At 42.3% G+C, this 130,497-nt stretch overlaps 4 protein-coding genes across 6 annotated transcripts in view; 2 read left to right on the forward strand and 2 right to left on the reverse strand.

The window, feature by feature from the left end:
- utp3 (UTP3 small subunit processome component) overlaps nt 1-5,790 on the forward strand; it is a 30,891-nt gene extending 25,101 nt beyond the window's left edge. The window contains exons 16-17 of one of the 3 annotated variants that reach the window (XR_013500548.1): nt 3,343-4,526; nt 4,780-5,790. Coding sequence is in view for 1 of the 3 variants with exons in the window: in XM_078239028.1 (XP_078095154.1) it covers nt 3,343-3,432 (90 nt within the window). In the remaining 2 variants the exon portion in view is untranslated. Of the gene's footprint in view, nt 1-3,342 lie in introns of all 3 variants that reach the window. The other 2 variants (XR_013500547.1, XM_078239028.1) reach the window with 2 other exon arrangements.
- ppcs (phosphopantothenoylcysteine synthetase) lies at nt 5,149-11,727 on the reverse strand. The gene is made up of 3 exons (XM_078239030.1): nt 11,024-11,727; nt 6,316-6,419; nt 5,149-6,050 (listed from the first exon to the last, which is right to left on the reverse strand). The coding sequence occupies exons 1-3, from the start codon at nt 11,553-11,555 to the stop codon at nt 5,709-5,711; spliced, it is 978 nt and encodes a 325-aa protein (XP_078095156.1). The 5' UTR covers nt 11,556-11,727; the 3' UTR covers nt 5,149-5,708.
- Nucleotides 11,728-11,782: 55 nt separating this feature from the next.
- On the forward strand, nt 11,783-42,207 carry zmynd12 (zinc finger, MYND-type containing 12). Its single transcript, XM_078239029.1, has 8 exons — nt 11,783-12,019; nt 16,589-16,730; nt 23,126-23,297; nt 32,001-32,170; nt 33,296-33,418; nt 36,127-36,253; nt 38,931-39,076; nt 41,871-42,207. The coding sequence occupies exons 1-8, from the start codon at nt 11,904-11,906 to the stop codon at nt 42,030-42,032; spliced, it is 1,158 nt and encodes a 385-aa protein (XP_078095155.1). The 5' UTR covers nt 11,783-11,903; the 3' UTR covers nt 42,033-42,207.
- Nucleotides 42,208-58,640: 16,433 nt separating this feature from the next.
- Nucleotides 58,641-120,277, reverse strand: rimkla (ribosomal modification protein rimK-like family member A). Its single transcript, XM_078238546.1, has 5 exons — nt 120,115-120,277; nt 70,107-70,337; nt 69,411-69,497; nt 68,498-68,701; nt 58,641-59,438 (listed from the first exon to the last, which is right to left on the reverse strand). The coding sequence occupies exons 1-5, from the start codon at nt 120,275-120,277 to the stop codon at nt 58,948-58,950; spliced, it is 1,176 nt and encodes a 391-aa protein (XP_078094672.1). The 3' UTR covers nt 58,641-58,947.
- Between the last annotated feature and the right edge of the window lie 10,220 nt (nt 120,278-130,497).

Consider the following 130,497-nt stretch of genomic DNA (forward strand, 5'->3'; position numbering starts at 1 on the left):
GGTTAAAGAATCAATTACAGCTGGACAAGACCTTGAGAGGTTGAGCTCAGGAATGAAAACGGGGCAGCTACATTGCAAGGAGCGTACTCAGGCTTCCCAAAGAGTGGAGGGGAGTTAGAACAGCAAATATGTACGCATATTTCTGATTTTTAAAAAAAAGGGGAATGTTAGTCAGAGACTTAACTACCCTAATATCAATTGATGTACGAATAGTGTGAAGAGCACGGGGGACGCAATATTCTTGGATCTGAATTTTATACTCCACCCCTCCTCACACCGGCTCTCTTCACTTCGTCCCAGGCACAACACTGCAACACCACTACCTGGATGGGCTGGAGAGCTATTAGCCAATCTGATTGGCTCATAGCTCTCTATGGCAGGATTTCCTTTCAAGCCTGCTGCCAATCAATGTTTATTTGAGCGTGAAATGGCAGCATGTCTGTCAGAGTTGGTGGGGCTTTCAGGGCCTTATCACCATTCCTTCCGAAGTCGTTCATGTGGAAAAATTCAGGCCTTGACCTGCATTCAAGAGAACCTTTTTTAGCCAACGCCTAAGAAGCCCATAGCGAGGGGGTGCGATTCTAGATTTAGTCTTGGGAAAAGTGAGGTAATGCATTTGGGGAGGGCAAACAAAGCAGGGGAATGCTCATTAAACGGGAAGATGTTGAGAGAGGTAGAGGAAGTGAGGCACCTTGGTGTGCATATCCACAGGTACCGGAAGTGGCAGGACAGGTGGATAAAATGGTCAAGAAAGCAAATAGAATGCTTTCCTTTATTGAGTGAGGTATTGAATATAAAAACAGGGATGTAATGATGGAACTGTATAAAACACTGGTTAGGCCACAGCTGGAATTTTGTGTACAGTTCTGGTCACCACATTACAGGACGGACATAACTGCTCTGGAGAGAGTGCAGAGGAGGTTTACAAGAATATTGCCAGGGCTTGAAAATTGCTGCTATGAGGAGAGATTGGATAGACTATGGTTGTTTTCCTTAGAACAGCAGAGGCTGAGGGATGTCCTGATAAAAGTGTACAAAATTATGAGGGGCCTAGATTGGGGAGACAGGAAAGACCTGTTTTCCCCTAGTTGAGGGGTCAATTTCCAGGGGGGAAAAATCCTTGGTAGAAGGATTAAATCATAGAATTGCTACAGTGCAGAAGGAGGCCATTCGGCCTATCGAGTCTGCACCCACCACAATCCCACCCAGACCCTATTCCTGTAACCCCACACATTTACCCTGCAAATCCCCCTGACAATAGAATCAATTTAGCATGGCCAATCAACCTAAGCAGCACATCTTTGGACTGTGGGAGGAAACCGGAGCACCCGGAGGAAACCCATGCAGACACGGGGAGAATGTGCAAACTCCACAAAGATTGGAGGGAACATGATGAAAAACCTTTTCACCCAGAGGGTGCTGGGCATCTGGAATTCACTGCCCAAATTGGTGCTTGAAGCTGAATTGCTCTCAGCATTTAAAAGTTACCGGGATCTGTACCTAAAGCTGTGTAACCTGCAAGGCTACAGACCAGAGGTTGGGAAATGGGATTAAAATGAGTTCCTGCTTTCTTTTTTTTTTTGGCTGCGCAGACACGATGGGCTGATGGCTTCTTTCTGTGCTGTAACTTTTCTATGGTTCTAGAATAAAATTGAAAATGGCTCCCCTAGCCTTTGTAGAAATTTTCCTGTGAGTGACCGACTGATTCTAGGATGGTACCGTGAATGGTAGTGCTCAGTGACATGGCGCTGAACTGAAGTAATGTGTTTATATTGTGTGCGGCAGAATCCAATATTAGTTTCTGGAGAAGGTACATCATAGGCAACTAAATAAATAACTGGGATTGATCCCAGAAGCTATGAGAAGAGGCATTAGAAATCAAAATAATTATACTTGACAAGGTTCGAGACTAATCTTGCTAAGGCCATACAAACTAAAATGTTGGTTGTAGTCAGCAACTATACGAACTGCAGCAATTCAAGAAGGCAACTCACCACTTCCTCAGGGACAATTAGTTATGGCAGTAAATGCTGGCCTATGATGCCAACATTCCATGACTGAATATATTTTGTTGGCCTGAGAAAGGATTGAGACTATGAGGCAAAGTTTTGTTTGTTAGTTAGACTTTCCCTTGCATTCGTCGGCTCAAAAAATGCTTTCCTGTACAATTGCAGTAAGTGCAAGTGGCACAATGATTAGCACTGTTGCCTCACAGTGCTAGAGATCCAGGTTCAATTCCAGCCACGGGTCACTGTCTGTGTGGAGTTTGCACATTCTCCCCGTGTCTGTGGGTTTCCTCCCATAGGTTAAAGATGTGCAGGTTAGGTGGATTGGCTATGCTAAATTGTCCCTTAGTGTCTGAAGATGTGTAGGTCAGGGGATTAATGGGATTACAGGAATAGGGCCTGGATGGGATACTGTCAAAGAGTCGGTGCAAACTCGATGGGCCAAATGGCCTCATTCTGCACTGTAAGGATTTTATGATTCTTCTATGAATATCAACCTGAGGGAATCTGTACATGTGGAACCCGATTGAACATGGAATCTTATTAACCAATGAGATTTTAAAGTTTTAAAATTAAATACCAAGCACTCCAAGCAAGGTGAATTAAAGGAGTGAATTCCATGGTAAATCAGGTATAGAAAGAGAGTTTCAAAGACAGCAAGGAAAAAAAGAAATGATTTTAAAGATACTCCCTGGAAAAATTCAAAAGCTGAAGGAATAAGGGAACAGTTCTGGTCACCACATTACAGGATGGACATAACTGCTCTGGAGAGAGTGCACTTGATTTTCAGTGCCAGAATGGTTGCGTAGCAATCATTAATACTCATCACAAAATTAAAAAGGTACATACACTAGTTATGATGAGACTCAACTGTGGTAATGGGCAAATAAATAAAGTTCCAAAAAAATCTGGAAGGCTAAATCTGCAAGCTACTGGTGGAATTCAGACTGCAACTTTTGGATATTTGCATTTAACTGTGCACCTGGTCCTCTTGAGTGCAGTATAATTTGCTGCGTTACTGTGTCATAACAAACTATGGCCCAATGTTCATATGGAAGACTCTGGGACCACCAGAACGGAGCATCCCCTAATGATGTGCTGGATGAAACATTTGAGAATCACCCAAGAGTGGATATTTGTACTGAATCCATAATTTAAACTCTCTCATAACTGCATACCAGTGGATCATTCCTTGGTAATATAGCTATCTCTGTATTTCCCCCAAACTTTAACAGCACATACGCCGACAATATATATTTTTTGTGTTGAGATTTCTCCTTTAAGCCCAGTGTCTCAGTTTATTTACATCAGTCAATGAGAGATTTCAATTTTGCAGGTACGTGAAGTCCGTAGAGAGGAACATCGATATGGCGGTGAGCTGTCTGGAATCCGTGCTGGAGTTAAGAAGAGCATCAAGCTTCAGTGATCTTGCTGCCTCCTGTCGAACATCTGCAACTTGGAAGCCCGGGGTATATCCACTCTCTCTTTGTAATGTATTTATAGAGTTTAATAAAGAATTTGTACATTTTTACTGTGTTTATAATCCATTGGTAAAGCTGTGGACTAATGGAGTTTGTAATTACAGGCTATTAAAATACTACACCCAAGTTATGGATGGCATACAATCTCAATCTACATTAGGAGTTGCAGCCTAGAAATTCCATTGTGTGTATTTTTTGTATCTTCAATCTGTTGTTTTAATGGAGGCATCAACCTGTTTGTTAACTGGTTAACATCTCCATCAAAATAGATGGTAAAGTTTAATGTGTGTTGCAACAACACACGGCAATTTCCAGGCTTTGCATCATTTTCTGCTCAATTGCTGCTGGAGGTGATATACCCATCATTCTGAATGTATTATTGGTTTGTAAATGTGCTGTGCCACAGAATAAGAGGTATTCCTAAACAAATTGCCAGGAAAACATTATTACATTTCCTGGCAGTTGTTTGAGGTGACAGTGGGGCAAGTCAATTGCTGTTTACCATCCTTCACATTGCATAATTTCTGCTGGATTGCTGATATTGAAGGTGGCTGTTCTTGAGTGACTTCCATGCTGTGCTGTATGGAGGCACTAGTGCAAATTAAAAATGCTGTTCTCATTATAAAGAACAGAAAATTTTATTTAATAGAGAATTTAAGAATGAACAGAACATGGTAATTTTGAGAGGTTCAAACACCTTTTTATAGTGGAGTCATGAGGTTAATCAGTTATTCCCAAATCTTTATAGTTGGAGGTGACAGCTAAGCCCAGTCTTGTCCTGAACTTTAATCAATACACTTTCCAATAGCAGCTGAATGAGCAGAAACTCTTCAATGATTTAGCCACCCAAGCAATGGTAGTGTAGGGTAAATTAAAAGTATGTCATAAGTAGGCTTATATTAACACTGCAATGAGGTTACCGTGAAAATCCCCGTCACCACATTCTGGCGCCTGTTCGGGTACACTGAGGGAGAATTTAGCACGGCCAATCCACCTAACCAACACATCTTTTAGACTGTGGGAGCAAACCCCACGGACGGTAACCCAAGCCGGGAATCAACCCGGGTCTCTGGCGCTGTGAGGCAGCAGTGCTAACCACTGTGCCACCGTTGTTAGTTTCAATGAAAGGTATATAAACTTTGGCTGAAAAGGACTGGATTTAGTCTAGAAAGTGAATGTTGATAGCTAACAGAATAGAGACAGGCTCTTTTCTACAATGAATCAGTACCTGAGGCGGCACAGTAGCTAGCACTGCTGCCTCTCAGTTCCAGGGACCTAGGTTCGATTCCCAGCTTGGGTCACTCTGTGTGGAGTTTGCACATTCTCCTCCCACAGTCCAAAGATGTGTGGGTTAGGTTGATTGGCCATGCTAAAATTGCCCCTTAGTGTCCTGAGATGCATAGGTTAGAGGGATTAGTGGGTAAATGTGCAGCGATATGGGGATTGTGGTTGGTGCAGACTCGATGGGCCAGATGGCCTCTTTCTGCACTGTAGGGTTTCTATGATTCTACAGGAGAAGAGGGAATGTGATGAATATGCAGAGTTTTAATCCCACCTGACTGAATTGAATGAACATTTGCAACAACAAGGTATCACATGCCTGTAAATGTACTGATGTGGATTGGCAAGAGTTACCAAAAGAGAAATCACAAATGGTATAATTAATATACATCACTCAATTTTATTTCAATTTGGGATCAAGAAATCCCTACAACTTTTTCTGCTCGTGTTTGTGAAAGCTGGATCTCTGCTACAAAATTTGGTTCTAGTTATCCAGTGAATTCACCAACAATATTGATAAGTTTTTTTTCTTGTTCCAGTAATACAGCTGCAATTATTGAGTCCATCAACCACCGGCACCAGAAATTAATTCAAAAGATACAGATTAAATAGCAATCACACCATGCCAAGTGCCATCACTCATTGTAGTTATGTGCCTTTGACTTACAGAAAAGTTCTGTATTTCCCATTCCATAGCACACACTTCTCTGTGGTACCTTTTTATCAGTTCATGTAGGCTCATGGAGGAAATTTTAATGTAGTCAGAAGCCAAGTCTAATAGTTAGCCCAAACTACATACATTAGTGCATGTTTTTAAAAACCTTTATTAAGCATAATGCCAGATTTCCCAGCTGGCTTTATTCACAAATGCCAAGTTTTTTTTAAAAAAAGTAACGTTTTAATAGCTTGTTCCATTTTTATACAATTAACTTATCTTGCATCATGGGTCACATGTAGGATTGTTGCTTTTCTCAATAAAATTAGTGTGGCAGTCACTCAAGTGTGTCACGATCTTCTCTTCAATTTCATGGTGTTGCTTCACTTCATTTTCTGAAAGTGCCAGGTCAGTTTGAGAATCGGCAGTTACTATGACAACAAACACCCTCCGCGTTTCAAGGACGTTGGCAACCACAACCTGATGTCTGTAAGTTTCTAAAGCTTTACGTGCTCGTGCAACCAGCTGTGAAGGATCAGTCTCCAACTTGAAAGATGTAACAAATGCCTGAGGAGCCCAGTCTTTCACGAGAGGGGTAAGCATCTTGGGAACTATTTGCATAGTTAGCTTTTAAAAAACAAATCAGATTCTGACATTCAATAAGCCTAAGAAAACAAAGCTTGCATTATATGTACACATACAATTGCAAGACTTTCTCCAAGAACAGCCACTTTGTTTCAAAAAATTCTCTATACTTCAAGAGGCAGTCCCCTTAATGGAAAATAGAAAATTGCACAAATGTAACCCCTTACCCAGTGGGCATGAGAGGACTTCCACTAACGGTTAAACAAATAGTCTTCATAACACTAAGGATAGTCCATCTCTCACTCACCTGCAGAGGGCTAACACCTGATTGGATTTTGTGTTCTGGCATCTCCGAGGCTGGAATGAAAAAATCCGACACGGCTGCTGCAAGGTAAAACATAGCTTTTGGTCCTGCAGAACAAAAACAGTTACAAATCAGCGACTTCATGATGCTATGTCCTTTAGAAATATAAAGGCTACTTAAGTTAAACAATAGATCTTCCTGTCCATTGAGTAATTGGACTTGTAAATTTTAATAGAGCCAACAGTATACAAGTTATTTTTCATCCTGCAGAATAGATGGAACCAATTACATCCCAGTTGCAGGCATTAGTTCTCTGCTCTCTTTAGCATTGGTCTACCTAGCTAAAAGTCAGGACTCTTGGCCTCTATTGGCACAAAATGTAAGCATATAATGAAGTCAAAAGCTTCAATTGTTTGTGGCTGTAATGAAGTGACTCCGCTTGTTCTTGTACTAAAAAGAGTATTTCATGACACATCTGATTGGAATCTCAGGGAAAGTGGGCAGACTTTAATGCACATTTAATGCTACTGAAGCGAAATGTATTTTCAGCTGTAATGAAAAGCATATTAAAGTTAATCTCCCAGTTCATGTTAGTGTGTAGAACACGATACTCTGTCTGCAAATCTGAATAGAACAAACAGCTTTCAACAAAATATCCTCCAGTTTTGACTAGGCTGTATTTTTTCTGAAGTATTATCCTCTGGTACATGCCCCAAGACAGCTGTGCTGCATTATTGGAGGTGCCATCTTTCAGGTCATTGATAAACTGAGTTTCCATCTTCTCCAGTGGATGCAAAAGATCCCATAGACTATTTCTAAGAGGTCTCCCCAGTGTCCTGACCAATATTTATCCCTCAATATTAATTTTTTAAAAACTCATGTACTGAAAACATAGCTGCCAATGATGGAGCAATTCATATACAGGGTACACAAAAGGCCAGAACTGGAGGAATGCAGAGATTTCCGATGGTAGTTGGGCTGAAAAAAGCTACATTGGAATTTGGAAACAAGGATGAGAATTTCAAAATTACCATTCCTCAACAGAGTCAGTGCAGGTCAGCAAACACAGGGGTGAGGGTGAATATGATTTCATGTTAGCACACAGGTAGTGGATTTTTGCACGAGCTTAGGTTTAACAAGGGTAGAATGCAGAGTATTTATTTTGGTAGGAAGAATGAGAAGAGGCACCATAAAATAAAGGATACAATTTTAAAGGGGTTGCAGAAGCAGAGATAGCTGAAGATATGTGCAGGAATAAGCCATTCAGCCCATCAAGCCTGCTCTGCCATTCAATATGATCATATTGGTCATCCACTTCAACACCTTTTTCCCGATGTCCCTTAGCAATTGTTATTTAGAAAATGTCAATCTCTGCTTTAAACATACTTAATGACTGAGCTCCCACAGCCCTCTCTGGGTACAGATTTCAAAAGATTCACAACCCTCAAGAAGAAAATCTCCTTATCTTGGTCCTAAATGCCTTCTCTTTAGCTGGAAATGTGTCCCCTGGTTCTAGGCTTCCCAACCTGGGGTAACATCATATCTGCATATATTTTGTAGGTTTCAATAAGATCATTCTTCAAAACTCTACAGGTCCAGTTTCCCCAATCTCGTAACACAGTGCTGCCATTCCAGGAACAAGTTTGGTGAATGTTTGTTGTGCTCCCCCTGACAATTTCCTTCCTAAGGTGAGGGGACCAAAACTGCACACAGTATTCCAAGTGTAGTCTAACCAAGGTTCCATACAATTGAAGACTACTCAAATTCTCTCAAAAAAAGGCTGGCAAAAAATTTGCTTTCTTAATTGCTTGCTACCCCTGCACATTAGTTTTCAATGACTTATTGCACAAATTGTTGAAGGTGGCAGGGCAGTTTGAAAAAGCAGTTAAAGGCATATGGGACTCCGGGGTTTATTAGTAGAGGCATACAAGTATAAAAGCAAGGAAGTTATGGTGAACTTTTATAAAACCTCTTACTCAACTGGACTATTATGTCCAAATCTGGACACCAATACTGGGAAGGATGTGAAGGAATTAGAAACAAGATTTGAGGGATTTCAGTTATTTGGACAGATTGGAGAAGCTGAGAATCATAGAATCCTACAGTGCAGAAAGAGGCCACTCGGCCCATCGAGTCTGCACCAACCACAATCCCACCCAGGCCCTATCCCCATATATTTACCCACTAATCCCTCTAACCTATGCACCCTGGGAGACTCGGGGGCAATTTAGAATGGCCAATCAACCTAGCCCGCACATCTTTGGACTGTGGGAGGAAACCGGAGCACCCGGAGGAAACCCACACTGACTCAGGGAGAATGTGCAAACTCCACACAGACAGTGACCCGAGCCGGGATTCGAACCCAGGTTTCTGGAGCTGTTCATGAAGCAGCAGTGCTAACCACTGTGCTACCGTGCCACAGCTGAGGCTGTTCTCCTTGGAGATGGTTGAGAGAAGATTTGCTGGAGATGTTTAAAATCATGAGGGGCCTTGACAAAGAGGAAGAAACTGTTCAAACAGTTTAAGGATCGAGAAGCAATAAAAAAGGTGAATGGCAAAACAACATAAAACATGAGGAAAAACTTCTGTGCAACGACTGGTCAGGATCTGGAATGCACAGTGGTGGAGGCTAATTTCAATCATGGCTTTCAAAATGGAATAATTACCTGAAGAGATAATTTTACAGGGAAAAGCTAGAGGACGGGGGCAAGCTGTGTTTCTCTTTGCAGGCTGCTGACACAGACACAATAGGCTAAATGGCCTCCTGCGCCGTAAATATTTGCGTTCTGTAGTCAGAAGCTCATCTCAAGGTTAAATACGACATCAAATGAACAATCTAGTTGGGCCTCAGAGTAGCCAGGAAGAGCGTTGGTGGATAGGGAACAAAGTTTCTGGGAAGGACAGAATACATAAGAACATAAGAAATAGGAGCAGGAGTAGGCCATCTAGCCCCTCGAGCCTGCCCCGCCATTCAATAAGATCATGGCCGATCTGCAGTGGATCAGTTCCACTTACCCGCCTGATCCCCATAACCCCTAATTCCCTTACCGATCAGGAATCCATCTATCCGTGATTTAAACATACTCAACGAGGTAGCCTCCACCACTTCAGAGGGCAGAGAATTCCAGAGATTCACCACCCTCCGAGAGAAGAAGTTCCTCCTCAACTCTGTCCTAAACTGACCCCCCTTTATTTTAAGGCTGTGCCCTCTAGTTCTAGCTTCCTTTCTAAGTGGAAAGAATCTCTCCACCTCTATCCTATCCAGCCCCTTCATTATCTTATAGGTCTCTATAAGATCCCCCCTCAGCCTTCTAAATTCCAACAAGTACAAACCCAATCTGCTCAGTCTCTCCTCATAATCAACACCCCTCTGGTATCAACCTGGTGAACCTTCTCTGCACTCCCTCCAATGCCAAGCCAATACAATGGCTTTTGCCTTCCTAATTTTAGTTGGAAGAAATCTCAGTTACACATTCAATTCAAATATAAAATGCATATATTTGAAAATTTCACACATCCATCCTCATTTCACTAAAATCTTAGTAAATGTTTAATATGTGGATGTCACTGACACAGTCATCGTTTATTGCCCATTTTTAATTATCTTTGGTCACCACACTGAATAGAACTGAGTGGCTTGCTAGTCCATTTCAGAAACTGTTAAGTAACACTGCTATGGGTCTCGAGTTATAGATCAGCCACACACCAAGGACAGCATATTTCTTTCCCTAAAGAACATTATTGAAACGGATGAGTTTTTATAACAATCTGGCAGTTTTACACTCACCAATTATTGATATTACAGCTTTAATATAAATCCATTTGAAATTCCCCAATCACCTTGGCAGGAATTGAAACTCATGTCTCCAAATTGTTAGGCCAGGCCTCTGACTTACTACAGAGGAGCATATTAAACAGGTGCTATAATAGGCCATTTGGCTCTTTGAGCCTGTTCTGTCATTCCACAAGATCACGGCTCATCTTTTTACCTTACTTTCACCTTCCTGTGCTATCCCCATAATTCCTTAGTATCCAAAAATCTACTGACCTCCCGTCTTGAAAATACGCAATGACTCAGGCCTCTGAATGAAGAAATTTCTCTCCAACTCAGTCCTAAACGACTGACCCATTAATCGGATGTGGAGATGCCGGCGTTGGACTGGGGTAAACACAGTAAGGAGTTTAACAACACCAGGTTAAAGTCCAACAGGTTTATTTGGTAGCAAAATTAGGCTTTTGCTACCAAATAAACCTGTTGGACTTTAACCTGGTGTTGTTAAACTTCTTACCATTAATCGGAGACAGTGATCCTCTCCACCCCCTCCCCCAAACAGACTTTGCAGCCAGAGGAAATTTTTTCTCAACGTCTGCTCTGTTGAGCCCCTGAAGAGTTTTATGTGGTTAATTGATCTTGGCTGTTTTGAAATAAATGGAGCCATTCCATGGATTGTTAGAGGAAGTCCATTTGTTCCTGTCTGTTTCCTCTAATATTTTGGGACCTGTTCGTAGATCTGGAAAGGTGCTGAATCGATACAAAATATACAATGTCATTGTGTGATCAGTAGGCTAGGCAAACAATTGCAGCTCAAAACTGGATGGATCATCTCTGCTGAATTAACACACAGCGGTATATATTTACAGATTAACCAGTGTAGCTGGAGGTGGGTGACCGCTATGCTACTATACCCGAGTATTTGCTTCATTTCCCTACCGATGGGGTTGAGCGCCTGAGCCGCCGCCCTCAGCAGGTACAGGTAGTCGGATAAGGTGCTGAATTCGATGGGTAGCAGCAGTCCGGCCTCTCGCACAGCCACATAGCGCTGCAGCACCGGCACGATGTCGGGCAGCACTGTCTGGTCAGCCTCCACCCGCCAGCAGGTGGTTCCCACTTCCAGCACGGCCTTCAGCGCGTCCAGGACGTTGAGGCCGGAGTAGCGCCGGGAGAAGGGGTAGAGGGAGCGCTGGCGGTGCAGGAAGATCACGGCGTAGCCCAGGCCGAGGAAGTACTCAGCCGACACGGCGCCGCGCCAGCCGCTGCTGAAGTTGTCCAGGAAGCGGACGGTCCGCGACTCCAGCGGCACCTTGGTGCCGCCCGAGGTCACCAGCACCACCCGGCGGCCCTGGGCGGCGTGCCGCACCGCGAACTCGGCCATGGCCGCGGCCCAGCTCTCCGCATTGGGCGGCGGCACGCAGCTGGAGAAGAAGCCGCTCCACTCCGGCTCGCTCTCCGCCGCCGCCGCCATTACAACTAGTCCGCCCTCAATTACTGTCCGGCTTCCCCGCCCGCTAATAAGTTCCCCCTTCCCCAGTACCCACCCACCCACAACAGGCCATGGAGAACCTTCGCCAAAGCTCTGGCACAAAGGACACTTTCATGTTTAGCTTTGTCTCCTATCCATTTATTTTTTTTACTCTGGGTTTGTGTTAAGAGCTATTTGTTTAAAGGGAAAGGGGGCGGGGAAACATTAACAAGTGCTCCTGGGTTCAGGAGTCAGAGGCCTTAGCAACGGGCCAGAAGTCCCTAGCAACCGCAGCACAGCAGAAGCTGAGAGAGGTTTCCCAGCAAAGGGCTGAGCCTCCTGCACCCCGAGATGCTCAGCTCTCCCATTTATCCGCTCTCCAATCCCAAGGGAGTCAAACTAGAGTGTGAGATGTGCCAGAAAACCGCCTATGTAATGTGCTCCCAGTGCAGGGTGACTTACTACTGGTGAGTAAAGCTCCAAATCTCACCCTGCAAACTACTGCTCAAACTCCAACCTTTCCATCACTGAAATGTATTGTTGCCTCTCAAATCCGTGTCCATTCTCCCCCATTATGTCCATTCTTCCCCATTATTTATTCTCTCTGATTAAATTTCTACCCTTCCAAACAGCATAACATTATACTTCTTAACCTCTATGCAGCCTTTGATACAGACTGTCGCACTATTCTCCTCCAATGCAATGTTTCTCCTAACTTTTATGTTTCTATAAACTTTTGAGTCCTTATTATGTTACCATAGTGAGATTTGAACAGGCATCACCAGAGCATTAGGCCTGTGCCTCTGCGTTACTAATCCAGTGACATTACCACTTTGCTACTCCCTCCCCTGTGGTTTGATGACGCTATCTTCATTTAATTCCATTCATACCTATCTAATTTTGACTTTATACTATTTTTACCAATGGCTTTTCTTCCCAACTTCACTGAAACTCACACTTGAGCAACCCCTCAATATCTTTCACGTATAAATGCCACCCTTTTGCAATATCTCCGGTATTGCTATTTCTTAACCTCCTTCAGTCTCTCTATTACCTCTGCCCAGTCTTTGATTAGTTGCACTTTTCCTGCAGTTAAACCGTGGGAAGCTCCAACTGCTATCTCTGTATCATCAACACCAACCCTCCCCTTTCCTTATCACTACTTCAGGCTGAACAGTATTGTTCAGTCTCAGCACCCTCTACAAACTCAAGCAGAGCTCTCCATTACAAAAACACTTATTTATCTCTGTAGCAACCTTCCAAGCACCTAGCTCACCACATCTACCACTGAGCCCTCATGCAAGCATTGTCATATTGCTCAGCAATAACCTGCTCATTGATGTTCAATTTGGGTTCCACCAGGGCTACTCAGCTCATGACCTCATTTTAGCTTTGGTTCAAACATGGACAAAACAGCTGAATTCCAGAGGCAGCATTTGACTGAGTGGCATCAAAAAGACCTGGAAAAATTGGAATCAATGGGGGAAGGGGGAAGGTCGTTCCGTTGGTTGGAGTCAACTCTGACATAAAGGAAGATGGTTATGGTGGTTGGAGGTGAATCATCTCAATTCCCGGAGATCACTGCAGGAGTTCCTCAAGGTAGTGTCCTAGACCCAACCATCTTCAGCTGCTTCATCAATGACCTGCCTACTGTCATAAGGTGAGAAATGGGGATATTTGCTGATGCTTGCACAATTTTCAGCACCATTCACGACTCCTCAGATACTGATGCAGTTCATTTACAAATGCAGCAAGACGTGGAGAATATCCAGACTTGGGCTGACAAGTGGCAAGTAAAGTTCACGCCACATAGGTGTCAGGCAATGACCATCTCCAACAAGAGAGGATCTAACCATCTCCACTTGACACTCAGTGGCATTACCATTTCTAAATTCCCCACTATCAACATCCTGGGGCTTATCGTTGACCAGAAACTGAACTGGACTAATCATATAAGTATTGTGGCTACAAGAGCAGGTCAGAAGCTAGGAATCCTGCAGCAAGTAACTCGCCACCTAACTCCCCAAAGCCTGTCCACCATCTACAAGGCACAAGTCAGAAGTGTGATGGAATATTCTCCACTTGCCTGAATGGGTGACGGCTCCAACAACACTCAAGAAGCTTGACACCAAGAAGGACAAAGCAGCCTGCTTGATTGGCAGGCCAAACATAAACATTTACTCCCTCTACCACCGATGCACAGTAGCAGCAGTGTGTGCCACCTACAGGATTAACTCCAAGGTTCCTTAGGCAAGGGTCCAAACCGATAACCACCATTATTTAGAAAGATAAGGGCAGTAGACACATATGAACACCACCACCTAGACGTTCCCCTCCAAGTCACTCGCCATCCTGACTTGGAAATAAATCGCTGTACATTTAAAGTCAAAATCCTGGAATTCCCTCCCTAACAGCACTGGGGGTGTACCGACACCATAGGATCTGCAATGGTTCAAGAAGACAGCTCACCACCATCTTCTCAAGGGCAATTAGTGATGGGCAATAAATGCTGGCCTAGCCGGTGATGCTCACCTCCCACAAGTGAATTTTAAAAAAATTTAGACTTGTGTCAAATGCAGTAGGGTTGCTCTCTCCGGTTTTCATTTTGATTCTTTTCATCTCCCTTGCATCATGCAGTGCCTATTCATGAGAGGTGAACTGCTGACTTTCATTTCCAGACTTATGCAGGTGTTAGTCAGAACTGATTTGCGGATGCAAGTGCTCTGCAGCGTAAGAAATTGTACTTTTCAAACTATTATAGATTTAGCGGGCACAGTAAGAGACCATCTGGCAGAAGGCTGCTTTTCTCTCTGGAAAAACACAAACAGTTCCTAGCATTCAGAAACTGAGATAAAACAAAAACGAAGACATTTCTAAACTGAAAGTAGGGAGTCTTGTGGCGCCTTGTGTACCCTCTTATCTATACATGTGTCAGACATGAGTAACCAAATGGTACCCAGCATGAGATGAGCTCAGAGATGACCTCAAGCCAAAGTGATGGACAGGGGTTGGTAACGCCCTGAGTGTAAGTGTGGCTGCAAGAGCAGGTCAGAGGCTAGGAACCCTGCAGCAATTAACTCACCACCTAACTCCCCAAAGCCTGTCCACCATCTACAAGGCACAAATCCGAAGTGTGATGGAATATTCTCCACTTGCCTGGATGAGTGCTGCTCCAATAACACTGGTCTTTGGTCAGAGCTACTCAAAGTGATTGACATTGAGTAAACAACGGTCCCCAAGAAATAAAGTATACTAATAGGTACACTGGGTTGAAGGGGCAGTCATCATCAGGCAGCTGCCTTCTTCTGATGAAGACCTGAAAAGAGTGAGGAAGACCAGGGGAAGAACTTCCTAACACCCTGGGTAAAAACTAATAAACTACAGAAATCAACACTCACTCTGCACCATCCAGGCATTTAACCTCCAGAACCACTAAACTGGGTTAAATACTTTTCCTATCTGTTTAGCTTGTGCATCATTTTTGAACTGTTGATTCTTAATAAACTACTTAACAAACTACTTCAAAATCATTTATGGGTTTGACTCCCTTTTTAGGTTATCTGTGACTCCTGATTCTGGCTCTAGTTTCTCCTTCCAAATAGAATCACCAGGAATTTTTTAAGTGCTTTTGTACAATGGCAACTTTGAGATCAGGAACTGAATGTGGATTTGAAGGGATAAGCCCATATCCTACCATATCTAAATGCCAGCTTGGCTAGGTTGGTAGTATCTTGCCTTTGAAATAAGTTGTTGTAAATTCACTGTAGGACTTGGGAATTAATTTAGGCTGGCATTTCAATGCACATTGAACACACACTGTATTGTCTGAGGTGTTTCACAGGGACCAAGCCATCTGATTCAGTCGTTCTGTTGGATGTTAAAAGATCTCTTGGACCTTGTTCAAAGAAAAGCCAAAGTTTTAGCCAAAATTTCACCCTTAGCCACATCAAAAACAGATTCACCAGTCATTTATCTCATTCTATTTGCAGGATATTGCTGTATGCAAACCAATTTACAATTATCTACATAGCAATAGTGATTACCACAATATATTCTTTGGTGTGCACTGGGACATTTCTGAGGGATGGGGTAAAACACAATATAAATCAAGTTCTTTCACTAGATCAACAATGGGACAATTTTCGTTAGCCATCAGTGAGAATGGCGACCCAGCTGGAAAATATGGCGAGCATCGGGAAATGTGATTCTTACTGGCAATCATTTCCTTATTTTTCATGCCCCTCGCCAGTGATGTTATGAGGTTCATGCCCACAAAAGGTGATAACCTCATTTTCATGTTGTTAAATTTTAAAGTCATTATCAAGCCACCCCTTCCACATGATTCCCCCCTCACTGGATATTCAAAACTTGCTGACATGATGTCACATTGGCGAGGTTTACAACAGCTATTTAAAAACATGAATCAATCGAGGGGAATCCCCCCCCCCCAGGGGTGCAAAGGTATGTATAACCCCTGGGGTGGGGGGCCTTGGCACAGGTTGGCACTGGGTGGGGAGGGTGGTTTCCCATAATGTGTCATGGGTGGGGTGGAGAGTACTAAGTACTGAGGCCATTGAGGGGCCGAAATTGCAGGTAGGGGGAGGAATGGGCAGTGGGGGGAACGCTGACAGTACTGTCGCAGTGGTTGTTGGCTGTGGGGGTGGGGGAAGAAAGCCCCTGATGATTGTTACCTGGGGGGAGTTTAACTTCAGTGCTGATCGATGCACCCTTTACAGAAGGCACACAGATCTCTGTGGAGCAAGTCTTGCTGGTTCTATCGGACCCCCTCCCTCCAGACTGATGGTGTAAACCACACCCCTGATTTCCTTGTCAGAGTGGCTCAAGATCTGGTCCGAAAACTCAGCTCTGCATCTGGAGAAAACACGTCGGTTTCAGTCAGAGCCTGACACTCCCAAATTATGGGAAAATTCCGCACATAGTGTTTGTGACGATTCGGCTGTGACAACATGTGTAACTTGCTTTTTTTTTTAAGGATTGCCAATCAATATTGTGTGCCTGTTATTGTCTTTTGTCAGTGATGTAGCACACCAAGAGGCAGATTGGAATGGGATCCATGAGAAGATTTGCCAGCTCCTGATTCCAATACGTACGGCACCAACATTCCTCAGCTCTGCAAAAGAGAGAAAGCACAATGAGGAGCAGATGGTCCAGAGACAGGTAAACATTAAACAAAAACAGAAAATGCTGGATGAACCTAGCAGGTCTGGCAGCATCTGTGGGAGAGAGAATAAGAGTTAACATTTCGAGTTTATAATACCCTTTTACAGAAACATTAAGGAGCTTTCATATTGATTCAGTTAGCTATTCTTTCTCCATTTTCTCTTCAGAAGGCACGGATTTGTTGTTACTATTCTGTATGTTTTACTTTAAACAGTCAGTGCTTGCAAGATAGTGATCATGAGGTCAGCGCAACCAAGTCAAATCCTGTTTATACCTGGATGTACATATGGCAGATCTATATCAGGAAGTTCAACTATTGTTGTAAAGGGAAACGCAATGGCCAGTTTGCAAGGTCCACAGTGACTGCACTGGCTGACCGGGTGATCTCTTTCTAATGGTGTTGGCCAGGATATCCCCGTGCTCTTTAAAAAGTGCCACTAAAAGCTTACATACACCTAAATAAGAGACAAGGCCTCGGTTTATTGTCTGATCCAAAAATTGTACCTTCAACAGTGCAGCATTTCCTTAGTTCTACACAGGAGTGTCAGCTTAGTATATATGTCCAAGTTTTGGTCTTGTTTACAGTCTTAGAGTCATACTTGATCCCAAGATGAACTGTCAACTATATATCCATTCCATCATCAAGACCACCTATTTCCACCCCTGTAACATTGCCCAACTCTGCCCTACCTCAGCTCATCTGCTGCTAAAAGCCTCACCCATTTCTTTGTTACTTCCAACCTCTCTCCCGCCAGCCTCCCATTTTTCACCCTCCATAAATTTGATCTCATCCACAGCTTTTGTCCGTATCAAGTCCCATTTGCCCTTCACCCTTGCTGACCAATATTGGCTCCCAGTCTGGCAATGTCTTAATTTCATGATTCTCATCCTTGCTTTCAAAACCTTCTATGGCCTCATTTCTCCTTACCTCTGTAACCATAAGACCATAAGACATAGGAGCGGAAGTAAGGCCATTCGGCCCATCGAGTCCACTCCACCATTCAATCATGGTTGATTTCAACTCCATTTACCCGCTCTCTCCCCATAGCCCTTAATTCCTCGAGAAATCAAGAATTTATCAATTTCTGTCTTGAAGACGCTCAATGTCTCGGCCTCCACAGCCCTCTGTGGCAATGAATTCCACAGACCCACCACTCTCTGGCTGAAGAAATTTCTCCTCATCTCTGTTCTAAAGTGACTCCCTTTTATTCTAAGGCTGTGCCCCCGCGTCCTAGTCTCCCCTGTTAATGGAAACAACTTCCCTACGTCCATCCTATCTAAGCCGTTCATTATCTTGTAAGTTTCTATCAGATCTCCCCTCAACCTCCTAAACTCCAATGAATATAATCCCACGATCCTCAGACGTTCATCGTATGTCAGGCCTACCATTCCTGGGATCATCCGTGTGAATCTCCGCTGGACCCGCTCCAGTGCCAGTATGTCCTTCCTGAGGTGTGGGGCCCAAAATTGCTCACAGTACTCCAAATGGGGCCTAACCAGTGCTTTATAAAGCCTCAGAAGTACATCCCTGCTTTTGTATTCCAAGCCTCTTGAGATAAATGACAACATTACATTTGCTTTCTTAATTACGGACTCAACCTGCAAGTTTACCTTTAGAGAATCCTGGACTAGGACTCCCAAGTCCCTTTGCACTTTAGCATTATGAATTTTGTCACCGTTTAGAAAATAGTCCATGCCTCTATTCTTTTTTCCAAAGTGTACGACCTCGCACTTGCCCACGTTGAATTTCATCAGCCACTTCTTGGACCACTCTCCTAAACTGTCTAAATCTTTCTGCAGCCTCCCCACCTCCTCAATACTACCTGCCCCTCCACCTATCTTTGTATCATCGGCAAACTTGGCCAGAATGCTCCCAGTCCCGTCATCTAGATCGTTAATATATAAAGAGAACAGCAGTGGCCCCAACACTGAACCCTGCGGGACACCACTTGTCACCGGTTGCCATTCTGAGAAAGAACCTTTTATCCCAACTCTCTGCCTTCTGTCTGACAGTCAATCGTCAATCCATGTTAGTACCTTGCCTCGAATACCATGGGCCCTTATTTTACTCAGCAGTCTCCCGTGAGGCACCTCTTTAACCTCTCCCGTAACCTCTTTAACCCCGTCTGCATGCTCCTCCAATTCTGACCTTTTGCACGTCCCTAAATTTTAATCACTCCACCATTTGTAGTGATGCTATCAGCTGCTATAGTCCTCCAGAATTTTTAGGAAATTAAGCCGGGCAGCTTGTAGAAGTGTCCGTGGGGGAGCATTTTGGTGACAGTGACCATAATTTGGTAAGATTTAAGGTAATTATGGGAAAGGACAAAGATAGATCAGAAATAAAGCTTCTGAATTGGGGGAAGGCCGATTTTAATGTGATAAGACAGGATCTGACCAAAGTGGACTGTGAGCAGCTGCCTCTAGGAAAATGCACATCAGAGCAGTGGGAGTCATTCAAAAAGGAGATAGAGTAGAGTCAGGTAAAGGGTGGGACCAAAATTCCAAAGAACTTTGGATGTCAAGGGATATACAGGATTGGATAAGGAAAAAAAGGGAGGCCTGTGGCAGATACAGGCACTCAAAATAGTGGGTGCCCGACAGCACTATAGAAAGTGCAGGGAGGTATTTTTTTTAATGTTGGAAAGTGAAGAGGTGGCATGAGAAAACACTGGCAGGTCAAATAAAGGAAAATCACAAGGTGTTTTGTAAATATATTAAAGGCAAGAGGGTCACCAGGGAAAGAGTAGGCTCATTAGGGACCAAAGCGGCAATGTGTGTGTGGAGCTGAAAGATGTAGGTGAGGTAGTAAATGAGTATTTTGCTTCTGTGTTCACTTTGGAGAAGGACATTGAATGTATAGAAAGCAGGAAGGGGGATTGTGATATCATTGAACAGATTAGAATTGAGAGGGAGGAGGTGTGAGCGGTTTTAGCGGGATTGAAAGTGGATAAATCCCCAGACCCAGACGAGATGTATCCCTGATTGTTGTGGGAGGCAAGGCAGCAGATTGTAGGGGCTCTAACCCCAATTTTCAAATCCTCCCTGACTACAGGAGAGATACAGTGAGGAGTCTAACAACACCAGGTTAAAGTCCAACAGGTTTATTTGGTAGCAAAAGCCACTCGCTTTCGGAGCGCTGCTCCTTCGTCAGGTAAGTGGGAGATCTGCTCATAAACAGCAAGCAGGGCATATAAAGACACAAACTCAATTTACAGAATAATGAATAATGATTGGAATGCGAGTCTTTACAGCTAATCAAGTCTTAAAGGTACAGACAGTGTGAGTGGAGCGAGCATTAGCACAGGTTAAAGAGATGTGTATTGTCTCCAGACAGGACAGCCAGTGAGACTTTGCAAGTCCAGGCAAGTTGTGGGAGTTACAGATAGTGTGACATGAACCCAAGATCCCGGTTGAGGCAGTCCTCATGTGTGCGGAACCTGGCTATCAGTCTCTGCTCAGCGACTCTGCGCTGTCGTGTGTCGTGAAGGCCGTCTTGGAGAATGCTTACCCGAATATCAGAGGCCGAATGCCCATGACCGCTGAAGTGCTCCCCAACAGGAAGAGAACAGTCTTGCCTGGTCATTGTCGAGCGGTGTTCATTCATCCGTTGTCGTAGCGTCTGCATGGTTTCCCCAATGTACCATGCCTCGGGACATCCTTTCCTGCAGCATATCAGGTAGACAATGTTGGCCGAGTTGCAAGAGTATGTACCGTGTACCAGGTGGATGGTGTTCTCACGTGAGATGATGACATCTGTGTCGATGATCCGGCATGTCTTGCAGAGGTTGCTGTGGCAGGCTTGTGTGGTGTCGTGGTCTCTGTTCTCCTGAAGGCTGGGTAGTTTGCTGCGGACAATGGTCTGTTTGAGGTTGTGCGGTTGTTTGAAGGCAAGAAGTGGAGGTGTGGGGATGGCCTTGGCGAGATGTTCGTCTTCATCAATGACATGTTGAAGGCTCCGGAGGAGATGTCGTAGCTTCTCCGCTCCGGGGAAATACTGGACGACGAAGGGTACTCTGTCCACCATGTCCCGTGTTTGTCTTCTGAGGAGGTCGGTGCGGTTTTTCGCTGAGGTGCGTCGGAACTGTCGATCGATGAGTCGAGTGCCATATCCTGTTCTTATGAGGGCATCTTTCAGCGTCTGGAGGTGTCTGTTGCGATCCTCCTCATCCAAGCAGATCCTGTGTATACGGAGGGTTTGTCCATAGGGGATGGCTTCTTTAACGTGTTTAGGGTGGAAGTTGGAGAAGTGGAGCATCATGATGTTATCTGTGGGCGTGCGGTACAGTGAGGTGCTGGGGTGACCGTCCTTAATGGAGATGCATGTGTTCAAGAATGCAACCGATTCTGGAGAGTAGTCTATGGTGAGCCTGATGGTGGGATGGAACTTGTTGATGTCATCATATAGTTGTTTCAGTGATTGTTCACCATGAGTCCAAAGGAAGAAAATGTCATCGATGCATCTAGTGTATAGCATCGGTTGAAGGTCCTGTGCGGTGAAGAAGTCTTGTTCGAAGGACAGATGCCAGAGGACTGGAGGACAGCTAATGTGGTACCATTATTCAAGAAGGGAAGTAGGGAAAAAAACAGGTAATTACAGGCCAATATCAGTGGGAGGGAAATTATTGGAAATAATTCCAAGGGACAGAATTAATTTCCACTTGGAGAGGCAAGGATTAATCAAAGTTAGTCAGCATGACTTTGTCAGGGGAAGATCATGTCTAACAAATTTGATTGAATTTTTCGAGGAGATGACTCGGTGTGTAGATGAGGGCAGTGCAGTTGATGTGGTCCACACATAGACTTCAGTAAGGCTTCTGACAAAGTCCCGAGTAACTCTGATCAAGAAGGTAAGAGTCTGTGCTATCCAGGGCAATTTGGCAAATTGGATCCAAAATTGGCTTTGTGGCAGGAAGCAGTGGGTGATGGTCGAAGGTTTTTTTTTGTGACTGGAAGCCTGTGTCCATTGGTGTACTGTAGGGATCGGTGCTGGGTCCCTTGCTGTTTGTAGTATACGTTAATGATCTAGACATGAATGTGGGAGCTATGATCAGTAAGTTTGAAGAGGATCAGAGAAACATTGGGGTGCATATCCGTAGATCTCTGAAGGCAGCAGGACAGGTAGATAAGGTAGTGAAGAAGGCATATGGGACACTTGCTTTTATTAGTTGAAACACAGAATATAAGAGCAGGGAGGTTATGATGGAGTTGTATAGAACACTTATTAGGCCACAGCTGGAGTGTGCAGTTATGGTTGCCACACTATGGAAGGAAGAGAAGGTGCAAAGGAGATTCACCAGGAGGTTGCCTGGGCTGGAGCATTTCAGCTATGAAGAGAGGCTGGTTAGGCTGGGATTGTTTTCCTTGGAGCAGAGAAGGCTGGGGGGTGGGGAAGACCTCATTGAGGTATACAAAATTATGAGGGGCAAAGATAGAGTAGCTAGGAAAGATTTTTTCCCCTTAGTAGAGGGTTAGTAACCAGGGGCTATAGATTTAAAGTAAGGGGCAGGAGATTTAAAGGGGATTTGAGGAAAATCTTTTTCTCCCAGAAGGTGGTGGGAATTTGGAACTCACTGCCTGAAAGGGTGCTGGAGGCAGGAACTCTCATAACATTTAAGAATGAGCACTTGAAATGCCATAGCATATGAGACTATGGAGCAAGTCCTGGAATATGGGATAAGAATAGATGGGTGTTTGATGGCTGGCACAGACATGATGGGCCGAAGGGTCCTTTTTTGTGACTCTCTGACACTGAGTATGTTTGTCATCCATTTTTGGAATAGTACAATTGGCCAGAATGTTCTTGCATTAAAGTATGAGTTGAAACTTACACATGACAAGTGGCACTTTGTGTAGTAATGGAGTGCTGCCTGACTGGTATACATAGAAAAGCATTCAAGGGAGGCAGTAATTACATTGGAACAAAATTTAATTGGCTGTCTTGCATCTGGTGTTTGTCAGTAGTTCTATTAACTGGTTGCTATGCTAAATTAATTAGAAGGGTAAAAGGTAATTTGATTGAAACATATAAGATCCTGAGGGGTCTTCACAGGGTGGATGTGGAGAGGATGTTTTCTCTTTAACATTAACATTAAGACGCAGTGAAATTTTTTCTCTCAGAGGGTTCTTTGGAACTCTTCCTGACAAGGGGGTGGTGGCAGAGTCTTTGAAGATTTTTAAGGCAGAGCTAGATAGATTCTTGGTAAGCAAAGGGTGATAGGTTATTGGAGGTTACTATCGGATCAGCCATGGTCTTATTAAATGGCAGAGCAGGCCAAATGGCCAACTCCTGCTCCTTATTTGTATGTTCTTGTGTAATTCCATAGATCACAGAATTCTCAAAATTTAATACTGATGTTTCACATTTGTCTAATGGTTTTGCTGTTTTACAGAAACACCTCATTAATCTGACACGAACTGTGGCCCAGAAGCTTCTTTTTGAGGGTAAACATGAGGAAGCGATTCCTGGAGCCTTGCAGTCTCTGCGCTTTGCGACTGCTGTTTACGGCAGCACCTCTGCTGAACTAGTGCCATCTCAGTTACTCTTGGCAGAGGCCAGTATTGGTAAGAATGCGTTCTGTGTTACTGGGGGTTTGTCACTTGTGTAGAACCGTAAAATCATTAAACATGTCAGCATGAACTGTATCAGATCATCCACTTTGGACATAAGAAAAATAGATCAGATTACTTTGTAAATGGTGAGAAGCTCAGAACTGTGGAAGAGCAGAGAGATTTAGTAATCCAAGAACAGAAATCACCAACAGCTGAAGTTTAAGTTTATTTATTGTCACAAGTAGGCTTACATTAACACTGCAATGAAGTTACTGTGAAAATCCCCTAGTCGCCACACTCTGGGCCCTGTTCGGGTACACAGAGAGAATTTAGCATGGCCAATGCACCTAACCAGCACGTCTTTCAGAATGTGGGAGGAAACCCACGCAGACACGGGGAGAACATGCAAACGCCGCACAGACAATGACCCAAGCCGGGAATCGAACCCGGGTCCCTGGCGCCGTGAGGCAGCAGTGCTAACCACTGTGCCACCACTGCTATTGGATAGGTACAAAAATAATTTAAACAGTTTATCTCTTTATCTCATGGGGGATGGAATACAAAGGAATGGAAGTTATGGGTGGCACAGTGGTTAGCACTTCTGCCTCACCAGGCTAGGGACCCGGCTTCAATTCCGGTTTTTGGTGACTGTCTGTGTGAAGTTTGCATGTTCTCTCCACGTCTGTGTGGATTTCCTCCAGATTCTCTGATTTCCTCCCACAGTCCAAAGATGTGCAGGTTATGTGGATTAGCCATGGTAAATGTGTGGGGTTACAAGGATAGAGCAGAGGGCCTTGGTCAGATGCTCTTTCAGAGAGTCAGTGCAGACTCAACGGGCTAGGTGGCTTCTTTCTGCACTGTAGGGATTCTTTGATTCACTATAGTGGTTCTATGATATAGTGATATAAAGCTACCCATTCCTACAGTAGTGCAGTTTTGGCTAAAAAGATTAAATTATGTTACAAGGTCCATAGATTTATACAGTTCAGTATAGAAGATTAATTTAGAACATTCCTGTGTCTAGTGTCACATGAAGCAGACAAAGCACAAGCAGTTGTTTTTCCTCGACCAGGTTGCCAGAGGCTATAACTTGAGGAACACCATTCCGTATTAAGCAATAACTGACAAGGATGCTCTCCCAATCTGCCATTGGCATGTGAGAAGGAATTACAGGTTGATAATCAACCTGTTTGGCTACATCATGAACACAACTTCTGTCGTTAGCAAGTCCTGGACTGGGACTCAAACTTGGAGCTTCTGGTTCAGAGGCAGGGACACTATTCACTGCACTGCTGCCCACATAAATTCGTCACCATTCTCTGCCTGCTCCACAATGACATGCAAGCCATGATCCTCACCAACAGAACCACTACAGACCCAATGCAAGTGCAAACTGGGGTCAAACAGGGCTGCGTCATTGCACCAACGCTCTTCTCCATCTTCCTCAAGCAACACTCCACCCCATCACCTTGAATCTCCCAGCTGGAGTGGAGCTAATCTACCAGACAAACAGGAAACTATTCGATCTCCAATGCCCCCAGGCCAGAATCAAGATCACCCCAACTTCTGTCAATGAGCTGCAGTACGCAGATGATGCATGTGTGCGCGCACATTCAGAGGCTGAACTACAAACCACCGGCTATGCATTCACTGTGGCATATGAGAAATTGGGCCTAAGACTAAACATCCGGAAGACAAAGGTTCTCTACCAGCCCACTCCTGCCACACAAAATTGCTCCCTGACCATCAAGATCCACGGTGAGCCCTTGGACAATGTGGATAATTTCCCACATCTAGGGAGCTTCCTCTCGGCACGGACAGACATCGACAGTGAAATCCAACATTGACTTCAATGCGCCAGTGCAGTCTTCGGATGCCTGGGGAACAGAGCGTTTGAAGACCAAGATCTCAAATCCAGCACCAAGCTCATCTACAGAACAGCCGTGGTTCCCACCCTCCTGTATGAATCAGAAACATGGACGACGTACAGCAGACATCTCAAATCCCTGGAGAGATATCACCAACATTGCCTCCACAAAATCCTGCAAATCCACTGGCAGGATAGCCGTACCAACATGAGTGTCCTCTCCCAAGCCAATATCCCCCATATTGATGCACTGGTCACCCTCGACCAGCTGCGATGAGTGGGCCACTTTGTCCCCATGCCTGACACAAGACTCCCAAAATAAGTACTCTATTCGACAACGGCAGGCGATTACAAAGAGGGCAGAGGAAATGCTACAAGGACACACTGAAAGCCTCTCTAAATAAATGCAGCATCCCCATCAACGTGTGGGAATTGCTTGCCTTAGAATGCATAATCACCTCAAGTGTCACTGGGTGGATCACGCAGAGGCAAAGCATAAACAATGGAACGAGAACGCAGAATCCAGAGCGTCCCAACCACCTCATCAAACACCACCTGCCAAGCCTGGTGGCCAAGTCTGCGGCTCCAGGATTGGAGCCACCACAAAACCCACCTCTCCAGAGTGGAAGCAAGTCATCCTCGCGCTGTGAGACTGTCAAAGAAGATTAAAGAGTGTTCTAACTGAAATGTTTAAGATGGTTAATTGAGATGATAAGGTCAATAGAGAGAAACTATTACTCTGGTGGTTCAGTCCAGAACAAGGAGAGCATTTAAAAAAAGGGGCAGCATGGACAAGCTGGGCCGAAGGGCCTGTTTCCATGCTGTAAACCTCTATGACTCTATAACATTTTATATGGAGCCAGGCCAATCGGCCATGATTTCAGAAGCACTTTTCATACAAATGTTAATGAAAATTTGGAAAAAACTGTGAATTGAAAATTTCTCTTCAGGTCCTAGAATGGGATTTGACTGAGCCACAGCTGACGCCATGAGGAAACAGAGGATGAAAAGCTCTGCAATATACCTGGGCCTAATTCCACCTTGAGAAAGGCATTTTTTTCTCACATGGTAGGGTTGTTGTAGAAGGGATGTTTTCAGCTTGGGCATGGGTGGCACTGGCTTGCATCCAGGTGAGAGGCTGGAAGAGACGTGTTAGAACATAGAACATAAAACAGTACAGCACAGAACAGGCCCTTCGGCCCACAATGTTGTGCCGAGCTTTATCTGAAACCAAGATCAAGCTATCCCACTCCCTATCATCCTGGTGTGCTCCATGTGCCTATCCATTAACCGCTTAAATGTTCCTAAAGTGTCTGACTCCACTATCACTGCAGGCAGTCCATTCCACACCCCAACCACTCTCTGCGTAAAGAACCTACCTCTGATATCCTTCCTGTATCTCCCACCACGAACCCTATAGTTATGCCCCCTTGTAATAGCTCCAGCTCAAGGGATTGGAAGGGGTTTGTGCTCACGGGGTTGAAGGAAGTCACGATCAATTTCTACAGTGTATGTCGGAGGAATTCATGTTCCGTTTGTTTGTCCAAGAGCTAGGAGTTTCTTACCTTGATTGTTAGGGAAGGTCAGAGAGTTATTATCTGCAGAAAGCTGCAGCATAATAGGACTTGGGGTTCTTGTGCACAAAACACAGGAAGCTAGCACACAGGTGCAGCAGGTAATCAGGAAGGGTAATGGAATAATGGCCCTTATTTCAAGGGGGTTGGAGTATAAAAGTAGGGAAGTCTTGCTGCAACTGTAAAAAGTACTGGGAGACCACATCTGGAGTACTATTAACAGTTTTGGTCCCCTTATTTAAAGGAAAGATATTATTTCATTGGAACAGTTCAGAGAAGGTTCACTAGGATAATCCCCAGTATGGAGGGATTGTCTTATGAGGAAAGGTGAAACAGGCTGGGATTCTACTCATTGGAATTTAGAAGAATGAGAGGTGATCTCATTGAAACGTGTGGGTTTCTTCAGGGGCTTGACAGGGTAAATGCTGAGAGGATGTTTTCTCCCATTGGAGAATCTAGGACCAGAAGGCATAGCCTCAGAATAAAGGGGCGCCAATTTAATACGGAGATGAGGAGAAATTTCTTGTCTCAGACAGTTGTGAGTCATTGAAACTCCTTGCCACAGAGAGCGGTGGGGGCAGAATCCTTGTGTATATGTAAGGCTGAGATAGATTTTTGATCAGTAAGGAAATCAAGGGTTACGGGAAAAGGGCAGGAAGATGGACGTGAGGAATGTCGGATCAGGTATGATCCTACTGAATGGCGGAACAGGCTCGAGGGGCCGAACAGCCTACTCCTGTGCCTATTTCCTATGGTCCATTGCTAGTATTCTCCACTTTTGTCTTTGACAATTAATTAGTTATGCATTCTTGGGCATCCAATGTTTTAACCCTGGTTCTTGGGATCGCTGAAATTTCTGGTCAGCATGTTGAGGTTGGAATAGGAGGGGAGGGGAGTTGCTGCTGATCTACTGATTGAGATGGAGGGGGTAATGATTCGAGCAAATTGGATCACTGAAATGAGATGAATTTCAACTTTTCTGCAGGGGAGAAATCAAAATATTAACTGTTGTGAAATATTTTCTCAACAGTAGATAGTGAAAGCTATTGGTTTGCATTTGTGTGGGTGTGGGTCTGGGACACATCATAGAATCTATAGTGCAGAAGGAGGCCATTTGGCCCATCAAGCCTGCACCGACAACAATCTCACCCAGGTCTTATCGTCGTAACCTTCCTAATCCCCTGACACACTAAGGAGCAATTTAGCATGGCCAATCAACCTAATTTGCACATCTTTGGACTGTCGGAGGAAACCGGAGCACCCGAAGGAAACCCATGCCGACACGGGGAGAATGTGCAAACTCCACACAGTCACCTGAGACCAGAATTGAACCCGGGCCCTGACGCTGTGAGGCAACAGTGCTAACCACTGTGCCACCGTGCTGCCAATGCTACGAGTAGCATTGATCTTGCCTCATTATTTTTCCTAATTCTATGATCGATGATTTGTTATAGAGTCATAGAATCATAGAGGTTTATAGCATGGAAACAGGCCCTTCGGCCCAACATGTCCATGCTACCCTTTTTTTTAAAACCCCTAAGCTAATCCCAATTGCCCGCATTTGGCCCATATCCCTCTATACCCATCTTATCCATGTAACTATCTAAATGCTTTTTAAAACACAAAATTGTACCCGCCTCTACTACGACCTCTGGCAGCTTGTTCAAGACACTCACCACCGTCTGTGTGAAAAAATTGTCCCTCTGGACACTTTTGTATCTCTCCCCTCACCTTAGACCTATGCCCTCTAGTTTTAGACTCCCCTACTTTTGGGAAAAGATATTGACTATCTAGCTGATCTGTGCGCCTCATTATTTTATAGACCTCTATAAGATCACCCCTCAGCCTCCTACGCACCAGAGAAAAAAGTCCCAGTTTATCCAGCCTCTCCTTATAACCCAAACCATCAAGTCCCGGTAGCATCCTAGTAAATCTTTTCTGCACTCTTTCTAGTTTAATAATATCCTTTCTATAATAGGGTGACCAAAACTGCACACAGTATTCCAAGTGTGGCCTTACCAATGTCTTGTACAACTTCAACAAGACGTCACAACTCCCAGTTTATTGCTGAGGATGGTTGTGGGTCTGCTTAATGACTTAGCGAGTGAATTTAATAAGGTGCTAGCCAGTATTGGGCTTTTTCAATTTCAGCTTGGAATTTTGAGTTTTATCATTACATAATGGGATCCTCAGTGAGCCATTGAAAGGAAGGTTGCGTTTTTTTTTAAGTAATGCATTAAAAGTCATTTCTGCTCCTTCCATAATTCCTTAGGAAGGTGAATTTCCTCAGGATTTCTTCTGCCATCATAACTTAAGTGGAAACTACATGTTTAGTGATTCATTTCTGGGGATTTTGGTTCGAATCCTGCCATGGCAGATCGTGGAATTTGAATTCAATAAAAAAAGTATCTGGAATTAAGAATCTGCTGATGACCATGAAACCATTGTCAATTGCCATAAAACCCACCTGGTTCACTAGAACAAAGAACAAAGAAAATTACAGCACTTTGGCCCTCCAAGCCTGTGCCAACCATGCTGCCCGACTTAACTAAAACCCCCTACCCTTCCGGGGACTATATCCCTCTACTCCCATCCTATTCATGTACTTGTCAAGACGCCCTTAAAAGTCACTACCGTATCCGCTTCCACTACCTACCCCGGCAACGAGTTCCAGGCACCCACTACTCTCTGTGTAAAAAATCTGCCTCGTACATTTCCTTTATACCTTCCACCCTGGGAAAAAGTTTCTGACTATCCACTCTGTCCATGCCTCTCATAATGTTGTAGACTTCTATCAGGTCTCCCCTCAACCTCCGTCGTTCCAGTGAGAACAAATCAAGTTTCTCCAACCTCTCCTCATAGCTAATGCCCTCCATACCAGGTAACGTCCTGGTAAATCTTTTCTGTACCCTCTCCAAAGCCTCCACATCCTTCTGGTAGTGTGGCGACCAGAATTGAACACTATATTCCAAGTGCAGCTTAACTAAGGTTCTATAAAGCTGCAACATGACTTGCCAATTTTTAAACTCAATACCCCGGTCGATGAAGGCAAGCATGCCGTATGCCTTCTTGACTACCTTCTCCACCTGCATTGCCACTTTCAGTGACCTGTGTACCTGTACACCCAGATCCCTTTGCCTATCAATACTCTTAAGGGTTCTGCCATTTACTGTATATTTCTTATCTGTATTAGACCTTCCAAAATGCATTACCTCACATTTGTCTGGATTAAACTCCATCTGCCATCTCTCCGCCCAAGTCTCCAACTGATCTATATCCTGTTGGTCCTCTGATGGTCCTCATCGCTGTCCGCAAATCCACCAACCTTTGTGTCGTCCGCAAACTTACTAACCAATCCAGTTACATTTTCCTCCAAATCATTTATATGTATTACAAACAGCAAAGGTCCCAGCACTGATCCCTGAGGAACACCACTTGTCACAGCCCTCCATTCAGAAACGCACCCTTCCACTGCTACCCTCTGTCTTCTTTGACTGAGCCAGTTTTGTATCCACCTTGCCAGCTCACCTCTGATCCCATGCGACTTCACCTTCTGCACCAGTCTGCCATGAGGGACCTTGTCAATGGCCTTACTGAAGACAACATCCACTGCCCTACCCTCATCAATCATCTTCATCACTTCCTCAAAAAACTCGATCAAGTTCGTGAGACACGACCTCCCCTTCACAAAACCATGTTGCCTCTCACTAATACGTTCACTTATTTCCAAGTGGGAATAAAGCCTGTCTCGAAGAATCCTCTCCAATAATTTCCCTACCACTGATGTAAGGCTCACCGGCCTGTAATTACCTGGATTATTCTTGCTTCCCTTCTTAAACAAAGGAACAACATTGGCTATTCTCCAATCCTCTGGGACCTCCCCTGTAGCCAGTGAGGATACAAAGATTTCTCTCAAGGCCCCAGCAATTTCCTCCCTTGCCTCTCAGTATTCTGGGGTATATCCCATCAGGCCCTGGGGACTTGTCTACCTTAATGTTTCTCAAGAACCCCAATACCTCCTCCTTTTTGATCTCAACATGACTCAAACTATCTACACATCCTTTCCCAGACTAATGTCCTTTAGGGAAAGAAATCTGCCATCCTTACCTGGTCTGGCCTACATGTGACTCCAGAGCCACAGCAATGTGGTAGACTCTCAACTGCCCTCGGGCAACTAGGAATGGGCAATAAATGCTGGCCAGCCAGCGACGCCCATGTCCCACAAATAAAAAAAAAATTGAACCTCCATCAAACTGCAGAGAGGAAGAATTCTGAAGAAATTTGACCACTTGTGTATTAATTTTCAGGCAGATCTAGCATTTTTTTTTTACAGCCCATACACATTGCCAGGCACTTTCTGATTGTTATTCAAACCTTTCCTTTCTGTTATTTGCACATTCACCACTATTGAGTTCCTCAACATCATTTCTGGTTCCAGGAAACCCACTTGCACTCAAACCTGAAACTTGTGGTCCACCTGAATGAGTTCGGGAGAGCTCAGGTTGATGGTCCCACATGTGACCGAGCAGCAGCTGTAAAGCCTGTTCTGGAGCACAGCCCTGTAAATCAATAGGAGCGTCGAAAGACTCCTGCACTCCCAACCGTGCTCACCTGTCTCAGAGCCCCACCCTACTCATCCTCTTTGTCACCAACCCCCCACCCGCTCCAAAAACCCATACCTCTGACTCTGCCCAACTGCCCTCCTTCCTCAGCAACCTCCCGGCTCCTTAGTCCTGCCGATGTTGGAACAGAGACATTGATGCTGGAGGAGACTGGGGTTTGGGTGGGGGAGCAGAAATGATGATGGAGTGGCATAGCTACAATTAATATAGATCAAAGATAAGACTAAAAATACTTTAAAACACTTGTCATTGGACAAGGGACTTGGCTTTAGCTCTGGACAAGGGGGTCATAGCAATGCCTGAATTGTGACTCGCCATTGGGAATGACTTTCCAAATCAGCACTAAATTGATCTAAAATGCTTACTCACAGCTATTTATTACCACCATGCTATATGCTTGTTGTCTTTTGGTTCCCAGATGTTATTAATAATAACACTTTGAACTTGGAAAGGTCAGAAACTCTAATTTTGCTACGCTGCCTTGTATAATAGAGGGATTGGATTGAACTGGTTCTGTACACATCACATCAGTCTGTAGTGCAGCTGTGGAATGTGGCTCCCGGAACACTTGCACATAACACATAAGTTCACTAACTGTTGTATTAATGTTCAATTAGTAATGTAACGTTTTTATCTTCTGAATGTTGCTCAGGCCTTCGACGGTTAGATGAAGCAGAAGAATACCTCTCTCAAGCTCAGTGGACAGTGATGAGAACCACAGAGTGTGTTAATGCCATCCAATATAAATTGTACCGAAACTTGGGCCTCTTGTACATAGCCAAATGCAACAACGAGAAAGCACTCTGGTACTTTGCTGATGATGTAAGTAGCTTAGAGTTGTCAGAGAACAGCTGAGTTTTCAGCTAAGCTTTTGCGGATGTTGAATGGAGTAGACTTCTGAAATTTGAAATACAGCATACATGTGCGCGACATATGACATGTTGTTCTTTCAAATCCCCCCCCTCTGATTTTCTCCTTCCCACATTCTAAAAGTGCTGACAGTAGCACAGATCTGGGAGTAACACGGACTCCTCATCCGAGATAATGGCAGCAGATATTTGATCACGGGGCAGTAATCCTTGTCTAGTTGAGAGAATCATTGAAACTGTTGAAAATGCTGAGGCCAAATATCTTAACCTATTTGCATTTCTACCCTATATTTAGGGGGTTTTTTGTGCTGCAAGCTGCCTGCTCAGTAGTGGACACTTCACCCCTGAGTAAGAAAGTTATGTGCATTCAGAGATGTGCAGATTGATGTTTTGTCCTGATGTAATTGGGTTTAGTGCATGATCCCACCATACATATCAAAAATCCACTCACTCCTTTTGACTGACACAGGCAGGATGATTTTTTTTAAAATCAAAAGATCTCAAATTGCATCACATTTTTAGAAGTCATTCTGCTTGTCCATTGCCATTTCAGCCCAACAGTCAGACATAAAATATTATTGCTAATAAAATAGAAATATCCTCAATGTAATTTTTGTTTAATTCATTCGTGGGACATGGGTGTCGCTGGCTGGCCGGCCAGCATTTATTACCCATCCCTGGTTGCCTGAGCTCAGTTGAGAGTCAACAACATTGCTGTAGCTCTGGAGTCACATGTAGGCCAGACCGGGTAAGGACGGCAGATTTCCTTCCCTAAAGGACATTAGTGAACCAGATGGGTTTTTCCAACATTCGACAATGGTTCCATGGTCATCAGGAGATACTTAATTCCAGATTTTTTTTATTGAATTCAAATTCCAGCATCTGCCGTGGTGGGATTCGAACCCGAGTCCCCAGAACATTAGGTGGGTTTCTGGATTAATAGTCCAGCGATAATATCACTAGGCCATCGCCTACCCTAATATTATGGTAAAACACAATGAAGAATGGATGCTGCACTATGAAAGCTGATTCATTTCCCATTTGAAAGAAACTAAGTGTAGAAATTTACGCTCAACAGATTTACCATGCTACTCAGGTGTTTAGTGCATCTGATGTTCACACATCTGGCGGGTATTTCCACATGGCCAACGTGTTTTACAAGATGCAAAAGATGGACATAGCAGACTCGCTGTACTCGGAGGTAAGAATCAGTATCACATACCCCACCACGATCAATACTTTCAGGACTAAGCAATTGGCAATTTTCTTGCCTCTGTGCTCGGCTTTGACAGATGCTAGAGCACAGTTCCATGGGGACACTCGTCTCTTGCTGTTACGTGTAATTTTTCTCAAGAACACTAATATTTGCAATTATTCAACCACAGAAGGTGATCACAGCTGAAGGCAATCCTGCCCCACCTCACACACGTTTGGGTGGTTTCTGACAGGTGATCTTGAGGAGGAACTTGGGATGATTTCCTGTGCCCTTCAGCCAGGGTGCGCCAATGCTAATTGTAGCACTTGATATGATACCCAGGTGAAACATGCTAACAAGCCAGAGCCACACCAGGACATCAATCCCACTAACTGGCTACGACCCATTAATTTAATTTTTGGGCCACTTTCAATCTTACAATTTTACTGCCAACAAATTCTCCATACAAGAAAAAAAAAGAACCTTTTTCTGATGGAGAGCAAGACACTCATGTAGCTCACGCTCTTCTTTTGAGGTTGCAGGATGGAAGCTCATCAGGACCTTTATTTATCCTTTACCTAACCTGGGAGTACTTGACGTAAATGGGCAGAAAAAGCCACATATCTATATCTGACTACAAATAGTGAGCACAAATTCCCAGAGAAGCGTGTAAATGGTGACATTTTAAGCGTGGATGTTAAGTGTCCATTTAGATTCTACATTATGCAAATGAATTTGGTACCATGGGTTTCAGTGCACAGGCAATCAGTGAACATAGGAAGTAACAAGATTAGGCCATTTGGCCTTTGAGCCAGCTCCACCATTCAATGAGATCATAGCTTCTCTTCTATCTCAACTTCGCCTTCCAACACTATCTCCATGTCTCTTAATTCCCTAGTACCCAAAAATGTATTGAGCTCCGTGCTGTATATATTCAATAACTGAGCATCTACAGCTTTCTAATAGAGAATGTTCCAATGATTCATGAACCTTTGAAGAAATTTATCATCTCAGTCCCAAATGGCTGACCTCATTCTGAAGTTATGAATCCTCCATTCTAGATTCCCAGGCAAGGACAGTGTCACTCTGTCAAGCCCCTTAAGAATTTTGTATGTTTCAATATATGTTTCAAGCCTTGTCTACTCAATTTCTCCTCGCAGGACAATCCCCCTCATCCCAGGATAAAGGCCAGTGCACCTTTGTTACACTCTATCAAGGGAAAGTGTGTCATTTCCATAAGTGGGGAGACCAAAACTGCACTCAGTACTCCAGTTTGGCCTCATCAGTGCCCTGTATAATTGTAGCAAGATTCCTTTACTCTTGCATTTCAATCCCTTGCTAACAAAAGCTAACATGGCATTTACCTTCCAAATTGCTTGTTGTACCTGCATGTTAACCTTTTGTGATTTTTGGGCACCTCTGAATTCATGCATTTCCCAGTCTGTCATTATTCACATAAAAAACGTTTTTATTTTTTTCTCACAAAGTGATAACTTCACACTTTGTCCCATTTTAGTTTAGTTTATTTATTTGTTTCACAAGTAGGCTTACATTAACACTGCAATGAAGTTACTGTGAAAATCCCCTAATTGCCACACTCCGGCGCCCGTTCGGGTACACTGAGGGAGAATTTAGCATGGCCAATGCACCTAACCAGCACGTCTTTGGACTGTGGGAGGAAACCAGAGCACCTGGAGGAAACCCACACAGACACGGGGGAGAATGTGCAGACTCAGCACCGACAGTGACCCAAGCCGGGAATCGAACCTGGGTCCCTGGTGCTGTGAGGCAGCAATGCTAACCACTGTGCTACCGTGCTACATTGTATTCCACCTGGCATGTTCTTGCCCACTCACCCAACATGTCTCTATACCTCTGCAGCCTCTTTGTGTCCTCCTGCTCATCGCTTACTTACCCATCTAACTTTGTAATGTCAGCAAATTTGGATAACATGATAAGAACATAAAATGGTGGAACAATTCAGTAGATCTGTCTCTCACTCCACTGATGCTGCCAGATTTAACATTTTAGGTTTGTGAAAGGTCACTAACCTGAAATATTAACTTTGTTTCTCTCTCCACAGATGCTGCCAAACCTGATCATGATTTCCAGCTTTGTTTTATTTCTTATTTACGGCAATCACAGTATTTTGTTTTGGATACGTCATACTTAGTCCCCTCATTTGGTACCCCACTGGTTATCGCCTGCTAACCTGAAAATGTCCTGTTTATTCCGACTGTCTGTTTGACGTTCATTAGAGAATCCTTAATCCAGGCTAATACTCCCAATCCCAAGAGTCCTAATTTAGTGTAGCCACCTTGAGTGGCAATTTATCAAAAGGCTTTTTGAAAATGCAAATACAAATACAGTACCAAAGAACCAAGTGGTTCCCTTTTATTCATCTTACCAATTACATCCTCAAAATCTCTTCACAAATGTGTCAAAATATAGCTTCCCTTTCATTAATCTGTGTTGACTCTGCTTAATCATATGATGATTTTATAGGTGTCTTGTTAGCATGTCCCTAATAATATTCTAGTATTTTACCTATTAATGACATTAGGCTAACAGGCCTACAGTTCCTTATTGAGAGGTATTTTTTATTCTAACACTTATACATTTATTGGTTAGCGTACAAAAATATTTTAATAATTAAAGGTAGCTAAATGTGCTAATACATTTGAACAGAATTATGATTCATATTTTCATTATAGGTAACCGATATCTGGAACACTTTCCTGGGTGAACTGGTTGAGATGGAGATACAAAAAACATTGTGGAAAGCTGGCATCAGTTCCCCAGAACCAGGCACCATGATTGTGGAATTGGAGGATGTTTTTGGTCCGTGTTCTATGATTTAGCTGTTTCCTTAAAGTACAGTATTTACACACACAACTGTGATAATGGCAGGAAGCAAAACCAGCCACGTGCCAGAAAGTGTTTACCCCTCAGGGCAATCCCTCCAACAAAGGAGGTTGGATACTGGAGAGTACTTTTAAAATTTTGTCAAATATTCCCCCTGTAAATTAGTGATTAATTACTGACCAGCCAGCCCAAGCAATGAACAGAGTAATGGTTTGGTGTATCCAACAAACCGTAATGACCATTAAACTAGGTAGTATAGTCACCAGCCTACATGTAGGGTTATTGCAGTAAGAGTTAAACTTGAGGCAAAAGGGAATCAAAGGATATGAGGTGGGGGAGGGGGAGGGCGAGGGGGAGAGGGAGGGGGAGGTGCGGGGGACAGGCTATTGAGTTGGATGATCAGCCTTGATCATATTGAATGGCGGCAGAGCAGGTTTGAAGGGCCAAATGGCCTATTCCTCCTATTTTCTATGTTTCTATATCATAGTCTAATATTTCTGCATGTCCAGTATGAGAAAGTGCCTCACAGCACCAGGGATCCAGGTTCGATTCCCAGCTTGGGTCACTGCCTGTGTGGATTTTGCACGTTCTCCTCGTGTCTGCGTGGGTTTCCTCCAGGTGCTCCGGTTCCCTTCCACAGTCCAAAGATGTGCAGATTAGATGGATTGGTCATGCTAATTGCCCCTTAGGGTCAGGGGAATTAGCAGGGTAAATACATGGGTTACAGGGATAGGGCCCTAAGTTGCTTATGTCCTATCCTCACACTCACACACTAACTATACATTCAAATGCCAATTAACCCCTGCACAATTAAAGGTACCACACATCAGTGTACTTTGAATTCCTAATTAGTTTTAATTCTTAATTGGAGAATGGAGGCCTGAAGAATTTGTTGCTTGTATTATTTTTTGTTTATTAATTTATGTGATATGGGGGGGTCGCTGGCTAGACACCATAATAAGTAGTGTATAAATCAAATCAAAATGTGTTGGGTATGTAATAGTATGTTGATTAATCAGATACCTCCATCTCTTGGGACCACAAGTATGCCTGTATCTATGTATGTGAAGGCAAAGCTTATGCCCCTCTGAATAAAATCAAACTACATTTGGTTCTAATTTTGTCCTGTAAAACCTCTGGTCACTAATTATTGGTGTGGTACAGTTCCTCTGGGGTTGACAATGTTTTGATACTTCACCAAAATGACTGTAATCGAGAGAGTCCCAGACAAGAAACAGGGAGCAGTTCCAGTTAAGAAAGATGAGAGAGAAGGGTTCCAAGCAGAAAAGGAACTGTGGTTCGCAGACCTTAAGTGGAGAGAGCTCAGGGGAAGTCCTGGTAACCAAAGGAGGCAGCAGAATGGTGACTCTGTGCTGTGGCCATTGGGGTGAAGGTACCCCTTTGAAGTGGTAGTGTTCCACTTGACCTGACCAAAAAGCTGCAGTTGTGCTTCTGAATTGGTGCTGGAATGCAGACCAAGGAATCCAGGGGAATGGAGGTTTGGAAGAAGAGGCAGAAACCCAGCAAGGTGGGCAATCAATCATTGAGACCGTGCAAGTTGGAGTGACTTTGAGAGACTTCCAAGGTCAGATCTTTGAAAGTGAAGACTTGAATTCCTTGTGAGAGATAGTGAGATTAGTTGACTCACTGTTACTGATGACTGGCTGGGTTGTTGAGAAATCTGTGGCATCGTATTAGTTGCATTTGCCATTCATCGTGCAGTGTGGTGCGTTCAACCGCAGTTAGCCTGTTAATTGACATGTCCCTTTTATTAACCCTGAATGTTATAGTTATGGTAGATAATGTAAATTGTTTTATCTTTATGACCTTGTAAAGTTTATTTTTGTTTGTTCAAAACCTGTGGAATCTTATGGCTTTTTTCTCTGGGCACGTGAGTTTAATCTCAAATGCTGCTACTTTAAACAAAAGGTTATTGGTCCCTAGCCACATCAAAACCAAAATCTTGGAAGTCTGATCCAAGATCATAACAACAGACATTGAATCTAACCTCTTCCGTAATTCTGTAACTATTTTAAAATATTTCCTCATCACTCACAGACCAATAGTGGAAATAGTCTTTCTCTGTTCATTCCATAAAATCCCTTCTTAATTTAAGACTGAAAATAATCCCTTGTCTTCTCTGCTTACATGGACAGAGTTCCAACTTGTTTTACTCATTGATGGGATGTGTGTGTCGCTGACTGGGTCAGCATTTATTACACATCTTTTGAACTGAGTGGCTTCCTAGGTCATTTCAGAGGGCAGTTAAGAATCAACCACGTTGCTGTGGATCTGGAGTCACACATAGGCCTGAATAGATAAGGACAGCAGGTTCCTACCCCCACCCACACCCCCCCCCAACTAGAAAAATGACTGACCCAAGGAGCCTATCAACACTCACAGCAGGTCCCACTCTCGTCACTAGGCAGAAACCACATTACCAGCATTGGAACATACTGTACCTTACACAGTGTTACAATGTCCACAGGGACACACAGAATGAATGGGCTTCGTAACAAAATTGTTTCTGTAAATTCTGTTTTCCCTTCTTGTGAATGGTTATCTCCCACTGAATTATGGCTACATAAGCTTGTCTGCATAATACTTGTGCGAGATTCCATTTCTAAATACAACCTCTCTGTCTCTCCTGAAGATGAAGCCCAGGAAGCAGAAGCAGTTCAAATCCTGCATGCAGTTTTTGATCTGCGGAACCAGGAGTACCTTCCAAAACAAGGCAAAATTGGAAAAATTGCTCACACCCTGGCCATGCTTTATTACCTGTTCTTGGATTTTAAAAAGGTAGGCTTCACATTGCCCTTTCAGGAGATGCAAGCGTAACATATACAGATGATAAAATGGTCGCCGGAATAAACTTGGTCGTTGACAACACTGTAACCATGAATTTCTGCACTCATCCATTGTGTCAAATTGCAAAAGACTAGGTTAAGCTTTTGTCAAACTGCTAAGCAATGAAACCTCAAAAAGGCCACAAATAAGGAGATAAAAAGTCCCATTGCATTATAATAGTACCACATAAAAGTCAATGGCAAGGTGGGTAAGAGCATCATTAATGATATCGAGTCAGAAAAAAAATCTAGTCTCTGATTCTGCACTAGTTTACCAAATTTCAGCTGGTTCAGCGTCCCTACTGGAAATAGCACATATTCAAAGTGACATTTGATGTCTGTGTTCATGAGAAGAATTGATCACATGGGTCAAGATACTGCCAGAACTCATTAATGCAGGTTAGTACCTTTGGGAAAGTAGTCTATTTTTTATATAGGGGAGAATGCTTTCAATTACATTATTATCACATCCCATGAAGAGCACAGAAATTGTTAAAAACACTATTCAATGTGGTACTGGACAAAATCAACCTGAAGGTCAAATTTTTAGTCGGTTATTGTTACAGTTAAATAAAAAATAAGACTTGCACTTACTAAATCACTTTCACAACCGCCATACATATTGAAGCGCTTTACAAGTTTAGTTACTGTTGTCATGTAGAAAATGTGGCAGTCAGAATGCACACAGTAAACTCACACAAACAGCAAAAAATGTGACAGCGACCAGATGATGTCTTGTGATATCTATTGGGGGATAAATATTGGCCAGGACACTGGGGAGAACCCCTCTGCTCTTCTTCATAGTGCCATGGGATCTTTTACACCAAAAGACAGTACTTCTGACAGTGCAGCACTCCCTCCATCGCCCTCCCTCCCTGCAATGCTTGAATCCAGAACCTTGTTACTCAGAGATAAAGGGTGCTGTGAAGTAAGCCACAACTGATATTCAGTTGATTCCATCCGTTGAAGCAGCTGGACCACGTAACTGGTTTTCAACTTTCTCTACACCCTAGCTATGACTGTAACACTACATTCTGCACTCTCTCCTTTCCTTCTCTATGAACGGTATGCTTTGTCCATTTGGTGCGCAAGAAACAATACTTTTCACTCTATACTAATACATGTGACAATAATAAATCAAGTCAAATGAAGAAGTTTGGACTCTCACCAACCAATGATAGAAATCTCATCAAAAATTGGGCAGATGTAGCCAAGATTTGGCTTGACACATCATCATTCACTGCTAAATTCACACACTAGGAATAGCCACTTTGTAGGGAGTTGGTGGTGCCTGTGGACCTGTACTTCAACAAGAATCAGAGAGATGAGATGGGGAACATCTACAGAGAGAGCAGACATGTTTCCGGTGTGCAAAATACCTCAGATGTTCATTTGCCTCTTTACTCCACAGATGCCTTTTCTTTAGAATCAGTAAGAAGGCATTGGTCATCAAACAAAAATGAGCCATTTTTTAGAAACCCAAATAACTAAGGAAACTTAGTGTACTCATTTGAATGCAGGACAGTGCAATTGCCTAGGAAGGATCGGAGGTCTCTCACGAGTCTTGAGATTACCCAAAGCGCTTAATTTGTTCAGAGGGAAGAGGAACTCCAATCACATTCCTATTGGTCTATATCTGAGCTGAAACGAGACAACTAAACCAAGAGGAAAGTTTTAAAGTTACTTCAGGTCAAAATTGCATTTTTATTAGGTACAGAATCAGCACATTAATGAATCTTTAAAGTGTATCAAAGGAAAACAGTGCAGGAATTTTCATGCAAATCATAAAAAGGGTGAATCCATTTCAGATGGCACATGAAAATGTTAATTTAAAACAATTAAGTCTTTTGATTTGAGAAACGTGTATAATTGTGAAAATTGGGAGAAAAATAATCAAGTAAATCTCTGTTTAGTGTTATAATCAATCCCATTTATAAGAAATCTAAGGTTCTGAGTACCATGGTAACACCCTTGGACAAATTCCTGCAACAGTAGTTACAACAACAGTAAATTCATTAAACTCTGGAACATGTGAAAATATAGCTGATAACTCATCCAGGTTCATTGTCCATTTGTTCTCATCACAATGTGGTAGTGGTTTGTCACCAGTCTGTTTCTTATCCTATTTTATACAAAAACTAGTTCAACAATTAGCACAGGATTATTGACCACTGTTAAATCAGGATATAGAAATGTTTTCAAAAGAAATCCTAAAATTCACATTGCCCTGTCTTTAAAAGCCTTGACACTGACAACATTAATGCAATACACACCCTTTATAAGTAGGCTGATGATCAATTTTGTCATATATTTTAATGATGCGTGTGCCCATATTGGGATGAATTCCCCCCCCCCGCCCCCCGGCTTGAGAGTCTAGAATGAAGAATCGTTGTTTGAGGATAAGTGATAAGCCACTTACGACAATGAATGAAGAAATTTCCCCTCATGAGGGGAGTGAATCTTTGGAATTCTTGACCTCCTAGGGCTATGGATCAGTTAATGAGTCGAAAGATCAAGATTTGGGAGCATTAAGGAAACAAGACATATGGGAATAGTGCAGGAAAGTGGAATTGATGCAAATGATCAGCCAGAATCTTACAGAATGGCAAAGTAGGCCCAAAGGGTAATGTACAGCCTACTCTTGCTCCTATGTCTTATGCTTTCATAAGGGCAAGGATGGTCCATTAAAAGCATTGTACTGAAGAAAGAGTCATTCCTTTAATACAATGTTGTCTCTTTTCTTACAGGCAGTTGAATATGCAAAACTGGCTCTAGAGGACAGCCAGTCACTTTCACACAATGAGAAAGAGATCGCCAGCATCTCACGTATTCTCGAAATGGCTGAAAAGGCACTTTCATATCCTGGAGGAAAGGGACCATCCCCATATGCGTGGGCTAACTCATGCTAAAATTTTCCATGCCTATATGTCAGTCAGTGTAAAAATAAATGGAGCACTTGTTGCATTTTTATATACTCACTTGGCAGTGGTTAAAAAAAAAATAGGAAGTCAGTCTTGAACAGAGACTGCAGTAAATCCAAAGGATGCAAGCTTCAACTGTGACAATTAAAAACTATCACATAGCAAATAATGTGTCATTGCATCAAAAATACTTATTTATGTGGCACCCTATGTCTCCAATGTCTCATCAAAGTAATTGATTCTATGTGGTGATTGGTGTGCAAATACTGCAACCATTTTATGCACAGAAAATTCCCACTGTGTGAAAAGTGCCACAGATGGTAGAAAGAACCAGGAACAGCAACATAAAGGGTACAATTCTAAAAGGGGTGCGGGAGCATAGGGGTGAATAATAGCAAAATACTGCAGATGTTGGAAATCGGAAACAAAAACAGCAAATGCTGTATAAATTCAGTTGGTCTGGCAGTGTCTGTGGAGAGAAACAGAGTTAACTTTTCAGATCTGAATGACCTTCTGCAGAACTATGGAGTTAGGGGTGTATGTGCACAAATTATTGAAGGTGGCAGGTGCAGCAAGTGGTTAGAATCTGGAATGCACTGCCCGAGGGTGGAGCAGAGGCAGATTCAATCAGTAATGGGATAATAATCTGAAAAAGAAACATTTGCGGCTTACAGGGAACAGTGGGTAAACGGGACTAGCTGAATCGCTCTTGCAGAGAGTCAGCGCAAACATTGCAGGTTGTCTATGCTGTAACCATTCTAGATTTCTATAATGCAAAAGCTGCGACCATTTTATGTGCTGCAAAATCCCATTAAAGGAACTCCCAAATACTCTTTATAGGTTGAGGGAGGAACATTGGCTTGGATACCAAAAAGCTCACTACTCTTGGAAATATCGCTGGGGGTTTGTGAATGTCCATCAGAACTAACAAACCAGGATTTAGTTTAACATAATATTCGAAGTCTCGCATCTTAAACCAAGCACGAGTTGTGCAGTACTGTCCTAACAGTCCAGGTGATACATCGCGATGTGTAAAAAGTCAGCCAAAACAAACGAAAATCCGCTGACAAGTATATTTTACCAGATGAAGAGCTACAATTATATTTAGGAACAGATCAGTGCCCACCACAATAGCTACTCAATACATGTAAAATCTAAAGTTCAATTTATTTCCACTCGAAATAAAACTAGATTCCTGCAATTTCAATACAGTATTTATACTTTGCATAATAGTAGCAACTGAGATGAGTATACACATTCGGAACTTATCCTCTATTATATATCCAGCAGTTGGCAATGTAATGTGCTAGAACAGTGGCACAACACTGGCAGAAGCCATTTTGTTTCCCCCAGGAAACATATTTGACTATCAAAATGCCAAAGTTGAACCCAATCCTGTCCTCACCTCCTGTTCTAATGCCTCACTGACAGTAGGTTGCAAAAAGGAACAAAAGGAGGAAGGACCCAAGCCCTTTGCTTACAGGACACTGATAACTATAACTAAGCTGACATCAGTACATCATAGATCAGGTATCTTGCATGTCTTCATCTGACTAAATTTGCCCAACTAATTGGGGGGGGACAGAAACTACAGTAAAAACCCAACATTGTCTCCCAAATATATCCATGATCTCATCCAAGGGTCACCATGCCCCAACCTCCCACCACCCTTATGCCTGTGGTCCTCAACAAACTTGGTATCGACATTTCAACAGGCTTTAATCCTTAGTATCAACATCCTGGAGACCACCATTGCCCAGAAACTTAACTGACCTGTTTTTGTGGGCACTGTATTTATGTGGATGCTCCGAAGTAATGCACCTCCTGATTCCCCAAAGCCTTTCCATCATATAAAAACACAGGAGAGGAGTGCGATGGAATGCTCACTAGTTTCCAGAAGGAATGTCGCTTTAACAACACTCAAGAAGTGCGACACCATCCAGGACAAAGCAGCCTTTCAAACCCTGTACCTGTGAAATTTGGCAACCCTGTGCTTGGGCAATGATCAACATCATGTCTCGTGGGCTGCACTCAGAACCCAGATAGCCGCATGTAACACCCGGGTCCTGGGTTGCCACATTCCACTGATTTCCTTCCACGTAGTATTTTTCCTACCAATATGACAAGTGATACGCATGTAAAGCAAGGGCAAGTGAAGTGAGATGTGTGCTGATTGCTCACAACATTGACTTTGAGAGCCGTCGTTCCCTTAGAGTCCAAAGTGTAAATATTCATTTTGCTTTACCATTTGAAGTTGGTGGTTCTATTAATATATAAATGAATAAGCATCTTCTGAAATATTCAGTGAAATATTCGGTGTATTTAATCTTATTCATAGGGTTATAGTTAGTGATCAAACCTGATTGTAATCTTGTGACCCACTGAGATGAAGGAGGGCCACTCGTTAGCCTAGGTTGCCCATTACTGCTCTCCCACCTAGAAGACAGCAGGCATTTGGAAAACGACCTCCTCACATCAGCATGACTTGGAAACATTGTCAGTTTCTTCACTGTCACAGGATCAAAACCCTGGAACTCTCTCCTAATAAATAGTACAGGGGGAGTACCTTCACCGTATGGGCTATAGCAATTCAAAGCAGATGCACTACCATCTTTCCAAAGACAATTTGGGACGGGCAACAAATATAGGCCTCATCAACAATAGCCACTGAAAAGGAGAAAGTAAGGATTAATAACAATGTACAAGTAAAATTGTATCATAAGGACTCAAGATGCAGCTGCAAAGACCATGGTGGGGAACCATGGTATCTTTGTCAGAAGACTCCCACCCTGCTTGAGCAGGGTGGGAGTTTTCTGACAAAGATACAAGATGCTTCTTTGTCCATTGTAACTCAGTGTTGACGGTTGTAGCTATAGTGTAAAAATGGTAGTATAATCACTGTATTCATGTATGAAAATTGATTGGGTAACTGTATTAAAGTATGAAATCATGTTAATTTGTGATTGATAAACGCAAATTGACCATTATCTGCATAATGGTATAAGAATGATGTACTGTAGTTGATCAAGAAGCTTAGACCCCATCTTGTATGGGTATAGCTTCCCTGCTTCTGCTCAAGTAAAACTGGTGAAAAAGAAACAGGAGTCTCATTTGGCCTCTGGTGAATTGGAGGGTAGATTCCCTCCCTTTCAGTGACGTAGTCTGCATGATCTTCACAGCCCTCTGTGAAGGCGGAACAATGATCTGGTGAATATTGTTCCATTTGAACAAGTACTCGCTGGCAGTTGCATCAGACAAGAGTGGAGGTCCCAGAGCAGGTCCGAACTCTACATCCAAGATTCAGGGGCGCATGTCCAGGCGGGGGGAGCAGTGTGTCCCTAAATGCACAAAGAAAGCACGCTTAAAATGGCAGTGGCCATGGAAATGGAACTCAAGTGAGTCAAGCGGGAAGCAAAGGGACTGTGTGTCGCTTCATTTTGCCCAGGAACATTTTCTTTCTCTTCCCTGGAGCTCGTGATCTGGGGATACTTTTGACACATTAGGGGGAATTTTCCTGTCCCGCCCATCACAGGAATCGTAGCAGACAAGGGGGTAGACCATGCAAAGGTTCATTGACATCGGGCAGGATTTTCCAGTTTCGGGGTGAGCACAACCAGAAAATCCCACCCATTGAGTTTATCTTATTATAGGAGTTCATATTTCTAGGAGTGCCTGGAATCATGTGTGACTGAGTACTGTATGTGTCTATGTTAATTTAAGGTTTATTGTGGATTTGTGGGACTTCATTGAGTAGTTAAATGTAGAAATTTTAAGCATAGTCGAGAGGAATTTGGAGCATGATAATTTTATTGTGGTGGCACATCACCCCCAGATAAAGACAAAAGATTTTGCAGGTGGCAATGTATTTGAGTGAGAACGTGTTTGAGATTTTGAATCAACACAGAATAGGTGATGCTCACACAATCCGGCATTGGAAATGGGCTTAAATGGAACAAAAATAACGTTATAATGCATGAGAATGAAGGATCCTGTTTTTTTTATTTTGATTAAGGGATTATGAGCTTGTGGTGCTCTGTCTCTTTAAGAAGCTGCAGCTGCAAGAGAATGCTGAGAATTAACTCTTTGAAGTTTACAGGCTGTGAGAATCTGTGTTTTGGGGATGTTTGTATACTTGTTTTATCATTGTTTTGGGCTACATTTGTTAACGTTTTTTTGGAAGGAATTAACCTTGAGTTTTTAATTACAGGCATTTTGGAAGTTTAAAAACAGAACCATAATTCATTTTAGTTATCGTTTTAAAGCATGTGCTATGTTTCTCGGCTTGTTTATGGATGAATTTTGTGTGTTGTATGTTTCAAGCTTTCATGTTTTTCTGTCTGATATTGTAATTTAGTGATAGTAGCTTAAAGGATTCAAGTAAAAATCCTAACAAAAGTGAAATATGATAAAAAATATTTTCAAATTTAAAGTAAAAGTTAAAAGTTTATTTATTAGTCGCAAGTAAGGCTTACATTAACACTGCAGTGAAGTTACTGTGAAATTCCTAGTCGCCACACTCCGGCACCCAGGTCCCTGGCACTGTGAGGCAGCAGTGCTAACCACTGTGTCACCATGTCGTCCACATGGAACATAAACATGGAATTGTGTTTACTGGCCAGAATCATAATTCCAGGATATTTTGAAAAGCATTTGGGAATTTTAATCCCAATCCAAATTCACACACGAGAATAAGGTAGTTTTAATTCAAAAGGGTTGATTGGAATTTGGGACATTTGGTATGATTAGGACCAATCCGGTCTGGGGTAGCACAGTAGTTTGCACTGCTGCCTCACAGCGCCAGGGACCTGGGTTCGAATCCCGGCTTGGGTCACTATCTGCACGTTCTCCACGTGTCTGCGTGGGTTTCCTCTGAGTGCTCTAGTTTCCTCCCACAGTCCAAAGATGTGCAGGTTAGGTGCATTGACCATGCTAAATACTCCCTCAGTGTACCCAAACAGGCGCCAAAGTGTGGCAACTAGGGGATTTTCACAGTACCTTCATTGCAGTGTTAATGTAAGCCTGCTTGTGACTAATAAACTTTACCTTACTTTTTATTGGATTGATGGTGGGTTAAAAACTGTGTACGCTTTAAAGGAGTTTTTCCTGACACAATTGTTACAAAGAAAAAGGAAAATTTTGAGATTGGATATTAAAGGAAAAGTGTGGAAGAAATGATTGTTGAATAAAAACAAGTTCCAGAGCATGTTCTTGTTAAATTAGAGTAAAGGGCGGTGACATAATGATACCAAAAGAGAAAACACTGGAAAATCTCAGCAGGTCTGGCAGCATCTGTAAGGAGAGAAAAAAGTTGACGTTTTGAGTTCAGATGACCCTTTGTCAAAGTTTTGTCAATGGGTCATCAGGACTCGAAACATCAGCTCTTTTCTCTCCTTACAGATGCTGCCAGACCTGCTGAGATTTTCCAGCATTTTCTCTTTTGGTTTCAGATTCCAGCATCCGCAGTAACTTGCTTTTATCCGGTGACATAATGATGTTCATCTGAGAACTTATGCTGTATCTTTTTTTCAAACAAACAGAATTAACTCTTGCCTGCTAACAGCTGAAGCTAATCACAGCTGAAAAGCACTGATATTTTTACAGGAGTTGGGAATTAAAAATTTTAAGTTTCTGAATTGTCAGATATGTTCAGATGAATTAACCCATTTTGCTCTGGATCAAATTGGATCTTGTGTGTTTCTTTTTATGGATAACTACAAATGGAGCCAGACTTGCAGTGGCTTCAAGATATTTGAGAATTTATCTTCAGTTTTCCAATATCACAGCGGTACTCGTGAATGAAAGGCTTTGTTTTTTTCAAAATAAACAAAGATCTTAACCTATTCAGGACATTTGTTAATCCTAGAAGCAAAGTGCTTGAGTCTAGGACATCTGGTGTACAGACATTGTACAGGCCACACTCTGGCGCCTGTTCGGGTCCACTGAGGGAGAACTTAGCACGGCCAATGCACCTAACCAGCACATCTTTGGATTGTGGGAGGAAACTAGAGCACTTGGAGGTAACCCACAGGCATTGACCAATGAGTGTCTGATTTTTTTAAAACCGCCAACCCTGGGCACAAGAAATTTAGAATTGATGGATTAATTATTGAGGGAAAAATACCTGAAATTTGAAGGGATTCTAGGAATTTTTTTAAAATCGTACAGTCCAAGTGGTTTTTATAGATACAAGAACAACATTTATTTTAAAGAGATGAAATAAACAATGGAAACTTGTCAGCAGAACAACAATGTCATTTAAATTTGGAACAATTTTGAGATGCGTAAAGTGCAATGTAATTTAGAGTTACGTTTGAAAAATTATGATGTCATCTAAGATAAAGAACAAGCAATCAAAACATATTAATGCCTGGAATCCAGTAGAAATGCTTGATTTCTGTTTTAAAGTTAAGAATATTTTATTAAACTGCAAAACCTCTCCAGGGCTTGTGACTGGAATAGGATAGTAGCCAGTGAAATGTATCAAACCGGATTGAATTAAGTAATTGAGGATAGAAGATAGAGACAGGAAATCACAACAGCAAACGGGAATTGGAATATTGGGTGCAATTCAATGCAATATTTCAATTTGGGCAGCGCTGCTGCCTCACGTTGCCAAGGTCCCAGGTTCAATTCTGGCCTCGGGTCACTGGGTGTGTGGAGTTTGCATGTTCTACCCGTGTCTGCGTGGGTTTCCTCCAGGTGCTCTGGTTTCCTCCCACAGTCCGAAAGATGTGCAGGTTAGGTTGATTGGCTATACTAAATTGACCCTAGTGTCAAGGGGATTATGGTGGGTACAGACTTGATGGGCCGAATGGCCTCCTTCTGTATTGTAGGAATTCTATGAATTGGGTATTAATGTATATTCTAGCGAAAGGAAAGTATAAAATGAAGCTAGTAACTTGAAAACTTTCTTTTGATGGTGTTTGCATCCTTGTCTGTGTTTTTTCCCCCCTCTACACTGAATTCGCACTGTGTTCTAAATTCCCAATACCCATACCACACTCACTCAGGCTCTGTCGCAATCAGAATGTGATCTCTCCCACTGCTCGTATGCAAAGCTCATTGATTGTTTTCAATAATCCCTTTCTTAAATACAGCTCAGGTGAGCTGAGATGACTCTCACTTGTTAAGCTTCAATAGTAATCAACACCGAGTGAGGCCCTAATCAGGCTTCAGGTGATTGACAGTTAACTTTTAACTAAACTATTGAACTTACAAAATTTAAAGAGAAAGACTTACCAATTCAGTTGCCACTGTGTTCCAAATTCCCGATACCCACACTCACTCTGAATGTGATCTCTCCCTCTTATCATGCGCGAAGCTCAAGAGCTTGAGTTAGTTAGGATTGTATTCGGTGGAGTTCAGAAGAATGAGGGGGTATCCCATTGAAACCTATAAAATTCTAATAGGACTAGACAGGTTAGATGCAGGGAGAATTTTCCCGATGGTGGGAAATTCCAGAACCGGGGTCAGGTCTGAGGATACGGGGTAAACATTTTCAAACTTAGATTAGGAGAAATTCCTTTATGTAAGCCTGTGGAATTCGCTACCACAAAAAGTAGTTGAGGCAAAACATTTTTAAGGAGTTAGATATTACTCTTGGGGCAAAAGGGATCAAAGGATATATGTGGGGGAAGGCAGGAACAGGCTATTGAGTTGGATGATCAGCCATGATTGTAATGAATGGTGGAGCAGGCTTTAAAGGCCAAACGGCTAACTTCTGCCCCTATTCTCTGTTTCTAAAGGGGGGGATTGAAAGGAGAAAGTAAGGGTTCATAACTATGTACTAGTAAAATTGTATTGTAAGGATTCACGATGCAGCTGCAAGACCATGTGGGAACTGAGCAGGGTGGGAGTTTTCTGACGCAGATACAGGATTCTATTTGTCCATTGTAACTCAGTGTTGAAGGTTGTAGCTAAAGTGTAAAAAGGATGGTATAATCACTGTATCCGCGTATGAATATTGGTTAAAGTATTAAAGTAGGAAATCATGTTAATTTGTGATTGGTAAATGAAAATTAACTATTATCTATATAACAGTACAAGAATGATGTATTGTAGTTGGTGCTTAGACTCCATCTTGTATCGGTACAGTTACCCTGCAGCTGCTTGAATAAAACTACTGAACAAGAAACAAGAGTCTCTAGTGGATGTGCAATTTCAATGCCACATGAATTCAACATAAAACAAAGTAGTGCACACTGGTACAGTATTTATTTTTAAAAATGCATGTAGTGGGTAAACCTATTTTGGTTTGACTCAGATATCAAATACAAACTATCCAAGTGTGTTATCTACTTCCAAAGCAAACTTTAGTATGGAGCACAGCAATTTTAAGTTTTTCTTTGCTTGGTAAATGAGTGGAAGCATTATTAGATGGAACTTTTCTCCACAAAGTGACAGAACATCTGGCAAATTATACTCTCTCCCCTTCTCCATCCATAGTCCCTGCAGTTCAGTTCAGGGTCATACAGGACGAGAGCAAATACAAAACACACTTCTCAGTAAAGTTACACACAATTATTTAATGCAAAAATTTTACAAGAAATCCTGGTAGGGAAAAGGCTTTCCAAGAGGCTGTTTCATTGTAGAGAGCATGTGAAATATCCTGTGTATGGAGTAACCCTTCACTTATCCCTCTTTTTAAAAAATGAAAAAAACAAACAACTCAGTTTAATAGATTGTTTTATTTCTATGAATCATTTTTATTACATTCTAAAAAAAATGAAACATAAGTATATGTACAGTATTCACCATGATCAATGTGACTAACACCACATCTCCGCCTTTCCAACTAGTTATTCAAGTACCAGTAATTGGCCAGCTTCACTGGCAATTGGTCGGTTTGCAATACTTGGTAGGAGTTTCACATTCAAACTGACAAAACCAATAAACATCTATAAACTTCAAAATGAGATTGGCAAATAGCCTAGGGCTGATTTTTTTTTAAAGGTTGGTACTAACCCAATGTTTACTGATGTTCAAAAGGTGTCATGTTTCACAGTTAGTAATATTGATGTTAAAAACCTAGCATGGGATCTTTCTCTTCATAGATCCACTAGTCTGGCTTTATACTGCTATTATTTAGTGCTGCAGAGGCTGAAATATAGAAGGGTACTGGAAAAATACCTGATGCAAACTGAGAATATAAGCCTGCAGCACCATAAGATGCTGCACAAAGGATAAGCAGTGTTTTAGGGCCCACTTAATATTGTGCTTAAATTATGTATTCTCCACAAACCAATACAAATATTTCCTTTGGTAATAAACCAGGAGCATTTAAATGAATAGATTCTCACATTTCATTTCACCCTACACTATTTGAAAATTCTCTCTCCTTGAACCAAATATTTAAAATTGATTTGTGTATATTTAAAACTAGTCAGAATTCTAGAAGCATGTGATTGTAGATGTTTCATACTTATAATTCTTCAGTTCTCTGTGCAGTTCAAGTCACAACCACTTATCTATGAAAACTATGAATGTCAGTTTACGGTTAAAAATCCAGATAGATTTGGAAAGCTAGTTAGAATACTGATGTCTAGCAATTCAGTTTGCCATTCTAATGGTCATGAAACACCTACCAAGCATTCTCAATCTCATTAGTCCTTCAAATTTTCAAACACTGCGAGTCAGTCCACTTACCAGTTAACCACTCTTGAAATCTGTACAATCACCAAAGACATGCATGCTCTCTCTCTCTCTCAGATACATACACACATAAAGGGAATGCATAACATATAATACAAGTAGTAACCCACAGCTGTACTATAAGATTTTCCAAAAGGACCAGAATAACTAAAAGTTTGTGTCCTGACGATAAAAGCAAAAGGCTGATACACATTAGTGGACACAGGATAGCATCTGTGGGATCAGGAGACAAAACCTGAAGTACTACCATCAGAAAATGAGTTACTATTTGCTTTATACCTTTGGGCTACAGTCACAGCTGTCAAACAAACAGCAGTACAATCTGGCTGTGCAGGCAGCATGTCAAGAGGCACCAGATTTGCAAATGGAAAATTCCTTGCTTCAGTCTCCTTAAATATTCAAATGACAGCTTAGCAAAAAGGTACTTAATAACCAATAGTAAAAATAATTTTTAAAAAATTTATAATAAAGTTTATAAAATATCCTGTGTGTGACAAAAACATGAGAAAAGTTTACAATAGTTTATAAACTTGCAAATTCTAGCTGCCTTTTGGACAAGATCACAAAAACAGGAGATAAATTCAGGTCTATAAAAATTTTTCAGCTTAAGATATAAAGGTACTTTCAGTGATGATCACTACCTGTCTCCATGCCATCCAAAACTGCAGCCCAAGGGTCTAATGAATTATTTAAAACAGAAATTGTTTTCTGTATTATTTAAAATATCACGGTCAACATTTTAACAACTTCCAATAGCTTGATGCTGAAGTAATTGTACACATCACTACGGCCAGATCTTAATCACAGCCCTCATTGCAGTATGTGCAAGCACAATGTATAACCAATGATGCATACAGGGAATACAAACTGCTGGCTGAAATGAGCCACCTTTTAAGTTACTACACCTTAAAGGAAACAACTATTAACAGTTAATTTCCATATCTAAGGAACATTGACCAAAATGGCAAATGCTGCACTTAAAAGTTGTTAAACCCAATAACAGATCAACAAGTTAGTGCATTTTTACCCAAATTATTTCATAAAAGATGATTACACAAATTTTCGGGCTTTGATAATTCAATCCAGTACAGCTATGTCCCTAGTGTATGTTGTCAAGGATACCTGGTTGCACAACTTGTACTCCAACTCATTTTCGACTATTGCGTCAATTACATTTGAACAAGGCACCCACTCCTGCATGCACACAGTCACACTTACACATAGAAATCAACCTTGCTCTAAATACAATGTTCTACAGAGAAACAGTTAGTGAAACCATCAGTAAATTCAAACTTCACAGCTGTACAGTTCAATGCATTGGAACACTCACAGCTTATTCATAAAATGTACATTTTCAGACCTTTCCATCCCACACCCTGCCCCAATGTTTAAACAACATGGAGCCTTTATGAAATAAGCAGTAAAAGCATAAACTCAACAGATTTTGGATGTTCAAATATTTTTTTCTCTCTTAAATACAAGTTAAATTTAATTCCTAACTACATATGTATAATATGCTACTCATGCCTGGAGAATGGGACAGGGCTGTTTCTCCTGCACTCCCTCAGTAGGTCTGCAAACACAATGGAATGTCAGGATTGGTGAGGCTGCCTTAGTTTTACACTGTACAATGAATTGCTCTCAAATCTGTCACAGGTATAAAGACCGTGTTTATGTTTTGGTAAAAGATCTGCAATTGAATTTGAAATCAGGAGCTTGCACCTTAAAGTTTTCAGTGTAGTAGGCCGGTTTGGTGGGGGGGGGGGGGGGGGGGGGGGGTCATAGTATTGGTCTTATTTAACTAGTTTTGTTATTGTGCTAAAGTTGGACCTATAAATTCATCCTACATTTCTTGTACTGTGGAAAGAACAACATTTACTCGGTAAAATGATCCTTATTCATCAGACTGAGGTGAATGCCAAGATTCTGCAATAATATTTCTGCTCAAGTGCTTAAACAAAGCTGGAATGAAGAGAAACTGTGGACAAAAAAAAGTCAAATCTCTTCCCTCACCTCCCGTATAAAAACACACACACATTCCATTCTGGAAATATTGGTAGGGGGCAGTTTCAATTAAAAACAAACTTTGATATCAACACGTGTCAAGTAAATTATTTCACTAGTACAACTGATTGAATGCTGGCTAACAGGCTGGCAGATTTAGTCAGTGTTTTGCATGAGAACACATTTTGTACATAGTATCATATAGTACTACTAATCGATCAAAGATCAAGCAGATATATCTACGGCACTGATTTCTGAATTCAGAGATCATATTGTAGCAAAAGATCTGGGGCTGAAGGAATTCATGTTCATGAAAAAGGTTCTCATAACGTACATGGCTCAAGAATCACAGGTTTGTTGAAAACAGCTATATTTTCTTGCTACAACGATCCAGGGCACCGGTGAGAGCACACAGAGTACCGCATGCAGTTTTGGTCACCTCACTCGAATTGGAGGCAGTTCAGCTCGGCTGATTTCTGGGGTGAAGGGATTGCCTTTAGAAAAAATGTTGAGCAAGTTGCCCTATCCTGGAGTTTCGGATAATGAGAAGTGATCTTAAAATTCTGAGGAGACTTGACAGAGTAGATGCTTAAAGGGCGAATCCTTGTGGGCAAATCTAGAACTAGAGGGCACAGTTTCAATATAAGATGTCTCCCATTCAAACAGAGATGAGGAAGAATTTCTTTGTTGGTGTTTGGAATTCTCTCCCACAGCAAGACTGGATCACTGAATATATTTAAGGTGGAGTTAGGCACATTTTTGATTGACAAAGGAGTCAAAAGATAAGGGGGCCAAAGCCACATCAGATCTGCCATGATCTTATTTACTCGTGGAACAGGCTCGAGGGGCCAAATGGCCTGCTGCTATTTCTTATGTTTTATGCTCTCCCTTACCCATATTACTGGTTTATAAATAAAGAAAAACTTGTTCTGAATTTGGGATGCTTACTGTAAATAAATTTTCTGACAAGTCATCCAGTCAGCTTCACTTGTTGATGTTTAACATATCTTGCACTGACCAGGACACAGCATGTGCATAACTACTATATTAACAACAGCTATTTGTCATAGTTTTCTGAAGTTTAAAAAATATATAAGAATCAGCAAATTCTTAAATTTACCAAAACATGGCAGTGGACAGAGCACCAACAAAAACACACTTTCCCCATACCATTTTAAAATACTTTCAAGCTTTGAATCATTAAAGCTTCTCCTCCCACATCCCTCACATTAATCAAGGAGATTAAGTGCACTCAATGCAATTATATGGCATCTTTATTCGAATATGCAGGCTTTTCATCCTCTTGCATCTTTTTAAGTTAACTTGCAAACTATATTACACTGAGAATAAGCAGATTTTCCCAGTTATGGTTCTCCCAATTGAGTGTATATTCCAATGTTAGACTTGTGCTATCAGCCATCTCTTGATCTTCAACACCAGCACCCTCCCCGCTCATCTAGTCAACTTGTCCAAATACTTCACGCAAAGACAGCTAATATTCTCTCATTGTTGACAGCCCATATCACTTGAAACACAACTCTTCACGAGTTAATTACTGGCACAGGCTGTGAACATGTTCACAGGCTTGTTAATTCCTTCTTCTTCCCTCAAAATGGCAAGTGTGTTAGTCAAGAAATGCCCTTACCACTTAACAAAGTTTTACACAACAATGAATTACAGGGTAACCCGAGAGCTCCTTTGAAAGAAATGTCAAGGCTAATCCATTCCTTTTGGTGTTTGGGCCGGATGGTGGGTGAGAGAGAGTATAAAAGTTCATATTTAGTGCTTTAGAATTTTCTGTCTGACACAGAAATTGCTCAATTTCCAAAGCATAGCTGGCCTTAAATTGCATTTTCCGTCTCCATCTTAACCCCTATGAAGACCAGGCTTTTTGCTGGGTAACAGTTGCAGTCAAAGTGGCTTCTGGCACTTCACCCACATGGTTATTCTTCATGTGCAAGGATAAATCGGACATTGATGGGCTGTTAAGAGGCCTGGTTTTGTCCTTTTGCTATTGTTCACAAACACTTCCATTGAAGTCAATCCTCACGCCCCTCCACCCGCCCAGGCAAAGTTAGGCCACAGCAGCATGCCCAATAGGAAGTGTAGTGGGATTGCATGGCTCAGTGCCAGAACATGTGTTGCTTTCACAGAGAACAGTATGTAAAACAAAATTTGAGCATCTGCCTCGAGAAATTTAGTGAACAGTTTAAGTGATGCATAATGAGCCATGTATCCTTGGATTCTGTGCTGCATAGAAATATATCCAGGGATTTTCAAGTCATTGATTTTAAAGCCAGCAGCAACTGGAACAAAGTCAATCAGAATATTACACAGAAGCCTCTCAACAAAGTAGATAAAACCTTGAATTTTGGATCTTAATTTTCCAAAGTAACCTTGTCTTTAAAAAATGCAGAAAAGTTTATAGAAAATAGTTGGGAATTGTTCACAATCCATCTTAAAAGTTAGAAACCAGTGTGTTGACTGATGTTAAAAGGGTGGAAAAAGATGGATGCTGCAAACATTTTAGCCAAGCTCTCAGAGTCAATTTTAGTTTGAAGTCCCTTGAATTTTTGTCAACATAGCATTCCATGTTGGATAACTGGAGCTGTTCCAGATGGAATTACTTTAAATCCAGGTCAGTACAGTTTCCAAGTGCAAAATACACTGAAAGCAGAATGTGTGCAGTTCAACAGACTGCCTTGTACAGTAATGTTGCGAAGAGTGCCCACCTCTGCCAGACTGCCTTTACATTAATGGGAACCACATTATTTAGGGAACACTTCTGGCCTCAACTGAGTTACACAAGCAGCTCGTTGTTGAGCAGTCACAGAGACGTCTTACTTGTAAAAATTCATTCATTTAATTTAGGTACCTAGAATCTGCAGGAAACACAACCAAACTGTGAGAGATGTAAACATTGATTCTGTGGCCAAATCTGCCCAGAATTTCACGTTCTCACAGTCTCAATACAATATGTGTTTTCAATACTGCAAAACCAATGGCAGCATCTTTTTAAATAGGCTATTTAATGGCTTAAGTTTAGTTAACTATACTTGGTTTTTGATTTTACAGTAATAGCTAACAGTTTAACACCTAGCTGTTTTACTTAGCTTGTCATCAAATGAAATGAGACAGCTCGGACTCACTCGATAGTGAGTGAAGCTGGTGGCTATTGTTTTAAAAGTTCCAGTATTAATAACAGTATGATCATGAAAGCTGATGCATCAACAAAAAAAACTGGGTTTTCCCATTTAAAATTAATTTTAAATTACAATATTGTATATCTTAATCTGTTTATGGTATCTGTGAACTTCATGCTTGTTGACCGATACATTAACTGCTAAAACACACAAAGCCACCAACAATTATAAAAATTAGGAAATATACTGAAATGTTTAAAAGGAAAAAAAAATAAAACAGATGCTGTGTCCATCATTCTGGGAGATACAACTTGTAAATACAGACACTACCTTCTTGTAAATACAGAACACTACTTTTTTTTTAAAAGAGAGGCTCAGCATATTGTGAGAGGCTGCAGCGAGCTTCTGCAAAGTCAAAAAGAGCACAGATCAAACCCTATACATTCCATACTTTGCAGATTTCACCTGTCTAGCAATATCCAGCATATAAACATTTTCTACTCTGAATCACATCAAATGACAATAATTTTCAAAATTCTTACTGATTTACAGTTAATCCCCAGGAATAATAATTTTGCACTTCACTTGAAAAACTGGATCAAAAGCTTCTGCAAAAACCAGCTGATGAAAGAGCAGAGATCCTCCAAACGTATTTCAGGCTTAGCAATGATGCTAAATATGAAGAGTCAGGATGCTAGGGACAAGCTTCAATAGGACAAATGGCCTTCATCTTTCTTTGGTTGTTGTAATGTAGCATTAGTATAAGTAAAATTATAACAGGGCCAATGGAAATGGGGTGGGGGGGGGGGGGGGGCAACATACAGTGGCAACAAATCAAAACATTTACAACATAAACCAACTTGGTTGTTCATGAGTCAAAATGACTTCTGTAGTATCTATGGGCTAGAATATGTAACAGAAATATTGGGGAAATAAATACGTTATGTCTGGGATTGTTTCCATGCAATCACAAATCTGAGAAAAACTATATTTTGTCAATTACATCAACTGAAAGATTTCATCAATGTTACAGCCAAATTTTGAGCTGGGAAGAATATCTAATTCACCTTCAAATGCAAAGAAACTACATGTTGATGATCACATCGTCTCAGTATACATCTTATATCCATTAACCTAGCCGAGGCAGCCTCATGTGCCAAATTCCAAAAACAGCTGAAAATATTAAGTGACTAATCATCCAGGTTCTAATGATTAGATTTTCTCTCAAATTACTTTTGATGGATGTTTGTTTATTTTCTAATTGGCATTTTAATATCACTGCCCAAAGATATCTTTAGGAGGGAAAGGAAGAGATAAGAATTTAAATCTTGGCTTGTGTCATTTTTTGATATGTGCTGGAATTTTAATTGATGTTCTCCAATTCCTTCATTCTTGCACTTTTGGCCTAGGATCAGCTAAAACATCCCAGCTTGTGAGTTACCACATGCTCCAGAATAAAAATGTGTTTTTTGCTCATCAATTCAAACGGTTCTCACCAAAATTCCTTAAAAATATTAAAATCCTGTGAAGTAGACACCAACTTTAGCAAATAACACTGCTGCTGTAGCAGATAATATATAAGGAATGTATGAAACAGCTATTCTAAGGAAGTGAAAATAGTATGGAGGCACAGTTCATTGATATTGATTCCAAATGCAGCATGTTCCTGACTTCAACCATGGTACCACAGGAAGATGTCAAGCAGAGGCTGTACGTTTCCTAACAGGGACTGATAAAGGGTCTCCTCCATAACATTAACCAGTCTTTCTTTTTCTGATATGGACTACTTTTTTTTTTTGCCGAGGCAATGCCTTTTAACGAAGCAACTGAAGTTGTATTATTGTGTTATTGAAGTAAGTTTATCAGTACCTAACTGCAACCCCTGCCCTGGCCCCAGTGACATTGAGGCTAAATAACCCATTGCCCAGGAGTGAGTTAATGGCTATAATGTCATTCAGGGTTATTCAACAAACCCAAATTTGATATAATTTATTCTCATATTAACCATTAAATGTCCTGTCCATCAATTCTTTTACCCTTTTATCTACAGTGCAGCTAGAAAAGCTGCCCTGTTTGTTATACCTATTAGTAGAGGTTTCCCAGCCTCACTCACTCAATAGTTTCATTTCAGTGTTTATGAGATTGTTCATGTTGTAGCCTGACTCAGGCAGTACAGTCTGCATGGAAGGAGCAGTGTCAGAATCCCTGACCTCCACTATTTCAGGGTCACTCTCACTAGAGCTTGATCCCACACTCATGGTGAACACACTCTCTGGGATGGCACTGACTGAAGCCCCCACCTCTGGCTCACTTGTTTCACTGGCACTTGAAACTACAGAAAGAAGCGACATCTTTCTGGTCAGTCTGCTTGGCAGCAACGACAGGGCGTAGTCCGCTATGATACCACTTACATCCAGATTGCAAGCTTTATCAAAGGCCCTGAAACCCACATTTGCATTGGCTTCACACACTACAAAAGAACCGTCATCTTTCCTGAGCAGATCGATACCGCACACATCCATGCCCAAGATATTGGAGACCTGGATTGCCAGCTGTTTGCCCTGCTCACTCAGCTGATGCATCACACCAACACCTCCTGTGAAACACAGAAAAAAACAGCACCAGTTTAGAACTTGCAAGAAAATTGAAAATTATTTTTAGTGCAATATAGAGAGAAGGAATAGAAGTAAAATAACAGGTAGTCTTCCAAAATGATTAATTAAGATTTCTATGCAACACCCAGGAAACCTGACCTGGAACCTTTGCTGGGAAACAAGAACTCAAAATCCTTACTGTGACACTACTGTACCTTTAAGAAATGTTTTTTAAAATCATGTTCTCTGCAGTTTGTAAGCCAGCCTTTTGGTTTAATTGCAGCACTGGCGGCCTGCTTAGATTTTGTTTTTGTTTTTTAGATTTTGTTTTTGTTATTTAGATTTTGTTTTTCAACTTTTAAATCTTAGTTCTTTCCCTGTGGAATCTGAGGAAAAGAGGCATTATGAATGTGAAGCCAGTTTGCTGTTCTCAGTGCAGGATGTGGCAGGTCGTGGAGTCTCCTAGCCTCCCAGAAGTGCATATCTGCGCTGGGTGCATCGAGCTGTGGCTCCTAAGGGACTGGGTTAGGGAACTGGAGCTGCAGCTCGAGGACATTCATCTGGTCAGGGAAAACGAGGAGGTGATAGATAGGAGTTATAGGCAGGTGGTCACACCGGGGCCAAAAGAAGCAGGCGTGTGGGTCACAGTCAGGAAAGGGAAAAGTCAAGTGGTAGAGAGTACCCCAGTGGTTGTGCCCCTTAAAAATAAGTACTCTTGTTTGAGTACTGTTGGGATGGACAACCTGGTGGAAGCAGCAGTGGTCGTGCCTCCGGCGCGGAGTCCGGCCTTGTAGCACAGAAGGTTAAGGAAAGGAGGAGGAAGGCAGTGGTGATAGGGGACTCTACAGTGAGGGGGTCAGACAGGTGTTTCTGTGGAGGAAGTCGAGAAACGCGGATGGTGGTTTGCCTCCCTGGTGCCGGGATCAGGGATGTTTCTGACCGTATCCAAGAAATCCTGAAGTGGGAGGGAGAGGAGCCCGAGGTCATGGTGCATACTGGTACCACTGACATAGGCAGGAAAGGGGAAGGGGTTATGAAAGGAGAATATAGGAAGTTAAGTAGGGAGTTAAGAAGAAGGAACGCAAAGGTAGTAATCTCGGGATTGCTGCCTGTGCCACGAGACAGTGAGGGAAGGAATGGAATAAGGTGGAGAATAAATGCGTGGCTGAGGGATTGGAGCAGGGGGCAGGGATTCAGGTTCCTGGATCATTGGGACCCCTTTAGGGGCAGGTGCGACCTGTACAAAAAGGACGGGTTTCACTTAAATCCCAGGAGGACCAATATCCTGGCGGGAAGGTTTTCTAAGGCTACTGGGGAGTGTTTAAACTAGAATGGTTGGGGGGTGGGAATCAAAATGAGGTGACTGGGAGAGCTTAAAAATAAAAGGGGCTTGTAGACAGTGTGAGAGGGAGGATACACAGGTGACGGAGATGGGGAGTGCTCAGACCGAAGAGTTGAGATGCGTTTATTTTAACGCAACGAGTGTAGTGAACAAAATGGATGAGCTTAGAGCGTGGATCACTACTTGGAAGTGTGATGTGGTGGCCATTACAGAGACTTGGTTATCTCAGGGACAGGACTGGATACTTCAAGTGCCGGGTTTCAGATGTTTCAGGAGGGACAGGGAAGGAGGCAAAAGAGGTGGGGGAGTGGCACTGTTGATCAGGGATAGTGTCACGGCTGTAGAAAAGATGGACGCCACAGAGGGATTGTCTAAGGAATCTCTGTGGGTGGAGGTTCGCAACAGGAAGGGGTCAATAACTTTACTGGGTGTTTTCTATAGGCCGCCCAATAGTAGCAGGAATGTGGAGGAGCAGATCCTGGAGAGATGTGATAATAACAGAGTGGTCGTGATGGGAGATTTTAATTTCCCAAATATCGATTGGAATATCCCTAGGGTAAGGGGTTTAGATGGAGAGGAGTTTGTTAGGCGTGTTCAGGAGGGCTTCCTGACACAGTATGTGGATAAGCCTACAAGAGGAGAGTCGGTACTTGATTTGGTATTAGGGAATGAACCTGGGCAGGTGTCAGATCTCTCAGTGGGAGAGCATTTTGGGGATAGTGATCATAACTCTGTCTCCTTTACATTAGCATTGGAGAGAGATAGGATCAGTCAAGCTAGGAAAGTGTTTATTTGGAGTAAGGGTAATTATGAGGCTATTAGGCAGGAAATTAGAGGCATAAATTGGAAGGAGGTTTTCTCAGGGAAATGTACAGAAGAAATGTGGCAAATTTTCAAGGAAAATTTGTCTGGAGCTCTGCACAGCAACGTTCCAATGAAACAGGGGAGTTATGGTAGGTTACAGGAACCATGGTGCACGCAAGCTGTAATGAATTTAGTCAAGAAAAGAAAAGCCTACAAAAGGTTCAGGGAGCTAGGTAATGTTAGAAATCTAGAAGAGTATACGACTAGTAGGAAGGAACTTGAGGGAAATTAGAAGAGCAAGAAGGGGTCATGAGAAGGCCTTGGCAGACAGGATAAAGGAAAACCCCAAGGCATTCTACAAGTATGTTAAGAGCAAGAAGATAAGATGTGAAGGAGTAGGACCTATCAAATGTGACGGTGGGAAAGTCTGTATAGAACCGGTAGAAACAGCAGAGGTACTCAATGAATACTTTACTTCAGTATTCACAGTGGAAAAGGATCTTGGTAGTTGCAGTGCAGACTTGCAGTGGACTGAGAAGATTGAGCATGTGGACATTAGGAAAGAGGATGTGTTGGAGTTTTTGAAAAGCATCAAGTTAACTAAATTGCCGGGACCGGATGGGATGTACCCCAGGTTACTGTGGGAGGCGAGGGAAGAGATTGCTGAGCATCTGGCGATGATCTTTGCGTCATCAATGGAGACGGGAGAGGTTCCGGAGGATTGGAGGATTGCGGATGTGGTTCCGTTATTTAAGAAAGGGAGAAGAGATAGCCCAGGAAATTATAGACCAGTGACTTTAACCTCAGTGGTTGGTAAGTTGATCGAGAAGATCCTGAGAGGCAGGATTTATGAACATCTGGAGAGGAATAGTATGATCAGAAGTAGCCAGCACGGCTTTGTCCAAGGCAGATCATGCCTTACGAGCCTAATTGAAGTTTTTGAAGATGTAACTAGACGCATAGACAAGGGAAGAGTGGTAGATGTAGTTTATATGGATTTCAGCAAGGCGTTTAATAAGGTGCCCCATGCAAGGCTTATTGAGAAAGTGAAGGGGCATGGGATACAAGGGGACATTGCCTTGTGGATTCAGAACTGGCTTGCCCACAGAAGGCAAAAAGAGTGGTTGTAGATGGGTCTTTTTCAGCATGGAGGTCGGTCACCAGTGGAGTGCCCCAGGGATCTGTTCTGGGACCCTTGCTCTTTGTGATTTTTATAAATGACCTGGATGAGGAAGTGGAAGGATTGGTGGAGGGAGGGAGTGGAGGGAGCATTAAGCACAGGTTAAATGTTGGATTTGATGTTGGATTTATTAGATGTTGATTATTAGATGTTGGATTTATGTCACATTATCAGTAACCCCCACAGCTTGCCTCCTGGACTTGCTGGCTGTCCTGTCTGGAGACAATACACATCTCTTTAACCTGTGCTTAATGCTCCCTCCACCCACATTGTCTGTATCCTTAAGATCTGGTTGGCTGTAGGGATTCGCATTCTAATCAGTATTCTGTAACTTGATTTTGTGTCTCTGTGCCCTGTTTGAGAGCACATTTCCACTCCATCTGACGAAGGAGCAGCGCTCCGAAAGCAAATGGTATTTGCCACCAAATAAACCTGTTGGGACTTTAACCTGGTGTTGTTAAAAAGCTCTTAGTGTGTTCACCCCAGTCCAACGCCGGCATCTCCACATCATGGCTATTATTATATGCAGCTGTATCTATACATTTGGGTGGGCTTATCTACCACAAACTTGATTGGAGCCTTATAGATGGTGGAAAGACTTTTGTGTGATCAGGAGGTGAGCCACTAATTAGAGGTTCTGTCCTACTCTTATAGCTATGGTGCTGACATGGCTGACCAGGTTCGGGTTTGGTTCTTGGTGGCTCCCAACCTGCTGATAATGATGCCACTGAAGATCAGAGGGAAGTGGTTTGACCTTTTTGTTTAAAGTTTTAAGTTAAGGTTATTTATTAGTGTCACTAGTAGGCTAACATTAACACTACAATGAAGTTACTGTGAAAATCTCCTAGTCGCCACACTCCTGCGCCTATTCGGGTACACTGAGCGAGAATTTAGCATGGCCAATGCACCTAACCATCCCGCCTTTCGGACTGTGGGAGAAAACTGGAGCACCTGGAGGAAATCCACGCAGACCCAGGGAGAACATGCAGACTCCGCACAGACAGTGACCCAAGGCAGGAATCGAACCTGGGTCCCTGGTGCTGTGATGCAGCAGTGTTAACTGTTTTCTTTCTGGAGATGGCTACAACCTAGAATTTATAAGAAACAAATATTACCTGCTCTTGTCAGACCGACCTTGGACCTTGTCCAGAACCTGATGTAGGTTAGTGTGATGCTGTGGCACTCTAGCATTGTCCAGATATTTCAGGCTTTGTTTGGAACAGGTGGTTTTTATTGATAAGAGACTATTTACAGGAGCTTCGGCTCTCGGCTGCCCTGGAGTCGTACTCTGGTCTTTATGATGTTAACTACATGACTGCCGCATGATTCTGCCTGCGAGAGGACTCCAACCTCTGGGGTGATCACTCACTCTTCATTCCCATTGGTTCCTCAAGTCAGGTGGCTCACTTCTGCAGTGCTGTCTTAATGAGACAGACATCACATACACAACCATTGGTATGGGCTTCTTTATCAGGAGAGTTGAACTGAACACTAGAATTATCAACAAACAGCCCCACTTCAATGGCATTATGACAAGAATGAAGGTCAATTATGAAGCACCTGAAGAAATTTATGCTGAGGATACTTCCCTGCAGAAATCTTGTAATAATATCCTAGGGCTCTGACAATTACCACCTAATAATCTACAAGTATTTTTCCTTGCATCTGCCACGATTCTAATTACCGGAGGATTTTCCCTTTGACCACTAGTAACTTCATACACACTGTCCAATGTGTGATTAAACTGTGCCTTTAAGAAAAGGATTTATATCATGGTTCTTGTGAAGGATGTGTTAAAATTCAACTCTGGTTTACAGTGCCGATCTGTCTGCTCCAGGCAACCCACATTCTAAGAATTCAGAAGAATAATTGATCCTAGTTATTGGGGTGTTTGTTTTAATCTGAGCTAATACAGTTTTGTTTATTTTTTTAGGTTGTCCTCTGGGTATTCGGGTAGGGTTTAATTAGGTTGATTGACAAGAGAGAATCAAGTGCTAATGGGAGGATCTAGACTTAGAGAGACAAGCAGGCAGGTTCTGCTTGGGTCTGCAAGAAGCAGATCTTTTTTCTCTCTCTCTGGAGACTGCAGTTTAGTACCTGCTAGAAAATAGGTATCTCTTTCCAGAGGTGTTCTGGAGGTTTGAGGACTAGCCTCCCACTTACCAGCGCGTAAGCCTGTTGATTGCTAACTGATTTTGAAGAGGAATTTACGTCTAAGGAATATTGCTTGAATTGGAACTAATAGAGATAAGCTAGCAGTTAAGAATTGTACCTTGTAATGTTTAAGTATTTCCATTAGTAAAAATTATGCTAAACCTTTTGCTAGAGTAAAACTGTATTGTTAGTTTGTTTTAATAAAAGCTTCCTAGTGGGTCAATAGACTCACATCTGGAGTGAAACACCTTATTCTCATACTAATGCCAAAATCAAAAATAGTTTGGGTCTATCTAATTTCATAACATACCTTGGAGTTTCTGATCTGGTGCCTAACAAATGTTACCTTTGGTCACCAAGTAGTCAAACACTTGGATTTTAATCAAGCAACACATTGAACTGTCTTCATTTGAGAGGAGGCAGAAATGCTTTTCCAGTTTGAATCCAAGCTCCTGAGATCTGGGTTCTAATGATTATACAGTCAGATCACTTCATTGAATCAAAATACAGCAGCAGTATCAGTTTTCACTGGAGGATGTTCAACCTTCACAAATGAAGGCCTTAAATGGTACAGGAAAAACACCTGATAATCCAACCATACAATAATCCTTGTAAAATGGCAGAATTAACCTTTTAAAAAAAAAATTCAGGGGTGGGACCAATGGATGGGATTTTCCAGCCCTTCCCCTTGGCAGGTTGTTCCTGTCCCACCAAAGTTGACCCCTGCTGCAGGTTCCCCAGTGGCAGGACAGGTGAGCCATGCAAATTACCACTGACTTAAGTGGGACTGTGAGATCCTGCCAACAGCAGGGGCTGGAAAATGCCAGCCAAAATCTCTACAAGAAATAAAGCCTGAACACTAGAGATTCATTTAATAAAATTAAGTAATTTTAATTGTGCTCGAATGTGATATTCATGCACTGTATCTTGGTAACCAAATCCAGTGTAATTAACCAAATTTACATGGAAACAATTAAGATATCACTTTTGCCCATTCTACTTTTTCTCTCCTCACCATCCAAGGTCCCAAACACTTCTTCCAGGTGAAACAGTGATTTACTTGTACATATTTCAATTTAATACAATGTATTTGCTGACCAATGTGGTCTGCTCCATACTGGAGTAACCAAACGCAGAAAGGGTGACCACTTTGTGGAACAGCTCCATTCAGTCTCAAAAACAACCCCTAGCTTCCAATCACTTGTCAATTTAATTCTTCTGTGTTTTCACACTGACCATCCTGTCCTCAGCCTCCCACACAGTGCTTCAGCGAAGCTCAATGCAAGCTCATGGGTCAACACTTCATCTTTTGACTGGACACTTTACAACCTTCTGGATTGAACATCAAGTTCAATAATATTAGATCATAACTTCTGTCCCCAATTTTGTTTCACTTTTCTTTACAGGTTTCAGTTTTACTCTAATTTTTCCTTTGGTTTGGATTACAGTTGTTCATCATACTATTATTCACAGGTCCTCTTTTGTTACTTGTTGTCTGTCCCTTTCGTCCTGCATCATGAACACCTTTATCATTTCATCCTTCCCATTTTTCTCCCTATTACAGAGTTTCTCTCTTTTTCATTCTCCTCCCTCACTTGCTTATTTCTATTTTTTTCCCAGTTCTGATGAAGGATCATCTCCATGCATTGTTAGTTATGTCTCCACAGATGCTGCCAGATCTGCTAAGTATTTCTGTTTTTAGTTAATTTCAAGCATCCACAATATTTTATATCGGTGAAAGCCTGGAACTCGCTGCCGGAGGTGGTGGTGGAAGCAGATTTTTTAACAACGTTCAAGAAGCAACTGGATAGATACATGAAAAGGCAGGGAATAGAGGGATGTGGACCACGTAGAGGCAAGAAAATATTAGATTAGAGTGGCATCTGTGTCGGCACAGACTTGGTGGGCCAAAGGGCCTGTTCCTGCGCTGTACTGTTCTTTGTTCTTCAATTTAGAATAGAACAGTTCTTAGAAAGGCACAACACCAGTTATCTATATACTGTTAATTTGCACAGATCAGTATTGAAAACAGTTAAATTGGAAAGACCACCTCCTATTATTTTGGAATTTGTATTTATGGAGTACATTTAAGACATAATAAATCTGCAAAATAATTGCAAAATAGAAAAACAGTTATAGGTACTATAAATAAACACGTTACTCCAAATAGTTAACCTGAACTGTGGGTTGTTCCTAGCTAGTTTGGATTAACAAGATCCAATATATGATAAGCTTACTCCTCAAATAAGTTACTTCTTTAAAAAATAAAGTTTTCTGATTTGGAGATCATAGAGCAGTCGAAGGAGGAATTATTTAATATTACAGCTTCAGAAGACACATCTTTGATGTGATGCCCAGTATAATCAGGAAACCCTCCTAGGTCATTTAAAGCACAATTAAAGTGAGTAGACTCCCTCCAGTTACAGACCCAACTTTAATTCCAAAACTCACCCCCCGCCACTCCCCACTTGCTCCCTAATCCAGCTCCATCACTCCCAATTGTCCAACACCAGACCAGAGCTCAGAACTGGGACCTATAGAAACATAGAAGATAGAAGCAGAAGGAGGCCATTCGGCCCTTCGAGCCTGCTCCGCCATTCACCATGATCAAGGCTGATTGTCCAACTCAATAGCCTAATCCTGCTTTCTCCCCATAACTTTTGATCCCATTCGCCCCAAGTGCTATACCCAGCTGCCTCTTGAATACATTCAATGCTTAGACATCAATTACTTGCTGTGGTAATTAATTCCACAATCTCATCTTTGGGTGAAGAAATGTCTCCTCACCTCCGTCCTATATGGTCTATCCCAAATCCTCAGACTGTGATCCCTGGTTCTGGACTCCCCCACCATCGGGAATGTCCTCCCCGCATCTACCCTGTCTAGTCCTGTTAGAATTTTATATGTCCCTATGAGATTCCCCCCCTCACTCGTCTGAACTCCAGCGACAACAATCCTAATCTAGTCAATCTCTCCTCATACATCAGTCCCGCCATCCCCGCAATCAGCCTGGTAAACCTTCGCTGCTCTCCCTCGAGAGCAAGAACATCCTTCCCCAGGAAAGGAGACCAAAACTGCACTCAATATTCCAGGTGCGGCCTCACAAGGCCCTGTATAATTGCAACAACACATTCTTGCTCCTGTACATGAAACCTCTCACAATGAAGGCCAACATGCCATTTGCCTTCTTTACCGCCTGCTGCACCTGCATGCTTACCTTCAACAACTGGTGCACAAGGACACCCAGATCCCACTGCACACGCCCCTCTCTCAATTTACAGCCATTCAGGTAGTAATCTGCCTTCTTGTTTTTGCTTCCAAAGTGAATAACTCACACTTATCCAAATTATACTGCATCTGCCTTTGATTTGCCCATTCACCCAACCTGCCCAGATCATGCTGATGGATCTCTGCATCCTCGTCACAGTTCATCCTCTCACCCAACTTGGTACCATCTGCAGACTTTGAGATATGGTCCATCTATATGGTGCATATAGCTGAGTTACACACAGCCTTTACCAATGATGTCACTGGGGGAGCCACAAATCATCAAATATTACCCACAAAGTGCAAAATCTCACCTAGTGAGCAGTTGCTTTGCATTCTGCCATCAGTGGAGCAGCGCAGCATTGCACCAATCACACGGCCTCCCACCATGACCACGCGGATATCCTTCCCATGAGATTCCTTCACGTACTTCTGGAAAAGGTACGGGGCATCATGTCGGATCAGGTGAGATAAGTCAGACAAATGATGCTTGTCCCGTGCCAGGAACACCGCCTTCCCTGAAGAGGACAACATACAGTCAAAACTCCTGTTATGCCACAATATATGCTATTTCTTCTCAGGCAATAAACAATGAAGCATTGTCCTTGATATACATGACATTAAAACACAAAACAACACACTATTTTACTCTGTGATATTTTTATACAAATTCAATTATCTATTTGAATAAATGATTTTAATCCCTGCTAGTATTTTCCCTTTGCTGCTCCCCTTGAAAAGCTGATTCTTGCCATTCCACTGAGTACCAGGCATCCTCCGGTACCTCATCAAGGGAGCTATTCTTACTATGCAATCTTGCACAGTGAGCACATCAATGGGTTATTTGATCACCAGGGGGAGGCAGGATCTCAGCTGAGCATGCCTTTACCCAAATGCAAACATTCATGTTTATCATTAGTAGTCAGTGGATTGTAATCAGGAGCAAAGGTCTCGCTGATTCCACATCAAATCTCTTCCCACATCCCTCCCTGCATCTCCCCCATTTCATCCCACCTAATAATGAGCGAACTGACCAACTATATATAGTGCCTCAACTGCTATCACAGATGAGATCAGCTACCTCATTGCAGAGCAGAGGTCACGCCATCCTTCACTACTTTGATTTCTAGTTAACAAGAGTGATAATAAAGACTGCTGATTTAAATTTGATTTTGTGTGGCTTCACTATAATCAGTACTTAACTGTAAAATGAGAAAGAATTTATACCTCGATGACCTCGCGTATTTTTAACTACTACTGGATAACCCAAAGGCTCAGCTTCATCAATCATTTTTGCAAAATTTTCGTGACCACCTGTTGTAAAAAAAAAGAGTTTCTAGGTTATTAGATAAACAGGAACAGGGCTATGAATGTTTCAGTCCCTATTTTCCCAATTTGGCTGTTTGCAAAGAGAAAACAATCTTTTTCCCTCCTCTCCACCTCCCGCCAAAAGATAAGCAGAAAATTAATAGATACAAGTTGAGCCAAAACCTAGACACATTTTATCTTATTGTTCCAGAATACTGACCCCATCCGTTACCATCCCCAATAATTTCTTAAAACAAGTCCAATATTTCTGGTCTCAACTATCCATCCTGGCAATTTGTTCATTTTCAGGGACATCGAGTGCCCACAAGAAAAAAGACACCAAGATCAAGGATGGTAAGGAAACACAATTGATAATTGTCTCACTTTATTTTTCAACTGTAGGTTTACAGCTGTACATGTAACAATTATGAGTAGTAACTATTGCAAGTGCCAAAGAAAGCTACAACTTGAAGTTGCATAGGCTAACTTGCACCAAATACAATTACTTTGTCAGAGGGTATTGTGTTTTTATTTGACTACCAAATTCCACAAATATAAAATATTGCTAAAGATTCAAAAGTTGCAAAAGGATCCTTCACATCCATTTGTACATACCATAAGAGAAAGTATCAGGCAGTGGTATTCCGTGACCGGCTAACTCCTGGAACGTCCAGAACTTGTTGATGCAGTGCAATATGGCCTGAGGGCGGTTGGCCAGGCGACAGCCCATCTTTTCCAGGTGCCGCAATAGAGTGATGTCACTATCATTCTGCACTGAAGGAGTGGGAACTCGAACCACCACCACTTGAGGGTAACTGGTTACCAGCTCCTGTTTGATACGTAGTCCTGCAGGAAACAAAACAGTCAACATTAATAGCATTGTACAACCATCTAATTCAACAATCCAAGATGGTTATAATTGGACCTGCAGTATGAATACTTCATGCACACTTGAAATAACATTATTTACTCAATTCCAAAACAATACTGAACAGGGCTTATGGCAAAGAAGTACAAGCAGCCTCTTGTTCTCAGCTCAAATGGGTTAACTTCAGCATAGTAGAAGTGAAAGATGCAGTAAAGACAACTGAGCAACCTATAAAAACAACTTATTTTGATAACCTCTCAAGAGCAATAAGGAACGTTCAAAAATCAGCCACACTCCCACAATCTACATGTATACTGCAACAAAGATGTCTTCAGGAAGACATCCTAGTAAGGTATAGATGTGCAATAGAGTTGTACTGATAATTTCCTTTGTGCAAGATTCTGTAGTCCAGAGACATGGAAACATTTATTTTAGTACAAATAGTATTACTGGATTAAAGGCAAATTTCAAAATGTAGTTAAATGGAAAGAGAAATAGTTACATAAACGCAAGATACCATTTGTGTGCATCATTTTCTGCACAACCAAGTTTCTGATCCTCCTGCTGCCAGGGAGTAGCAGAGATTAGCTGGTTTGTGCACAAGAGATTAGTAGAAAGAGAAAACACACAAAAAATGCTCGTGTAAGTCACTGCAAATTGTTCTTGCACTCCATCTACTGGATAGTTCCATCAGAACAGCTCTCTTGCCTGTACTCATGTCAATGGTGAGAGAGATGAGAAAGAAGGAGGGCTGAGAAGGTCCATAGAGAGGAAAGTAAAAAGGGATGGTGACAACTCTAAATATTGCAAGTTGCCTTGAGTAATGAAACAATCACAGCAAAGGAAGTTACACATGATATTTCTGGAACAAGATTAGACTATAATTAAATAAAACGATTTATCTTCATTCTCTTCGAACAATTTTGTTTAATTAACAGACATTAAATCAAAGGTGCTTTTGATTTAAAAGCACATGACAGGACATTTGGCTTTAAACCAGGTAAGACACACAGTTCAGCAAGCAATCCTTTGTGAGGATCTGTAAATCAAATTTCTCCCAGTCCAGGGTTGTATCTGATAGAAATGAACCTGGTAAGAAGTGACATGCCACGAAAAATGAAAAGGAGCATGTGAAGCTAGTATCCAATCATTAGGTGTTCACAATCTTCTGGGCCATGTAGAAACAGATTCTTGCAATCTTCAACACACTGTATAAAGAGAATGTAAAAGTATTGGCTAGGAAAAGAATGGCAAGCACTGAAGTAATGAGAATTGTCTTGTATACAGCAAGAACATTGTTGAGAAGCTGGAAACGTGTAGTTACTATTTGGGCACCTTCCAAACACACTTTTCATATTCATCACACAAGCAGCAACATAGTATTGTTATTGGGCAAATACCCCAGAAGCATAGACTAATGGGGGAGGTGATGGCCGAGTGGTATTGTCGCTAGACTATTAAACCAGAAACTCAGCTAATGTTCTGGGGACCCTGGTTTGAATCCTGCCATGGCAGATGCTGAAATTTGCATTCAATAAAAAGACCTGGAATTAAGAATATACCGATGACTATGAAGCCATTGTCGATTGTCGGAAAAACCCATCAGGTTCACTAATATCCTTTAGGGAAGGAAATCTGCCGTCCTTACCCAGTCTGGTCTACATGCGACTCCAGAGACACAGCAATGTGGTTGACTCTCAACTGCCCTTCAAAATGGCCTAGCAAGTCACTCAGTTCAAGGGCAATTAGGGATGGGCAATAAATGCTGGCCAGCTAATGATGCCCATGTCCCACGAATGAATTAAAAAAAACATGAGTTTAAATTCCACCAAGAAAGTTGGGGAATTTAAAATTAATTAATCAAAAAAATTTGCAATAGAAAGCTAGTCTCATTAAGAGTGACCATGGAACTATCAGATTGTTGTATAACTTACCTGGTTCACTAATATCCTTTAGAGAAGGCATTCTGCCAGCCTTACCTAGTCTGGCCTTTTTGTCACCTCAGATCCACATTAGTTTAGCTGACTCTTAACTGGCCTCTGAAATGGCCTAGTAAGCCATTCAGTCATCCCAAATCAGTATGGAAAAGCCAAATAAGAATAAAACAAGATGGACAACCCAAAGTCAACCTGTGTATTTGATACAACGAGGGCACATTAGGCAATAAGCCCTACAAATATCTCATGGATATCTGGGGCCTTGTCCCAAAATTGGAAGAACTGTTCCACAAACCAATCGAACAGAAGCCAACACAAGGGGGCAATGACCATCTTCAACAAGACAGAATCTAATATTTCCCCTTGATATTCAATGGTGTTACTAATTGCTGAATTCCCCACCAAAGATTCTGGAGGTTACCATTGGCCAAAACCTGAACTGGACCTGCCACATAAATACTGTGGCTGCAAGAGCTGGTCAGTGGCTGGGAATTTTGCAGTGAGTAACTAATCTCCTGACTCCTCAAAGTATGTCCACTATCTAAAAGATACAAGTTAGGAATGTGATGGAATACTGTCCAGTTTCTTGGTTCAGTGCATCTCCAACTACACTCTAGAAGCTTAACACCATTCAGGACAGAGCAGCACTCCAGATTGGAACCCACATCCAACACCTTGAAATATTCACTCCCTCCACCACAGAATCATGGAATTGGTTCAGCACAGAAGCCACCATTATGTCTGTGCTGGGTCTCTTCAAAAGCAACACAACTAGTTCGCCTTTCCTGTTCTTTCTCCAAGGTTCTGCAGTTTCTTTTCTCTTCAGTTGCTTATGAAACTCTCTTCTGAAAGCTGCGATTGTACCTGCCTCTGTGCTTGTTCATTCCAAATCCAAAGCACTTGCTAAATAAAAAAAGATTTATCACATCTTGCTGTTGGTCCTCTTCCCAGTCACCTTAAAAATCACAAGTCATCTGATTCTCAACCCTTTTGCTAATGTAGTAAGTTTTATTGTTTCTACTTTGTCCAGAGCCCTCGTCATTTGAATACATCAAACAAATCAAACGTCTTTTTGAAAAAGGAGACCAATTTTAGAACAATCTATCCACATTATTGAAGTCTCTCAGCCTTGCATAATTTCTAATGACTTCATATCTGTCTTAAAAGTTCATGTCCAGAATTCCACTTGAGAGCAAACAAGAGCTTTGTAAAGGTCCATTGCTTTTGTACTCTGCTTCAATTAAAAAAAGCCCAGATCCCATATGTATTTTAACCACTTTCTTAACCTGCCCTGTCACCTTTAATGATTTATGCCTCCAGGTCCCTCTGCTCCTGAACCCTTTAAAAATGTCCCCTTTATTTTATATAGCCTCTTCTGATTCTTCCTCCCCAAGTGGATCACTTCACACTTCTCGGAATTCAATTTAATCTGTAAAATATCTGCCTGCCCTCTTAAGTCTTTCACTATCCTCCTCACAGCATACAATGCTTCCAAACATTGGGCCATCGCAAATTTTGAAATTATGTCCTGCAACCCAAGTCTTGGTTATTAATTCAGATCAAGAAATGACATCCTGATAAGAGTGGGGAACTCTCCTGCAATCCGCAAAACAACTGTTCACCATTACTTGGTTTCCTGCCATTCAGCCCACTTTGTATCCATGCTGTCACTTTCCCCTTTACTCCATGGGCTTTAACAGTGCTGGCACATCCATTATGTGTCAGCTTATAAAATGCCTTTTTGATTCCATACAATCAATAGCAACCAATCACCCTCACAATTACTCTATTACTTAATCAAGGCAATTAACACAATTCATTTAACAAATCCATGCTGGCTTTCCCCAATTAATCTTCACTGCTTGTCTCACTGACCGTTAATTTTGTCCCAGTCTCTAAAAGCTTTCCCACGACCAAAGTTAAACTTTCTGGCCTACATTGCTGGATCTATCCTTAATGCTGTGTTTTGAACAAGGGTACAGCATTTGCAATTCTTCAGTCCTCCAGCACCACCCTAATATCCAAGGATTGTTGGATGATAATGGGCAGTAGCTCTGCAATTTCCACCCTTACTTTCCTCAGTATCCTCTGATGTATTACCAAATTTAAGTAGTCAGCATTTCTAACATCCTTTATCAGTGGTGCACAGTGTTAACAGTGTACACCATCTACAACAGTGGTGGGCAACCTGCAGCCATTCTGGGTTCTGAGTGTGAAGCATGAGACATTTTGTTGACTGTTGCCCATGCGCAGGGTTGCCACATTTTGCTGATTTCCATCCATGTAGATTTTTCCTATCGGTATGACCAAAGTGATATGCATAAAAAGCAAGACAAGTGAAGAGAAGTGCATGCTGATTGCAGACAACATAGACAGTGAGAGCCATGTGCTCCCTCTGCATCCAAAGTGTAAATACTTATTTTGTTTTCACGATTTGAAGTTGATGACAGTTCTACTAATATACAAGTGATTAAGCATTTTTTTATAACTCATTATGAAATATTCAGTGTGCATTATGGTTAGTGAACAAGCCTGATTTCAATCTTGCAGTGCACTGCAGCCCACTCACTAGCCTAGATTACCTGTCACCGATCTACAAGATGCATTTCAGTAGCTCGCCGAGGCTCCTTTGACAACACTTTCAAAACTCATTACCTCTATCACCTAGAGGGAGAGGCAGCAGGTACATAGGAACACCACCTCTTGCAAGATCCCTTCCAAGTCACATGCCACCCCTCAGTTAGAAATATATCACGTTCCTTCACTATCACTGAGCTAAAATCCTGGAATTCCTTCTAGAACAGCACTTTGGGTGCACCTACACCATGTGGACTGCAGCAATTCAAGCTCACTGTCACCTTGACAAAGGCATTCAGGGATGGGGCAATAAATGTTGGCCATGCCAACGATGTCTACATCAAATGAACAAATAGTTTAGTGAGCTTCCACTGGCAAGTCCATATTTTCAATGCATCAAAAAACTTGATTCTATGCATAAGATGTCTGGGGTGAAGTCCCGTAGGTAAACAATCAGAGCAACTGGGTTGAAGACGGAAAATACATGGGGATGTCATTGTAATTAGGCTAAAATGAAGAATTGCTTATTACAAGAGATGAATATCCACAAAAACCAGCTGGAACAGTAGAGTAAAATAACAAATACGCTGCTATTTTCACAAGGGCATTCAAACTGTCTTGCATTAAAATCAATTTTGATAAAACAAAGTATAGCGATAGTCAGCACCGAGTCCTTTCTTGTCAAACATCAACGGGGTATACTGTTTCCAAGCAAATTGGAGATATGCAACAATCAAAAGCCTTTATACATGTTTTCACGTCGTAACATGAATATTGTCTATTCTAATTTAGTATGACAGCTGTTATAATTAACAGCTTTATATCTTTCTCACAGTGACAAATAACAACTAATCTTGCCTCACTAGAAGATCATTCTTCAAGTTGTCAATATAAAAAGAGGCTGGTCATCCTTTAAAGTTGGCACCTATAATCATAGAATCCCTATAGTGCAGAAGGCGGCAGTCCGGCCCATCGAGTCTGCAACGACCACAATCCCACCCAGGCCCTATTCCCGTAACCCCACATATTTACCCTGCAATCCCCCTGACACTAGGGTCAATTTAGCATGGCCAATCAACCTAACCCACACATCTTTGGACTGCGAGAGGAAACCGGAGCACCTGGAGGAAATCCACACAGACACGGGGAGAATGTGCAAACTCCATATAGACAGTGACCAGAGGCTGAAATTGAACCCGGGTTTCTGGCGCTGTGAGGCAGCAGTGCTAACCGCTATGCCACCCAACATGTTCCGAATATTTGCTTTGTCTTCACAAAAGCAACAGAAAGCAATTAACTGAAATGAGTTTCAATTTGCCTTGGTTGACGAGGGAAGGGCCGTGGATGTCGTCTATATGGATTTCAGTAAGGCATTTGACAAAGTCCCTCATGGCAGGTTGGTTAAGAAGGTTAAGGCTCATGGGATACAAGGAGAGGTGGCTAGATGGGTAGAAAACTGGCTTGGCCACAGGAGACAGAGAGTAACAGTCGAAGGGTCTTTTTCCAGCTGGAGGTCTGTGACCAGTGGTGTTTCGCAGGGCTCTGTACTGGGACCTCTGCTATTTGTGATTTATATATATAAATATAAATGATTTGAAAGAAGGTGTAACTGGTGTTATCAGCAAGTTTGCGGATGACACGAAGATGGCTGGACTTGCGGATAGCGATGAACATTGTCGGACAATACAGCAGGATATAGATAGGCTGGAAAATTGGGCGGAGAAATGGCAGATGGAATTTAATCCAGATAAATGCGAAGTGATGCATTTTGGAAGAACTAATGTAGGGGGGAGTTATACAATAAATGGCAGAGCCATCAAGAGTATAGAAACACAGAGGGACCTAGGTGTGCAAGTCCACAAATCCTTGAAGGTGGCAGCACAGGTGGAGAAGAAGGCATATGGTATGCTTGCCTTTATAGGACGGGGTATAGAGTATAAAAACTGGAGTCTGATGTTGCAGCTGTATAGAACGCTGGTTAGGCCACATTTGGAGTACTGCGTCCAGTTCTGGTCGCCACACTACCAGAAGGACGTGGAGGCTTTAGAGAGTGCAGAGAAGGTTTACCAGGATGTTGCCTGGTATGGAGGGTCTTAGCTATGAAGAGAGATTGGGTAAACTGGGCTTGTTCTCCCTGGAAAGACGGAGAATGAGGGGAGACCTAATAGAGGTGTACAAAATAATGAAGGGTACAGATAGGGTGAACAGTGGGAAGCTTTTTCCCAGGTCGGAGGTGACGATCACGGGCTCAAGGTGAGAGGGGCGAGGTATAACTCATATCAGAGGGACGTATTTTACACAGAGTGGTGGGGGCCTGGAATGCGCTGCCAAGTTGGGTGGTGGAGGCAGACACGCTGGCATCGTTTAAGACTTACCTGGATAGTCACATGAGCAGTCTGGGAATGGAGGGATACAAACGAATGGTCTAGTTGGACCAATGAGCGGCACAGGCTTGGAGGGCCGAAGGGCCTGTTTCCTGTGCTGTACTGTTCTTTGTCTTTTTAATACTGTAATGCTTCTAAATGACAGATTAACACTTTCCTACAGCATCTCAAACAAGACTTAGAAAACTTTTAACAAAGCAGCCATAGCTACCATGTGAAACATTCTAGTGCCAATGGTTAACTACAAATTCAGAAGACACAATCTTCAAATGTTATAATTTTAAATCAGTCAGATCCATCACAGCTCCAAATGAAAAAAAAGTCCATTAATTCAAGAGACTGGATATGTATGCTGTATGGCTGAAGATTGGCTTCTTCACAGTATACAAGAATATGAGAAGCATGTCTGAAAGATTAAAGCTAAAAGGAGGAACCTGTGTCTGGAAAAACCTTGAAAGAAAGTGAGCACAACCAAACAGGAGGAGCTGAAAGAAGGCGAGATGGTGAATTTTTGAGGCATATTTATTTAGCAGGACAATGAGCTGGATCCAGCATGGTTGGAATATACAGTAGAACCATAGGAATCCTTTCTCAAAACTCCCTTTCTACATGTTACCCTGCCATCAGCAATTTGAATAAACCATGATACTTAGTACCAGAAGGCACTCACATTCACAAAGATGTTGCATAATTTTGGATGAATGATAATCTACAAGATCAAAACCACTCAAATATATATAATCAGTCATCCTTGAATATTAAAAGACAGAATTTCCTGTACTTATGAAGTAACTTTAAAAGCAATAAATATGTAGATTTACTCCAGACAAGATGTTGAATGCACTTCAAAAGCACCTTGGTGGACGGGCAATGTTGCAGAAAATGTGTTTTTATTTAAAAATTAGACACAACTTATATGAGCAATTCCACTTTAAGATTTATAACATCTTGTTTCACACTCATTTCGTATAGGATGCTCAGAGCTCACAGACGGGAGACTTTTATACTTTCAGCCTGGAATGGATTCAAACCTAGATTCCAGATCAAAGACAATATAATCTACAGCATATTTCTTTGAGGAATAAATGTATGTGCACTCAATTTTCTCAAAACAAAGTTTAACAATCAGGTTAATATGATTTTTAATAAAAACAGGAAAGCACTGCAGATGTAAAGCAATGGTGATCAACAACTTTAAGAACAATTTAGGTGCGATATTCTTAACTTCTGATGAGGAGTCACCCTTGAAATATAAACCTCTTTCAGATGTTGACCAGTGAATTCTCAATTTTCAGGAAGTTCTGTTTCCTTTCAGATTTCCAAAACATTCAGTTTTCTAAACTGAAGAATTAAGTTCAGTGCAGTTTAAAATACAACATTTTGTGGTAAAGTTTCCACTTTGGGTATAGTGGTGATCCAGGTGCTCAGAATGGCACTAGTTTTCAGAAATGATTATTTTTTGCAACATTAGCCATGGCACAGTTTGTAGCACTCTTGCCTCAGAGTCTGAAGTTGTGTGTTCAAGTCCCCCTCAGAGGGTTGCGTGCAAAAATCAAAGCTGCCACTCCAGCTGAGTGCTATGTTGCAGGAGGTGTCATCTTTTGGATGAGATATTAAACCAAGCTTTCCCTTTCAGGTTAAAGGATAACATTCCACATAAAACAACAGCGAAGAAGAGTTGGGGACTTATCTCCAATATCCTGGCCAGTACTTATCCCTCAATCAACATTACAAAAACAGATCGCCTGATTATCATATTACTGTTTGTGGGAACTTGATTGACTCAAATTGCTGCTGCATTTCTTACATTACAACAATAAATACATTTCAAAAGTTCTTCATTGGCTATCAGGTGTTTCAGAACATCCTGCAGTTGTAAAAGCCACCATATAAATGTACATCTCTCTTATTATTACGAAATATTACATGAACCAGTGCAACCGAGCAGCATTTTAGAACGTTCCTCAAATATATTAAAATACAATTACAATATATTCCTTCATGTATTCGAGCGGTAACCCGGTGCTGTTAATGGGTTTATCAAAAGATGATGCATTTTTAAGCAGTGTCGAGCCAAACATCTGTGAGCAATCTGCTTTCCAAATAACTGAAAATAACTTATAAAAAATGGTAAAGAATCATTTACTAATTAGTGTATAGGGCTCAGTTTCTTAGTAAACTTAAAGAAAAGCTTTAAAAGTGTTTAATAGTATCATTCTGACTAAAAAGAAAGCTTAATTTTAAGATCCTTGACCTTGAAAACCCACAAATGGACGCAATTAACAGAAACTTGTCATGGTGATTCATTCAATCTCAGAGTATGGTCAGTTTTGTGGTCAGGGTCGCCTTGCAGCACAATGTTTTTTGAGCTAGCACAAAAGACTATAGAAATTTAGTTTTTGCTGGACATAGTTTACCCTTGAAATCCCTCAACCATTTGCGCTGATTTGGCAGATTGCGCTGAACAAACCAGCACAGCCTACCAGAAACTTCAGGTCACCATTTTAAAACAACCTGAAATAGTAAAACTAAACATTTAATAACCAACAGTTCAGTTTTTTTATAACAAGAAAATATTGTGGTGTTCACACAGGTAATATGCATCCTGATCCACGTTAATTGTCCCTTGTCCCCATCCTTGTCTTCCAACATAATAAAATTCCAACGCTGTCCGAATCTTCAAATCTTTCCAAGGCTTTCCTCATAATATCGATGTCAGGCTAATAATTCCTCTGACACAACTTCTGACTCCAACCTTTCGCGCATCTTACTTCTGCTATCCACCTGCCCAGTGTCTGAACCTTCATCGGTCTCAGCCACTCTAAAACTTACTGTCCAAAACCCTGTACTTCTCCATACCTTTCCCCTTTGAAAGTCATCTTAAAATTCATCTTTTCAGTAACGTTCAAGTCACCCATTTAATCTTTGTTGATATCATTCAGCATCCTTTGCTTACGTCAAAACCTCCGATCTAGTCAGTGGCTGGGATTCTCCGGTATCGCTGCAGTGGATGGAGTTTTCACCGAGCTCCAAATTCTCCATTCTCGCTGGCAGCAGGGCGAGAACAAATGAGATTGGAGAATCCCGCCCTTAAGTCTATTTTCCATCTATAAAGCAGCTTAGGACATTGTGGTATTTACATAAGCATACATTAGTAGCATCTCTCAAGCAATAAGATGCTGTCCAGCCAGCTCATGAAGGGAAGGGGAGAAAGAGGTGTGAAAGAAAATCAAACTTCTTTGGGCTGCTCACCAGTGGCAAGTGAGAATAGCAATCTACTGTGCCACCATGTAGTAGAATACAGCCTTATATCTGCAATTCCTTGCCATGAAGAACCATAAACATTAGCTACACCTCTCACACCCGGCATGTTGTGAGGGGATCAGTGTCAACCTATTTATTGGCTATTCAAATAGATACAAGCATTGGACCAGAAGCATCTCACTTTTACTAAAGGTTTCTTATAAATTTCAATATGTCTCCAACATAGTAGTGATTCCATATTAATGATACAAAATACATTCTTTTCTGGAATTCTGCTGGGGAAAAAAATGGAAATCTTAAACTGGCAAAAGGTGTAGCTGCAGCTCAAAGCAGCATGCACCAAATCACAGTTTTGGTGAATAAGATCATATTCAGGACAGATTTTATAGAGGCAAACCTGGCTGCCTGCTCAGTCGTTTGTTTAGTGTTATGGAGCAGCATTTTTGACACAAAATATCTTCTCTCCCTTCACAATCAAACCTAATCATTTTCTTGATGTAATCACAACTTTATAATGTTATATACATTTACAAATCAGAACAGAAGTTACAGAAGCGGGTGCCTCAGTTGCCCCAATACTAGAAATAGCCTTGTTAATTGGACATTAAAACCAATTTTCAACATCAGGAGTTTCCAGCATTTCTGTCTTCCTGGGCTGTCTGGATACTTATCATGTAGTCTCACAAGCTGAAATCAGTGTTCCCATTTATTTGCAGAGACCTCAAATTGCAAATCCCAAGAAATGATGGTATCAAATTCGACCAAATGCAACAAGGCATTAGTAAAGACCCTTTCCAAACTTCTGGGTCCACAAAATTCAGACATAAGCTAGTAAATGCAAAATACAAGCACAAGGCTAAGTGCCCTGGTATTTTTTTTGGTGAAATTTTGGTGAACGAATAAAGCCCATCAACGATAGTTCAGTTACCCACAATTTTCAGGTACGAAACCAAATTAATTTTAATTGGGGCCCAATTTTAACTCATTCAAAACCCACTCAATCACACAGCTAAAAATCAGAACCAATAAGTTGCACTTCTCCTCTGCACTTAGTTCGAATGAAGTCAAAATAGACAGAACAAAAACATCACACAGACCGAAAATATCCATCTGGAATTAATTTGAAGTGTCTCAATTCAATTTTGTGCAAGGTGTGTTCATCTCATTAGGTCAGGCGGAAAAAAAGACTGATACCAAATTTTGGCTGGCCACCAACACAGTTAAGTTACAACAATAGCTGTCCTGACAAGGTGCTGGGAATGTTTACATAGCTATCTCCTCCCAATAATTGCCTCGTCATGCACCATCAATCTCATCTGAATGTGGCAGGGCCACAGAAATTTACTTGTAAAATCATACTGAATAGCTGTCACACAAAAGGAGGCCATAAAGCCTGTCATATCCATGCTGGCTCTCTGCAAGATTACATCATCTAGTATCATCTAGTTTCATTCCCCTGCTTTTTCCCAAAACCCTGTAATTCTCTAGATGGTGATACAATTCCATTTTGAAAGCCAGGATTGAATCTGCCTTTACCACACTCTCAGCCCGTGTATTCAAGATCATAATCACTCACTGCGTAAAAAGTTGTTCCTCATATCACTATTGGTTCTTTTGCCAATTACCTTAACTATGTGCCCTCTGGCTCCTGATCCTTCGACCAACACGAACGGTTTCTTCCAATCTATTTTATCCAGACCCCTCATGATTTTGAATACCTCTATGAAATCTCCTTTCAAACTTCTCTTCTCTAAGGAGAACAGTGCCAGCTTCTCTGATCTTTCTACGTAACTAAAATTCCTCATCTTTGGAGCCAGTCTCACAAATCTTTTCACCACCCCTCTCTAATGCCTTCACATCCTTCCTAATGTGTGGTGTCCAGAACTGAATGCAAAATTATTTCATTGAGGTTTATCATAACTTCCTTGCTCTTTCCTCTATTTATAAAGCCCAAGATCCCTTATGCTGAATTAACTACTTCAACTTGCCCTGCCATGTTAAATAATGTGGGTGCACCAGGGCTCTCTGCTCCTGCGCCCTCTTAGAATAATGCCCCTTTACTTTTAGCTCCAGTTTCCTCCTACCAAAATGAATCACTTCACACTTCTCTGCATTAAATTTCATCTGCCACTGGGCTATCCATTCCACCAACGTGTTTACGTCCTTTTGAAGCTCTATGCTATCTACCTCACACTTCCGCGTCATCCACAAATTTTGAAAATGTGCCTCGTACAACAAAGTCCAGATCTTTAATATGTAATCTGGAAGAGCAGAGATCCTAACATAGACTCTTGGGAATTCCACTATAACCTTCCTCCAGTTCAAGAAACAACTTAAGAGTTTACTTATTAGTGTCACGAGTAGGCTTACATTAACACTGCAATGAAGTTACTATGAAAATCCCCTAGTCGCCACACTCCGGCACCTGTTCAGGTATTCTGAGGGAGAATTTAACATGGTCAATGCACCTAACTAGCATGTCTTTCGGACTGAGGGAGGAAATCGGAGCACTCGGAGGAAACCCACGCAAACACGGGGAGAACTTGCAGATTCTGCACACACACTAACCCAAGCCAAGCATTGCTGACCACTGTGCCACCATGCTGCCTGTGTTCACCACCATTCTCTATTTCCTGTCCCTCAGTCTCTTAAGCATCCAGGTTGCTGCTGCCCCTTTCATTCCATGAGCTCTAACCTTGCTAACTCTGTTATGGGACACTTGATCAAATGTCTTTTGGAAATCCATGTTCACCACATCAACAGTATTACCATAATTTAGCATCTCTGCTACCTATCAAAAAAACTCAAACAGATTAGTTAAACACAATTTACCCTCAAAAATCCTCACTGGCTTTTCTTCATTAACCTGCATTTGCCCAAGTGATCTGTTGCTAAAGACTCCTTCTGTATATCTTACTGTTCTTTTTGTTTAGCATGTAGGTCACCCTGCAATGTATCTTCACTAAATTAGTACTTCATCCTAAGCAAGTGCATCCTTCCACACAGCTCATAGTACCAGGTTGATCTCCCAGTGTGATAAGGATGTGTTCGGTCATAAGATTACAAATGATCAGTTATGTTCTACAAGGCTGCTACTGATTGTACAATTCTGACTTCTAAGTCTGTCATAGTCTTTCCCACTTAGTGTTACCATAGTAACATCACTATATGTGATCGCTTTCACAGATATCGTACCAAACCCCAGAAAAAGATGTATATAAACAAAGAAATTGTCCGACTTTCTCAGGGATAAATGTCAAGCAGTTCAGACTCAGATAGGCCAGAGAAATGTTGCAGACAGATTTTTCAAATCTGCTTCTGCAGTTTCCACAGCCTTACCAGTAGCAGTGAAAGTGACTGCAGTACTCACATTCTATGCTACTGTTGTCTTCCAGACTCTCTCCAGTGATTTTGCCGGTCAGCCATACGGGAAATGCATCTAGGTCACAGCTGCACCAGTGAAGAAAGTAGGGATATGCATCTGCTTCCCTAAAATCAAACAGCAAGAGTAAATAAGAACAACTATTAGACTGTTGGAGAATCCCCAGTGTCATAGGAGCCACTGACTGCACACATGTAGATTATTCTGGTGAAAAGAAAAATCAGTGAACATGCAGCATCTCACATGTGCACTGGTGGAAGAACCAAATAAAATTTAAAGCTTTCTAGGTACTTTCAGGCCTGGAGGACAAAAGCAGATATGCATTGAAAGGAGTGATGATAATCTAGAATCTAATCAAACCCAAGCTTCTATTCACCCAATACCTTTATCTAATAGTCTTCTCCTACACTCAAACTTGATGGTGTCCTGCATCATTTTGTATTGTTTTCAGAGGGGTGGAAAATACATCATGAATCCAAAGGATCCTAAAATGTGAAAAACTAGTTTTGACACCATTAGGGCAATGATGGAATATCCTCATAAAAGTATTCATATTTATTGAAATGAATTATGCATTGCTTTGACGAATATACTATGAAGTACGTTCCCACAAACCTCTGCCTCTAGTTCCAGATATGTTGAGGGAAGAACTAACTCAGCTATTGACCAGTAAAGTAACCTATTAAAAGTTCTTTTAAAAAACAAACTATATGATCATTTCTGAATGTGGAACCATATTCACTGGTTTCCAATCTGTTGCCCCCTCTTAAATGATCACAAATGCCTTGCAAATCTCTGGTGTCCAAGTACTAGTATTGTTACCTTCCCCACAATTCTTTTTGTTTTAAGCCCTTTTAGTACATCCAGGACTTAATCTTGTTTATCTCGCTAATAGCTTTTACTGTGTTACAGTTTTTCTAGAGATGGCAGATTGTTCAAGGATAGTTTGATCCCACCAGATAGATTTTGCTATTTAATTCGAGACCTGAATAATTCTATGATAAAATGGAGGTGTGTCTGACAGTACATAATGGGTGGCCATCTTAGAGCTTTCTTGATTGCCTTTAGGAGTTAGGGAGGAGTTTCAAAATTTTTCCTGAAATAACCCATTTTATTTCTTTTGATTAATTGCAAGCCTTTGGCGGTTATGAGCAGCTGAAGAGATTGGTGTAAAAGCCTGTACTTTGGATAGGATGAATATGCATGACCCTGATAGCAATGTTCCCTCTAAGCTGCATGGGTATGCAGCAATTGGGAATGTACCACACAGGAAACAAACAGGTCGCGCAGAAGCAACATTTCCTTTAAGATGTGTGCCCATGCAGCCACATATCAATCTTAAAGCAACTACTCAATGCAATAAGCCAGCCACATACATCAAAGTTAGAGTTGACACTGCTCGATTACCTTTCTTCCATCCCGCTTTTCGTATGTTTTTGAGAGTTGCTAAATCTTGATTTTAAATATATGGTACAGAAACAGACACAAAATGAAAAGAAGCAAAACACAAATAAGAAACTGAAATTAATCTTTGTCGGCCTTAAGGACTGACCAGGTCAGACAGAACAAGATTGGCATCAACAATCTGTGAGAAGTTTTATCCTGTGAATAATCTGGTGGATAATTGGCAAAGCAGAAAATAAGAAGTGTGAGCAAAGTAGACTGCATTTTCAAAGCCTGCTGGGATGAGATGTTCACTAAAAAAACAAAAGTCACATAATTATAAAACGCATTTTATTTTGCTAATGTTTCACTGAATGCAAGTTTAAAGGTAAAATGCATAACCTGCAGGAGCTCCTTTCACAAAAATTATTTCACAGAAACCAACAAAAGAGGCATAAGGTTCAAATTAAAGTTCAGAAGAAAAGCCAAATTTAAACTTTATGGATAAATTGCATTTAAGCATTCTTCATACAAACTCTTGGTATAAAGAACAAATTGAATGAATTGCAGGCACAAGTTCAACATGGAGTGTCTGTTACTGAGCCTTGAAGTGGTAGTTTATATAAATGCTGAGATTCGACAGCATATAGCAAAAGCAGAGAGCTTTTAATAAGGATGTTGGCTTTCATACTGACTGGGATAAAAGATGAGTGCATGTCAGAAAGGTAGTGAATTCTTGAGTGTAACCAGGATAATTTACCGCAGCAATACATTCTAGAGCCAGCAAGGGGATAGGCAATATTAGATTTATTTAATAATGAGTAATGAACCAAACTTAGTTAACAGGTACTTGAACATCTAACTAATTGTGATGTCATTATGATCCAGTTCAATGTAATATTTGAAAGGGAGAAATAAGAAAGGCTAACTTCAATGTTATAAGACAGAGACTGCCTGCAGTAAAGTAGGCAAATCTGTTAATGGGTAAAAATGACTGATCAGCAGATGTTCAAAAAGAATTTAATGGAAAACAGAACAAGTTGTATCCTTAAAACGCAAGTCTTCCTCTTGACAAAAAAGGCAGCCATGGATACCTGAAGACAACATCAAATTCAAAGAAAAATGCAAATAAAAATGCACAAATATTGGGAAATGGGAAAAATACAAGTAGCAACAAAAGGCGACAAAGCAGATAGCAAGAGCTACAAAAAGCAGAAAGGTAACCTCAGGGGGTACTGTGTGCAGTAGCAGTTTTCATATTTCAAAATGGATACTGAAGCACTGGAGAAAGTACAGAGAAGATTTACAGGGGTGTTATTAGAGGTGAGAGGTTGAAACCATCAATGATTGAGCTGGCTGGGGCTCTTTTCTCTGACAGGTAGAGGAAAACTCTCTTTACGCGGAGAGTGGTAGGAAGGTAGAACTCACTTTCATACAGAGTGGCTGAAGCAGACAGCATTCATGTGTTAAAGAGAGGTTAGGTAAATACATAAGGGAGAAGGGAATAAAGGTATGCAGTGCTAGAAGATGGTAATTGATGGGAGGAAGCTTGTGCCGAGCATAAAAGCAGCCGTGACCAAGTAGTCTGTTTCTGTGTTGGAGGTTCCATGTAAGAAATATTTTAAGGCATCAAATAAAAACAAAGGGTTACAAATCTTAAACAAGATATCGAACATACATAAATAGCAGTGACATAGTAAATGCAGAACTGTGGACGAGAAATAAGCTCTGTTAAATGAAAGGACCCAAAACTGTGAGACATCCTACCTTAACCAAGTTATTGGTCATTCATCAAATCTCCCTTTTGTGGCTGTGTGACAAAATGTTTTATTGATTCTGTTAAGTGCTTTGGAGCATTTTGATACATTTGTATAGCTCCTTTTAATGTAAGTAGTTATTTAATATTACTTGCTGCAGTCAGTTCCTCAAGAAGCTTTCAGGTGGGGCAAGCATTCTACAAGGGATGAATATTAATAGCCTATATATAACTGAAAGGATTGGGGGGCGGGGGCTGAAATAACAAGGCAAACAAAATGTTCCTCCATAGTTTAGAAAACCCGTAATTCTTGTCCCAAATTGAATTACTAGGGCAGGCAGACAGTCACATATGGAATATGCCAAAATGTTGCCGTCTCAAATTACGACTCCTGACCTCTGCAAAATGCTCAACAGCATTCTTCATGGTCTCACCTGACATCAAAAATAAACGCAAAACAGACATTTTACTCCTTCGAGACTCGGCACTGAAAAGTTATATTCCTTGCAACACAAATTCATGAAAACTTCTGACAGTTTCTCCCTTCTCAATTAAACTAGTACAATTGTACAGTAAATGTTGCCTTTTTCCAAATTTTTGCTTTGAAGGACAACTAGCACATTTATCATGTCATCAATAAAGCTGCAAGAGAGTTTCCTACAATCATAATTCAATTGCCAAAATGAAAAATTAACTGATTCCCAAACAAAAGATCAACTTCACAATTTGATTGCAAGTTTTACTTGGCCAAGTGAAAAATTAAACAGCTATAGTACGAAAAGGAGGCCACTGGACCTGTACTAGCTTTGATCGTAGACATAATTCTAAGTGCATTCTCATTTAGTTTTATCCCAATTTCTTTCAACATCTAACAAGATCTTTGCTTCAACAACCAGCTTTGATCAATAAGCTCATGGAGTTTGCCAACACATTGTGACAGCTGAATTTTGAAATTCCGCCAACATAAATGACACCACTATCCATTCCCTAGTCTTCTGCAGGATCTTAACTCCATTTACCCACCATGGCTCTGCAATTTCCCCAATGAAAATCTATCACATTTAGCATTAAACACTTCATTTAGCTCACCTCTGCTCACAGGAATGCAAGCCCACTCCATGCCACCTGTTCTAACTTAATTCTTTTATCTGCTATGTGTCTGACATTACAACAGTGAAAGCATTTCAGAAAACCCTGAAGTGTTGAAAAATGATACATAAATGCAAGTCTTTCCTTCTATGTTCCTGGAAAACCAAAACGATCATAGTTAACACATTACAAATATTGTGAAACACAGCTTTTCAGTTTCATCGCTGAAAAATAGTTTGAATTGGGACCAATCACCAAGAGTCAAAATTACAACAAAATTTTGAATAATTTCAATAAGGAATTCAGAAGAAGTTTCATTATCTAGAGAGTTTAAATTCCGGAATGTGCTACCACATGGAGTCTATGAGACAAAAAGCATGAATACTATGGAGTAACTAACAGAGAAAGGAATAGAGGGATGAGCTCATACAGCCACGTAAAGTAGGGAGGGAGGCTGCTGGAGTGGACCATAAACACTACATAGCATCAGTTGGGGCAAATGGTCCATTCTGCACCGTGAATCCTGTCATCTAAGCCCCTGGACATCACCAAAGTTCTTCAGGGCAGAGTTCTAAGTCCAATCATCTTCAGCAGCTGCATCATTAACCTTTCCTCTATTATAAGGTCAGGAGTAGGAACATTTATTAATGACTGTACAATGCTCAGATCCATCTGCAACTCCTCAGATAAAGAAGTAGAACATGTCCACATACATCAAGACATGGGTAACATTCAGGCTTGGGCTCATCAGTGGCAAGTGTTAAGATCCCAGCTGATTTTACTTCTGGAGAAGTCCCAAATTGGAACATAGAAACTAGAAGCAGGAGTTGCTCATTCGGTCCTGCTCCACCATTCATTATGATCATGGCTGATCATTAAATTTAATATCCTGATCCCCCCCTTCCCCCCCATATCCCTTGAGCCCCAAGAGCCAAATCTAAATTTTTCTTGAAATCACACGTTTTGGCCTCAACTACTTTCTGTGGTAGTGAATTCCACACATTCACTACCCTCTGGGTGAAGAAATTTCTCCTCACCTCAGTCCTAAAAGATTTACCCCTTATCCTCAAACTATGACCCCTAGTTCTGGACTCTCCCATCATCCGGGACATTCTTTCTGAACCTACCCTGTCTAATCTTGTTAGAATTTTAAGTTTCTATGAGATTCCCTCTCACTCTTCTAAACTCCAATGAATACAATCCAAACCGACTTAGTCTCTCCTCATATAACAGACCTGCCACCAACTGCACACAAAATGCCACAAGTGGCCTCACCAAGGCCCTATACAACTGCCCCCCCCCCCCCCAACCCTTCTGTGGCTTTCTCCTCAAATCCCCCCAGGTGCTCATCACTCGGAGCCAAGTGGCCTCACTGGAACCCCAATTTCCTCACAAGTGTTTCCTAAAGTCCGCTCTCGAAAAGACATGTCTTAGAATCTTCTCCCAATCAATGCTTTCTCACCACGGATCCACTTCCAGGATTTCCGTATTCCTGTGCCTTGGATTACTACGTGCAATCAAGTTTCCACACAATCTCTCAGGAACCCAACCATGCCAATAAAACACCATTGCTTCTCAGGCTGTACTAAGGTTACTCACTGGCATCTCACTGGTCAACTTCACCAGATCTGCACCTTGCACCATTTACAAGATGTACATCACCTACCTGCCAAGACTCTTACAACAGGAACTTCCAAAACCCATGACCTCGAATAGTCAATAAGAACAACAAGGGCTTGGGAACACCATCATAGCACAAGTTCCCTCCCAAATCAGAAACCATCCTGAATTGGAAATATTTTGCCATTCCTTCATCATCATTGGATCAAAATGTGAAACTCCCTGCATAACTGCTGTGTACCTTCACCATATGGACTGCAGCAGTTCAAGGTGGCTCACCAGCAACTGCTCAAGGCAATTAGAGATGGGGAATAAATGTTGGCTGTGTCCATGCACAAACAGGAAAAAAAAATCTATGCTGTATGTAATTATGCAAAGCTTATAATGTTGGCAGAGTCTGAATCAGCCAACTTTTCCAACACCTTCCTCAATGACATTTCAGACATTAGGAATAAAACATAAATGGACAGAACAAAAGAAAACGCATCTTCAACCATTTTAAAAACCTGAAGTATGTTGGTCTATTTAACTGCAACACCGTTATTATTAATCTCCAGAATCAAGGCACTGAAAATTGTATGTCCCAACAAAACCACTGTACAGCAAGTAAAAGGTTACATATCAATCTGTTTAGAATTTTATATCAGTCTAGATGTTAAGAATTTTTTAAAGACAGCTCTCTGGATTTATAGATATCGTTGGCTGATGACTCCATGTGCAACACTATAAGACAAGACTGAGCGCGGACTTCATTTGAAGTAGGGTCAGAGGACAAATGGTGGACGAGGGCATGCAAACATAATTCAGTCAACCTTTCAAACTAAATTTTATTCTTGATTTTTTTTAAATAGTTAAATTATTTTAAATTAAATATATTTTAAAATATTATCTATAATTATAGGAAACTATAGTCAGTTGCAGCATTGGATTTTTTAACCATGCAAACTGAAAAGCTGGGAATCACAAATCTGCAACATTGCATGACCTCTGTCAGAGTGTCCTTAGATGTGACAAGATTATACAAGTAGTTTTGATTCTAAATGTGGACCTCACGAAAGTCCTCAAAAAAGCTCAAGAAACAGAAAACTACGTCTAATCACACTCAACACGTATAACAGGTTATTCTGATTCAACTTTCTCGTCGTCCAAATTTGCTGAATTCAAAATGCAAATGAATGGCATCCTTCCAACTGAGAGATGAGTGATAGGAATACAGTGGTAGAACTTTGGGGAGGTCAGTTGAGATCCTCTGCTGCACTTCTTTTGATGGGTGAACAAGCCTATTCTGGATAGGCAAAGCCTGTGACAAAAGCCACGCATCTGGTGTCCCTTGCCAGTAGTGTGGGATGATCTCTGCTGATGTCTTGCTTGTAGGGCTTTGAAGCTTCTAAAATCACAAATCTCCTGCCCAGAGCTGCTGTCACCAATTGCATCAATTCTCAGCCAGATTTCCCTCCAGTTGTAACTGAGGTTAAGGGTTTTCTTATCTCTTTTGACAGCATCCTGGTGTTGAAGCTCTGGGCACACTCCTTGTCTCTTGACGTGGACTACCTACACATGTGGTTCATCCTTGAGGATGTAGTCATCTTCGATACTGTGCACATACCCAAGCCAGCGAAGCCTTCTTTGCTTGATTACCATTAGCATGCTTGGCATAAAAGCAAAATACTGTGAATACTGGAATCTGAAACAAATACAAAAAATGCTGGAAAATCTCAGCAAGTCTGACAGCATCTGTGGGGAGAGAACAGAGCCAACGTTTTGAGTCTTGACGATCCTTCATCAGAGCATGTTTGCCTTAGAAAAGACTGCAAGTGAAATACAATAAACCAGCCAAAGCAGCCCGATAAGCCTACATTTGCTATGACCCAAATACCATATCAATACACCCAGCAACAAAATACCTGCCGTGTTTTTCCAGCACTTCCTGTTTTCAATTCACAACAGTCCAAATCACCCAGCTCCCTGACCTATATGGATTCCGGGTTAAGAAACACCTCAATTTTAAAGTTCTCATCTTCATTTTCAATCCTTCCATGGCCTTGGCCCCTCCATATCTCTGAAATCTCCTCCAGCCCTATAACCCTTCAAAGATTGGGATACTCCAAATCTGGTGTCCTGAGCATCTTTGATTTTAATCACTATCATGGTGACTGTGCCTTCAGCTGTGTGGGCCTTCAACTCTGGAATTTCTTCTTTAAACTTCTCTGCCTCTCGAACTTGCTTTCTTTCTTTAACACTACTCTTGGTCCTGGAATCCAAGAATGGTTACAGTATAGATCTGCCCTAATATCTCATGTGGCTTCGCATCAGATTTTGTTGTATAAAGTCCCCATAAGTGCCTTGGGATGTTTTATTTTATGAAAAGGTGTTATATAAATATAAATTGTTACTGATAAAGGATCAGGATTAGCAAAGTAAGCTTTTTAAGCTCCTCAAAGAGTATATGCACATATTTTTCAGACAATATAAATAAAAAACTAAATGGAAATAAATAGAATAAAACAGCTACCAGAAGACACATTTAAAAAGGGAGAAACAGTAACAGAACAATAAAAGGAAAATAATTTTGTGTACCATGGGTTTGCATATTGCCCATTCAAGTCTGTTACTGTTTCTCCCTTTTTAAATGTGTCTTCTGGTATTTAGTAGGATATATAGATGGAAAGTGGGGAAACATCTAACCAGTACTGGTGATTACCTTAGGCTGGGGTTTCAGCACATTGTTAGAACAGAACAGGAATAGCCATCCCTTGCATATTTTACAGGGTAGAGTTTGATGCTGATACTTGGTGACAAAAGCAAAAAGTGTGATATTCCATTAGAAAGACATGCATTTTATATAGCACTGCTCGGATGCCTCAAAATGCTTTACAGCTAATCAAGTACAGCATTTTTGAAATGTAGTCACCGTTTCATTTCCCACTTATGATATTTCTCATCAAAAATACATGAGAATTAAAAAACTTAGAATTCAGCTGAAATTTGAGAAAGCCCATAACCTCATTTAAATTCTGCTTCAATAAGAGTGATTTCCTTTATGTTTTACTCGGTGCGCTTGTGCAAAATACTCATCTGATGTGCAGTGAAGAGCAGAATTTGCTGAAGAATTCAAAAAGTCTTTTTTGAATAGTTGTTGCAACATTATGGGGATTATGATGCAATATTTCCTGGAAATAAAAGTATATCGAGTACAGCCAGAGAACTTTCCAGCTCTAACAAAGGTACACAAAACTGTTTTTGGGGGTTTTGTTAGTTTTCCGAATACATCTGACATTGAACAGGATGTATCACCAGGAAATGATCCCAGCAACAGCATGTGCCAACTGATCATTCCAAATACAAAAATCAGATAGAATAAAAATGTCCGCACATTTAAGTAGAATTGAAAAAAAATTAGCACCAAGTCTTCCTTTTCATCTGTTCACACACTTGCAAATGAAAGCCATTTCAAAGAAATTAATTAAAACTTTAATAATTTCATACTTCAAATTATTTCCTTTGATTAACAGATTTTTGTTAGTACATTTGTAAAGTGGGAAAATTATCAGTATTAGAGCTGAACTAGCCACTTCATCCGCAAAAAAAAACTTCAGCCATTATGCTGTGCTTTTGACTTATACCCACCAATATTATCAGTGTACTTTAAACAAAGAAGTGGATTTTTTCTGGATTGGTCAAGTGCAATATGAAGCACTGGAAAGAAAAGTTCAGCATAGGCTATTATTTTCCATTGGTGATAAAGTATAACTACAAACACAATTATTTTGCCACAAGAGGCTTACTCAATGACCCAATGGATAAAACTTTAGTCAGAGAAGCACTAAGTCTATAAAAAAAAGAAAATTGTGATTCTATTCTTGATTCGGTCCAATTTAGCTGATTTTAATAGGCCAGCAATGCCTGGGCTAGGAAGCAAAATCAATCAAAACACTTGATTTTGATCACTACCTAGTCATGCTCCTAGAAAGTGCATGTGTGGATAGCTTGCATGTGTCATTGGTTGAGAACAAGATCAAGTTTAATTATGATGCCTACTGTCTAGATTCATTGGAAGAACGCTCAGACGGAAAGGTACCAAAGGGATCATCAACCTCTGTACACCCAGCAGGAGCCAATGCCTTCAAGAGAGAGTAGGCAATGTAAAGATAAAATTTGAAAATTTAAAAAAGAAAAGCCACAGTATGAGTTACGGCAGTGCCACGTTAATGGATATCTTAGTATTAGCGCCAAGGTATGAGATGGTTGCTAACTTTGGATAAGAAAGGTAGAACAGAAAAATAGTGAAATGACATTCAAATTGAGCACCACATTTATCTTAATGCAGAAATAAAATCTATAATTAATAAAGAAACAGCCAAATCCTCAACAAATCCATTAACCCACTGATCCCAGAGCACCATCTTTTCAGCAACCAATTGTTTGAATAATTCCTGGGTTTTGCCTCCACTGCTTTAGATGGAATTCCACTCCATATATTGGTTCGTGCTTCACATCAATTTCTTGAGTCTTAAGTTTACAAATAGGTGCTTCGATCTGCGTTCCCACATCATACATTCAACAACAATTTAAAATAATATTCCATATTTACTTTTACATTCTTATAACTACCTACCAAACTATATTAGATCACACAAACATACAAATTAGAAGGCAGGGGTAGACTATTCAGCCCCTCAAACCTGCTCCACCACAAGATCATGGCTGATCTGAATGTGGTCTCAACTCTACTTTCCTGTCTGCTCCCCGTAACTCTCCTTTGTCAATCAAGAATCTAATTAACTAAGTGTTGGATAAATCCAATGACCCTACTTCCACTTGTCTCCAAGGAAGCGAGTTCCACAGACCAACAAGCCTCAGAGGAAAGAAATTCTCCTCACTTCTGTCCTAGATAGGATACCTCTTAATTTTAAACTGTCTCTCCTAGTTTTAGGCTCACCTAGAAGTGGAAATATCCTCCCAGCACCACCCTGTCAAGTCTCCTCAAGATCTTCTGTTTCAAAAATATCACCTCTCATTCCTCTGAATTTCATTGGATATTATGAGATCCAGACATAGCACCTTGTTGGGAGGCTGAGAACTACATGTCTTGGGAGTTTCTGTGGACCAGGAACAGACTGCACGTGTCCAGAATAGCATTTTGGAATTCTCAGATCCCTGTGTGAAGGCGAACAAAAAGAAATTGTACAAAAACAGCATTTAGGAGACCGGGAGCAGAGTGCCCTAATTGTGAAGAATCCCAGGGAGAGGGAGCAGGGTGAGCTCCCAGTTAAGAATCACAAAATATTTACAGTGAGTGCAGGGGCCCATTCAGCTTGACGAGTCTGCTCTAGCTTGTTGAAAGAGCATTCTTACCAAATCCCACTCCCCGGCCTTGTCCCCTTAACCTTGCTCATTCTTTTCAGATAGCACTCCAATTCCCTTTTGAATACCTTGATTGAATCTGCCTCCACAACCCTTTCAGGAAGTCCACTGCAGACTCCAGCCACCCTCTGGGTGAAAATCATTTTCCACATGTCAGTTCTTCTCCTTTTGCCCATCTGAATCCATTCCCTCTAGTTGATGTACTCGAGAGGGAAGAAAGGAGGGAGAGAGAGAGAGAGAAGCAGAAAAAGGGCTGCATATGACAGACGTTAACTAATGACACCATATGACATAGGAGCAGAAGTAGGCCATTCAGCTCATTGAGTCTGCTCTGCCATTCAATGAAATTATTACTGAAATGATAAGCGTCAACTCCACTTTCCCACCTTATTCCCATAATCCTGAATTCCCTTACTGATTAAAAATCTGTCTATCTCAGCCTTGAACATATGTAACGACCCAGCTTCTACAGTAAAAATTCCATAGATTCACTACCCTCTGAGAAAAGAAATTCCTCCTCATCTGTCTTAAATGGGTGGCCCTTTACTCTGAGATTATGCCCTCTAGTCCGAGACTCTTTCACAAGGGAAAACAACTTCTCAGCATTTACCTTGTCAAACCCCCTGAGAATCCTATGTCTCAATAAGGTCGCCTCTCATTTTTCTAAACTCCAGTGAGTACAGACCCAACCTACTCGACCTTTTCACATGAGAAAATCCCTCCATACCCATGATCAACCTAGTGAACCTTCTCTGGACTGCCTCCAATGCCTACTTATCTTTCCTTACATAAGGGGACCAAAACGGTTGACAGTATTCTAGGTGTAGTCTAACTAGTGCCTTGTATAGTTTTAGAAAGACTTCCCTATTTTTATACTCCATTCCCTTTTAAATAAAGGGGGCTCAGGAGAAGCCCTGGAGATTGAAGAATGTTGGTGACTATATGCTGCGGGGCCACTCGGGCAGTAATATTCTGCTGAGTATGGCTCAAGGGTTGCAGTTGTGTTGCGAGTTGGTGCTGGAGCACAGACTTGGGAATCCAGGTAAACAAAGTCTCAAGAGTGAGATTGAGCCCTTGCAAGGTGGGCTGCATTCAGGCCATCCGAGTTGGAGAGAATTCCAAGACAAAATCTTGGAAGGTTGAAACTGGAATCCCTTGTCAGAGAGACAGAGTTTCAGTTAAATTGGTTGACTCAATGTTTACTGACAGCTGGATGGATTGATAAGAAATCAATGCAATCTGTCTTGGTCACACTGCCATTCATTGTGCAGTGTAGTGTGTTCGACCAGTTTGCCTGTTAATTCATATTTACCACATATTAACACTGAACGTTAGAGTACAAGGCAGATATTGTAAATTGGTTTATATTTCTGACCTTGTATAATAAAGTTGATTTTTGTTTGTTCAAAAACTCAATCTTTTGGCTTTTGTTTCTTAGCAAGTGTCTTAGATCTATGATACTATGATTCTAATCTCAAATTGTGTCTACTTTAAACAAAAGTTATTGGTCCCTAATTGGATTGACAGTACAGACCCAAATTCTTGAACCCTTCCTCAAAAGACAACCCCTTCATATCAGCAGTCAGTCAAGTGAGCCTTCTCCAAACTGCTTCTACTGCAATTACATCTTTTTTCAAAAAAGGAGAGCCAAACTGTGAACAGTATTCCAGATGTGGTCTCACTAAGGCCCTGTGCAGCTGTAGCAAAACGTCCCTATTTTTAAATTCGATTTCCCTTGCAAGAATTAACAACATTCCATTTGTTTCCTCATCACTTGCCAAACCTGCATACTAACTGGACACTCAGATCCGTTTGTACTGCCGAGTTCACTTGTCTCTCTCCATTTCAATAATTCTGTCAAAGTGTACAAGTTAACATTTTTCTACATTATACTGCACCTACCAATTTTTGCCCACTCACTTAACCTATGTATATCTCTCTGGAGACTATTTTATGTCCTCTTGATGACTTACTTTCCTACCTAACTTTGAGTCATCTGCAAATTTAGCTTCCATGTTTTTAGTCCCTTCAATTAAGTCATCAACATCAACTGTAAATAGTTGACGCCTCTGCACTGATCGCTGTGGCACTCCACGATTTACATCCTGCCAACCCAAAAATGACCCACTTATCCCTACTCTCTGCTTAGCTAGCCAATCCTCTATACTTGCCAATATGATTCCCCCCCCCCCCACCCCATGAGCTTTTATTTTGTGTAGTAACCTTTGATGTGGCACCTTATCAAATGATGAGATCACCTCGTAGATTATTCCTTTTCAAACTGAAAAGCCAAGTCCCTTGACTTTTTTACTGTTCAGTGCATTAGTATTACAGATCAGTCTTGTTGCTGTTCTCTGCACTGCTGCTAACACTTGAATGTCTCCCTTGTGTCTCAGTAACCAGAGCCAGATGCAACACTTGTACAATCTAACCAGTGCACTGTATAGCTTAGTTACCCATTGGGTATCTACTGCTCTGGTTATGTAATTTAACATTCAATTGGTCTTATTTATTGCTGTCAGGGTCTCTAGGACCAATAGGATGCTGCATACTTTACTTTCCTTTGTGTTTTCTGAGTACAGCCACCCAATGGAATGAGCAAACATCATCTACCTTGTGTTAATTCATTCCTTCAATCTCACTGAAGGGGGTTTATATACACATGCATAAGATTCAATCCCAGTTGTTTCTACCATACAAGTACAGAGTACAAGTACATCAGCAGTCTACTTCCATAAGAAAGAGGTGACTAGATCACCTAATTAACTGACATTATTGAACCCAAATAAATATCTGCAGCAGACCCAAATAATAGATTTAAACTTAACTCTATATGGGAAGCTTCTATGGCAAAATTTAACAGTAGTTTCTCAAAGCTGTTTCTGAAGATATACATACAAAATCTGGTGGCTTGATTTGTAAATATTTTGCCACCAGCTGCCAATATCATACCTTGCTGGAACACCATTACCAAATGAACTACTATTTCAGTTTGAACCATAAATGGCAGCAAGTTTTCACTGCCATAACGCTTTCCTATTGTTAAAAGTAGTGAATTGAAAGTTTCATCTAACTCTGTGAATCAAAACATACTTAATATCCCTCAAAAAAGTTCCTATCTTGCAATTATTGCTTGAACCCATTGTCGCCCAATGACACCACACACACACACACACACACACAGTCCAACTCAGGTTATTTGATAGTAATTAGGCACTGACGCCTTATCCAAGCTACTCCCCCCTACCAAAGGGCTAAAATTAATAAATAGTAACACCACTTCCACTGGACTGAGCTTAGCTACTAATTAGGGAAACAAACTGGGAGAGTTGTCCCATAGACTCATCAAGGAACAGCTAACATAATCATACTCAGAAATCACACCTTACTGTCAATGTCCCAGATACCTCCATCACCATCCCTGTATATACGTCCATCCCAGTCTTTGTGGAGATGAAGTTCAACCTTTGCACTGAGGACACTCTCCACCATACTGTGTGGCACTACCATCATCAAGCCAGGGACCAACCCTGGGTCAATAAGGAGTGTCAGAGAGCAGGTCACAAGCAGCACAAGGCATAGTTAAAAATGAGTTGCCAATCTGGTGAAGCTACAGCACAGGTTTAACAGTGGAAGCAGCATGCTTAAGACAGAGTTGAGCAGTCCCACAATCAATGGATTGGATCAAAGCTCCACAGTCATGAATGGGGGTGGACAATTAGACAACTAACTGGAGGAGACAGCTCCAAAAAACATTCCCATTCTTAATGAAGTGGGAAACCAAAATATCAGAGCAAAAGATGAGGCTGAACACCTGGAAATATCTTCAGCCTCAAATGCTAAGTGGATGATGTACTATTAGGGTGTTTGGGACTGTAAAGGTGTCTGCGTGGGTTTCCTCTGCACGCTCCGACAAGTCCAAAAGCCCTGCTGGTTAGGTTCATTGGCCGTGCTAAATTCTTCCTCAGTGTACCCGAACAGGCATCGGAATGTGGCGACTAGGGGATTTTTACAGTAACTTCACTGCAGTGTTAATATAAACCTATTTGTGACACTGATAGATAAATAAATAAGACAAAAAACCATGATAGAATACTCTCCATTTTACTGAATGAGTACAGTTTCAATAACAGTTAAGAAGCTCAACACCATGCAGGACAAAGTAGCTCACTTGATCAGCATCCATCCACCATCTTCAGCATTTATTCACTGTCACCAGCGCACAGTAGCAGCAGTGTACACCAGCTACAAAATAAAGGGCAGGAACTTGCCAAGGCTTGGCAGCACCTTCCAAACCCCACCACTTCTATCACTTAGACTGACCTCCAAATTCCCTCCAAGTCACATACCATCCTGCGTTGGAACAATATCATTATTCCTTCACTGTCTCTGGGTCAAAATACTGGAACTCCCTCCATAACAGCACTGTGGGTATACCTACATCACATGGACTGCAGCAGTTCAAGAAGGGACTCACCACCACCTTCTGAAGGGCAATTAGGGATGGACAATAAATGCTTGCCTTGCCGGTGACACCTATATCCCATCAACAAATTAAAAATCATTTCTATATTTGTGTAATGCAATATACTACTCTTGCATCATTTCTTATGTTTCTATATTTATATTTAATGAACAATCTGTCAATAGTTTGTATCAAACCTTGTCGCTGAATCTTCAAATTTGGCCAAATCTTTGGATTCTAAATATGATTTATCAAATGATAGAATATCCTGCATGCTGACAGGACTGCAGCAATTTTCAAGCATATTTTTACTCCATATTCTTATAATTTACTTTTATCTCAAACATATAAAAGTAAAGAGTATCTGTAGTACTTAAAACCTTAGTGTACAATTCAATAACCACAATAGAAGTGGAACATTTTCCTCCAAAGACCGCTGTTATTTCACAGTGAACAACTCAGATGTGTACACACTGAAACTGGTCTATATCTCAGAATCTACAATTACAATCTGCCAGTCAATAGGGCTACACATTTATTTACCAAACCTAAATTCAAAACAGGACAAAAATCAGCAATTGACGGGGCTGGCAATACATCAATGTTGCTGGGATTATAGTGAAACTATTTTAATTAGGAAGTGGTTGAGTTGCCTTTGTCTGTGTGTGTGAAGGGACAATGGTAGGAATTTCCAATGTCAGTAGAAAATGATCCATTAATTCAGTCTGCAGTCTCTGCAGTATCAGCCCCACCCCCACAATGTCTGCTCACACAGCCATGCATACTGCACTTCTCTGCCAAGAGGATCTGTACTCTTCGTAGCAAAAGCTCCAAAGCACCTGAAAACAATCAAATACATTCAAGACATCTGAACATCCCCCCACTGCAAGATTCTTTAAAACAGTGCAAAACAGAAATTCAATACAATACTTTTATCATTCACTTGGTCTAAATGAAAGCCATCAAATTGTGTTTTTCAAAATTACATTCATATTGCTGTTTTGTCGCCTCTTCTCCCAAACCCCCAAAATCAAACACAACCACATAATGAATCTATTTAAAACAGTGGTAATGTCAAAAATAGCAGTTGCAAGATGGTTTATTTGAATACTACTTTTCACTGGTTTATTTTCTCATGTAGCAACGAAGTTATCAGCCTTGCCCAAGCACACCATCTCATAGTTAAGCCATACAGATCTTCCAATTAATCCTCATCTTCGCAGCAATACCTCCAGTTCTAAATAATCACCACTTAATACGAATATCACTAAACATGACTGCAACATTTATACATTTTTATTTTAGTGTTTATTCTGTATAAGATTACATCAATGGGGAGATGATGGCCTAGTGGTATTATCGCTCGACGATTAATCCAGAAACCCAGATAATGCTCTGGGGACCTGGGTTCAAACACTGCCACGGCAGGTGGTGGAATTTGAACTCAATAAAAAATATCTGGAATTAAGACTCATTTACTGATGACCATAAAACCATTGTCGATTGTCAGAAATGACTAATGTCCTTTAGGGAAGGAAATCTGCCATCCTTACCTGGTCTGGCCTACATATGACTCCAGAGCCACAGCAATGTGGTTGACTCTCAACTGCCCTGTGAAATGGCCTAGCAAGCCACGCAGTTGTAACAATCGCTACAAAGTCTCAACAAAGAAATGAAACCGGATGGACTACCTGGCATCGACCTAGGCACCGGAAAAGACAACAGCAAAACAAACAGCCCTGTCAACCCTGCAAAGTCCTCCTTACTAACATCTGGGGGCTGGTGCCAAAATTGGGAGAGCTGGCTCACAGACTAGTCAAGCAACAGCCTGACAGAGTCATTCTCACGGAATCATACCTTACAGATAACAGCCCAGACACCACCATTACCATCCCTGGATATGTCCTGTCCCACCAGAAGGACAGACCCAGCAGAGGTGGCGGCACAGTGGTATACAGTCAGGAGGGAGTTGCCCTGGGGGTCCTTAACATCGACTCCGGACCCCAAGAAATCTCATGGCTTCAGGTTAAATATGGGCAAGGAAACCTCTCTCTGGTTTCCACTTACCGTCCTCCTTCAGCTGATGAATCAATATTCTTCCATGTTGAACAACACTTGGAGGAAGCACTTGAGGGTGGCAGAGGCGCAAAATGTACTCTGGGTGGGGGAATCTCAATGTCCACCACCAAGACTGACTCGGCAGAAGCACTACTGATCGAGCTGGTCAGGCCCTAAAGGATATAACTGCTAGACTGGGTCTGTAGCAGATGGTGAATGAACTAACAAGAGGAAATACATCCTTGACCTTATCCTTACCAATCTGCTGGCTGCAGATGCATCTGTCCATGGTAGTATCGGTAAGAGTCACAACCGTACAGTGCTTGCGGAGACAAAGTCCCACCTTCACATTGAGAATAACCTCCATCGTGTTGTGTGGCACTATCACCATGCTAAATGGGACAGACTTTGAGCCAATCTAGCAACTCAAGACTGGGCATCCATGAGGCGCTGTGGGCCAACAACAGCGAAATTGTACACTAGCACAATCTGCAACCTCATGGCCCGGCATATCCCCCATTACCATCAAGCCAGGGGATCAACCCTGGTTCAATGGAGAGTGCAGGAGGGCATGCCAGGAGCAGCACCAGGCATACCTAAAAATGAGGTGTCAACCTGGTGGAGCTACAAAACAGGACCACTTGCATGCCAAACAGCAAAAACAACAAGTGATAGACAGAGCTAAACGATCCCACAACCAACAGGTCAGATCTAAGCTCTGCAGTCCTTCCACATCCTGTCGAGAATGGTGGTGGACAATTAAACAACTCACTGGAGGAGGAGGCTCCACAAATATCCCCATCCTAAATGATGGAAAAGACCAGCACATCAGTGCAAAAGATAAGGCTGAAGTATTCGCAGCAATCTTCAGCCAGAAGTGCTGAGTGGTTGATCCATTTTGGCCTCCTCCAGTGGTCCCCAGCATCTCAGATGCCAGCTTCCAGCCAATTCAATTCACTCCACGTGATATCAAGAAATGTTGGGGCACTTGATATTGCAAAGGCAATGGGCCCTGATAACGTTCCAGCAATAGTACTGAAGACTTATGCTCCAGAACTTGCCGCTCCCCGAGCCAAGCTCTTCCAGTACAGTTACAGCACTGACATCTACCCAACAATGTGGAAAATTGCCCAGGTATGTCCTTTACACAAAAAGCAGGACAAGTCCAATCCAGCCAATTACCCTCCAATCAGTCTACTCTCCATCATCAGTAAGGTGATGGAAGGGGTCATCAACAGTGCTATCAAGCAGCACCTGCTTAGCAATGACTTGCTCAGTGACGCCTAGTTTGGGTTTTGCCAGGGTCACTCAGCTCCTGACCTCATTACAGTCTTGGTTCAAACATGGACAAAAGAGTTGAATTCCAGAGGTGAGGTGAGAATGACAGTCCTTGACATCAAGGCCGCATTCGACTGAGTGTGGCATCAAGGAGCCGTGGTGAAACTGGAATCAATGGGTATTGGGGGCAAACTCTCCGCTGATTGGAGTCATGCCTGGTACATAGGAAGATGGTTGTGGTTGTGGAGGGTCAGTCATCTCAGCTCCAGGACATCTCTGCAGGAGTCCCTCAGGGTAGTGTCCAAGGCCCAACAATCTTCAGCTGCTTCATTAATGACCTTCCCTCCGTCATAAGATCAGAAGTGGGGATGTTGTTGATGATTGCACAATGTTCAGCACCATTCGCGACTCCTCAGATATTGAAGCAGTCCATGTTCAAATGCAACAAGATCTGGACAATATCCAGGCTTGGGCTGACAAGTGGCAAGTAACATTGGCGCCACACAAATGCCAGGCAATGACCATCACCAATAAAAGACACTCTAACCACCGCCCCTTGACATTCAATGGCGTAACCATCACTGAATTCCCCCACTGTCAACATCCTTGGGTTACCATTGACCAGAAACTCAACTGGACTCACTACATAAACACAGTGGCTACAACAGCAGGTCAGAGGCTCGGACTACTGCGGTGAGTAACTCACCTCATGACTCCCCAAAGCCTATCCGCCACCTACAAGGCACAAGTCAGGAGTGTGGTGGAATACTCCCCACTTGCCTGGATGGGTGCAGCTCCAACAACACTCAAGAAGCTTGACACCATCCAGGACGAAGCAGCCCGCTTGATTGACACCACATCCACATTCAATCCCTCCACTACCAACGGTCAGTAGCAGCAGTGTGCACTATCTACAAGTTGCACTGCAGCAATTCACCAAAGATCCTTAGACAGCGCCTTCCAATCCACAACCACTTCCATCTTGAAGGACAAGGACAGCAGATTCATGGGAACATCACCACCTGCTCAACAGCACCTTCCAAACCCACCACCTCTGCCACCTAGGAGGACAAATGAATGGGGACACTATCACCAGCATATAGCCTTCCAAGCTGCACACCATTCTGATTGAGAACTACATTGTGATGCCTTCAATGTCACTGGATTGAAACCTTGGAACTCTCTTCCTAACAACACATGGGTGGATCGACAGCAATTCAAGAAATTAGCACATTCTCATTTTCTCAAGAGCAATTAAGGAAGGGCAACAAATGCTTGCTTTGCCAATGAAATTTATATTCCACTAAATTAAAAAAATTAGAGCTGGATGTCATCAGTACACGGAGTAATTCATTTACAGGAGGCCATTCAATCCATCAAGTCCGTGGTGGCTTCTTGTACAGCAATTCAATCAGCCCTCGTTCTATCCCCATAGCCCTGCAAGTTTATTTCCCTTAAGTGTGCAACCACTTTCTGTTTGAAATAATTTATCATCTCTACTTCCAACAGCCTTGTAGTTAGAGTTCCAGGGGCATTACCACTCGCTATGTAAAAAAGTTCTTCCTCACATCCGCCTGAATCACTTGCCCAAAACCTGAAATTTGTGTCCCCTAGCCCTTGTACCATCAGCTAATGGAAACAGCTTTTGTCATCTACCGTATCTAAATATATCATAATTTTGTACACAGAAATATAGAAAATAGGTACAGGAGTAGGCCAATCGGCCCTTCGAGCCTACACCACCATTCAATATGATCATGGTTGATCCTGCACTTTTAGTATCCCACTCCTGCTTTCTCTCCATGCCCCTTGGTCCCTTTAGCTGCAAGGGCCACATCCATATCCCTCTTGAACATGTTTAATGAACTGGCCCCAGTAACTTTGTGGTAGAGAATTCCACCCCTCAACTTAGCACCAAAGAAAATAACGCCAACTTCTCACAACTCTCAATGAAAAAGTTCTTCCTCATCTTAGTTCTCAATGGCATATCCCTTATCCTTAGACTGTGACCCCTAATTCTGGATTTCCCCAATATCGGGAAGATTCTTCCCGCATCTGGCCTTTTCAGTCTCATCAGGGTTTCATATGCATCCCTGAGATCCCCTCTCATTCTTCTAAATTCCAGCGAGTACAAGCCCAGTCGATCCAGTCTCTGTTCATACGCCAGTCCTGGCATTCCAGGAATCAGTCTGATGAACATTTGCTCCACCCCCTCAATAGCAAGAATGTCCTTCCTCAAACTAGACCAAAACTGCACACCATATTCAAAGTGTGGTCTCACCAAAGCCTTGTATAACTGCAGCAAGACATCCTTACTCCTATACTCAAATCGTCTTGCTATAAAGGCCAGCATGCCATTAGCTTTCCTCACCACCTGCTGTATCTGCATGCTAACCTTCAGCGACTGTTCCACCATGACACCCAGGTCACGATGCACTTCCCCTTTTCCTAAACTGCCACCATTCAGATAATAATCTTCCTTCCTGTTTTTGCCATCAAAATGGATAATCTCACATTTATCCACATTATATCGCATTTGCCCACTCAGCCAGCCTGCAGGTCACCCTGCAGCCTCTTAACATTCTCCTCACAGCACACACTACCATCTAGCTTCGTGTCATCTGCAAATTCTGCATTCAATTCCTTCGTCCAAATCATTAATGTATATTGTGAATAGCTGGGGTCCTAGCACTGAACCCTGTGGTACCCTACTAGTCGCTGCCTACTACTCTGAAAAAGACCCGTCTATTCCCACTCTCTGCTTCCTGTTTGCCAACCAGTTCTCTATCCACATCAATACATTACCCCCAATACCATGAGCTTTAATTTTGCTCACTAATCTCTTGTACAGGACCGTGTCAAAAGCCTTTTAAAAGTCCAGATACACAACATCCATCAGTTCATCCTTGTTCACTCTACTGGTCACATCCTCAAAAAATTCCAGAAGATTTGTCAAGCACGATTTCCCTTTAGTGAATCCATGTTGACTTGGATCGATCCTGTCACCGCCTTCCAAATGCTCAGTTATTACATCCTTAGTAATTGACTCCAGCATTTTCACCACCACTGATGTCAGGCTAACCGGTCTATAATTCCCCGTTTTCTCTCTCCTTTTTTTAAAAAGTGTGGTTACATTAGCTACCCTCCAGTCCATTGGAACTCCTCCAGGGCTATAGAATGCTGGAAAATGATCACCAATGCGTCCACTATTTCTAGGGCCACTTCCTTAAGTGCTCTAAGCATCAGGCCCTGGGGATTTATCGGGTTTAAATCCCAGTAATTTCCCCATTTCTATCAGATAACCCCTCAACTTAGCACCAAAGAAAATAACCCCAACTTCTCCAACCTAACCTTCTGGCTAAATTCCCTCATCTCTGGAGTCATAAATCTGCACCTCCTCGAGGACCTTCACATCTTCTTAAATTGTGGCAATGTGTGAAACCTGACATTGTATTTTTGAATGATGTCATCAAGGGGTTGTCTCACAACACCAGGTTAAAGTCCAACAGGTTTATTTGGTAGCAAAAGCCACTAGCTTTCGGAGCACTGCTTCTTCATCAGGTGAGTGGGATTTCAGTTCACAAACAGGGCATATAAAGACACAAACTCAATTTACAAAATAATGGTTGGAATGCGAGTCTTTACAGGTAATCAAGTCTTAAAGGTACAGACAATGTGAGTGGAGAGAGGGTTAAGCACAGGTTAAAGAGATGCGTATTGTCTCCAGCCAGGACAGTTAGTGAGATTTTGCAAGCCCAGACAAGTCGTGGGGTTAACAGATAGTGTGACATGAACCCAAGATCCCGGTTAAGGCCGTCCTCATGTTTGTGGAACTTGGCTATCAGTCTCTGCTCAGCGACTCTGCGTTGTTGTGTGTCGTGAAGGCCGCCTTGGAGAACGCTTACCCGAAGATCAGAGGCCGAATGCCCGTGACCGCTGAAGTCTTCCCCAACAGGAAGAGAACAGTCTTGCCTGGTGATTGTCGAGCGGTGTTCATTCATCCGTTGTCGTAGCGTCTGCATGGTCTCCCCAATGTACCATGCCTCAGGACATAAACCTGTTGGACTTTAACCTGGTGTTGTGAGACTTCTTACTATGTTTACCCCAGTCCAACACTGGCATCTCCACATCATCAAGGGGTTGCACATGGATGAGAAATAAGGGAATCAAGGATGATCCTTGGAGGTCTCCAGAGGTAATGGGGTGAGAGCAGAACAAGAAGCCATTGTGTGTGATTCCCTGGAGCGCATGTGATTCCCTGGCTATGACAGGATAGTTGAGAACTGAACCAACAGGGGCAGTCCCATCCAACAGGATGAGAGAGGACAGGCAGAGAAGGAGCTTGGTCAGCTGGGTAAAAGGCTGCAGACAGCCTTATATAAATAACCTACCCATCACAACAATAGACATGAAATGAATTTGCATGTTAACACCTAAAACACTGCAGCAGGTGAGATGAGTTTGGCCAAATAGCAGACTTTGAGCAAAGGGCATTTAATGCAGAAATAGAGTAGAGGGCAAAGCATCTTCGTGTCCCAGTTACTCAGCCTAAGGCAATGGAATAGGTAAACCACACAGATCAGGTGTGACTCCAGTTCCATCTTTAGTCTGTGCTGAGCGAACAGAAAGAGAAAATTAGCCACCATTACTAATCTCCAAGTACAATGGTCCCTCTCACTGGAAGTATGCAAGCAATGCTAGTTACGATCTCCCCACCTTGCCACCCCTAATTTTGCCCTGTTGTCCCAGAGATGGGACCCATAAAACTACATCCCAGTAAATAATCAACAGCTTCAGGAAGAGGAAAATTTGATAGGAAAGTTCCCAGATATGCTCGTGGTCATCTAGAATCCAAAAACTTCAAATTGCTAAAAGGTTTCACTTACATTTTGCACGTATGTACGTTACTATCTTGGCCTAAGTCCACATCCTCAAATATTTTAGGTTGAAAGGTCTTAACACCATCCAAAAAAAAAATTAATAATTGGACTTTCCCAACCAAAGTTTGGTTAGAGGCTACAGTACATTCTAATCCAACTACGTTCTATCTCAAATCCATCTGAATGGTGAATGCCCAAGCACAGGATTGAAAATAATTTTTCAGAACACCACGTTTGGCTTTAAAACCTAAATGGCTTGGCTCCGACAAAACAATTTACAGAAGCTCCTCCTCATTTAAATTCAACAGAAGTTTCTTCATTTGGCAAGTAAGGAATGTAAAAGTAAAACAGCACATTGTGGCATCACAAGCTGTGCCAAGAGTAGAACAAAGTAGGTGCTCATTTCCATGAGCTCCTACAGCACAAATGCTGATCACTAGACTTTTGGGAGAAACTTTCCCCAACAAAGTAAGAAAAATTGAAGGGTCGCCCACCCAAGCTGTTCTCAACTGATGACCAATTACAATTACACTGGCAAAAGTCTGGGAGCAGATTATTTGTTTCATCCCTAAACCCAGACAGGCACCCAAAAGTGTGCAAAGTTTGAATATTTAATCTTTAAATTTAACTGCTGTAACAATAAGCTTTTGAATTGGCAACCATGTCGTCTGAATTTGGCTCAATAAAGTACAGTACATCAAGTACGCAAAGCTAAACCAAGCCGAAGGGAAACATTTCAATCCTGACAATGATTTTACTGTGGATGAACGGAAAGCTCTTGCATCAACTACTACAAATTACCAAAAAGGAAATTTGGGTCACTATCTAGTGAACATCATACAAGCTATACAATAGGTCGTTTGAAAAAAAACTGCTTAATATACAAATTGAACTGCTGAAAGCTGCTTAGTAGTGCATGGTAGCACAGTGGTTAGCACTGCTGCTTCACAGCTCCAGGGTCCCAGGTTCGATTCCCGGCTCGGGTCACTGTCTGTGTGGAGTTTGCACATTCTCCTCGTGTCTGCGTGGGTTTCCTCCGGGTGCTCCGGTTTCCTCCCACAGTCCAAAGATGTGCGGGTTAGGTTGATTGACCATGTTAAATTGCCCCTTAGTGTCCTGGGATGCATAGGTTAGAGGGATTAGCGGGTAAAATATGTAGGGGTAGGGCCTGGGTGGGATTGTGGTCGGTGCAGACTCGATGGGCCCAATGGCCTCCTTCTGCACTGTAGGGTTTCTATGATTCTATGATTTTGTACAGGTGCAGGTGCTGCAGTACCAACAACGCACCATGACCCGAGTCAGAACTCTGTGACATTTCCAGGTCTCAGATTAGCAGGTGAGGAGGGTCAGAGAAAAAGGCAAGAAAGAAAAGAGCAAATCGTTAGCAACAACAACTTGCAATCATATAGCACCTTGGGTCGGTTTAGCTCAGTTGGCTGGACAGCTGATGCAGAGCAATGCCAACAGCGCAGGTTCAATTCCCATACCGACTGAGGTTATTCATGAAGGCCTCGCCTTCTCAACCTTGCCCCTCGCCTGAGGTGTGGTGATCCTTAGGTTAAATCACTACCAGTCAGCTCTCCCCCTCAAAAGGGGATAGCAGCCTATGGTCATCTGGGACTGTGGCAACATTACCTTGGGTAGCATCGTGGCAGAGTGCTGCTGCCTCACAGTGCCAGGGACCCAGGTTCAATTTCAGCCAGCAGGTCACTGTCTGTGTGGAGTTTGCACGTTCCCCCAGTGTCTGCATGGGTTTCCTCCGGGTACTCCGGTTTCCTCCCACACTCCAAAGATGTGCAGGTTAGGTTGACTGGCCATGCTACATTGCCCCTTAGTGTTAGGGGGACTAGCAGGGTAAATAGATGGGGTTAAGGGCCTCCGCAGGATTGTGGTCAGTGCAGACTTGATGGGCCAAATGGCCTCTTTCTGCACTGTAAAAATTCTATGATTCTATGAACGCAGTGAAATATCGACAGTGCTTTACATAGGCGTTATTAAACAAAATTTGACACATTAGGAGATTTTATGGCGGGCAAAGCTTGGTTAAGAAGAGAAAGAGTTAGCGAGGTGTAGGAAAGAGATTCCAAATCATAGATTTGATTTGTTACATTTATTGGGACACAGTGAAAAGTATTGTTTCTTGCGTGCTATACAGACAAAACAGTGTTCACAGAGTACGTAGGGGAGAAGGAAAGGAGAGGGTGCAGAATGTAATGTTACAGTCACAGCTAGGATGTAGAGAAAGGTCAGCTTAATATATTCAAAAATCTGATGGCAATTGGGAAGAAGCTGTTCTTGAGTCGGTTGGTAAGTGATCTCAGACTTTTGTATCTATTTCCCGATGGAAATAGCTGGTAGAGAGTATATTCAGGATACCTGATCATGCTGGGTGCTTTTCTGAGGCAGAGGGAAGTGTAGATGGAGTCAATGGATGGGAGCTGGTTTGCATGATGGACTGGGCTACGATCACAACCCTTTGTAGTTTCTTACGGTCTTGGTCAGAGCAGCAGCCACACCAAGCTGTAATGAATCCAGAAAGGATGTTTTCTATGGTGCACCTGTAAAAATTGGTGAGTCATTTAGACATACCGAATTTCCTTAGCCTCCTGAGCAAGTAGAGGTGTTGGTGGGCTTTCTGGGAGACAAGCAGGGGTCTGAAAGTTGTAGGGCTGGAGGAGGTTACAGAGATAAAGGGGAGAGAGGCTGTTCAGGAATTTGAAGAGAAGTCCCTGGCACTGCTGTCCTGGGAGCCCCCCCCCAAATTACTGGCTGAAGGTGGGATTTTCCCGCTGCTGTCAATGGGATTTCCCTTTGAATCCACCCCATGCCACCAGGAAACCCACAGTGAGGGCACGCCGACAGCAGGACCAAAAGATCTCATCGGTGTGAACAGACAGAATATCTTGCCCAAAGGGTAAATGGGGCTTGGTACAAATTACAATATAGGCTAATTGGATATTTGAGTTCAGATGTAACAGATGCATGGGTTTAGGTTTCAGCATCAGATTAGCTGAGGGGCAGAGATGAATGGCAGAGTGATTCCCCAGTACAACAGATATTTTCTCTCATCAATTTATTGTACTAACTCAGCATTGTGAAGGAATGATCAAAACTAGACTGCATCTCTTCTCTCATTTTTTTCTGCATTGCTCCACAGATTTCCCTCCCAAGCATTGGTAAAACCATTTTGTAAATGCAAGGCTAATTTTTTTGATGCTGAGGGGTCTTGCTTTACATAACATGACTCTGATTGTAATTACAAAGGGACAGGGAAGCAAAAACATTACACAGTGGTCAGAATGTGATGGTATTGGAAAGGATGCAGGAAAGATTCATGAGAATGGTTTCAGGAATAAGGAATTCCAGTTAAGTAAACAGATTGACGATGCAGGGCTATTCTCCTTGGAGAAAATCAAGAGGAAATTTGATGGAGATATTCAAATCATAAGGGTTCAGCACAGAGTAGATAAAGTAAAATTGTTCCCACAGGGGGAAGGATCAAGAACCAGACAACAAAGATTTAAGGTGATTGGCAAAAGAAGCAACTGCAACACAAGGAAAACTTTTGTTTTTATACAGTGTGTGGTTAGGATCTGGATTGCACTGCCTGACAGTATGGTGCAGGCAGATTTAATTGTGGCTTTCAAAAGAGAATTAGATTATCTAGAGAAGAAAGATTTGCAGGGCTGCAGGGAAAAGGCAGAAGAATGGCACTTGGTGGATTTCTCTTGCAAAAGAGCCAGCCAAAAAAAAACAGGGTGGGCTTCCTTCTGTGCTGTAATTAGTCTATGATTCTATTCTTTCAATCAAAGAAAAGCACTAAATTTAAAAAGAGGGAAGTAGGGAGTGATATCTGGAATATCCTCTGAATTGCTAACAAGGTATGAATGGTTGCACTGACTCCATGGCCTTGTTGGAATCTCGGCTCACGAATGCTGGCATCTTGCCCCTGCCTGGATACACTTTCCAACGTTTGTCCTGAAACAACCACCAGTGGTGGTGAGATTTTCATCACCAAACTCAACGTGACCTTTTCCCCTACTCCTCTGATACCTCCTCTTTTAAGTACTTCATCTTGTTTCACCTTTCTATTAAAATCATGAAGGGATTTGGTGAAATAATCTCTGCATGGCTAATAGCAAGTTATAACGTGGTTAAAGTCAGAGCTATTAAAGCACTTAACACTTCCAAGGACAGCAGATCAATTTCAAAATTGCTGGCTTATCAATGCAAATATAATTAGTTAAGCAGAGTAGTTTTTCCCTCATTCCAATTTTTAAAATCTTTGCTCTTGTCTCCAAAGTAACTGAGGGTAGAGTTCCAAATGTACCTGTTACTGGGCCCTGAATCTACTTATTGTGGGTGAGCCATAACAGTCTTTTTAATCACAATGGTATCACACGGTGGCATGGTAGCACAGTGGTTAGCACTGCTGCCTCACAGCGCCAGGGACCCAGGTTCAATTTCCGCTTGGGTCACTGTCTGTGTGGAGTTTTCACGTTCTCCCTGTGTCTGTGTGGGTTTCCTCCGGGTGCTCCGGTTTCCTCCCACATCCTGAAAGACGTGCTGGTTAGGTGCATTGACCCGAACAGGCGCCGGAGTGTGGCGACTAGGGGAATTTCACAGTAACTTCATTGCAGTGTTAATGTAAGCCTTATTTGTGACTAATAAATAAACTTTAACTGACATCAATCCTATGCTTACGCAATATCCACAGATTTACACACTCCGACAAGGGTCACTAAAGAGCAAACAAGGCTCTTGCCAATCTGTTCTTCTCTCAAGCATAAAAATACAAATAAAAATGATAGCAACCCCAATGCCCCACATCCACCCCACCCACCTCAGTTTAGATTGACTAGACACTGAAGACCAAAGACTGAATTTGAAACATTCTTTTTTGTATGATCCAATATCATACAATGTGACCCACATACACAGGCATTTGTGAAAGTCAGTTTGTAAAAACTGTTAGAAGTCTTGATGTGAGCAGGACCCCAATAAAATATACATGCATTTGCACCACAGCACAGACACCGACCTAATGTTTCTTACACTGAAGCTTTCGAGAGGCCAGGATTTGTTTCAAACCTTGCCACAGAACATCTGATGTCTCCATTAACTTCCTGTGTAACTTGAGTGCAGCCTAAGTGCTCAGGTTGTATATCTGGACCTTGCTTGTATAGAAAGTCTGCAGATAGCACAGTAACTAATTCAAAGGCATCCAATATATTCATTTCAGAGCAATCGGAAGATCAATACAGAATGCATTTATGCAGTCATTACAAGTGATTCAGCAGAGATATCACTGCTATTACCAGTCTTGATTAAACATACAAGCAAGTATGTCTCATAAGTTCAAAATAATAACGAAGCAACAAATGTTGCCCAGTTTGCTGTATCTTTACAGAGTACATTGAGAAATTTAAAAACAAGCTTCAAGACAAAAAGGGCAGGAAAATAAAAGTTACAGCCTGAAGGCTGTTTCAGCTCTTCCTGCAGCACACATCACTGCCCAACTGAAAAGGCAGCCAGGTGACTAGTAATACCACAAGGAATGCTTACTGCATTCTATGGTCATTCAACCACTAGATATTGCCTCCTATTTGTATGAAAGCATCCAAACTGCACCAACAAACCAATGACAACACCATTAAAATCATTATTTGGAAAGAAAATATCAACACCCTAACAATCAAATTTCCAGTAAGAGAAGACTAAATCTTTAAAAATTGAAGCTTCAATGTTTGCCTAGCTCCATGAAAATGACTGCAAAACAATGAATGTTGAAATTTGCATTCAAATTTGGAAAAAAGGTGAAATGTCTTGAACAAATGTGTCTGGCACAAGTGTGTGAAAGAAACTCAAAGCAATTTAGGGTAAGAAAAAGGATAATTGCAGCTTTAGATATGCAATGAACCCTTCAACAATTAAAAAGATAATAAGATTATTCAACACTACAATTTCTCAAAGCAATGACTGAACTGAAATGAACAGAGTGTTGCACAAAACATCTCAACTGAAATTGGTTTTACATTTTTAATCATAGATGTTAGTTGTTTTTTATTTGTTCATGGGATGTGGGCATCGCTGGCTGGATCAACATTTATTGCCCATCCCTAATTGCCCTGAACTAAGTAGCTTGTTAGGCCATTTCGAAGAACAGTTACAAGTCAACCATATTGAATAGAAGTTGAACAGTGATTTTTGAAGCACAAATTCAAAACCAATAATTAAACTGTTTAACTGTTGCTTCGTATTGCAGGAAGATCAGACTAGAAATAAAAGTACTCACGTAATTCTGATTTGGGCTGAGTTTCTCTGATAAAGAAACATATTTTTGTATGTATGATGTAAATTCGGACATGAGGTACAATTTCAGAATATTTTTGTACTGCTTTCTGGAACGGTTTTAATTACAACAAAATGTAAAATCAAAAGTCCTGAAATAAATTATACTTCAGTAATGAAAATAAGAGAAAAAAAGGTTTCTTGTTTAAGTCAATACATCACATCCTTCTGAATTCTCCATACATAGAACTGAAATCATTCTTGGTCAAAATTCCTCTAAGGCGCTAATCCCAAGTGCTGATTCAGCCGAAACCTCTCACCAACTAGTATCAAATTCTTACTTCATTCTTGAAAGGAAAGATTTTTTAAAAATTAAGTGCATGCATGTTAGCTCCTCAATTGCTAGCCATCTTTACACACTTGAAATTTTCAGCACATGTTAAAGTGAACTGTCTCCCCCATCCAAACTGAGGATAACCATTTCATGTACAAAATGCCATTTTGTCAGCAATGTGATGCCTGTCATTCATGTACATGACACTGTTTGTTGTAGGTCAGATTTTAAGATATGAGCGGGTGGTCATACACACACCAAAATTTGGATGCAACTAATCACAGATTACCATGTTCAAGTAGTTTACTTTATACTAGATACACTAGCACACAATTAATTGGACCAAGATTTAAACAGAGGAGTTCCATGGTTAAAAAACTTTGCGACTGATAATACAATAAGCTACTGCATATTTTAGGATATAATGTTCAATATGCACTCAACATCATTCCTCATTCTGACTCAGAGGGCACTCTCACCTGAGTCAGAAGGTCATAGATTCAAGCCTCATCCCAGAAACTTAATGGGCACAAAAATCAGGCTGACACTCCAGTGCAGTACTGAAGAAGTGCTGCACCGTAGGAGGTGCCATGGGTGGAATGTTAAACCAAGGCCCTTCTCAGGTAGACGTGAAAGATCCCACAGTACAATCTGAAGAACAGCAGAAGAGTTCTGGCCAAGATTTATCCCTGAACCAAAATAAATCACCTCCTGACTCCCCAAAACCTGTCCACAATCTACAAGGCACAAGTCAGAAGTGTAATGGAACTCTCTCCACTTGCCTCAATGCAGCTCCAACAACACTCAGAAGCTTGACACCATCCAGGACGAAGCAAACCACTTAATTGCCATCCCATTCACAAACATTCATTCCCACTGCAACCCATGCACTGTGGCAACAGTGTGGACCATCTATCGACAAGATAGACTGGAACACCAGCACTTGTAAGTTCCTCTCCAAGAAACACACCATCCCGACTTGGAAATATATCACCATTCCTTCACTGGAACTTCCTCCTTAGAGCACTTGTGGTGTAGGTACACCTACATGGACTGCAGCAGTTCAAGAAGGCAGCTCATCACCAGCTTCTAAAGGGCAGTTAGGGATGGACAATAAATGCTGGCCTGGCCAGCAATGCCCATGAATGAATTTTTAAAATTGTATTCCCATTTCTGCACGTGGGACCTTGCTTTATGCAAACTAGCTTCTGCATTTCCTACATTGCAACAGTATTTACACTTCAAAAAATGTAGCTGGCCATAAAGTATGATAACATGCATGAAACCTAAAGCTTGCTAACATGAGTTTCAAAGGGCAGAACTTGTTAATTATTCTTGAGATGAATATCTCTGACAAGGCCAGCATTTAAGAAAATGCCCTAAAGAAAATGGTGGGGAGCCACCTTCTTGAACCACTAGAGTCCGTGTGGTGTCGGTATACCGACAGCACTGTTTGGGAGGCAGTTCCACAATTTTGACCCAGCTGCAGTGAAGAAAAGGCAAAATATTTTCAATTCAAGATGGTGTGCAATTTGGAAGGGAACTTGCAGGTAGTGGTGCTCCCATATGTCTGCTGAACTTGTTCTTCTGGAGGTAGAGGTCAAAGATTTGGAAGGTGCTGTCAAAGGAGTCTTGGTGAGTTGCTGCAGTGCATCATGTTAATGGCACACACTGCTGCCATGTGGAGGAAGTGTGTGTTGGGGTGCTGATGAAGCGGGAAGCTTAAGTGAATGTTAAAGTATATTTATTAGTCACAAGTAAAGCTTACATTAACACTGTAATGAGGTTGCTGTGAAATTCCCCTAGTCAAGGACAAACAGCAAAGACAATTACAGCACAGGAACAGGCCCTTCGGCCCTCCAAGCCTGCCCGACTTAACTAAAACCCCCGACCCTTCCAGGGACCATATCCCTCTATTCCCATCCTATTCATGCATTTGTCAAGGCACCCCTTAAAAGTCACTATCGTATCTGCTTCCACTACCTCCCCCGGCAACAAGTTCCAGGCACCCACCACCCTCTGTGTAAAAAATCTGCCTCGTACATCTCATTTAAACCTTGCCCCTCGCACCTTCAACCTGTGCCCCCTAGTAATTGATTCTTCCACCCTGGGAAAAAGCTTCTGACTATTCACTTTGTCCATGCCTCTCATAATCTTGTAGACTTCTATCAGGTCACCCCTCAACCTCCATCGTTCCAGTGAGGACAAACCAAGTTTCTCCAACCTCTCCTCATAGCTGATGCCCTCCATACCAGGCAACATCCTGGTAAATCTTTTCTGTACCCTCTCCAAAGCCTCCACATCCTTCTGATAGTGTGGCGACCAGAATTGAACACTATATTCCAAGTGCGGCCTAACTAAGGTTCTATAAAGCTGCAACATGACTTGCCAATTTTTAAACTCAATGCCCTGGCCGATGAAGGCAAGCACGCCATATGCTCCTTGACTAGTCGCCACAGTCCGGGTCAATGCACCTAACTAGCATGCCTTCCGGACTGTGGGAGGAAACCAGAGCATCCGGAGGAAACCCACGCAGACACAGGGAGAATATCCAAACTCCACATAGACAGTGACCCAAGGGCGGGAATCAAAACCAGGTCCCTGGCGCTGTGAGGCAGCAGTGCTAACCGCAATGCCACCGTGCCGCCCATATGTGAAATGTGGAATAACAATTACATTCAACCCATCCTGCATTTTCATAAAGATACTTCTTCCATTCAGTTAGGAGTCAAATACAGTGTTGATATTTAAATATTAAAGTGAAGTATATTTATTAGTCACAAGTAAGGCTTACGTTAACACTGCAATGAAGTTACTGTGAAATTCCCCTTAAGGAAATTAAGCTGTAGAAACATGCCTTCTAAAAGCTTTGAGCAACAAACTTTACAGGCTCCAGTGGACCTGCAAGGACCTCACCCATTCCCCCATTTCCTCACATCCCTGTAATTTTTTTCCTTCAAAAATTTATTAAATTCTCTTTCAGAGACTACAAGTGAATCAGTTTCCACCACCCTATCAGACAATGCTAAATCTTGACAATTGTGTAAACATGTTTTTTCCATGTGGCATTTCTGGTTCTTTTGCCAATCACCATAAGTCTTTACCCTCTGGTAAGTCACCCTTCAGCCACTGGGAACAGTTTATCATTATTTACTCAACCCAAACTATTCATGACTTTAAATATCTCTATCAAATCTCCTCTTAGCCTTCCCTGCTCTGAGAACAACCATAATTTCTCCAGTCTCTATAACTGTACTGTATCCCTGGAACCATCCTAATAAATGTTTTCTGTACCCTCTTCATGAAAGTGCGGTGACTAGAACAGGACAGAATGTTCCAAACTGGGACCAAACCAGTCTTTTATACAGATTGCACAACCTCCTGGTTTTTATGTTCTATGTTTCTAACTTAAATTGCATAGGGGTGTCCAAAATTGCGATAGAGTAAATAAGAAGAAACTGGTTCCAGTGGTAGAAGGATCAGTAGCCAGAGGACACAATCCTCACAACACTTAAGAAGCATTCAGATAAGCACTTGAAATGCCATAGCATACAAGGCTATGGACCAAGTGCTGGAAAATGGGATTAGAATTGAAAGACGTTTGATGGCTGGCACACAATAGGCCAAAGGACCTCTTTCTGGGCTGTAAAATTCTGGGACTCTATGACACTGGTTTAAGATAAGTGACATAAGAACTTGAAGCAACATGAAAAAAAATGCACAAGTTATGATCTGGAATGTGTTCCCTGAAAGGATGGAGGAAACAGATTCAATAATAACTTTCAAAAGAGTGAAAATATGTTGGGCTATGGCAAAAAGGACAGGGGAATGTCATAAATGCATACTTCTTTCAAAGAGTTGGTACAAGAACAATGGACCGAATAGTCTCCTCCTCTGTTGTAACATTCTATAATTCAGGTCTTTTGATCTAAAGTTAAGATAACCTCTGCAATTTAAAATTTCATCAGGACCCTTTCATTGCTCCACATCCTGACAGCACATTCCCAGTTCACATGCAAAATCAATTTCTCTCATAGCTCTGTTCTATGTTAGTTCTGTCTTTGGTCTACTTCTGTGTTCATAGAATCATAGAAACCCTACAGTGCAGAAGGAGGCCATTCGGCCCATCGAGTCTGCACCGACCACTATCCCACCCAGGCCCTATCCCCACATATTTTACCTGCTAATCCCTCTAACCTACACATCCCAGGACTCTAAGGGGCAATTTTTTTTTTTAACCTGGCCAATCAACCTAACCCGCACATCTTTGGACTTGTTGTGTTGTGTTGTGTGACTGTACTCATTCACGAGCACCCAGTGAGAAAGCTAACCTGGAAATGCTTTTTTCTGATTTTCACCTACTAGTGTCATAATGATAAGTGAGGGTTCTCAATTAAATAAACCATGAGCTTTATATTTGGAGTTTCAAATTTGCATCAGATCTTTCATTCACCACCCTCCCTGCAAAAAATGAAACTACAAATAAAAATTTGAATTCATTTTTTCAGATCATTTTCTTACTTTGAATTAAACAATAATTTGGTTAACCATAATGGATACCTTTTCTAGGAGATTACATCTGTTCCTGCCAATCCACTAATCATGTGCATCAAGACATTGTGCTCCATGTAAAGTACATGTAGCTACCATTCCCTTACTGCACTATAGATTTTTTGAGGGGTGGGGAGGGGGAGAAACTAGAATTGTTATATGTTAACAGTTGAAACTATAGTCGTACAAAAAGTACTATGAATCCAAGTTTGAAGGTTTGAAAAATGTTAACAGGAACATGGCACAGTACATGATACAGAAGATCATTACCGTCTTGCACCGAATGGGTTGCACTCTTGATAGCTACACACTTTAACGCACAAGCATTCACTGTTTAAAAGATAGGTTTCAACACAAACCTCAACAAATAAATCACAAAAATCCGTCACTTGGCCATTTTTATAAGCACCCTTAAGACCTTTAAATAATTTCATTAGACTGGGAGCCCTACAAAAGGTTATTGTAAATAATCAGGGTGTTCCATCTAGTTTTTGTATAACACAGGGAACAACGTGTTTTATTGCAGCAGTATAGTGAGAACTTGGTGCTAGGACGAATAAACACAAAAGTCTTAACAGCAAAACATTGTGGAGATTTGAAAGATCCTACACCATTCAAACACCATTTAATTTGATGATAAAATACTATCTTAATAATCTGGTAAAATGTGACTGCCTACTCCGCAGCTTGACAGTTGGAACATATAAAGAAACAGTACGTGGACGTTTGACGACCGTCCTGCCAGAGATGTTTCAAATAACTGTCGAAGTGACATTTGGAAGAGATCCTGTCTACCGCACTACAACTCAAACAAGGATAATTCGGCAAGTGTGCTAAATACAATGCAATCCATCACACTGCATGAGGCTACGTTAACGGAAGAATGGGTCAAAATAAAAAGTGATCCGCTGAACGCACAACACACATTACAGTCGAGAAGCAACGAGCTGGAAGGAGAACATAAACCTGTTCAGAACCAGATTGTGCTTGGCAACAATGGCAAATGCAGCCACAATACAAGAAATAATGACTGCGCGAAGACAGGAGTGGGAAGAATGGAGCAAACGAATGTGAATGACCGGTTATGTTGGGGAAAAGGGGGGGGGGGGGAAGAGAAAGCAAGCATTGATAGTGTTCCTTACCCAAGGCTCCCTGCTCGATGGTCATGACGATCTCATCCATTAAGACCATGCGAAATTCCACCTCCTCCTCGGCGCATTTGTGTCGGAGGGCGCGCTCGATCTCCTGCTGCGGGTAATCCTGCAGGATCCGGCGATCTGTCACGAACCAGACCCGGGCGGACATGATTCGGGCCACCGAAAATAAAAACGGACGGGCAACCCCGGCGGGGGGGGGGGGGGGGGGTAGGGGGTGAGGGGAGGGGGTTGGGGGGAAAAGAAAGAAAGAGGATCAGGTTTCGGGGAGTGGGAGCCGCTGGTGCTGATGATGGTGATGGGCGAGGAGCGGAGCCAGCCTGAGAAAGAAGCGGGGGTCGTCGTTCCTGAGGGGCGGACGCCACTTCACCGCCCGAGGGGGAGGGGGCTGCAAGAGGGAGGGGGAAGAGAAGGGAAGGGGGGGGGGGGGGGGGAGGATGTTGGAAGAGAGGATGAGTGGGAAGCCTGTGAAGAAGAACGAAATAAATAAATGAGATTACCGTTAAACTAGATGTCAGCCCCTGCCCGACCGCTTCGGTCGGTCGATGCCTGGGTCGGGTTGGCCGCTAACTGACGGCTTATAACCAAGCTAGGAGGGATTGGGGGGGGGGGAGGGAGGGGGGAATTAAACGGTGAAAATAGCGGGGTAAACTCTCCCCCTCACAATCACTTCAAGAGAAGAATCTCGAAGCGGCTGAAGGGGAAAGTGATTGTTTTTCCTCCCCCCCCCTCCCTTTCGATCAGGGCGGGTGACGGTTATTCTCTTTGTTTTGTGTTTATGTTGAAGTTATTTCTTCCCCCCCCCTCACGGCCTGTGAACAGCTCCTCAAACCGCTCTCTGCACCCCCCCCCCCCCCCCTTTTCGATCTCGCTCTGTGTGTGTGTTTTTTTTCCCCTCAGCTAGACAGACACAGCGCCAGCGCTCAGGATTTTGTTGTGTGACTGAGGCGACCCCGGGGGAGGGAGGGGGTGTTGGTCAGGCGCCCAGCCTCCACTGCGCCTGCGCCCTGGCTCTCTGCCCTCTGATTCTAGTTCGCGCGCGGAGCTGCCCGCGTGCCGGCCGCCCGATCCGTTCGGCGCGCTTTGTGGAGCCTGCGCAGGAGGCTCTCCAGCACCACTCCGCCCCCCCCCCCCCCCCCCCATCGCGCGCGCGAGCGAGCGAACCCTTGTTGTCCTTCGCTTTAGCCGTTCACGCGCGCTCTGACCCCTCCCCCCGCCTGTGTGAGCCTCAACCCCCGGGGCGGGCGCCTGCAACCCGCGCACGCGCGCCCTCCCCAATCTCTTTGACTGACTTGATGAAGGAGCAGCGTTCTGAAAGCTCGTGATTCCCAAATAAACTTGTTGGACTTTAACCTGGTGTTGTGAGACGCCTTGCTGTGCCCATCCAAGTCCCAAGGTGGGCATCATGGCTCTCTTTAATAACTGGAAAATCTCAGCAGGTCTGGCAGCATCTGTAAGGAGCTGACATTTTGAGTCCAGATGACCCTTCGAGTCCAGATGACCCTCTCTTTAATCTTCCGTCGTCGCCGCGGCTGCTGGATGGAGTCTCGCTTCACCTCATAACCGCACACCCCCCAACCCTACGTCAAGGACATTGGAAAGGCGACTTTTCATTCGTCGTTTCAACGTGGATTTTTTTGGTTTTTTTCAAGGCCAAACTTGCTTCATTTTTTTATTTTATTCATGTCACAAGTAGGCTTACATTAACACTGCAATGAAGTTACTGTGAAAGTCCCCTAGTCACCACACTCTGGCGCCTATTCGGGTACACTGAGGGAGAATTTAGCATGGCCAATGCACCTAACCAGCATGTCTTTCGGACTGTAGGAGGAAACCAGAGCACCCAGAGGAAACCCATGCAGACATGGGGAGAATTTGCAGACTCCACACAGTGACTCAAGCCGGGAATAGAAGCCGGGTCCCTGGTGCTGTGAGGTAGTAGTACTAACCACTGTGCCACCGTGCTGCCCACACCATGCAAAGAGCTAAATTGTTCAAAAAAAGAGCCCAACTCTCGAGGTCTGGATGACAGCAGTTGCGGGTGTCTTGGTACTTACTTTATGATTCTGTGATTCTTACTCAATGTGCCCGAACAGGCGCCAGAGTGTGGCGACTTGGGGATTTTCACAGTGATTTCATTTGCAGTGTTAATGTAAGCCTACCTGTGACACTAATAAATAAATTTAAACTTGCCAAGTCCATGGCAGATGTTTGAGCATCAATGAAAGAGAGACCGGTGACCAACCCAGAGCAGCTGAGGATGTTGCCACTGGCCTTGCAACTGGGTCCTCCTGTCCCAGCTGCAGTCACAATCCGTCAGCACAGCCATCCAGCCGAAGACAGGGGGGAGTATGCATCCCTTTTAACAGCATCAGCTGCCATATTCAGGCAAGGGTGGTAAGCCTTTACGTTTCAGTAAGAGTCAGTAAGAGTGGATGATCATAAAAAACAGGCGGCAATTTGGGCCATCCAGCCTGTTCCGCTATTCAATAAGAACACGGCTGATCTGTTGTATGACCTTAACTCCGCTTTCACTCTCTTGATTAAAAATCTGTCTGACCCAATCTTTTCAATTGCCCAAACGTCACTGCTCGCCAGGGAAGAGAGTTCCAAAGAACAGCAGCCTTCTGAGAAGAAATTCCTCCTCATTTCTCTCTTAAATGGGAGATCCTTTGATTTTAAACTGCACCCACTGTTTCTAGATTCCCCCATGAAGGGGAAACATTTTCTCAGCATTTACCCTCTAAGCGGGGGGGGGGGGGGGGGAGGGGGGGCTTAGAGACTTATATATTTCGATGAGATCACCTCTCAATTCCAATCAGTACATGCCCAATCTGCTCAATCTTTCCTCATAAGACAATGCTTTCATCCCAGGGATCAGTCTCGTGAACCTTTCCTGAACTTCTTCAATGCAAGTATGTCCCTCATTAAGTAAGGAGAATAGAACTGTACACTGTACTTCAGGTGTGAGGGTCTCACCAATGCCCGCTACAGCTTTATACTCCATCCTCTTTGCAATGTCAGCAGTCTATTTACCTTCCTGTTCTTGCATGCTAATTTTTTGTGGTTCATAGAAAATGACACTCAGATCCCTATATATTGCAGCATTCTGCTGTCTTTCTCCCTTTAACTATTCTGCTTTTCTATTCCTGCCAAAATGGGTAACCTCACATTTGCCCACATTATACTTCATTTTCCAAATTTTTGCCCATTCAATTAACATCCATATTCCTTTGCAGATTCTTTGCATCCTCCTCACATTTTACTTTTCTACTGATCTTTCTGTTGTAGCCAAATTTGCTAATGGTACAGTCGGTCCCTTCATCTAAGGCATTAGTGTAGATTGTAAATATTTGAGGTCTCAGCACAAATCCCTCAACAAGTTACAGTGCTTCGCCCTCAGCAGAACCTCTTTCTTAGTCCTACTTATGTCATTGGTACCCATCTGGTCCGCAACAACTCGATCTTCCCTCTCCAACTGCAAGTTCTTCTCCAGCCCCGAGCAGATGTCCCAAACCCTAGCATCTGGCAAGCAACTCAGCCTTCTGAATGCTTGCTATAGGCTGCAGAGAACAATGTTAATCCCCCGACTATTCTGTGCCCCTACTCCCACTACATTCCTGTTAACTACCCCAACTTTGACATCACACTTTGACTTTTTTTCAGAATGGAGATAGTCCACACACAAATCCTACTATTTTTTTTAAACTGAAAGTTAAGATAGCTAGATATATGAACAGCACCTCCTCCCTCACTCTCCAGACTCACACTCTGTGACGAGCTGCCCTCAGTGACCAGTTGCTGTCTTTGTGCACTTAGCAAAACCACCTCTATTTATATTGGTTGAAATTCTACAGAAATAAGTAAGTACTACTGGCTAGAGAATCTAGTTCAAACTATTTACTCTTTGATTTTGGAAAGAGATTAACCCTTAAAATTAACCCTTAAATTCCATCACCAAATTCCCAAGTCATACTCCAATCAGCTGTACTCACAGATCAGTAGCTATCTTCATATTTGGTTCCCGAGGAGATGCCCTCAACCCTGAGACCTGGGAAGCAACACAGCTTTCGAGTCTCCTGCTCTTAGCTGAAGAGAACAGTATCCATTCCCCTAAACTGCCCCCAGCTACAACTGCATTCCTTTCTACTTTTCTCCCTACCCCACTCACCTCCCCCCTCCCCGCCACCCCTTGAATGACATGGTGCCAGTCAGTTTGCTCATCCTCCCTGCAGTTTCTGCTCTCGTCCACACAACGCTGCCACATTTGTAGTCATATCCTCCTGTCCCTGATTAATCTGAAGAACCTAGTTTAAGAGGTGTGACTGCCTCCAGGGACAAAATGTCTAGGTAACCCTCCCTGACGCATCATACTGTCTGAAGCATGCACTCCAGCCCATCAACTCTGAGCTGAAGCTCCTTGAGCTGCAGATACTGCCAATGTGGTTGCCATGGATCACCAAATACCCAAGTTTGCACTCAGGCCTTGTTACACTCTTTGTGATAGCAAAACTTGTTTACATCTATAGAGGACTGATAACTCGTACCAAAGTTGCAACTGCTAAATCAACTTCCTTTTTTTTAAGTCATGTAAGGGGTATGGCCATCACTGACTTGGCCAGCAAGGATTGCCCATCCCTAATCTCCCTTGAGAAGCTGGTGGTAAGATGTTTTATTGAACCACTACAGTCCATGTAGTAGCACAGGGGATATGCCGCCAGGCCATGAGGTTACAGATTGTGTTTGAGTACAATTCTGCTGCTGCTGATAGCCCACAGCGCCTCATCGATGCCAGTCTCAAGTTGCTGGATCTGTTCGAAGTCTACACCAGTTTAGCACGGTGGTCACAGCACATAATTCAAAGGATGGCATGCTCAATGTGAAGATGGGACTTCACCTCCACAAGGACTATGTGGTGGACACTCCTAGCGATACTCTCAGGGACAGATACATCTGTAGCAGACAGGTTGGTGAGGATGCATTCACGTATGTTTTTCCTTTTTGTTGGTTCCTTCACCACCTGCGGCAGACCCAATCTGAAGGCTAAGCCATTTAGAACGCGACCAGTTTTGTCTATGGTGATGCTACTGAGCCAATCTTTGTGATGGACATTGAAGTCTCCCATCCAGAATAATTCTGTGCCCTCATGGAGGAGTACTGATTCATCGGTTACCAGAAGTTCAAATTAATCTGACTTAAAACATTGGCTCTATTTTCTCTCCACAGACGCTGTCAGACATGAGATTTTCCAGTATTTTCCATTTTTGTTTCAATTCCAGCATTCACAGTATTTTGCCTTTATTCAAATCAATCTCTTTTTGATAGAGACATTGGAGCTGACATCAAGTGTATTTTTCCAGATCTCACCACGTGCTGTGGAATGATAGATTGTTAGTTCTGTAAACAGGCTGTAGTGCAGTAATGAGTGACGTGGCATCCCGGACACTTAGGTATACATGCACATAAAAATATGGTTCCTAAATCTTTTCGAATAATATAACAAAGAGATTTGAGCACAATAATGGGAAATATAAAATAGATGTGTTGCTGGATTGTGAGTCAATGATAGTCAGTGAGCACAGAGGTGATGGTTGAATGAGACATGGTTGAAGATAGCATACGGGCAGCAGAGTTTTTCATGAATTTGTTTCTGGAGGGTGGAAGGTGGGAGACTAGCCAGCAGAGTATAGGAATAGTCACGTCTTTAGGCAACAAAAGAGTGGATTAAATTTTAAGCAGCAGATTACCCATGACATCAAAGTTAAACAATTTGAGTTAACTCAGATTAATTCAATATTTTAAAGCGCAGAGCACAAATAGGATTTTGTGATTCATGCTAAGACTTAGGATTTATTTTCGAGAAAACCATAGGCTGCAGTCACTGCACTTTAAAGTAAGTCAGAAATATTGTGTAAAATTAACAGACCAGTGCCTCGGTGCTATGACAGAACGACTGGAATCTTCCATTCTGGTGTCAAGGTTTGGTGATAGGAAGGCCGAACATGCACCATCTTGTGCTCATCACATATTCATGCACAAGAAGCTCATTGATCCTTGCAGCAGGATGGGCGGGAAGTTGCCATCGTCGCTGCTGCCTCATGGGACCGAAGATCCGGATGTCATGTTTAAAGGGCATCTGGACAGCCATTCATTCGCTCACTGCGGGCCAGGGGCATCCATCTGGTTGTCATTCAACATTCTGCCAAGACCAGAATGTCTCACAGAAGACTCTCCTGTAGACTGTCCAGGAAAGATGGGAGATGCTGTTTCCCAGGTCATGACAACAAGAAGTCCTCCCATCTGACCATGGTAGCCCGATCGGAGGTCACAGCAGAGGTTAATGCCCACAGGAGAATTACTCAGCAGCTGCACTCTGCCAGGGTAAGTGGCATAGTCTACTCACTGCAAAGTGGCACTCATAAGGGCATCCGAACGGCCTTCTCCTATGTTCCAGTCTTGCTATCTTCCTAACAGGCAGTGTAAGTGTGTGCGTGTACAGGGATGTCAGGCAGGAGTTTGGCTTGCAGGACTCAGCAGCAGGTGAGACATGTGCACTGAATGTGTGCCAGCCACTCCATTTTCCCAATGTTCGATCAGTTGTAGGACATCCTGCTTGTTATTCACTTACTGGTCAGGAGCTTGCACAGGCACGTATACTCCTAAACAGCTCATGCACCCATTGGGATGACAATCAATACTTCTGTCTGTCTGCAGGACAATATAATTCACAACAGGAGGGAGTGAGCAAGACTAGAGGCATCATGCCCAATATTAAAATCCTTACAAGGAGGAGGCCACCCCCGAGCTAGCCAGGGAAAAATTGAACCATGCCTGCTCTGAAGGTGAGAATGAACTCCCCCAGCAAGCCAGTGAGGATGCCTCCAATCTGCAGCTGTCAGATGTGGTGATTCAAGTGAGGCATTGCTCTAATAAGTGAGCCTGCTTCGCCATCCACTAAATCCTTTTCTCCAATCCAGGTACCAGCAAGAAAAAAACAGGAGGACCACTAAGGAGACCAACCGGAGAACTAGTCCCAACCCCACCTCTGTGGATGGTGCCTCAGAAACTTCAGGATACACTGTCATGGCGTTCATCTGCACCCTCTAACACTCACCCTCGGTGGCTGCATGTTCTAGAATAGGCCTGGGATCTCAATCTGGTGAGCACATCATTGGCATGTCTCCATGATTGATAAGCAAGTGACAGCTGATGTCTTTGGCACTGGACTGCTGGAGACCAGGCCCCTGATGAGCCCCATGTAGATCATGGGTCTCTGGACTCATCCATAAGAGGCTTGTTGGAAATGCAGAGACAGACAGAAGAACATCAAGCAGAGATGCCAGAGGCCAAAGGCTGGAGGAGTCTGTCCATATTCTGTCTGCTGTCATGGCTCTGGCATGCAAGTGTTTGGTTGCCTCCATGGAAAGGGTGGCAGCCACCTTGGAGAGGCACGTCCAGCAGAACCTACAGTGATTGCCAGATATGCATTCAGATCTGCAGTCCTTTGCTCTAGTCATGGGAGTTGTGCAGTAGTGGCTAGGCCAGAAGGGAATAAGGCACCTTGACCTCCCTCCAGGTGCCCCTTCTTGTCAGGGAGGTGCCATCGAGCAGCCACACCGAGGAGGAGTGCCAGCCAGGCACCCTCGGGGCTTCATGACAGGACACTTGATGTTCCATCTTCCCTCTGCTTGTGATGCCCATTGCCCCCAACAGGTCAGGCTGAGGAAGGTGCATCTGCACCTGAGCAGGAGAACCAAAGGATACCTGCCAAAGTCACCAATGTCAACAGGGCACAGCAGTCAGCAGTTGTTCTCCCCCTCAGCTATAAATGCTGGGGCTGCCCCTAGAAGTAGTAATAGAAAAATTAAGATTAAGAAGTTTTCAAGGCATACAAGTAGCACAGGTACACAACCACTGCATATATAATCCCACATGTGCACTGCTAAGCACTAGCTATCATTTGTGAGTGTGAAGCCGAAGCACACATCATACAAGCCATTACTTGCAGCTCACCATGTTCTGGCCTCTGAAAATTATGTCTGTGCAAAATGTTCAGCAAGATCATTGCATCTCCTGCTGCTGTTGCCCTGAGGTAAGGTGTGGCTAGATAAAATGAACATTCAAGGGGAGTTAAACATGCTCTGTGAGTGGCAAAGAACATTGTAGATGCAGTTTCAGGGTTGAAATAAGCTGTACACTGTCTTCTTAACAGTAGAGAACCAGAGGTTTCCTCACATGTTTGGAGAAAGCTGTGTTGGCCAGACTTGATGATTTGTCGTTTTGAGCTAACATGGAGGTGAAGGCTCCAGGTGAGGAGGCAATGGTTAAATGTGCTTTGACTGCAAGAGGGATTGTGTTTAAAATTAAAATAATGTCCATGCAGTTGATTGAAACCCTTGTGAGACGCCACGTAGAGATTTCTTTGGTCTGTTTCCCTCAGCAAGACATTCCTCCTTGGTAGCACAGGGTTGTGCAGGGTGCAGAAAACAACGATGGTCTGGGACATTCTCTATTTGAGTATTGGAAAGCCCTGCATGAGTGGTCCAAACATATGCACCTCATTATTATCATCTTCTAAACTGTGGACCTTGTGAAGGCACATGAGGCATTGTAGCCCTCCTCAGAACACTCTGCTATGGCGAACTGGTATGATAGGCCATGTCTTCTGGGCATATCCCTTGTCACCATGAAACCAGCCCTGCACTGATGAGGTCCTTCAAAAACTTGTGGCACCCACGAATGGTTCAGAATGTAGGTATCATGAGAGCTCCCTGGGAACCAAGCACAGACATGCGGGATTGTCTTCTGTGATCAAATATCAGCTGCATGTTTAAAGAATGGAAACCTTTCCTATTGACAAATGTGAGTGGCTGTTGCTAGGGAGCTCTCAAGGCCATGTGTGTGCAGTCAATACCTCATTGCACTTGCAGGAAACTTGCAATTACTGCAAAACCCAACACTCTTGTTGCCTGGCTTTTGGGGTCCTGATGGAAATAGACAAATTGGTGCACTCTAATGGACATCTATCATCTCTCCAGGTGCACGTTTGTGTTACTAACTCGGAGATTCCACACAGCTCCCCAGTGAAGCTCTGGAAGGAGCCACTGGCAAAGAGGATTAAGGCACATTGACTTCTAAGGCCATCGGCATGGCATTGTCTCCACAGGCCCTCGTGGAGGAGCTGGCAAATGTCAGCAACCACATTTCAGAACATTCAAAGGCACCTCCAGCTTTGCCTTTCATTCATCTGTAGCTTGGCGCACTGTCTGCATTGTACCCATGGTGAGGCCAATGCTCGCTGTTGCACTGGCTCCTGTTGCCAGCATCCTGACCTTCTAGAGGCCCCACTGCCTCTTATTGCTCCTCCTGGCACTGTGCCAACCTGAGCCAGTCACCCCTCTTCTTCATCTGGCCTGGAGCCTATATCATCTAGGCCTCTGCGGATCTGTGAACAAATTGCAGAAATCAATCTTGTTAGCGTACTCTTTGCAGATTTTCTTCTATCTCAGAGCCACCTAACCAGTCCTAGGCCCTGTGCCTGGCTTCTGTCTAGGCATAGCATTCCCACCTTGAAGACAAGCTGGAGGATCAGAGATGAGTGTTCCTCCTCCTGTTCATACATGACTGTACATGGAGACATTGCTCTTGACTGGGATGATGACAGTCATGTGTGAGAATCCTCCCTCAGACTCTATTCAATTTGTCTCCATAGAGAGCCATTGCCTTGGCAGAGTAGGAAGACTAACCACACGAGTCCTTGTCAGCTGTGACCATTCACCTGGGAGGATGGAGGTTTGGAGTAGGGAGTTTGGTGCCATCCACCAGCCATGCCCCTTGGAGGCATCTACCTTCTCCCTCCCTTCATCTCTGCCTCTGACAGCAGTAGATTGCAATCGCACACAATGAACAGCAGCTTCAGATCTTGCTGGGATCTCAATGTTAAGAGACCCATGAATGAGGGAGGAAACTTACTGCCGAGTGGCTGTTCCATAGAGAGGAGAACACACTTGAGCATGGTTAGGAAGGCAAATGGAATTTTGTCCTTCATTGCTAGAGGAATGGAGTTTAAAAAAACAGCGAGGTTATGTTGCAGCTGTATAAGGTGCTGGTGAGGGCACACCTAGAGTACTGTGTACAGTTTTGGTCTCCTTACTTGAGAAAGGATGTACTGGTACTGGGGGGGGCGGGTGCAGAGGAGATTCACTAGGTTGATTCCGGAGTTGAGAGGGTTGGCTTATGAGGAGAGACTGAGTAGACTGGGGTTATACTTATTGGAATTCAGAAGAATGAGGGAGGATCTTATAGAAACATATAAGATTTTGAAGGGAATGGATAAGACAGAAGCAGGGAAGTTGTGAAACTAGAACTAGG

The sequence above is a fragment of the Mustelus asterias genome, chromosome 22 (genome assembly GCF_964213995.1).
Source record: "Mustelus asterias chromosome 22, sMusAst1.hap1.1, whole genome shotgun sequence".
In the NCBI taxonomy this organism is placed as follows: domain Eukaryota; kingdom Metazoa; phylum Chordata; class Chondrichthyes; order Carcharhiniformes; family Triakidae; genus Mustelus; species Mustelus asterias.

Excerpts from the sequence above, each read along its gene's own strand:
- ppcs (XM_078239030.1), bottom strand. The coding sequence starts at position 11,555 with ATGGCGGCGGCGGCGGAGAGCGAGCCGGAGTGGAGCGGCTTCTTCTCC. Across the intron at positions 6,420-11,023 it reads TCAGGCGCTCAACCCCATCG|GACCAAAAGCTATGTTTTAC; the intron begins GTAGGGAAATGA and ends TTTGTTCTGCAG. Across the intron at positions 6,051-6,315 it reads CAGGTGTTAGCCCTCTGCAG|CTAACTATGCAAATAGTTCC; the intron begins GTGAGTGAGAGA and ends GTTTTTTAAAAG.
- zmynd12 (XM_078239029.1), top strand. The coding sequence starts at position 11,904 with ATGCTCAGCTCTCCCATTTATCCGCTCTCCAATCCCAAGGGAGTCAAA. Across the intron at positions 12,020-16,588 it reads TGCAGGGTGACTTACTACTG|TGATGTAGCACACCAAGAGG; the intron begins GTGAGTAAAGCT and ends GTCTTTTGTCAG. Across the intron at positions 23,298-32,000 it reads CTTGGCAGAGGCCAGTATTG|GCCTTCGACGGTTAGATGAA; the intron begins GTAAGAATGCGT and ends AATGTTGCTCAG.
- rimkla (XM_078238546.1), bottom strand. The coding sequence starts at position 120,277 with ATGTCCGCCCGGGTCTGGTTCGTGACAGATCGCCGGATCCTGCAGGAT. Across the intron at positions 69,498-70,106 it reads GCCTGATACTTTCTCTTATG|GTGGTCACGAAAATTTTGCA; the intron begins GTATGTACAAAT and ends TTTTTACAACAG. Across the intron at positions 68,702-69,410 it reads AAATACGCGAGGTCATCGAG|GGAAGGCGGTGTTCCTGGCA; the intron begins GTATAAATTCTT and ends TGTCCTCTTCAG.